The sequence below is a fragment of the Calypte anna genome, chromosome 13 (assembly GCF_003957555.1).
Source record: "Calypte anna isolate BGI_N300 chromosome 13, bCalAnn1_v1.p, whole genome shotgun sequence".
NCBI lineage: Eukaryota > Metazoa > Chordata > Aves > Apodiformes > Trochilidae > Calypte > Calypte anna.
In genome coordinates this window covers 911,260-1,051,069 of record NC_044259.1, presented here as the reverse complement: position 1 = coordinate 1,051,069, position 139,810 = coordinate 911,260, and the positions used below count along the sequence as shown (strand labels likewise).

The window sequence follows — 139,810 nt, the reverse complement described above, 5'->3', positions numbered from 1 at the left end:
TACCCATAAAAGTCTGAAATGTCCTCTTGCACTTCTGCTGCTATTGTACCCTGGATTTTAGTGGGAACATTTGAAAAATAAATACTGGCCAAGGAGCCCATTTGTTTTTATTATAGCTATTCTCTCTGCATATGCAATGGTGAATTAACTCTCTTCCTGCAAGTCGCTTGATTTTTTTATATATCAGTGGAGAGAAGCTGAGGCCATAAAGCTTGTTTGGTCCTTTTTACATTTGTGTTCTTAAATATGTAAAGATATCCCAGTGGAGCCTCTTTTCTTTCTTTTTTTTTTTTTTTTTTTTTTTTTTTTTTTTTTTTTTTTTTTGTGCAATTCTATTTTAGTGCAGATATTGCCAGCGATTTCCATTTTGTTTAATTCTCTTTAAAAGCTGGGAAAAAAAAAGAAAAAGAAATCTCTCCAAATCTGTTTCTCCTCCCATTTCTGAGCCTGCCTGCTATTGTTGCCAAGTTATAGCATGACAGCCCCTGAATATAGGCAATTTTCTACTGCAAACATGTTATCATTATTCCGTCAATGAATTTATTGCTTCAGAACCTCTGGGGCAGGAGGCTCTGTGCTCGAGTGAGCACCACAGATAACAAACACTTGCTAGTCCTGAAGCTCCCAAATAGGAGCCCTGGTCCACATTACACTGGGGCATTTGGGCTAAACCTGGAGCTAGCTGAAATATTTCCCTTTCCTGGGGCTTTTTGACCTGGGATGTATCCCCAGGTTTCCTGCTGTGGGATGTCTGGGACTCTACAGACTGGAGCCTTGCTTATTGAGTTATTTTTTCACACTAGCTTTGTCTTCTCTCTGAATCTCACTTTGTCTTCTGGGTTTTTTTGGGTGGTAACTCTCACATTTACATGCCCCCATACCTTATCTTACGGGCAACATTTTGTTCTCCTCCACTTAGTTAATGCTGGGCATGGCTTTCCAAGGGAACCCGGGCTCCGTGGTGCTCCTGTGGCACGGGTTGTTCTTCAGTGGTCACAATAGTAATAAATAGGTTTATTGCTCTTGTCAGAGACATATGTTTTAAGGCCAGCAGGGCCTTTATGATTATTTGGTTGGAGATTATGGATTGCCCAGAGCAGAATTCAAAGCACTGAATCAAACTTAATAACGTGGAGGGGGGAGCAGGCGTGAGCTGAATACATCACTGGGGAAGCCAGGGCCCTTCTGGAGGTGTCACTTGGGTGGGATGTGCACACAGGACTTTGGCTTCAGCTGCCTGGGCAGACATCCCCCTCCTCCAAGAGCACAGAGCTTTCTGAAATGGGGTCTCCCAGGCTGGAGGGTGATGTCCTTCCCCACGCCTGGAGTTCTCTTGGCAGTGTGAAGAAGTTCCAGGTTATTTCCAGTCTGCATTCTCAGAGCAGCAAGCCCTTGGCCTGCCTGTCAGCCAGCTGGCTGAAGGCTCTGATGAGTATTACATGAGTCACTGCACCCTGATGCTCCTGAAGGCTTCCTCTTCTTTTTCTGAAGGAGCTGCTGGCCTTAAAGATGCCATCTCCAAATGACACACGTCTCCCCCAGAAAAGCCCATTCCTCAAGGTGTCTTTAGAGCCACTCTGCTGCACTTAGGCCCCGCTGAGCTGCGTGGTTGATTATGATGCTCTGCAAAGACTCGTTTCACAACTATGATTTTCCAATTACTTAAATCACCTGGAACTGCAAACTCAACCAGAGCTCCCTGTTATTCCTTTTTTTTTTATTATTTTTTCCGTTTTTTTCTATTTGTTTTGAGTGCAGCTTTTAGTCCCATTTTGCTTCCCCTGGAGAGCACTGACCTAACATTTAGTCTCACCACCTGGAGGAGATGTGCAGTCCCACTCACCCTTCCATTGCAGGTGGGCTGCAATTTAAATTTAGGGGATCCAACTGCAGGTAACTCCAGGAGAGCTGGGTGTCTGCACCACTGTGAAAATTACCAGGGTGGGATTTGATTTGAAGGGCACACAGACACACCAGGAAGGTGGATTTAGTGCCCCAAACACACCCTTCCCATATGGGCTGCATTTCTCCTGTAGAAACCCAGTGAAAGAGGGAGCAGACCAACTCTTGTGGTAGGTCACAGCTGGAGGATTGGTAGGGTGACCCAAAGGTTGCTTTTCTCCAGGGCAAAGAGTCCTTCTTGGATCAGAGTCCTTGTGGGACAAGCTGTCTGGGGCCAGGACCTCTTGGCCACCTGGAGATGGCTCAGCTGTTTTCACACCAGGACTGATGTGCTGAGCCTTTCCATGGAAGTGGGGTCTTGCCAACAAGAACAAGGCATGTGCTGAGCAGGCACTAGCTTTTAACAGATCAAACCAAGCCAAGTGAGGGTAGGATTGCAGTCAGGCTTTGTGTTCACAGGATGCTCTTCACCTCAGCACTGCCCCTGCCGAGCAGCAGCTCCTCTCCTCCTTGGATCAAGGAGAGCATTAAAATCTGAAGAAGTCCCTTGCAAGGCTTTAACTAAGGTGTGTTGCTTTCAGAGGAGTATTTGGACACAAAGAGTTGTCTTGTCACTTGGGTAAGCAAGACACAACTATCAGGCTGGGTTTGGGCCTTATCACTTGGAACCAGCAGCAAAGTGAGTTCTCCAGCTCGCAGCTGCAGGACTGGTTTTTTAAGATAAACTCAAAGTGCACTCAAGTCCTTTCCTCTCAAAGTGATATGAAAGTCACATTGTTGTTCCTCCACATCTTAAGAGCTGCTTCCTTAAATAGGTTTTCAGAGAAACAAAGTGAATGGGATGCTGGTCTGGGGTGGGACTGGAGGAATTACCAGATGCATGGATGGTTGCTTCTCCATCACTGCACCCCCTACAAACACCCCCTCAGCTTTTCTGGGAATGCTCCAGGGAGAGGAGCATTGACCAAAGCACATGTGTGGTGCTGAGTCTCCTATGGGCAAGGGTCCTGTCCCTCCTCTTGGCAAAGGTGGCACCTGCTAAGCAGAAAGTGATCAGGTGAAATAAGGAGATGCCCACCCGAAGCACAACTTCTCTCAGCACTTCCCAGGAAAGGCATTAGGTGTATTTTGGGGTTTTGGCTGCTCTCTCTTTCTGGGAATATAAAAGGAGGTGTGTCCTACAAGTTTGGGCATGACAGCTCCAGCCATCTCTGACTTCTGGTTAATTGTACAGCTCCAAGTTCTCCATTAACTGAGGCTCTGACCAATAATGATTTGTGCAAGGAGCAGACACCATGACCTGCTCACTGGGAGGCCACCCTGAGCTGTCCCCAGGCATCATTCTCCAGCATGTTCAGACATCAGTTCTGGCCAGAGATCTCCACTTGAAAGCCATAACAAGGTCCCCTGGTGATTCTGTCCCTGCTCAGGTGGTTGTTGCTGGTGACAGAGAGCCAGGAGCCACCTCTGCCCTGTTGCCCTTTGGCTCTGTTTCACCTGCCTGTTCTACCCAAAATGTCATTAGGGGTAAAATGGGAACACCTCCTCTGCAGAGCTCTGGATTTACTGTCAGTCTAATTACAGTCTTAACGGTCTCTAATCAAAATATAACAAATGGGGTTTATTCCAGTTTCCATCATAATAATGTTCTGAATTAATATGGAAAAGCATCATTAATAGTACAGCCATGAAAACCCTGCTGGTGTCTGGCTGGGGCTGTGCTCACCCTTCTGCTGTTCCTAGGCCTGGGGGTACTGCTGGTCCTGGAGGAAAAAATGGGTCTGGGTGTCAAACAGATCAGTGGCATCTCATGCCAAGACCTCATCACCAAGATGAGCTGGGGGTGGCTGCAAGGACTCCTTCCCTTCACACCTTCTCTTCATGTGCTCCTGTCACTGCTGATGCCTGCAAGGAGCACAAAAGCCTCAGTTAATGTGGAAGGTTGGTGGTTATACAGCTACCAATAAGTTTGAGACTCACAGAATGGGTTGGAAGGGACCTTAAGGTCCACCCAATCCCACCCCCTGCCATAGGCAGGGACACCTCCCCCAGCCCAGGGGGCTCCAAGCCCCATCCAACCTTCAACACTGCCAGGGATGGGGCAGCCACAGCTTCTGGGGGCAACCTGGGCACCCAGGGGCTCAGCACCCTCACACCAAGGAATTTCTCCCTCCCATCTCCTCTCCATCTCCCCTCTCCCAGCTCCAAACCCTTCCCCCTCATCCCATCCCTCCAGTCCCTTGTCCCCCGTCCCTCCCCAGCTTTCCTGGAGCCCCTTCAGGCACTGGGAGATGCTCTGAGATCCACAGCACCCTCATGCAGCATCTTCAGAGCTAAGCTGGAGGAAACTGATAGGCACTGACCAGTAGTGATTGCACCAAAATGAGCTAAAACCAGCTCAGGGCCCAAAGCAAGCCCAGTAAAACCCATCAGGCTGCTCCTCAAGTGCTAAGCCAGGAGGTGTTCCCAGGCCTGAGCAGTGAAAATCACAATTTAAAAGAGTGCATTTGGGGTTTTCTGCAGCAACAGTATAAACAACAGTTAATGGCAAACTCGGTGCAGTAAACAAACCTTTTTAGTGCTTCATGAGCACCCAGTGCTGCTTTGGATATTGCTCCTTATGTTAATAATATTATAACATCCATTTGAGTTCACTTGAACATTCTATGGCTCTTATTAGGTTCTATATATTAAAGAAATTAATATAAGCATTATACCCTCCTGCACTTTTATGAGTTATCAAATATTAGAGCCAGGTAGCTTTTAAAATGTGTTGGTTTTTTTTTTTTTAATCAAAAGGGTGTTCTGTCAAAAAATAAGCTTTAAACTGCAGCAGGGCTCTTCAGATGCCATAAGAATTTAATCAGGGGAAGACAAGATGATGGCTTTTGGTTTCAAAATAACTTTTCTTTTTGGCCATAACTTTTTATTTATGGGCAGCTGTACCACCAAGATTTTTTTTTTTTTTTAATACTGAAATGATATCAAGGTGATTTGTTGCTGGTGGTTTCATCCAGTCCCTGTTCTGGCTTTTAAATGTGCTCAGCAGTGAGGGTTTAAAGGTGCAAGGATGCTGTGGGAAGGGGCTGGTTGTGCCTGCAGCCTCCAGATGCCAACATCAGGAGATGTTCCTTGGAGAACTGGGAAACCTGGAAGGGCTCCCTTCCACCTCAGCTCTTCCACTCCTCCAAACAGAAAAGAGCTGGTGGCATCACTCAGGAATTTTCCTGGTCTCCCTGATTTTAGTGCTAGGATGTGCCCAGCACAGCCACAGCCCTGGGGCTGCTGGTTGGGGTTACAAAACCTTCCCCAAAGCCCCAGAAGTGCTGCAGGAGGCAGCTCTGGCTGCTGCTTCAGAGCAAGGCTGGTGGGGACAGGGCTTGTTTTCATAAGGGGTGGCAAGAGTTCCCACCAGCCAAGCATGTGCTGAGTGCCCTCAGTTTTAGGGAGGAGATAATGGACTCCTTCCAGGAGAAGGGCATGTTCCTAACCCTGGGTAATAATTAGAGGCTGGTGATTCAAGGTACCACAAAAGGAGGAAAAAATCTGCAAGGAAAAAAGAGCTGAAAATTACTCAGATACTTGTTCTAGGATAAATTTCACCTTCCTGAAATGCATCCAGTCTGAGCTTTTCCACCTTTTGGAGAGACCCTTGCAGGGCTCTGAAAAAGTCCTATCTGTTCTCCAGGACCTGCCCTGCCCTGGTCCCCATCCAGGAGGCACCTGAGGGATGAGAAAAGCTGTTGGGCAGCAGCTCACCTTGGGATGAGCTTGTCCTGCTCTGCTCAGCAGCCCCTGGGTCAACTCAGATCCAGGGATCCCCATCCAACCCTTCCCTGCTCCTGCTGGGTCAGGTCCTCAGGGCTTTTGGCTTCATCTCCACCAAATTTAAAGAGACTCCTCTGATGGACACCCTGATACCTGGTTGGGTGAATCCCCATCCCCAAACCTTCTCAACCTGCTCCTCCGTGCCAGACACTTCAATCTGCTCCTGCAAAAACACCTCCTTAAGGTTTTTTATATAAAAAAAAGTTTTATTAGCTGATCCAAACAGGCTGCCTGGGAGCAAGGTTTCTGAACAGGCAGCAGGGCTTGACCAGCACGTATTAAATAGTGATTTTATCCATGTTCACACAGGTCTTGGATGAGGGAATGGAGAGGACGTGGCATAAAACTGATTTGGAGGGTGTTTTTTTCTAGTTTACAGGAGTTTTAGATTAAATAGGTTTGTGGCAGCTGGGAGGATAAGTCAGATAGGAGGTGGTGAGGGAGAGCAGGGAGGAATATCAGGCACTTTTCTGACCTCAGACCTGCTCTGCAGATGCTAAATGCTGGGAGCTGGAGGGCCCTGGGCTCAGGGCTGGGGTTGGGGTGGGCCACAGGTGCTTTTATTTTATTATCTTTTTCTGGTTATATTTCTGTGAAGAAAGCCAGGAGAGGACACAGATTCACAAGATTTCCAGAGTCTCTGCAGAACCTATCACTTTTCTTTTGCTGCCCTTTCTTGACCTGGCTGGTTGGACCAGACAAGTCGCTCTAATTAGAGCGTCTGTTAATTACTTCAACTCACTCATTTGGGACTGATTAAATGCAATTCTGAACTTCTGTCTCACCCCTGCATGGTTTCTCTCAAGGAAAGTTTTCCCAAACTCTGTTTCTGCTTTGCCTTTCACATCTGTGACAACAGAAAGCCATTTTCTAAGGAACACGAAGATATTCTACAGACCTCCTGATGCCTCCAGGCTTGCTTGTGGCCTTCCACACAAGGACTTATCTAGTCTTGGCTGGTCAGATCTTGGGTTTTTTTTTTCTTTCTTTAAAGCACTAAAACACACCAGACAGCTCCAGAGTGTGCTTGTATGGAGAGCTAATTTAAGGCTTGCAGTGTCTACTAATTGCCTCCTGAGTGCAGGCAGCACGATTCCCTCTGCTGAAGTGGGGTGACAGTGACTGACCCAGAAGGTCACCACCGTGTCTACCAGAGCATCACCCCTGCTCCTTGTTTGGATCAGAACTGCCACACATAAGGGTCAGACCTTACCTTTTGGTAAGGAGCTACTTGCTCCTTGACAGGTTGATTTATTGGAGACTTGGTGTGTCCAACCAGTTCTGCCTGGGCTTGGACCAGCACTGGAGCTGTGGAGAAGAGGGAACCCCATCATGCTGAGGATGAGCTGTGTCCATTAGTATAAATCAATTAAAGAGAAGCTGGCATTGCTTCCTAGCAGCCTTCATAAAGCCTTCTTCCAGTGGGGAACCTGGGTTGAACTGCCTCATGACCTCCAGGGACCTTCAGGCCATAATTCAAGGAGAAAAAATTGTCCCCAAGCTCTTGGTTTCAGAGTTTTCTGCACAACCCAGGAGCAGCACATGAAGAAAAGCAGCAGTGTGGTTTCAGTTGTGCCCATGAGCTCTACATTCACACTGGTGGATCCTCCAGGTCTCATCCCTCAGGTCCCTGTCCTGGATGTGATCACAGGGGTGACAGGACAACAGGATCCCCTGCCAGGGTCTAAACAGGGGACTCCTGGCTGGGTCAAGTTTTAGTCCAGCAGTTTTGCAGATAAAATCTGAGAAATTTGATTTGTGGTGGACGCTGAGGGGGCACGAGATTGTTTGGGTGCCCAAGACCAAGATGACCACAGATGGTGTGGCTCCTTACCCCTGCTGTCCCTGGGGCTGTCCTTTCTGCAGAGGAGGAGATGGAGGAGCAGGAGGGCAGAAAATCCAGGTGATGGGAGAGGTTTGTAGGTAGCATCACAGCTCCACGGCCATGCCTTGACATCAAACCATCAGTTTTCCACCTCTCTTATGGTGTTACTGCAGCTGGGGTACTGGCAAACCTTCTCATATCTGGGAATTCAGGTGGGATTCTGAAAGCTCAAGCAAGTCTCATCTCCTGGGGCACGAAACCGGCCTCTTTCTTTCCATAGCACTTTTCTCTGCAAGCTGCCCTGGCAAGCAAGAGGACAGGAGCTATTTTGGGTGGTGAAAGGCTGGCTTGACACCTTCCTGCAGAGAACCTCCATTGCTGAACTCCAAGCTGTTGGAGAGAAGCTCCTTAATTAGCAAAGATCCTCGTGCTGCAGCCGAGAGCAGAAAGGGTGCACACAGGCAGAGCAGTGACAGCTTCTCCTTTGCTAGTCTGTCCTGGCTTGGGGTTTGCTTTGGGGTTTTTTGTTGTTTGGGGTTTTTTTAATTTTTTTAATCAAAACTTCACATAGATGTGGCAAATGCACAATCAGAGGCTGTTATGTGATTGATTTCTTGGGCGCTGGGGCCTTTCGTCCCTGCCTGGAAGGTCTGGCAGGTATTATTTAAAGAGCTAATGAATGTTAATGGGCACATTATTTGCAAATCTTGAAGTGGAATATGAGATCAGGGCTCCTGTGTGTCATGGTAATCAGCTTTCCCTCGCTAGCTCTTGCTCAGGGAAGGAGGGGGGGGAACCACCCTGCAGTTGTTTTGTTGCACGCTTTTCAGATTAATATCCTTGCTCCAATCCAGCAGCTTGGCTCTGGGTGTTTTAGGCAAAGAAGCAGATGGCTCACACGCTGGTATTTGCTGCCTGACCAGAGGGATTGTCCTGCTCAAAACTACCCCCTCAGGATCTGGTTTGCTGCTTGGTCTTCACCTGAGCAGGAGAGAAAAAAACCACTGTTTGGAAGGAGGCAGAGCCCAGCCAGCTTGAACTGGAGAGAATGATGGAATGGGTTGGGTGGGGAAGGACCTTAATCCAACCCATGGGCAGGGACACCTCCCCCAGCCCAGGGGGCTCCAAGCCCCATCCAACCTTCAACACTGCCAGGGATGGGGCAGCCACAGCTTCTGGGGGCAACCTGGGCACCCAGGGGCTCAGCACCCTCACCCCAAGGAATTTCTCCCTCCCATCTCCTCTCCATCTCCCCTCTCCCAGCTGCAAACCCTTCCCCCTCATCCCATCCCTCCAAGCCCTTCTCCAAAGTCCCTTCCCAGCTTTCCTGGAGCCCCTTCAGGCACTGGAATGCTGCTCAAACCAGTGTGTTGTAATATTGGACAGTCTCTGGGTGACACAACCCCAAGATTATTGTCTTGTCCCACCCCTGTGACTTAGGGGTTAAACTTGTGTTGCTGCAGACATGGAGGACCCAAGGGAGATGAGCTCTGGGGAGCTGGGTGCTGCCTGGGTGCAAGGGAAGGATGGGGGAGACAGGCAGGGGGCTGCAACACTGCAGCACCAGCTGCACAAAGGAGATAGAAAAACTACTGAACCGTTTCCAGTTTCCTTCCCAGTGAATCAGGAGGGTTCCTGCCTAAGAAGGGTGGAGGGGAGAAAGAGGTTTCTACTTTACTGTATCTGTTGTGTTGCCTCCAGACTTCTCAGCCTCTACCCACCCATTCTGCTCAGCTGCCTGGTGCCAGCCTGCTCTGGATTATCAGCAATTCAGATGTTAACAGCTGCTGTCCATGTCAGGCAAAAAAGAAAAAGCAGCTTAATACAAGTCTCTGATTCCTGTATGAGCATTGTAGAAATGATGCTTGGTGATGTCTTCAGCAAAAAATAACAATACACACTTTTATCCAATCCTGATACGTTTATAAATATATTTAAATGGCCATAAATATTTATAAATAGTTTCTGTAATCTTCTGTAATTAGGCTTTAAGCTCTGTGACAGGCAGCATCTGTTTGATCTGCGAGTGCTCTCGGCGTGTGTGTGCGTCTCAGGCTCCTCTAATAAAAGTGTGGGAGTGGGGCAGATGCCTCTGAAAGGAGCCAGCACAGCTTCCTCCTGCCCTGGGGAGACAACCTGGACATCCTGGGGCAGGAGGAGGGGAGAAAAAGCCAAGAGCCTGCAGCCCCTGTGGAGGGGATCAGGGGGGTAGGGGGGGAATCGATGGACAAACCCCCCAGGGCCCAATGGGGTGATGCTGAAGATCTCTGGGTCACTGTCAGGTGGAACCAGAGCCCAGCTGGCCAGGATGTAGTGGGGGAGGAAGCTGTTCATAAACCCTTCTTACTTCTACTCATATCTCTCCTTTTTCTGCTCTGGGTGACTTGGTTGCTTCGAGATACAGAATCACAGAATCATCATGGTTGGAAAGGACTTTGAAGATCAATGAGTCCAACCATCAGTCCTACACCAGCTTAACCACCTTAACCACTACACTATCTTCATTTCAGAAGACAAGAAAAGGGAGCCTAATATATGGCTACATAAACAGCCATAAAACATATAAACACAACTGGCTCTTTGTGCTCTGAAAGCCTTTAGGGGATGCTGGCACCTGCTTGCTCCTCAGGACCAACTGCTGAGGGTGGTGGCAGCAGGGCAGGATGATCCTGGGCCACATATTCTACACAATCTACAGAATCTACAGCTTGGGACAAACTGATGGTGCTCAAGTGGCTCCTGGCCATCCAAACAGCACCATGCAGTGACACAAAGGAGAGATGGATACTTAGACCATCCCATAGAGGCTCCAGGAGGACAGAGGACATCTGCTTGATTCCTGGGTGGCTTGATGGGTGTGTTCAGTGACAGAAACAGGCACTGGAAAATCTGGAAAAACTTTTACTGGGCATACCCTTGCTGGAGAGCTGTGTTTAGGGATGACAATACCCTGGGGAGATGCTACAAAACATCCTGTGCTCACTGGCAACAAGTGAGATGAGGAGGAGATGAAAAGGCTGAGTTAGTTTGCCCAATCCAGCTCAGATGGGTGCCCTGGAGGGTGCTCACACACAGAACTGGAGAGAACTGAGGGATGTTAGGAAGTAAAGCAGATCAGAAGAGAGCCAGACCAAAGCAGGAGCCTCTTACTGTGAAGCTCTGGGGTACAGATGATTGTCTTGTCCAGCTCACCTGGTTAATAATGCAGAACTGACTGCAGCTCTGAGTGGGGGAAGAGAAAGGGAAAGGGAAAGGGAAAGGGAAAGGGAAAGGGAAAGGGAAAGGGAAAGGGAAAGGGAAAGGGAAAGGGAAAGGGAAAGGGAAAGGGAAAGGGAAGGGGAAAGGGAAAGGGAAAGGGAAAGGGAAAGGGAAAGGGAAGGGGAAAGGGAAAGGGAAAGGGAAAGGGAAAGGGAAAGGGAAAGGGAAAGGGAAAGGGAAAGGGAAAGGGAAAGGGAAAGGGAAAGGGAAAAGGAAAGAGAAAGAAGAAAGAGAAAGAGAAAGAGAAAGAGAAAGAGAAAGAGAAAGAGAAAGAGAAAGAGAAAGAGAAAGAGAAAGAGAAAGAAGAAAGAGAAAGAGAAAGAGAAAGAGAAGAGAAAGAGAAAGAGAAAGAGAAAGAGAAAGAGAAAGAGAAAGAGAAAGAGAAGAGAAAGAGAAAGAGAAAGAAAGAGAGAAAGGAAAAGGAAAGGAAAGGAAAAGGAAAGGAAAAGGAAAAGGAAAAGGAAAAGGAAAAGGAAAAGGAAAAGGAAAAGGAAAAGAAAAAGGAAAAGAAAAAGAAAAAGAAAAAGAAAAAGAAAAAGAAAAAGAAAAAGAAAATGAAAAAGAAAAAGAAAAAGAAAAAGAAAAGAAAAAGAAAATGAAAAAGAAAAAGAAAATGAAAAAGAAAAAGAAAAAGAAAAAGGAAATAATCAAACTGCAAACCCTGAAGTTGCAGCCGGAGCTTTGCAGCTTTGACTTGGGCCCTGGCTGTGCATCTTTAATCTTTCAGAAGTCTTTAATCAGAAGAAAATCTGGCTTATCCCTAAAGCCCTGGGGTCTGAGCCTGTGCAGGGCAAACTGAATCTTCCTGAGCCTGCAGGAGGAGATTGAACAGGGAGGAGGAACGTGTGGCTCTAGATGGAGCAGACAAAGCCATCACTACACAGCAAGGACCAGGAACCCCGGCTGAGGGGGAAAGTAAAGTGATGCTCAAGGCATGGACAAGGGGAGAAATGAAGCTGTGACAGCTGCCAACAAATAAGCAGGCTGCATTTTTTAAAAGGAAAACCTGAGGAAGGCCACGGATGATGCTGGGAGGGCTGGAGCAGCTCTGCTCTGAGCCAGACAGAGCTGGGGGTGTTCAGGCTGGAGAAGAGAAGGCTGCAATGGGGAGACCTCAGAGCACCTTCCAGTGCCTGAAGGGGCTCCAGGAAAGCTGGGGAGGGACTGGGGACAAGGGCCTGGAGGGATGGGATGAGGGGGAAGGGTTTGCAGCTGGGAGAGGGGAGATGGAGAGGAGATGGGAGGGAGAAATTCCTTGGTGTGAGGGTGCTGAGCCCCAGGTTGCCCCCAGAAGCTGTGGCTGCCCCATCCCTGGCAGTGTTGAAGGTTGGATGGGGCTTGGAGCCCCCTGGGCTGGGGGAGGTGGGAGGGGGTGGAACTAAGTTCATCTTTATAATCCCTTCCCACTCAAGCCAGCCTGGGTTTCTGTGAAAAACCCTGGGAAAAGCTGTCCACACTCAGATAGAGGGAAACTTCCCCAGTTCTGGTGAGACTGGATTTATTCAGGGGTGATGCTGGGGGTCTGAAAGGGTTTGTTTTGCATTTTTGTATTTAGGTTTGGGTTGGATTTTCTTTTTAGAAATGGGGCAGCATGGTTTGCTAAGAGACCTCAGAAAGGAGGCAGCAAAGATACAAAGCCACGGTGCCAGCTGCTCTGTTCCCTCCACACCAGCAAAGTCAGCTCCACCAGAGATGCTTTTTGGTTCAAAACTGAGCAAATCTCCTTCAGGCCCTGGTGGGACAAATACTTTTGGCACGCTCAAGGCTTTCCCCAGGAGAGCAGCTGTGCTTTACAAATGTTTTCAGGCAGAGCTGGCCAGGGCAGACGCGGATCCTGCCGGCTCTGCTCGGAGAAGTGCCCGCTGCTCCCCTGTTCCTGCTGCTGGGGTTCATCCCTTGTCAAATGTTCCTGGCAGTTTTTAACCATGATTTTAAAAGCTCAGAGGAAATCAAGAGGAAATAACAATCCTGTTTTCAGCCTAAAGCATGGGAGAGGGGAAGGTACCTGGATTTTCCCAGCCTCCTCTCTTGCTGTCGCAGGCAGCGGGTGGGATGTGAGAGACCCTCGCAGACTTTGCAGGCAGTATTTCTGGTCAGGGAGGATGACAGCAAGTTGCAATCCTAAAAGAAACCCCCCAAAAAAACCCCAACACATAACCTTTAAAACATTGCATTTGTGGTTTTTGGATTTTTATTTTTTTTTAATATTGCCTTAAAAACAGAGGCTGAAGTTTGATGAATGGTGGTGTGGGGAGGGAGGGCTTTGGTTTTAATTTAGAAAATGCCCAAACCATGTTCAGGCAATTTGAAATGATTTTTTGTACTCAGGCACAACCTGAGGCTTTTAATTGGTTTTTAATGTTGGCTCACTTAATTGGAATGACACTTAGTTCAGCAAAAAAGAGACAAGAAGAAGCCTGGTGAGAGGCTTGAGCTCTCCAGCTGCCCGGGGCTGAGGGAGGACAGAGCCAGGAGCCTGTCCCACCACCTGAGATCAGACAGAAGGGCCAAATAACTGGGCCATGGTCCAGGGCACGCTGGGGGAGAGGTCTTCAGCACCCCAGTTCTCAGGCCTGGAGCACATTTACAGGAGCTGAAGTGAAGCCCCACAAATGCTGAAGAAGTCTCCTTGATGAGGAAGAGCTGGGAGGTTTTTCAGGGCTTGGTAAAACTTGATTATCAGAGAGAGAAGTTTTCCTTCCATCGAGTGAACCTTTTCCTCTTTTCTATTGTTTGGGTTTTGGTTTTTCTTTCATACAGATTGATGTGGCATCTCATGTGAACCCAAGTAGAGCTGCAGGGTTATGGACACACCAGTCCCTAGGAGCAATAACTCCAACCAAAGCAGGCAACTCTCCCAGACCTTTATTTTGGGAAAGGGGGATCCTGGATGTTCCTTTTGCCCAGTAAAAAGGTCAGGGCAGGACACTACTGAGGTTTTATCCCAGCCCACTGGTTTTCTGTGAGAGCAACTCCAGGAGAAGCAATGACAGATTTCCTCCTGAGCAGACCTCAGGGCTGGTTTAAAATGTTATTATTGAAGAGCCCCTTTGTAAAAGCACCAGCAGCTCAGCAATATTGCAGGACTTTAAAAAAAAAAACCCAAACTGTTCACTGCATCGTCCTTTCAAACAGGCTCTCCACATAAAAGGGGAGAGGCTTGTTAAAAAAGAAATTAAAAGCAGCCACCAAAAGGGCAGAATTTTTCCAGGGGACACAGACGTTCTATTAGATGATGAGAGCAAATCTGTACAATTATCAAAAGAGACTTGAAAAGGGCAAAAAAATTAGCTCTTCTCGTTAAGGAACCAACTAAAGGAGACTGTCAGAGGTAAAATAGGAACCTTCAAAAAGCAGAGTCGTGTCCAAGTGAGGAGAATCTTTTAAAAAAAAAGAGCACAAGATGACAAATTAAGTGTAAAATTATGACAAAGGAAAAAAAAACCCTCCCCCTTTTTTTATTTTATTTTGGATGAGCAGCTTTCAGAGGTGTGGAAATCTAATAACAAGACCCTTATTCTCCAACCCTTTGGCAGCTGAGGAGCCTCCCAGCTCCTTCCCACCTGGGAAGACACAAGAGTTGGCATTGGAAGAGGGTGAGGAGCAAAGTGGGGCAGAGAAGAGAATCAAAAGGAGCAGAGGGGTTTCACCCCAGAGCCTGAAAGATCCCTGGTATCAACCAGCCATTTAGTGGGGGTGTGCAAGGGACTGTTTAAAAGAACCATGGAGCAAAGGAGCCAAAATGCCAGGATATTTAATAGGAGCCCTGGCAGCAATGTAGAGCAAGGGCAAACAGTGAGGAAAAAGTTAAGGGAAAAAAAAATATCAGTTGGTACAAGAATAAATCTGAAACATTGGGAAGAGTTGGTGCAGGTTTTGCAGAAGGAAACTGTGAGCCCCTGGGGGGCTTGAAGAGCTGGAGGAGCATCTGGGAAAACCTCTGGGAAAGTGTCTTCAGCAGAGGCTCTGAAGGAAATCAAACACGAGGTCCTCTTCTGCCTCCTAACTGCTTAAGAGCATGAAGCACAAATTAGGAATAAATCAGCAGATTGTGCAGTGAAATAAAGGTGCCAAGAGAGGCACCTTGGGATGTGTGGTGGAGCATCATCTCCAGGCCAGGAGACAGCCTGGAGAAGGGAAGGAAAACAACCAGGGGGAAGTTGCTGCCAATATTTCAATACTCAGGGTTGATGCTGAAAAGCTGAGGCAGGATCTTGCCTTAGTGCTGAGCAACTGGCCAGGAAAACAAGAGTGAAATTCAGAAGCAAGCTGTGCACAAGCACGTGCAGGAGTGAAACCAATCCATTTGTACATCAACCACTCACAAGCCTTAAAGGAGCAATTACTGCTGAGGAAAGATAACTTAGTCCTGGCATACCCATGTTTCAGGTAGTGCTAGGAAAATATCACCTGGCTGACAGCCCAAAAAGTAAATGGAGTGTGGGAAATTTTTTGGAGAGGAAAAGTGTTAAACAAAAGAGAAGAGATCAATTTGTCATTGGGCAGATCAATAATTCACCTGCTACTTAAATGCTCTTTGCAAATCTGTTCCCTCCACTGGAGGAAAAAAACCCAACAACCCACGACTGACAGAAAAGGCAGAGGTCTCACCAGAGAGGTCTCTCTCAGAGAATTTCTTCCTAATATCTGACCCAAATCTCCACTCCTTCAGCTTAAAGCTATTCCCCCCTCATCCCATTCCTCCATGTCCTGTCAGAAGTCCTTTCCCAGCTTTCCTGGAGCTCCAGGGCTGTGGAGGGGGCACCCAAAATGATAAGATTTCCTCCATCAGAAAGTCACTCTTCTCAAATCCATCCAAACAATTCAAAGGGCAGCAGAGAGCAGCCCTGGCCATAGAATCACAGAATGGTTTGGGTTGGAGGGGACCTTAAAGCTGATCCAGTTCCAACCCCCCTGCCATGGTCAGGGACACCTCCCCCAGCCCAGGGGGCTCCAAGCCCCATCCAACCTTCAACACTGCCAGGGATGGGGCAGCCACAGCTTCTGGGGGCAACCTGGGCACCCAGGGGCTCAGCACCCTCAAATTAAGGAACTTCCTCCTGATGTCCAACCTAAATCTCCCCTCCTGAAGTCTGAAGCCATTTCCCCTTGTCCTCTCGTTACACCCATGTCAAAAGCTCTCCCCCAGCATGGCAAAGCTGTGGTGCTGGGGTGGCAGAGCAGATGGGGCTGGTGGCAACCTCAGGTGACAACCTTCTGGGGGGTTGTTTGGCCCATGAAATGTTAAGAAATGCAGATTCTAATTTTATTCCCTTTTCTCCTGCACACCCCACAGCCTTTCAACCATGGGCTGCTGGGTGGGATGCTCTGGGCAGGGAGATGCCAGGTCAACTTCTTCTGCAGGGTAACATCTATTCAGATTTGTGAATTTATAACCACACCAGATCATAATCGAGGAACTTAAAATGACCAGGCAGAAGCCCTTAATAAAATCCACTGGCCAGTTCTCCCACCCACAGCACTTTTTTTCTAGCTGGCTCCACTGTTTCATTGGAAAACCCAATTTTTTTTTCAGATTCTCTGTGAAATAAATGCCTTTTGTTTTGGCTCTTTCTTGACAGGCGTATTTATGATGATCACAAAGAAAAGATCACAACAACTGGCAAAAAAAAAAAAAAAAAAAAAAGGAAAAAGGAAGCAAGAAGAGTGAGCTGAGCTACAGATAATAAGTAACAAATCAGAAAAGGGAGCAAGATAATGGCTGTGATTAAAAATCAGATGCTATGATATAAAGAACAATGGATATGAGAAGTAAATGTATCCATTAAATAGAAAAAAATCCATATCCAAATGTGTTATAGACAACAAGAAAGCATTTTAAATTATCTGGAACAAAAGAAATTGTAGCAAGATTGCAATGTGATGGATCCATCCTCTGATAGGTGCAGCAACACTGTCAATAATAATGCAGACAATGCAGAAGAGCCCCAAACCCTGCTCTGAGAACTGAGGGAGATGACACATTTCCAGCATTTGGTGCCCAGCCTCTTCTGGTCCAGCAGCAAGTGTGGAGCAGACACCAAACTGTTTACAGTTTTAAGGAAAAAAAAAAAAGTTAAGCTGCACTCTTAATTAACTGAAATAATTATGAATTTTTCAAAGCTTTCAATTAATTTTTCAACTACTTTTCCTCTGCCAGATCCATCAACTCGTGTATTAACTTGTGGGCAAAAAAACCCCACTAAATATTTTAAAAGAATGACAGCACCAAGCTGGTGTCAGGGTGGGAGGGAGAAGAATGGGAAGAATGGGGAGATGGGGGCATCATCCACCTCTGGACACCACTTCTTTGGGTGTCTCTCTGTCCCACTCTATTCTGGAGAAAAAAAAAAAAAAAAAAAGAGAGAAAAAAAAAAGCTTTAAGAAGTTTTAGTTTGTTGGGTGGCAGCAGGTAGAGGGGGATGTGGAAGGTCTGAGCTGTGCTTGTGAGATGAAGGGAGGCTCAGGTTATTGTGGAGGTTCAGGGCTTTGCTCTCAGTTACGTGGCCACAGGACAAGCAGAAGATCAGCCCAGCAGCTGCAGGGTCACCAATTTCAGCAGAAATCTGGGAGCAATCCAAGTGACCTGATGTGTAAGCAGGGGAATGATGCAGCCTGGCTCTGCTAAGCAACACAAGCTGTGGAAAGCCAACCCCAGGTGATCTGGGTTCCAAAGGAGCATCTTTAAGGAATAACTCCCTTCCTGGAGCTTCTCCTTCCTTCCAGCACACACTTTGGCCATGCTGAGGAGGCTTTGCCATAGGAAAGGGAAGCTGAATTGCTGCCAGGACTTTGCTAGAAGAGTTATTTGGGTGGGAAGGAGAATTTAGCTGCTGCTGCTGCTGCTGGGTCATTTCTGCCCAAGCCAGCCCAGTCCCACTAGTGACAACTTCCAAGGTGACTGTGGCAGTCAAGCCAAACAGAGCAGCACAAGTTATTTAAGATTTGTCTCATCTCAGCCCAAAGGGGCAGTGAAGTGGCCTGGAAGGGCTCCTGTGCTACTGCAGAAGGAATTAACCCCCTGTGGGTCTGCTGGCAGCCCTCCCCTGGAAGCTGTGGCTTTGGAAGGACTTTGCCCAGTGGTGCCTTGGCTCCAACCACCAACCCATGGTGGGAAGAGCTGGAGAAACATCAATCATCCCCCAGGGCAAAGCCACCACAGCCTCAGGGCACCACAGGGAGTGTTAAGCACAGAGTGTTCCACCCCTGCCGCTCCCAGGAACCACAGGAGATCCCATAATTTGGGTCATCTGGGGCCAGCAGGCTCTGGGCTACGTTTCCACTGAGATTACAGGGGACCTGAGCCCACGCCCAGCTGCAAGGTCATCCTGGGTGAGTGATGGAAAGCTGGGAGCAGGGATGCAGGTGCTGAAGCCAAAGCTCCTCCTGGGCCAGAACACCTGCCCGAGGTGCAGATGGGACTGTAACAGCCATGCATGGATTTGGAGTGGCCACCAGCACCATCATCAGGTCCCCAGAGTTAGAAAGGCACTGGAAAATCGAGCAGAGGATGCTCCTCGAAGCAAAATGCATCAATTGGAACAGTTTCTCTAGGTTTCAGCATCCTCAGTGTTAGTGAGAGGGACCAGAAGGAAGACATTCACCATCTCTTGGCAAGTCAGTGTTTCCCAAGGCAGTCTGGACATGTGATGTCACTCATTTTGACACAGTACAAACATTACAGGTTTTTTTTCCCTCTCCTCTGCCATAATGGGTGTCATTTTGCATAGAGTTTGCTGAGTTGAAATATCTTCCCTAGCAGGCAAATACCTTTTCCTGTGCTGAAGCCCAGACAGGGGATATTTTATCCCCTGCACCTTGGGCTGAAGCCCTGAACCCAAACTGCAGCTGCACCCTCTGCTTACCCCCAGATGCAGGCAGGGTCCCCAGGGCTGGGGGGGTCAAAGAATGATGGAAAGGGTTGGGTTGGAAGGGACCTTAAAGCCCATCCAGTGCCACCCTGCCATGGTCAGGGACACCTCCCCCAGCCCAGGGGGCTCCAAGCCCCATCCAACCTTCAACACTGCCAGGGATGGGGCAGCCACAGCTTCTGGGGGCAACCTGGGCACCCAGGGGCTCACTGGAATGATGGGTTGGTGAGGAGGGATTTGCTGCTCTTGGAGCAAGCTTGGCTGGGGACTGGTTTGAGGGCAGCAGATACAACCTGACCACACTGAACACATCAGGTTTTGGGTCCTGCCTGTGATTTCAGTCCCCTGGAATACACAAATCCCATGCAAGATCTTTCTGTGTCCTTAAGAGTGACAGCAGAGCTTAAAAAACAAAACAAAACAAAACAAAACAAATAAAAAGATTGCTCATAAGCTAAGGACTAGTTTAGCATTTTCTTCTAAGAATTAGGTTGCCAAGCTGTGGCATGCAGATTATTTAAATAATAAAATAATATATCTGATGGGGGTAACACAGGAGTATTGTCCAAAGCATGACAGCAAGCTTTATGTATGAAATTCCCAGCCCAGCCTGCTCAGGAGCATCCCTGCCTGACTGCAACCTAAGTGTGAATCTCAGCTCCCAGCCCAGGGATCTGCTTCTCCATCCCCACCTTGGCTCCTTCCCCAGCCCAGGTTATTGTCAGGCACAGTTTTGCATCTCCCCCTTTCTGACTGATGGTTGTTGCTGTCAGCTTGCTCTTATCCCATTTATTATATAGGTTATTTTTATTTGGTTTTATTGCTTCTTTCACTTTTCATCTAATCAAGGTGCCTTTTTTCCAGTGCTATTTTGAATCAGAGTGGCTTTTTTGGAACACACTTAGGGCATATTTTTAAAGGGTCTTCAACAACTCTAATCTGGAAAACTCAAAATTATTCTGATAATTTTGCTCCCAGTCCCTGAATGTTTTCAGCAGGGCCCTTCTCTGGCTACAATATGAGACTGTATTGGTGTCCAGGCACCTGAAGGAGCTCTAGGAAAGCTGGGAAGGGACTTTGGAGAAGGGCTTGGAGGGATGGGATGAGAGGGAAGGGTTTCCAGCTGCAAGAGGGGAGATGGAGAGGAGATGGGAGGGAGAAATTCCTTGGGGTGAGGGTGCTGAGCCCCTGGGTGCCCAGGTTGCCCCCAGAAGCTGTGGCTGCCCCATCCCTGGCAGTGTTGAAGGTTGGATGGGGCTTGGAGCCCCCTGGGCTGGGGGAGGTGTCCCTGACCATGGCAGGGAGCTTGGGACTCAATAATCTTCCCTTCCAACCCAAACCAGTCTGGGATTCTATGAAAATCAGGGTACAGTAGGTGACTGTTAATAAGGAGTTTAGTTTAGTGATCAGCTCACCCTGATCTACCAGAAAAGGGGCTAGGACTGCAAGATTCTGAAGGGGATGAGTGTTCTGAGTTAGAAAATAATCAGCTTGGAGGACGTGTGATTGGAAGCCACCCCAGCTCCCCCAGGAGCCACAGCAGCACAAAGTGTGTGACCACCCTCTGGGCCCAGTGACACCAGAGCCAGCCCATCTGCGTGGTTCCTTTTTGGGGCCAGGGGGGAGACAAGGAGGAAAATTTCCCCCCTCCTGAAAAGCTCTCCCCAAAATCCCCCATGCAGAGGCAGAGGCTGAGGAGCAGCCAGTTACCATGTGTTGGCTGTTTGACAGGAGATGCTGGGGGCTGGCTCCTGCCTCCTGGCACTTTCTTAGAGAGCAAATAAATCTTGAATTACCTTGTTTTCCTTGCCAATAAAGCTGCACGTTGGCAGTTGCCTTGGAGCTAATAATCTGACACGGTGCTGTGCATCCCTGGCTGTCTGCAGCCCGGGTCTGCTGGTCCTGGGGGCTGACAGTGCAGCACTCCACTCCTGTTTTGCCACCATGGGATCGTGTTCCCAGCACATCATCATAAAGAAAAGAAACGTGAAGGGAGGTGATTTATCATCATACCAAAAATAAAAGGCATAATAATGTAAATTATGCAGCTCATTAACCCCAACTGTGATTCTAAAGCGGACATAAATTCTGCCAGAAAATTATCTTTAGGTTGAGCCATGGGCTTCCCTGTAGGTGCTGGAAGATCCATGTTCCTTGTCCTGTGCCATGCTGCTGTGTTTTCAAGAAATACAAAGGGGGACATGTGGGGAAACTGATGTTCAATGCCTCCTCCTCTCCAATTTCTCCCTTTCTGCTCCCTTTTTACTGCCTTCAAGGAGGAAAGAACCAGTTTAAACTATTTCCTCAGGTCTCTGTCATCAAAGGCAAGTGGGCTGCAGCCTGAGTGGGATTTCCCAGCCCCCTCCCATCACCCAGAATCCTAAAGCTGGTTTAATGCAACTGAAAACCTTCCCTGGATAGAATGTTTTTCCCTTGCAAAAATTAGACTTCATGAAAATAAATAATTCCCAGAGGAAATTTCAATTTGATTACAAATATTGACTTGGTTGGGGAAAGCTTTTTTTTTGAAAAAAAAAAAAAAAAAAAAAAAAGAAGAAGAAAAATCCATTTGGAATCAACATTTCCAAATTAAACATGTATATTCACACTGCTACAGCACATAACTTGGAAAAATACAAATTCTGTTTCCAGCAGTTGGGGATTTTAAGAGTTTCTCCCACCCCTATCTTTCTGCAAGAGATGAACAAAAGAGTTGCCTTAAAATTGGGCAAAGTGTGGAAAAGATTTGTTTTCATTTCAAAGGATTTTTTAAAAAAAGAGTGATATGAAATGCTGTAGATGATTTTCATGCTTCTAAACACCCTGTAAGAATGCATAAATGTGGATTAAAGCTGGAGCCCCAGGAGATGCCTGAGCTGCAGAAGCACCAGGCAGGGCAGATGCTGTGGGTGCTGCTCTCCTGGGGTCACTCAGGTGGCCAGGAGGGATTTTTCCAAGCCAGGAGATGTGGGAGAAGAGCAGACAGGGGGGAAGAACTTGGGGATCCAGTAGCTCAGTGGTGGCACCAAGCCAGGCATGGACTCCCCAGGATTTCTGGGTTGAACCCATCAGCCCAGTGACCCTCAGCACCGAGAGGCATTCAGCCCAGGGATGTTTCTTTGGGTCACTGAGCTCCATTGGGAACCTGACACCAACTGCTCAGGACACCTATTTCTGGTTTTAGAAACAGATTCTCTGTTTCTCTGCTGAGAGTGATCCTTCTGCTCTGGGAAACACCGAAGCTGAGCTGAAACACTTGGGAAACCTCAGGAGTTCTGGGACATGAGGTGCTCAGGTAGGAACCCATGCTGGTTTTGCCACTCCACAGAGTCAAAAAAGGCAAGAAACTGATTCTGCTGCATCCAAGTGTAAGAACTTTGTCAGGGAAGAGGGGCAAATTGTTCTTTCCAGGAGAAGCCCCTGGTGAGCTCTGTGTCCTGCTTGGTTTTGGAAGGGAAGGGGTGGGTAGGAAGAAGGAGGAGCTGGAGGAACAGCAAACTACTTCTGATGTAGGCAAGGTCTCCATGCACTGACATCAGTCCTGCAAGAGGTACTGAGGGGGATCAACCTTCTGCCAAAAGAACACAAACCCATTTCTTTTAAAGATAGAAAAACCACCACCACAAGAGACCCTGCCTGGAACTGGGGGCTCTCTTAAAGACTGAATCAAGGGGTAGGGAAGATAAGATCTCTTAACCCTAAAGTGAGGGGGTGAGGGACCAGCTCAGGTCCCTGCTGAAGATGAGCTAGCAGAGATGCTGCTTGCTGGAGGCATCCAGGTATCAGCCAGAAATTACTCCAGATGCTGGAGGTGCTTTTGAGGAGCTTTTTATTCCTAGAGGCAGTTCAGAGCCCACTGGTAAAACACACAGAAGGCCCTGGGACTGAATTGCCTCCAATTCCTCAGGACTTTTCCTCTTATAATTCTGTTTCAGTTCTGCTGCAGACACAGTCAGGGGACCAGGTGTTGCCAGGGAGGACAACCTCTCCTCAGGTTCATTAATCACTTGGAAACCAACCTTTGGATCAGGTGCATTATTCATCAGCACTCCTGAACTAACAGGCCAGAGCAGTTTCAGCCACTGGGTTTTGGTTGGTTGTTGTTTTGTGATGTGTCCATGTGGGATGCTCATCCCACCTCACCCAGACCACAGCCCCACAGCAGCTTTTCTTCCCTACCTGTGTGGTTTCCTTCCTTGAAGCCTGACTGACCTTAAAACTATCTCAAAGAGTCCTCAAACAGGAGCTTGACATTTCCAAAGTGCAGTGCCAGAAAATAACTTCCTCTAAAAATATGTGGAACTTATTTACCAGCATGAGGCGAGGGTGAGAAGAATTCCAATGAAGACATTACACACAGCTCGTGCTGCTCCAGGGGGGCTTTTCCCTCAGGCCGTGGGGTAGCACCACTTCTTCCTCCAGCAAAGTTCCTCCAGTGTTATGGAGTCACAGAGGGGGCTTTTCCCCATGTCCAGACCTGGGACAAGGAGGAACAGGGAGAAGGGGAGAGGAAGCCCCTGTGCCCCCCATCCCTGGCTGCAGGGAGAGCACAGGACAAGGCTCCAAGGCTTGGAGGGGACCCAAGGAGGTGGTTGAACATCTCACAGCCACCAGATATGGAAGGCAGGAAAACACAAGGCTGATTTCCTGAGAAAACACCTCATGGATCATTCTTTGCCAGAACACATAAATGAAGAAGGAAGGAAAAAACGTAAAGGAGGGAAGACTGAACACTGCACAAATTGGTGAGCTCAGCACTAAGGATCTTTAGATCTCCACAGGGAAAAGCCTCCTGCACCCCATTTCTTCCCAAGTGAGAGCAGATCCTGCCCAAAAGGGCTCTTCACCCCCTTCCCCACCCAAAACTGCAGTGTAGTCATGGGGGAGCCTCCTGAACGTGAGAGGCCTTCATGTTTCTTTAATTATTGTTTCAGCCACACAAATCCACACGGAATTAAAATTCATGATGGTTCTAGGGTATGAGTGCAAACAATTTGTTCGGTAAACTTGGCTCTAATTGGCATTCTGAACATTTCCTGTTAATCAAGCCCCTTGGGCTCAGTTTACCAGTGTAGTTCTGCCTGTGAACGTCAGTGCTCACAGGGTGCACGTGTGTCTGCTGATTTCAAGGGTCTTTATACGACATTAACTCCTACACCTTGTCCTCACATTAATTTGCAAGTAATTCTGGAGCAACCTTCTGTGGCCCTGCCTTTTATCTCCCTGCTTCATTACTCCAGGCAAGCAAGTGAGGGGAAGAGCAGCTGTGAAACCCCAAACAAAAATCACACTGGGAAGTGTCTAGGAGCTGGAATGGAGGCAACCTGAAACCCCTTCTGCAGGAGCCACCTTTCCAGGAGCACTTGGCTCCATGTGGGCACGGGAGAAAGCAGAAGATGTTGAGGCCAACGTGGTAAATGTCAGGGGTGCAAACAGTGCTGCTGCTGCTGCTGCTCAGAGGCTTCAGCTAACTGGAGATGGGTGACCCTGGTGTCCTCTTGAGATGAGGATGTTGAGCATCACCCAAAGGGTCAAGGCATGAGCAGAGCTTGGTTTTCATCCCATCCTCATGTGAATGGAGAACAGCAGAAACGACTCCAGGATCTGGAGGAGGTGGGGGTGGGTCTTGCTGCAAATCCCTGCTTCCCAGCCAATGTGGACCAACTGGTCAATTGGTCTGGATGCTATTTGGATGCTAAGCAACAATCCTGGATGTTTAGCAACACTTTGCTCAATTGGTCCCACCTGGGACCACTGCCAGGAGGATTTCAGGAGCTTCCAGTGATCCTCCCCCCCTTCAGTTTTGCAGCCTTCTCAGGTTAGTCCTTAACTTGCATCCCAAGAGATCTGGGAACAGGAGAAGCAATGTCTAACCTGAGTGTCTCTTCCCACCAGCACAGCAAGAGGGAAGAATAGAAATAACAACATAAAGAGCATCTGCCAGAGATGAGGGAAGGGGGTGGAGAAGCTCTCTCGGATGGAAATATGCAGCAAAGGAAACGTATGAGAACTGGCAGCTCCCAGAAGAGACCAAAGATGGTGCACAACAGCAAACTGCTCCCCTGTGGAACCAGATAAGAAGCATAATTAGATGGCATTACGGTGGCAGCAAGCAGGGGCTGGAAGCTGGGAAGAAATGCCTCAGAAAGTCGAAACAAGAACGTGCCTGGGGGGAAAAGAGAGGAATAACACAGCTTCCCAGTGTGAGCCAGGAAAAGTCTGCATGCACGAGGCTTTGGGGGGAACCAGCAAGAGCCTGCAAAAAAACCAGATGTAAAACAGCAAAGGGTGTACGTGTCTGGGGAAGGAGAAGGGACTGAGCGTTCAGAGAAGGAGTTTGCCCCATCTCTGTTGTTGGTGTCTTCATAAAAAAGGTTAATTGTGAGTGGAACTTGACAGGACAGGCTTTGAAGGGGGCTGTGGAGAAGGTCAGAGCGAGGAAAAAAGTTTAAAGCCATTCAGATGTGTCAAAGAGATTCAAAAGGAGAGGATCTGATGAAATGTGTCCAAAAAGGGTGGTTATCTCTTGGTGGTTATCTTGGTTATCTCTTGGTGGTTATCTTCCAAACTGATGGAGACACAGAGGACCCTGGAGATGAGATCACCTCTCTTTAAAGTGGATCCTTCAGGAAATTTTTTAAATTTTTTAACAAAATCATCTTAATCTCAAAATCATCCTTCAGTTCCCTGAAAGAGGGTGGAAGAAAGTCTTGAATGAGCAACTTGTGAAGTGTAAAATATGGAACAGATCAAAGAACATGGGTTTGTCAAGATCATGTCAACCCAACCTGATTTCCTTCTTTGCTAAGGCAACAGCTGGACTGGATGCTGGGGAAGCAGAAAACATCAGTGAGGCCTTTTGCATTTCCCCACAGGACAGGCCCAACCAAGCTGAGAAAACACCCTCTAAAAAAGAAATCAGAGCTCCACTTCTCTGATTTGGCAGCCCACAGCTTTGCCCAAGGAAAACTGAGACTAAACCTTTGCTGTGCTGATTTTCCAGCACCTTGCCTTGGTCTGTCCTTCATACCCCCATGACATCTGCATCCCCTCCCACCTCTGGAAGCAGAAACATTTTGATGCAGCAGGTCCAAGCATCCCATACCAACCCTGGCATCGAGCCGAGAAGATGGTTCTGATGGAGCTTCAGTCATCCCACCCTGTTTGGAAACCTGTTCAAGCAACCTGGGAAGCTCCTAAGCCCTCTGAGCAGACAGAGGGACTGATGGATGGGGACCCCAACAAGCCCCAGCCGAGGGACTTTGTGAGCCTGTAGGAACGGCTGCTGGAGGAAGGCAGCACCAGAAGCTTTTGATACAGTTTCAAACAATGTGTAATTATCAGGTAGCTGAAAATTAGCCCATCTGTGCCTCAGGAAGAGACAATGAGAAGTTATGTGTTACTAATGGCTTGAAAAGCGCTGGCAACACAAAAGAGGAAACGTTCAGGAAACTTTCCTGTTCAGGTAATGTAATTACACGGCCTAATCCCCAAATCTCCTGACTTTTTGGTGGGTTTTGATAAAGCTTAAGGAGATCTTCATCCTCCCTTTTCTCCCATCTCCTGATTGCAGCAGCAGAGCCTTTGGCATTTTGAGCAGTGGCAGCTGTCTGGCTGGGCCAGCTCAAAGCAGCAGCTGTGGGGAACATCAGCCACAACACAACAGCCAAGCACACAGCTCAGGTTTTCCTAAAGCAGCTTGTAAATACCCACCCTGCTTCTGCCACAGCCTCAAGGGCTGACTGCAAACCACCCCAGCTTGTAATAATACTATTTTAGACCAAAAATTCTCCACTGGCAGAGTTGGCCAGCCAGAGTCTGGGTCTCTGATCCAGGTCAGCTCACACCCAGGCAGCACTGGGGTTGGATTTAGGACCCTTTTGCTTTCTCTGCCCCTGCTGATCCAGCATGTGAAAAAAACCCAAACATCCCTGTGCTTTCTTAAAGTGCCTTGAGGATCCACTGATAAGGTCTTTGGGGGCTGGTGAAGCAAAACTGGAATAGCATAAAACTCCTGCAAACAGTCCAGGCAGAGTAAATAGCTCATGATTTTTTCATTCATACTTTTGTCTGCGGAATAACTGGGAGCAAATTGCTTTCTCCTTTCCCTGCTGCAAATTATTCAGAATTTTTTTTTTTCATGCTGATTTTTGCTATTCTGCCTTTTGAGAGCATTTACCCTCCCAGCCAGGCCTGCCTGGCTCTGAATGGCAAGCAAATGTTGTCTTCACCTTCAGTGAACTTTGAAGCGATTGATTTTTCCCAGTAGAAAAGAGGAGCCGAGAAGTGACAGCTCCCGGGCTTGGCAGACAATGGATTTTGCCACCTTCCCACTGCCCATGCAGGAAGGTACAGGCACCCCAGAAGAAAGCTGACAGATGTTCCTTCAACTCATCCCAGTCCAGCCCCCAGCCCTGCTCTCTCTCACACCCGGGGTCCCCAGGCCACCAGCTTCTCCCCAGCCACCGGGCTGATGCTTCAAACGACGGCGCAGGGAGGAGGGCTCCAAGGGAAATGATTTTTGCTCGCTTTTGTCTGGTAATCTGAGGTCAAGAAAACAAAACTGCTTCCTCTCCCCTCTCGCCGAGGCTGCGGTGAGAAATGCAGCCAAGCTCCAGCACGGAGAAGAAAGGCAGAGCTGGCACAAACACAGGAGCTTCTTAAATGAGTTTGCCATTAGCCGGAAGGGCTGCAAATTGAAGCGAAGATAAGCCCCTTAGCATTTCCCTTCTTTAATCCAAGCCTCATAAAAGCAGAGACGTGTTCCTATTCAGTGGGCTTTATACAGAGGCAGGTATTTCATTTACCCAAAAAACCCCTGGATCGGATAAATTATTAATGTTATTTAGAAAGGCAATTCTGCCATTCAGCAACTTCTTTCGGATCCCTCTGCCTAATCTGGCTGCTTAGCATAAGATACACTCCAGTTAAAAGGCAAAATCACATTCCCTTACAAGGCCTGCAAAAGAACGGAGCACCGAGGTGCCTGGGAAAGGCTTGTAGTTGAAATTCTGCTTTAAAGACTAATACATTTATCAGTGGCAAACATAAACCCCAACTTCCACTTGCTTGTAACCTCCCTGCGTGCTGGATGGGGCTGACAAAGCCGCTGCGTGAGAGCAGTGGGGATGCAAAACCTCCTGCCAGGAGGGTTGGAAGCTACCTGGAGCTGCAAGGTCAGGCAGCAGCTGACCCTGTCCCCTCCTGTAACATGTCCTAGAACGTGTCCTCCTCTTGGACACCCACAGCCATGATTTCTGCAGGCTCAGCCCTCCGTGGATACATCACCCACAAGATACATCCAAACATCTCGTGGAGCAGAGGTGTGGGCATGGAATGGGGATGCTCAGGGTCCCGAACCAGGTCCCCAGAGACCCCAGGAGAGCTGCCAGCATGGTGGCACTGTGTACCTCGACCTCAGCAAAACCAGCATGGCACACAACCAAGAGGAGCAAGGGAACAACCAGGAGAACCTGGGAGCCCCTGTGCGTGGCCAGCATCACCACTCCATGCCTCAACTTCCTTGATGGCAGCAGCAAGTTCACAGCAGACCTCTGACACATTTCAATTGCTTCAAAGTTCACTGAAGGTGAAGACAACATTTGCTTGTCATTCAGAGCCAAGCGCACCAGTGGGACAGGAGGGAGCAGATGCCATGGGGGTGACAGGTAAAGCAGCACCCAGCCCCCCAGCAGGGTGGCAATGGGTATTTTGGGGGTGAAAGGAGGAAGAGGAGAGCCAGCACCTCCTAAAAACCAGATGTGTTCAAGCCTCTAGGAGGGGAGCACGGGCTCCTTGCTGCCACATGAGGGCTCCAGGTGGAAGGAATCATAGAATCATAGAATGGGCTGGGTTGGAAGGGAGCTCAGAGCTCATCAAGTCCAACCCTTGATCCACTCCCCCCGTGGTTCCCAGCCCATGGCACTCAGTGCCACATCCAGGCTCTTTGGAAAGATCTCCAGACACGGAGAATCCACTACTTCCCTGGGCAGCCCATTCCAATGCCTGATCACCCTCTCCAGAAAGAAATTCTTTCTAATCTCCAACCTAAACCTCCCCTGGCACAACTTGAGACCCTGCCCTCTTGTCTTGCTGAGAGTTGCCTGGGAAAAGAGCCCAACCCCCCCCTGGCTCCAACCTCCTTTCAGGGAGTTGTAGAGAGTGATGAGGTCTCCCCTGAGCCTCCTCTTCTCCAGCCTCAACACCCCCAGCTCCCTCAGCCCTTCCTCATAGGATCTGTGCTCAAGAGGAGCTGCAGTGTGTCCCCCCCTGCAGTGACCACAGCAGAGCATCACCCACCCGCAGCCTCCAAATCTGAGGGCAACACAGGTGGTGCACGCCAGAGCAGGGAATGCCAGGGGAGCTCTGGAAGATTCCTCATGAAAGGTTTTTCTCCACACAACACGCCTGTTCCCTGAAATCCCTTTTTTTCAGCATTTTCCTCTCCAAAGGCAGCACAACAAATTGGTTAATTGAGCAGCCAGCACTGGCTGAGGGTTTGTTCCAGCAGGATTTTGAACCAAGGCAAAGGATTTTTGCTTGCTAAACTCCCTCCACCTTTTCATAGCAGGGTGAACATCACCAACCTGCATTTTTCACAGCCCATTTTTCAAAGCCCCCAGGGAAGGAGCACTCAGGAGGCTCAGGATCCATCTTTTCCCCCGGGCTGGGTGCTGGGGACAAGTGGTGGCTGGTGGGTGGCAGCAGGGTTTGTCTTTGATCAGGTAGGAGCAGGGAGGGCTCCTGCAGCTGTGCTTGAAGCTGGAGATGTCTGAGCAACGGGCACCACAGAGCAGCACCCTTTCATGTCAAAATGACTAATAATAAGATTTTAAGTTTGTTCAGTGAGCTGGGATGAAATATTTAAGCGTAGCATCATAAAGCAGCATTTTATTCTCATGAAAATGCTGAAATGCCACTTGCAAATCGGAAATGTTTTAGATTGTGCTTTGAAATCACAGCATCTTTATGCAACTGTTTTGTGGTTTGGGTTGTTTTTCTTTTTTTCTTTCCAGGAAGAAACAAATGGGGAGGGAGGAGAAGAGGGGAGGAAAGGCTGAGATATTGGCCATTTCCTCACAAATGAGATGTCTGCTTTTCAGCCTGCCCTGGTGAGTCTGGTTGGAGCCAACGTTCCCATTTGGAAGAGGGAGAATCAGCCTTGAGAGCAGCCTACGTTCTGCAGCCAGCATTCAAATGACATTATCTTTGTTTCTCACACTGATGAGGAGACATTTAGGTTGGAGAACTCCACTGGGCATTAGAACTGCTCTGAAGGGTTTGCATGATTTGAAGCAAATGTCATAAAAGAAACAGCAACTTCTTGAATAAAAGCAGAGCTGTCCTACTTTTTTTTTTTTTTTTTAATTATTGGGGCAGTTTGCACTTTCTTTAGGTACTGTTTACTCATTTGTAGTTCTTAATTTCCCTATGTATATCTATCATTTCGTAAAAGACAAGAAGCAAGCTTGCTTCAGTCCCTCCTCAAGAGATGGAAAGTTGCTCATCTAACTGCTTGCTGATTCCAAGCAGTACAGGGATCTGGGCAGGGAGCCCAGAGCCACCCCAACCTTTTTGGTGCCTGGTTCTGGGTGATATTTGGGCAGTACTGAAATTCAGTCCCTTTAAATAAATTAATTTTGAGAAGTGAATGAAACTATTTTCAATGGGAAAAGCAGTACTGGCCAAATTTGGCATTCGAGGCTCAAACTGCTATGAAGAAAGTTATTCTGCAACAGTGACCAAAATATACTTGAATTCAGTATCTTAGCAGAAGAAGAAAAGCACCACATCCCCTAAGATGATGCCTGAATTTAAAAAAAGAAAAAAGACATTCCACTTTGTATACAGTTTGTTCATAGGGTTTTGTTGTTTTTTGTTTGTTTGGGGTTTTTTAGTATGAAAGTCAAAGAACTGCAAGGATAAAATGTTGGCAAGCAGCATTAAAAAAATGCTTAAAAATAACATATGAAAGTGTCAGAAGACATGTTTATCATTTATCCCAAACACTAAGGATCCAAAATAGCTGCTTATGGTTGAAAAGAGGAGTAAGCATCAGAAAAATCCATCAGAGCTAGAGGCAGGTCTGAACAGAGCATGGACAGCAGTGTGGCTCTGCCAGTTAAATGCACAATGATCATCTCAGGCTACTACAAGGTTTTAAGGCACAAAAAACAGCTTCCTCAGCAGCCAGCAGGAGTAGGACTGACCTGGGAATTTCCTGGTCCTCAAGCTGCTGGAGAAGCCACAATGATCCTAGGGGTTCCTCTTCAGCTCCAGCTGTCCTACACGTAACCAGTGTTTAGGAAGCCAGCAGATCTCAGCCTGCAAATGCTGCTCTTGTAAATCCTCCCTGAGAGGTGAGGAGGTCTCTCCCAGGTTGTAAATGCACTGTGGAAGAAGATAAAATCACTTCAGTGTAGCAGTGCTTGGAAACCTAGACACACCTGGTGGAGTGTTAGCCCATGGCTTTGGCCTGTGCCTTCCTCACTCACCTGCTTCTTGCTGTTAGGAAGAGGGAGGGAGAACTCCAGAACAACTCCAAAACAACTCCAGAACTCCAGAACAACTCCAGAACTCCTGCCATCCTCCTGCAGGTGATAAGAGGAAATTGCATCAGTGGCTCCAGCCCTGCTTCAGCTCCTGACTTGCCTGCTGGGAAGCTGCCAGAGAGAGAGGGAAGTGTAGGCATCAAATGAATAGCAGAAGAGATTGCAGGTAATTATGTTTCTTAAGCTGTTAACAGGATTGGCCATTTGATAAATGAGAGGATTTGGGAATGTTTTGTCATTGACAGCCATTGTGAGATCTGAGTGGAAACGGGAGAGGTTCTCTTCCCTCCTGTGAACAAGAAGGAAATTCTCCTGGGATGCTTACACACCCTGAAATTCATCTGAAACCTGGATGCCAGTGCAGGGAGGTGAAAAGGCAGACACAGGACTCTTGAAAAAAATATGAACCAGGTCTGTTAAACATTCTATTAATTTGGTTTTGGTGCTCACCTGGTGCTCCTGTTCTTTCATGATGCCCCCCCAGTCCCTGTGGATGTTTTCTGATACCAACAGGGGCCCTCAACTCCTCCTGTCTGCTTTTCAGAGCTCCAAATCCCTCTGGTTTGCCCAACCTCTTTGTTTTGCAGTTCCCTAGCTAGCTGGAGAGCCAAAAGGGAAACCAGCACTGCTCTGTTTGTCCTTCTGCTCCAACAATACCTCTCAGGGTGGTTTTGGGTATCCCTGGAACCTCTCTTGTTTTTTTCTCTAGTGCCCTCAGGGTGCCCCAGAGCTTTCCATTTGCTTTTTGGTACCCCCAGGAGCTCTCCATGTGCTCTGCAGGCCTCAGGACTGTCAGTCCCCTGAGGGAGCAGGGAGGCAGGACCCACAGTCTCACAGCCATCTGCATGGGGATGGGACACAGGGATGCATCTTTTGAAGCCACTGGACAGTGAGTTGGTCAGAAGCAGAAGGGTAAGGTTAGAGGAGAACCAGGACTCACCTCAGGGATGGAGCATGTGGCTGCTCTGGTGTGAAGGGTTTTGTTCTGCACCCAGGGGAAATGGTCTTGGCAAAGTGAGTGGCAGAGTTCAGAATCCCCTCAGGTGCCAGTGCTGGGGGGGCTCTGGGCACCTCCCGTGGACTCTCCCTCTCTGCTGTGGCCCCCCTGGAAGCCAACATCACAAATCTGTTCCACTGCAGAGCCCAGCCCTGGAGGTCAGAGAAAGTGGTAAGCAAAGAACAAATAAAACTTCCTGAACCTGACCCCTTAAGCTGCTTTTCAGGCTGCCTCCCCCAGTTGTCTGCAGGATCAGAGCCCAAGGCAGCCCCTGTTTGTGTACAGGAGCAAAGGAGGAGGGGAAGGGTCCCCCAGATCTCCATCTCAGCTCTCTACTTCTTTGCTTTGCCTGGTTTTTAGCAGCCAAATCCAGGTTATTTGTATTGTTTTGGTCTCCCTGTAATTATTAGCAGTTTCTGGGAAGAAGCTGATGCCCTTCAAACCCCATTTTCTCAGCAAAGCCTGGGCAATGGGCAGAGGAGACACACTCCTTGCTTCAGTGCTGAGAACAACCTGGAGCGAGGGCTGGGCATAGTGAAATGAGGCAACCAGGTGCCACTAATTGCCAGGCAGTGGGCATGAGCTTGTGTTAAGCCCACCTGTGCCTGGTTTAGGGCAGGCCCCCACTGCAGCTGCCAGAGCCTCCCCATGGCCTCATTAGAGCAGATCCCTGGAGGCCATGATTGCAGGAGGCAAAGGCCCTGTGCTTGTGGCTGTAATGTTGAGAAATCCCTTTGGTTTGTTGGATGCAGCAGAAAGGCCAAGCCCTGACCCGGGGAAGGCAGATCCTGAGAGCCTCAAGAGAAAGTTTCCTCTCCCCAGCCTTGGTGGCCCAGGACACTGCTATGGCCAAGGAGACAATGACCTCCCTTCTGAGGGGAACTGAGGGCTTTATATGTCAACCAGACCCATTCCACGGGGAGCTCTGCTGCCTTCCTGGTGCCCGGGTGAGGGATTTCAGTAGGAGACTCCCTCACCTAATCCAACCCTCAGATTATTATCCACTGCTGGTAGTCCAGGCTTGTTGCAAGACAAACCTCTTTTAGGGAATGGCGCTTCAAGGTCCAAGCAGGTGTTCCAGCAGAGACTCACAAGCAATGCTCTCAGCCTATGGCTCTCAGAGTTGACTACCCTGGATCAGTGCTGTTGCTCCAAGAGCAACTGACCTCTCCACTGGCTAGCCCAGGACTGAGCTGAGCCTGGGAGTTTCAGCCTCACCTTTTATTGGCCCACCCTAATTGGGCACAGGTGGGCTTGACACAAGCTCATGCCCACTACCTGGTAATTAGTGGCACCTGGTTGCCTCATTTCACTACAGCTGGGTGCCCAAGAGAGCCAGGACGAGGGCAATAAAGCTCTTTTCTTTCTAGCACATCCTACACAGGGCAAATGATAACAGAATTCCATCCAGACAGCCTGGCCATGCACACAGCCCCACTTTGTCCCCAGAGACAGGATGAGCAGCCCCCTCCCCAGTGCCCCTACCTGGGGAAGAAGCTTCTGTGGTCCTGCCTGGCCAGAATTCCCAGCAGGATGAGGAGGCAGGAAAAGCAGCAGCTGCCTCTTAGGGACATTTAGCTAGTAGGAGACACAAATAAGTTCCTGCAGTTTTATATCTGAGCTCTTCCCAAGAGCAAAGTGGTGACTCAGCCTGAACAGCCCCACTGGGGAGGCAGAAGAGCCATGGTTGGACCTCAGCTGCATTAGCTGGGAGCAGCATCCCACAGGGACACATCCCTGGGTGGTTCTGCCCTGGTGCTGGCTCCCCAAGCAGTGTCCTGCCCCTGAGTCATCCTGCAATTAGCCTGTTTCTCTACCAACTGCAAACATCCCCCAAAACTGCACTGGGATTTCCTCTGGGGAAAGAGAGTTGGTCTGTTAATACATCTGCTCCAGCAGCCAGGGCTTTTTAGAACAGTGATCACTGTAGAAATTGGGTTATGTGGAGGAAGAAACCCTGAGCAACATTTTTTTTTTTAAATCCTCACATGTTTTATCCTTTGGGCTGCAGACTGAGGTCTTGCAGCCACTGTCACCCTCTGCCTTGTCCCCTCTGGTGGGGCCTGACCCCCTCCTACCTCTGCACTTAAGCCTCATCTCATTACCCAGTAAAGTAAACATCTTTTTTTTTTTTCTTTTGAGACTCCTCTTAAAAGCTTCCTTATAAAGGAAATCTTTTTTAGAGACTTTTCTTAAAAGGTACCAAGATGAGGCTTAAATGCTGAGGTGGGCAGGGTCCAGCTGAAGAAGCTGATGCTGCCAGACTTTGCTCTCCAGCTTATGAGAACAGCCCAGGCACCAAAGAGCCAGCTGGGTTTTGTGCCCTCAGCCCCTGCAGTGATCACTGTTGAACTGCCAACTAAACTGGAGTGCCCTTGTCTTTTTTAAAACTTCATTTCTAAGAAGAAAACTAACCCAGCATGCTTGATTCCTGCTCAGCACAGCTCCCCAGTGAGGGATGCAGGGCTCTGGCAAATGCAGGCCCTTTCCTCCCATGCCACCCCCTCACAGAGTAAATGAAAGAAAAACCCAGTTCCTACCCCTTTGAAGGGGTCTGCTGAAAACAGGGTCACTTACTCTTCTTGAAGTCTAAAATGGTGGCTCCAAGCAGCTGGTGGAGGGCAGGCAAGAGGTGAAACAGCACTTATTCTTAGCAATATGCACCTAGGAAAAGAAAACAGAAATAGCAGGGAGAGCAACTCCAGCTGCTTTCCCTCTACAAAAAGAGGACTCAGACCCCAGGCAGGGACAGATGTGCTCACTGGGTTGGTGCCCCCCTTGCTCCAGCAGCCCCTACCACAGGGCTACACTTCTCCAGAGCAAGGGAAAGCAAAAGCTGTCCCAGAGCTCATCCCAGAGCTCATCCCAAAGCACAGGGCAGGCACAGGGACACAACTGCCACCCGCAGTGGGCTGTGGTTGAGGCACAGAGATGTTTGGTTTTGCCAGCACACTAGGAAAGGAAGAAGGTTTGCCAGCCAGCTCCTGGGGTAGATGGATGAGAAAGACTTTTCACAGGGTTGACCCACGGTGAGTTTTTGCCATTTAAGAAAAAAAACCAAAACCCAAAGAACAACAAACCCTTGTACAGCCACAGCCATCGGAGCTTGGAGGATTAGGAAAAGCTTTTATCTGCAATGAAGAGCATCTGACCAGGGAAGGCTGAGCCAGCTGCTACCTTTAGTCCCAGCCAGCTCTATGAGACACATAGACACACAGACAACCCCAGCACCACCAAGATGATCTTAGTCCAAAACCTAAGACCCTCTCCAAACAGCCCCAGCTCAGCAGCTGACCCCCTGGAGGGCAGCTCCCCTGCAGCCCCTCACCCCTGTGAGGGTGGCACCAGGTCCCCTGGGTGTTCCTCTCACTGGCAAACAAACTCTTTGTCTCAGATCTGACTGTGCTCCTGCTTATTTGACTCCCAGCAGCCTTTCCCCTGGGCAGAGCACAGTCCAGCTGCTGTCACTGCAGTGCAGCACTCAGAGCTTTCCCTGCTCAGCCCTGAGAACAGCCCCCCCACCACCACCACAGTCATGGGGAGTCTTGCAGAAGCACCTGGGACCACCGTGCCTGTGTCTAGCAGCAAGGAATCCCCTCCATGACCTTCTTTGGACTTTCAGGGAACAACCAACCCAGCAGGAATGGGGTACACAGGCCCCCAGGCCTCTCTGGGGTTTAGCTTTGGTCAGTCACCACTTCTGGGCACTGACATCTCCTCCCATGTCCACATCCACACTTGTTCCCCAGGTCATCAGGGCTCTGCTCCTCACCAAGGACTTCCAATGCTTCATTGAAGCAAACCAGCATCACCTCTGCTGAAAGAAAAACTCCCCGTGAGTAAATGGGGCACAATCAGACTAGCACAGGGACCTCCAACACCTCAGGTCCCAGGTCAGCCTCCTGTCCTGCAAACTCTAACCTAGCAAATGCTGTTTGGACTGTCTCACTGCTGGGGAAGAGCCCAACATCTCAGCAGCTCCCTAGAATGCCCTGCCTGGCACTGTGTCCCCATTTGATGGCACATCTTTTGTACCCTGCACAGAGCTGTCCCACAGACACATACATGTAGGGACCCCAAATCTTCCCTGCACCAGGTCAGGACCAGGACATGCTTCATCTTCTCTTCCAGAAGCCACACTTGGGTGGGATTTTTCATGCAGGAGCTGACAGCAGCACATCCCAGTTCTCACACAGGAATCCTCCACAGCTCTCAGAACCCTCTTGCCCAACTTCCAGCCACCCTCCATGGGGTCTCCAGTACTGGGGTTGGGCTCTGGGTCCTTCAGGCTCAGTCCCAGCAACCAGGAGCTCTCCCACCCCAGTGCAATGCTGCCCATGGTGACTCCATTCCCACAGTCCTTTTTGGGGCAGAGGGTGATGCTCCTGATGCAAGCACTCCCAGTGACCACCCAGCCTCCTCTCTGCCACACAGCCCTGCAACCCACACATGCTCACAGGCACTAAGAGAGGACCAAGCAATGCCACAGAGAGGAATGAAACTCATCATCTTTGGGGAGATGGACTCGATGACCTTTAAAGGTCCCTCCCAACCCAACATTCTCTGTGGTCTTCTCCTGGTTTGGCTCTGGTGGCTGCCCTCCATCCCCCATCCCAGGGAAGAGACAGAGGGAAGAGAGTCTGTCCCTGGGAACAGAGGAGCTGCTCCAGCTCCAAGGGGAGATACTTAATTGTTTCCAGAGAGAGAAAGAGAAGGACAAAGGTGACCACCTGATGCTGGACCTGCTCTGGAGGGGCAGTGGGAGCTCAGGGGAGGGCACTGATTGATGTGAGAGAAGAGGCCAGCCAGGCCTTGGAGGTGAGATGGTGCAACCTTACAGCTTCATTTTTTACAGAGAAGACAAAGGCAATAAAATGAAACTTCCTTCTAACAACATACAAAAAAAAATAAAGAAACAAGCAGGATTGGCAAAGGTGCAATACAGACTTACAGATACCTGTGCTGTACATTAGCCTGTGCTCTTTCCCTTCAGAGGATTGTTCCCCCCCAAAAAAAGAAGGGAAAACCACCCCTCACCTGCAGCTCTTCCTGCAGCTCCAGAGGTTTGGCAGCACTCAGCCAGCCTGGCTCTTCCCTACCAGCTTGGCCACAACCACTGCACCCATCTCAGCTCTAGGATGTGGCTCCAGCCTTCTGCTGCCATCCTTTGCCTCCCCTTAACCACAGCTCCATCCTGCTGGATAAATCATCTGCTCACTTTCTACCCTCTTAGGGTTAAATGGATGCAGCATTTTAAAAAGAGCCAGAATTTAAAAAAGAATAATCAAACCTCTTTTTCTCTGATCCACATCTACCAGCACCTCAGCCAATCAAACTGGTGGTGGCAACCTCCAGTCTCCTTTAATTATTCCTGTGGTTCTGATTGAATATGTGAGTTCCCTTGCTTGGGAAGTGGTTAGTTGAGGATTTGTGGTGTGTCTTTCCGTAGAAAGCCCTGTAAGTAACCTTAAAAATCTATTCATGAATTATTTTTTTTTAAGCTGCTGTCCAGGTCAAGCTCCTTGTAGCTATCAGAGCCAGGCATTAAGATTAAGGAAGGGCAGTTTCTGAATGCTCACAAAGAGCAAAGGGAGAAATTTAAAGTGTTTCTTAAATTTCAAGTGACTTTTGATGCCCCCTGAAGCCTTCCATGTGGGTTTTTTGTACTAACCAGAGCTCTCTGCTTGGCTTCAGTGCTCCCCACCCTTCTGAGTGAATCACAGTTTTGAAAAACAGAGTATTTCAAATTTTTCTGCCCCATGGAAAATGCCATATTCACACAGGGGGAGGTTCTGTAGGTACCCAGACCAACGTCTGGAGCATTTCAGCTCCCCTGACTATATCCCAACAGCCTCCCAGAGAGATGCTCACAGGCACAGCACAGACCAACCCAGTTAAAATGTACAACTCTCCCCTCCCTGCTCCCTAACTCTTGCATATTCCCACTCCTCCACCATAACAGGATGTGCTCCAGCTGCAAGAAGTGTCCTCAGGTTCCACTGCTTGCTCACCACCACAGCCCCTGCGTGACAGCTGAACCAGAAAGCAGCAAGCAGGTTTGACATGCACAGGAAGAAGGAGCTTCAGCAAAGAAGTGCTGGGAGAAGCAGCAAAGCCTCCCAGCTGGGGGGAAGCTCAGCAGGGGCAGCATCTCTCTTTCAAACTTCAGCCAGGACTGGAGAGGACAGGATGGACCATGTCTTAGGTATCCCAGGCCTTGACAGAATAACTGAGACTTTCTAGTTAATCTAGTGGAAAGCATTTTGAAACAACTTGAAAGGAGGACCATGAATATGCAGCAAATATAGTTGGGAACCTGCTGTCTATTGAAATGGCTCATTAATACTGCACAGACAAAGCAAATGACTGATGCTTGCTGCAGAGTTAGCAGTGAACATATCTGTGCTCGGATTATCGAAGCAGAGCAGAGTGTTTCACCCCATCTGGTTTGCCTGAAGAGGCTGTTTCAGATAATGGTTCTCATGTTGTTTCCATGGAATTTCAATATTCCCCAGAAGATACTCACTGGAGCACTCCACAGCAACCTCGTGGCACTCGGTGCCGCGTGAGCTAGCAGAATGCTGGGGACTTACAATTAACAGCAGATTACAGAAAAATAATAATGAAGTTCAAATTAAAAAAGAAAAAAAAAAATAGAAAAAAAGAAAAAAAAAGAAAAGGAGCATGACACGTTTTCCCTGGAATCAGGTTAGTAAAACTAACTTTTAACAGAATTCTTTTTTAATGGAAAGTGTCTCTCAGAAAATAATTTCACGTGCATGGATAAAATTAATCAAACTCACTGGGAGAAAAGTAGAGCAAGATTAAGCATCCACAGAATATGCCAAGGCACCAGAGATCTCTTGAAAGAACTGGGACTCATGCTCCATCTGCTAATAATGAAAATGGAGAGAGAGAGTGGGGTGAGGAGAAGAGAAAGGCTCACTCAGGAGAAGCCTTTCAGATTGGAAGTGCTGTAACTGTAGTTATGAGAAAAGAAAGCCACTGGGCTCTAAGGTACAAAGAACACAAAACCCATCCTAACCAGGCAAATCAAGGGGCCACAGACTTTCTCTGCTCACATCTTGTGACCTGTAGTGGGTGCTATGGAATAACCTTACAGCACAGGGTAAGTCCATGTTCTTTTCCTGGGTAATTTTCTGGGCTGGGAGTTAATTGACTGTGGTCACCAAAACTGAGTCCTAAGCAAACACACCTGAAAGGAGGGAGAGGACAGAGCAGGGCTTTGGCAGGCCATGCAGGAGCAGCTGGAGATGTGGATCTCTACATGCATGCATTCTGCACGTTCTCCTGCCCATCTGCTCCTCCCAGGCACAGCCCAGGGGTGTGAGGAACAAGAGAGAGCAGGATCTCTGACACACGGTGATGAAGCCTGGGGAGCACACAGAGCTTTTGAAAGAGAGGTCAGATTTGCCACCTGAACTCCAGTGACTTTGGCAGCACCTGTGAGCCCTCTTTCACTGCTGGCCTTACCTCCAGCCCTGCTGAAGGGGTCTCAGGATGCCTCTCCAGAAGGAGGGAGGGCAGGCAGGGCCCTTCCTTGACAGAGTTCTTCCCCAGATCCTGCTGCTGAAGAGACAGCATTCGGGTCTCCTCATCCCTTCTGGGGCTTGGTACCTAGAAATAAAGAGGTTACTGCTACAAAAGATGACAACATCATCCTGTTAAAGCCTTTAAGCAGGCTGAGTCTGAATGCACATGCTGTGCTGGTGGTTTCATGGATTTGCTGCCAAACCTGCACAGGAGGCACTGCGTGGTGCTGGGCTCTGTTCCACATCCTTAACAGGCAACACAACCAGCACAGATCTTTCCACCTCCATCCTGTGGACTTCTCCTGGCCCCACCTGTGCCTACCCAGCTATTTTTTGCTTCTTTTCCTACCTTCCATCTCTTTCCCTCCCAAGTCCTGCCACCTGCCTTGGTCCTGAGGTCTGCCAGCAGGTCCCAGCTGCTCTGCTGTGCACTGCAGGTGAAGCCCTGCTCACACCTGAAGCCAGGAGTGATGCTTGATGTTGGACAAGGTCTCTATGGAACACATCACTGAATGCTGGCAGCTCTCAGCTGAACATACACAGACCAACATGGTGAGAGACTCAGCACATGTCAGATTTCAAAGGAAAACTAAAAAAATGCCTGTCTTTCACCAGGTTTATTCATTCCCCAAATTTCCAGCCCTTAGTTCAAGTATTCAGACTCCAGCTTGTCAAAAGTGGACTACACGGAATTGCTATTGGGCTTTTATTTAAATATATGTTCAAGATTAAATATGCATCACAAAGATCTATACATGTATTTAAAAGGTATCTTCTTCCTCTCCTTTTGCCATTTTACCTGACACTTTAAAAAGCAGCGTGAAAAATATCAGACTGAGGCAGACACTCAGCATGAAATCTTAAAACAATTGACTCGGGTGGGGAAAGTTTGGGACTGGTATCAGCAAAGAAAAACAGAGAGAGAAATGTCAAACACCAGTGCTGCATATAACTAGCTGTAGATCAATAGCCAAGAAAACTCCTGACCTACATGAACAGAAGCACCAAACAAAGAAACCTCAGGATAAAAATCCATGGCTGACAGAGCTTAGCACAAGAAAGTTGTGTTTGCAAAAGAAATCCTAGCAACAGTACAGGGTCACTGCTCAGTGCAGACAGGAGAATCATGAAGGATTATGCAGAAAATGCAGAAGTGTTCAAACAGACTTCCAGTCAGTGTTTGGAAAGAAGGATGATTTGCTTTCATTGCTTGAAGATGATGAAATGCTTTCCAGTCTATTAGTAACTGAGAGAAATGTTAGAATCTATCAACAATGAAGGTTTTTAAATCAGCAGGTCCAGCATAGCTGGCAGGGAAGCTCTGGGGTCCACTAATGTTGAATGTTAATAGCAGCAGATCTGTAAATGCCCAACTTATAAAAATCTGTTAAATGAGATGGGAAGGAAAGGCAATCAATGAACCATCAGAGGAAAAGAGCAACTTTGGGTCAAAGCAAGGGAGGGTTTTTTCCTACCCTGTCTACTGCTGGAATGGCCAAAGGTAACCTGGGGTCCAGTCCTCCTCACAACTGCAGCCCCATCTCCCCCAGGGTCATTTAACCCCATGGCTCCCAGGTACAGCACTGTCACTCAGACCACAGCTTTTTCCTTGGTAAGAAACCCTGGGCTTCTGGGTTAGCTTGAAACCTTCTGCTGGAGTTAAGAGAGTCAAATGGAAGAGGATAAAGAGAGAAGGCTGGGGGCCAGCTCCCTCTCATTGCCCACGTGCAAGCTCAGAGAGTTTTCTCATCAGGGTGGAGGTTTGGGGGAAGCTTTTCCTTAGGTGTGTGCTTCTCCCAGTGAGTGTGCACAGGAGCTGGTTCGTGGCCATGAAATGTCCCAAACGGGCACACAGGACCTCAGGGAGCAGCAGCCAGGAGTGCAGGGCTGCCCTCAGAGCCCAGCCTCCCCCAAACCACTCAGCCAGCCCTGCCTCCTGCCCTTGCTGCCTCCAAGTGCCAGCACTTCAGGCAAGCCTGGCTCCCTCCTCCTTGTAATAAGCTGCAGTCAGAAGTGAAGTGAAATACATCAGTGTGCACTTTGCACCACTACACAAGCTAATTCAAACAACTGAGGGGGTAAGAAAGCATTTGCAGGTGCTAGAAGCCATTACAGCTTCAGGATAAAAGCAAAATACATTATACACGCCCAGCTGGGCACAAAACTTTTGTCTTTGGAGCTTACTGAGGTGTTCAAACCCTCCCAAAACCCATGTTGCACTAAACAAGCAAGTGGAAGTTGTAATACACTCTCTGTTTGACCTCGCATTTAACGTAATGAGGCTTCACTAAAAAAAAAAAAGGAGGGCAAAAAAATAAAGAAAAAAAAAAAAAGATTAATCAAAATCCTACATGAATTTATTTATGGGCCACAAAAAATGTTTCTAGAATATCCAAGACATGGCCGAGGGATAAAGTTAGATGAAGTTAGGATTTATCTCGATTACCTAACCTGGCATTAAAATCCTTTTCACTGATCAGCAAACAGAGGGATAAAAAGATTTTAGAGACATTATGTAGGTCTGGAATAATTCCCAGTACGAGTTCCTATAAGAAGAGGAATTGTGGGAGGAATACAAATATTAATCAGAAGAAAAGGTTCTAAATTGGGAAACTGTTCTGGCAATGAGACAAAAGTCTCAGTCGTTAGTGTAACAACCTCTAATCCCTGTCGGAGCAGCCAGTCTCGTGTCAGAGATGGACACGAAATGGCTTTCTCCCCAAATATTTCAGTTTTGATTAATTCTAAACAGTCTACGTCTGGATGTAACAAATACTTTGTGAAACATATCATGAAAAAACAGAGACATTTGGCTGAGCAATCCAAAACCGTGCAGAAAACTCATTTTCTAGGAAACGGAGAAACAAATTTCCAAGCTGTTTTCTCCTCAACTCAACGCAGAAAATTCCCCGGTGTCCAACTCTTTAAAATAACTTGTCCCAGAAAAAGCAGCCCATCTAATTAAGTCCAGAACCATGGTACTGTTTTGACCCTGATTTCCATTGGCAACTCCGTGACAAGCACCAAAATACCTTATTAAATTTTTCCAGGGATAGCAGTTCTGATTTATATATATAAAAAAATAATAAGTAAACATTTTCTAGGTCAGAAAAGACAAGAGATGCTGGGAACAGTCCTGCGGTCACAGAATTCAAATGGAGCATCAGGCAGTAAGCTCCAAGTCCTGCTCTGGTGACAAGTACTCATGTAAAGCAGATCATCCCTACCCAGAGACTGAAGAACATACATATGCATACCAAAGCTCCTGGATTACTCAGAGAACTCTCTCTTTTTCTTCTTTCTTTTTTTTTTTTTTTTTTTACGTGTAATTACAAATCTGCTTCTTTCAGAGGCTGTGCCAGTGTCAGAAGCTGCTGTGACAGCCCCGTGGTTGTGACTGTGAGAGTCCAGCTGTGCTGGGGCTACCTACAGAAGTGGATCAAGGTGGGATCCAAGGAAAAAGAAGCCCTGCTTTGGGAGAAGTAATTTTTTAGGCAGCCCTGTTCTGTAGCCCAGATTTCTGGCCTCATTGTGACCAAAAAGGGAGGGGGGGTCTCATACTGGCCTGGAAAGAAATGCACTTGTAATGCTGGGCTTTGGTTTCAAGCATGACTTTCACGTAGGAGGAACAGGCTGCAGTGTTCCTCTCCTAAGTACCAATGGATTTTACCATGTTGCAGCTTGGCATGCTCTACAATAAAGGATACACACATTGCCATCAGATTTACCCTCATTTAAAGGTTTCCACTTCTGGAGTTATTACCAGCTTCTTATGCAGTTCTGAAGTGTATTTTCAAGACAGCTGCATTAGGTTCCAATTTTGCTTTTAAGCAGTGTACCGAGCAGTACCAACCTAATTAAATCATCATTCTCTGAGTTTGCACCCTGCAGATGAGCAATACAGCTTTCCAGAGTCCTCCTGAGGTCTGCAGAGCCCAATTCAGGGCTGCCTACAGACACAGAAAATACCTGCAGCACTGAGAGCCAGGTGGGAACACCCAGGGGACAGCCAGCAGAGCAGCTCCAAACAGAAACAAGTGTTTTTCTAAAGCACAAACTGCATGATGAAGGTACATATACCCAAACAAAATGGAACACGAAGGCAGGAATCGAAAGAGGAAAGTTTGGGATCATTATACACAGCTCCATACTAAACTAAACTTATCTACAAAAGTCGTCATTCAGTTCCCCAACCTCCCATTTTGGAGAGCTGGAGATGTTCTCCAGCCTTGCCCTCCAAAGCCCTGCATATCCTGTTAGCTTTCCTCTGGGACAACCCATCCAAACTGGCATGGCTGGGTCATTCAGGATCTCATCTGCAGCTCCAGTAATGACTGAAATAGTGCTGGCCACTGAAACTCCAGGAGCTTGGAGAGAGCAAGATAAGCCGGGCTGAATGTGGTTTTTAGCAATTTAAGTCTTCGAAAACCACCAGAGCATTGCTCCTGTAAAGACCAGATGTAGCAAGTGAATTCTAGTACCTACATTTCAAGCCCCAGGCAGGAACATAAGCAGCCACAAGCCCTGGGAACAGCTGTACTGCTCCTGGCTTCTAGGATTTCCCTCACTCACTCAGCTCTGAGGTGCTGAAGATGATGAGCTGTGAACACTGCTGCTTGTTTTCCATGTGCTGGATCTTACCTCTGCTATTGCTTTACAGCCATCAGCAGTCTCTCTCATTTCCCCAAACTTCTGCACCAGATTTCTTTCCCTTTTCTTCCCCTAAAATCTTCACTGGGGTATTCCTGAGATCCCAGGTGAGGTTCTCTTTTCACGATGCCCCACTGACCACAGGAGCAGCTGTTGCTGAGGTGCACACCAGTTTCTCACACTCTCTGTTCTGGCCTAGAAATTGCCTTTAATTCTCCTACTCATCTGCCTTGGAGCCCTTCCCATGTGCCCTGAACCTGGATTTTGACAGCTGAACAAGCTTTAGGAATTCTGTTTGGTAGGACACTGGCTCCCCATCACCCTTCCAGAAATTCTGAATTCATTTATACTTTTGACCTCCACAACAGATTCTGGCAACAAATTCTACCATTTAAGAACAGGTTCTGTGCTAATGTCTGACTTACTGCTTTAGATCTGATGCCTAATAACATCAGGGGGTACCTTTAATTTCTATTCTTAAAAAGAAAAGCCATCTCCTCCTTCACTGTTTGACAGAATTGCTGAGGCTGGAAAGAACCTCTGAGACCATCAAGTGCAGCCAATGTTTCTTGGCCAGCCAGGAGATCTCAAAATCTCTGTCTTGATATAAAAACCGTTCTGTCCTCACCCTCTTTCTGTGGGTGGAATTCAGATTAAAAAGCTCTGATTCAGTGTTGGAGTTTAGATACCTGCCCTGCAGATTGACACCTGCAGGTAGAAACCTAAAATTAGGAATCTAAATCTCTTAGCTAAATAACTCCCACCCATCCTTTTCAGTTCTGTTTTACTCCTTCTGAGACAGGATGAACAGAACTGCACGTATTAATCAATACGTGGGTTTGCCAAACATTTACACAGTGACACAATCACATAATTGTGTTTTTCTTCTTTCTTTCCCTTTCTAAAAATCTCCTTCATTCAGTTTGAATTCTTTATTGCTGTGGTCACTGCATCCCTGGCTTTCACAGGAGTTATCCTACAGCAACTCTGTTTCCAAGTGATAATGACAAAAGGTTCAATCCCTAACTGAATAAGCATCAGAGATAACTGAATATGTATATTCCCAGACAAACTACTTTGCATTAATTAGCATAGCCTTGCACATGCCAGTTCTGACACAGTCACTCACTGCCACAAGAACCATCTGCCTCTCTTCTCAGGGTCAGAGGTGGCTAGCAGCTAATTCTGTGTCACACCACAAACCTTGTCACTGCAATACCCACCCCCCTCCTTCCCAAACCATTCCTGAATGATTTTAATGAAAAGCACAGGTCCTAAATCAAGCAGATAATGTGACTGAGCTGTGCAGCTCCTCTCACTGGGAAAACTCATCTTTCCTCCCCACTTCTTGTCCCATTTTGTCTCCATCTTACTTACTTACAAGAGGACATCTTATTATCTCAGCTTAACTACTTAAAGAGTCTTTGCAGAAAGACTTATTGGCGTTTGTTTGGAAGTGGGTACACACTTTATCAACTAGATCAGCCTTACCTACAAGCTTGTTGACACCTTCAAAGAGTTCAAATAGATTTATGAGACATCGTCTCCTTCTGCAAGAACTGTAATGACTTTTTCCAAATAAATCACATTTATGAATATGTCTACTGGTTCTCTTCTTTATTATTGTAGTTTTTACTCACTTACTCACTTTGGAAGTGAGATTTACTGATCTGTGGGTTTCCACATTTGTCCTGGAGTCCTTTTTCTCAAGGCTGAAGACACATTTTCCACTTTCCATCCTTCTTGTGGTGTGGTCAACTTAAATGACACTTTTCATGCTACATTTAGCTTTCTCTTAATCTACTGTTTGAGGTCTTTTAAAAACTCTTGACTGAGTATCATCTTATCTTGGTGCTTTCTTACCGTTCATTTTATTGATCCCTTCCAAAATGTCCTCTGCTGAAACTTCATTTAGGGACAATTCCTCATACTCTTCACTGCTGCACCACTAATGCACCCCTTTCCAGCCTGCCTCTATAATTTGTTCCCTATTATTACAGTTTCCTACCCCTCTGCCAAGTTTCTGAGGCATTTATTATGTCAATAACTTCCTTTAAGATCAGACATTCTAGTTCACCTCTTTTAGGCTTCAGAGCTGCAGCATTTGTATAGATATATTTCTACATTTTTTTTATTGATCTAGTTGCCCATTTTTCATGGGGCCTGCTTAGCTGGGGCTTTAATTGCTGAGCCCATTCTTTGCTATTTCCTTCCTCGATCTTATTGATTTCAGTCCCTTCCATTTTTCTAAATTACAAGGATTTTGTTATTTCTCTTGAAGAGGACTTCAAATCTTGAACCACGTGCTGCTGCTGATGTGGCGAGTCCCCACAAGTGCCAGCTATAAAAATACCTCATTGCTTTTGGATGTTTAAACCTTGCCACCTAGTTTCACATGGATCTATACAGCTTATCTTTCTTGTCAAAACGACCCAGGAGCTGCCTGCCTGCTGTCTGCGATTCCACTTCCCAAACTTCTTCTTCCCTTGCTGGTCTCACTGCTCACACCCTCCCCAACACCAGCTCCCTCCAAGCACCAAGTGCAGACACCAAAGTCCAGCAAAGGCCTCAACAGACCTGCAGAAAACGAGGATTCCTCCTGTGTTTTAATAATGCATTTCATTAACACCCCCTAGTAGGAGGCCTGCTCACTCATGTTTAATTTTCTTTTTTTCTCTGATTCCCAAATCTCTTCCTGGCATGCTTCAGGCAGTCAGTTAGACTTTTGTTTTTTGTATTTTGTTTCCTTTTTCATTTATGGGGCACACAGGACTTGTTTCTTTCTCTTTCCTACCGTTGATCATTTCCTCCAGTTTCTCAAGATCATCAGAAGTCTATTCCTGACCTTCAAAACCCACCTTGCTTTATCCACAAACCTTATCACTGAGCTCCTTGTTAAATCATATTGGTCAGAATTAAAAAAAAACAAAACAACTGACTAGAACTTGGCCCAGCAGTCCAAATAACCCCCCAGTCTGACAGTGCCCCATTGCCACCCACAGTACAGAAATACCTTCTCAGTGATGAACCTCAAGCCACGAGCTGCACAGGGCCTGCCAGGAGAATGATTTTGGCTGCAGATTCCCTCTCCCCTGTCTGGATCCAGACTGGAGTCCCCAGGGAGGAGGGCTGCCTGCTGGATGGACTATTTTGAGGACCCTGCAGCCCATCTTTGCTGGAAGCCCACCCACTGCCTCAGATCATGGCAGGATGTGAATGCCTCTGCACATATGCAATAAATCTCAGTGCCCCAGGAAGCACTGGCTTCCCCTATGCTTGCAAAATACAGTTCTGCATTAGGGAAAGGGCTACAACATATGGTCTCACCCTTATACAGAAACAAGGTAAGTGTCTCACCCAGCCAGAAATACTGGGCACACTGATATGGACCATATTTCTTTAGTCTGCTTCTGAGAGAATCATGTGGAACAGTTTCAAAAGCTTTCCTAAAGCAAAATATGTCCCATCTGCTGCCTCCTTTTCATCTACTAGACATTATTTTTTCAAAGAAGGAAATTAAGAGTAAGATTGCACAATTTATTCTTGGTAAATCTATGCCTTTTTTTTTTTCTTTTCCTGCTTTTTTATCCATTTGCTTTAAATTGATCATGTAATATTTTGTTCAGACCTCTTTCTGGGAGGAGAGCTAATTCCCTGATTTCTCTTTTTGAAAAAAGTGAAGTGTTTGCCTTTCTGAAGTGCTCAGTGATCTCACCTGCCTTCCAAGGGCTTCCAAAGGCAGCCACTAATGCTTCAGTAATTGCTTCAGCTACTGTCTTCATTGCCCACATGGCTTTCACAGCACATACCCCGAGCAGTCTGAGGTCAAAGCCCCTAATCTGGAGGAACAAAGAGAGAGAACAAATATAAAGCACAAAACCAGTGTAAAAGGGCACGAGGGACCAGGCTCTCATCTCACCTTTGAGGAAGCTCAGCCTCCTCTCACCCTGGCTGGTTTAGCAGAGCAAGGAACAGCACAGCAGAGTTTTAGCATGGCAGGAAGCTTGCCTTCCAGCTGAGGAAAAACAAGCTGGGGACTCCAGGGAGGCTCCATCTGAAAATACATTTTCAGCTGAGCACTTTTGGTCTGCTGTGCTGATGGGAATTCAAACACCAGGAGCACAGCAGCAGCCTGACACCCCATGACAGAGGGTTGCTGACTTGGAGGTCAGAAATATGAAGGGGTCTTTTATGAGACACCCAGGAAGGGCTGGGGAGGTGCAGGAGGTCCTACTGCATGTCACGGATTTTAAAGGGAAACGCAAGCAAAGGATCCTGGAAGGCAAAGTCAGACTGCTTGGGTAGAAGATTTAGCCCCAGGGTAATGTTGACAGTTTCTCTGAAATCCTTCCAGTAATATACACAACTCCAATTAGGCAGAGGGGAAGAAGATGATATCTGGAGGTGATAGTCTCCATCAAAAGTCAAAAGTGAAAGCAGACTTTGCACAAGGAAAACATATATGATGCATTTAATTAAGTGGGAGCTGGGGGGAATCTGTCATGAGCTCAGGCAAACAGATTGCTAAAGGCTGGCAAAACAAAAATACTCTGTACCCAGCTAGCTCAGAGACAAAAAGCTTACTGCAGGGATGGGAAGAGTTCATAGGTGAAACTGGATTACAGCAAGATGACATTGGACTAAGAAGCTAAAAAAAGGTGGCCCCCCAATTAAGGGCTATAAATGCACTCATAAAAAGTAAAAACTTTGAACAAAAGTAAGAATCAAAATTTGAATAAGAATAAAAAGATTAAAAATAAGAATAAAAATAAGACAGATTAAATAAAGCCCAGGTAACACAAGCAGACTTTGACACAGGAGAAAACAGTAAATCCCAGTAACAAAGTCAATGGCACGCCATAGGATGTGGCCATAAACTCCAGAAAAAGAGAGCATAAGTCATAAAAGTGAAAGAATTCTTTTTTTTTCTTTTTCTTTTCTTTTTTTTTTTTTTTTTTAATGTCAAATAAAATGTTTAAAGGAATCTAGCCAGACTGAAATTCTTACTGGAAAGGACCAGACACTCAAACTGCCTGGCAGTGAGAATGTAAATCTATGAGTCGAGTTCTCCCATCAGTCACCAGAGAAAGAAGACTGAGTGCTTAATGTTGAGAGGTGAAATACTAAACACGGGGACCTCTATTATTCATAAATAAATCAATAGAATGGCAGAAAGGAAAAAAAAAGGTGAGGGAACCAATTTGTAGAGACACGGCATGACAGCTTTTCAGAATGACTGGATCCTGAACACCCCAGCAGAGATGCTGCTCTCTGCTTAACATTGAGCAAGGCACAAGAGGAGTAAGTTCAAGAAGAGGCAGTCACTGAACCAAGGAGAATCGGGGCTGCTCTTCCAGAACAGAAAAGTGCCCCTTGGAGTGCAATGGTTCTGCCTCCCCAGGTCTGCACGGGCAAGGAGCTCAGCACAAAGGCTGAAGGAGAAGTGATTAGAAATAAGGGATCCGCTCAACCTCTGGGTACAGCCTCACTGCAGCCACCAGAACATCTCATTCTGCTGCTCACATTTAGAGCTGCTGAAAGATTGGGCTGGGGGCAGAAAAGAGCCATAAAGAGTATATGAGGAGAGGAGAACATGTAAGTGGCAAACTTAAACAGCTCAATTGTGAGGCGATTCGATAAATACTTTCACAAGGGGGAAATATCAACCAACACTTTTTAATCTAGCAGAGACAGAAGAAAGACTACGGGCTGAAAAATGAAAGTGATTCAAACCAGAAATGAAACACACATTTTTTAACAGCAGTGATGATTAAATTTGGGAACAAACTACCACCTGAAGTGATGGATTTTGTGGCTCTTGACATCTGGAACATATGCTCCTGTGAAAAGTTCAAGTTTTGATAAATAAGAATTCTCTTTCCCTGAAAAACAATTTTGTCAGAAAATTCTGAGCTGCTATTTGGATTACTTGTCTATTTTTAAGCACCAGAGAAACAGCCTTGTACATTGGAAGTTGGTCAAAATGATAATTAAAAGCAGAATAATGGAATTCCAAGATAAGGAGCACGATACAGTAGGAGCTAATTATCACAGTGTCTGAAATGAAAAGTTTGCAACACTAATATTTTAGAATTATTTGAACAGATTTTTATAGAAATTATCAAATAGGGACTGCTTGACATAATCTCCTTGAAGATTCACAAGGCTTCTGAGAGTCCTTTGGAAGAAAAGCCTATTCCAGCAGATTCCTGCATGGCCAGAGATCACGGATGCTTTCTGCAGCCACCCACCCACCCAAGGTGTGCAGAGAGCACTAACAGCCAGAAAACTGCCTGGAATATCAGACACAAGCATTGCACTACGAGCTCTGGCATTTCTGCAGAGGTGCTAAGTGGCATTATTCCCAACCTAATTTTTGTAATTGCAATCAAGGCACTGAGAACTCTCTCATAAGTGCTTTTAATACACTACAGGAATGAAATATGACACATAAGGCCCTGACAACCTGACATCATTAAATACACCACCATCATTAACAAATGTGCCAAGGAAGAAGGCTCAGGCATCTGTATGGGACTCAAGCAGAGGAGTTGGGCTCCCCTTTTTGAGTAAAATACTTGCAAAGGCTCCAGCTCATCCTGACTCAATAGAGCATCATTGGGGAAAAAAACAAACATCCCCCTGGGATTTTTCATTGGAATGAGAATTGTGGCACTTCTCAGTAAATGTCAGGCTTATCAGTGCTGTGAGTAAGCATCAGGAGGCTCTCAAACAAGCTGACTCTGTTCATTTTTTCTCAGAACTGTATGTAATATTCTTCTGGCAAGGAACAACTCTTTTAGTAGACTGCAGCACAAATCTGTAAAAGAAGCTTGCCTCAGCTCTGGTCCAAAAACCAAAAGAGATCAAGAATAGATGAGAAGGCAGTAGAAAGATCTGCTTTCTGACTACACAGCTTGGATCACTTGGAGTTAAAGGGATACAAGAAATAGAAATTTCTCCTTTTCAGATGACAACAGCTGCAGTAATTGTTTGATAATGTCCTTCTTAGTACCTGTTTACCTACTTCAAATTACATCAGTAGCTTCAAGGGTATTTTTGACCTGCGAGTGTTTAAAGACATCAATACTTGCAACACATCTCCATCCCTTTATAAAGAGCCTCTCTTTATTTCCACCGTGTAGCTTTTCTCTTCATATTGCTAGATGAGACCTAGCAGCCTGGTGGTGAGATCTTCATTAGCATTCAAATAAAAATTCATTGTTTGCTTGGAGAGCAGGGAGAGGAGTTCAGCGTTCACTGCTCAGTGTTCACCGGTGCCATCACAAGTGTTTACATTCAGATCTGTGTTTCATTTTCTTTTGACAGAACATAAAGCAGAAGGGAGGCTGCACTGGGTCAGAACAAAGGGGCCTTTGCTGCAGTGTCAGGTTTTCAGCACAGGTGCTTGGGAAAGGAGTTTAAGAACACACCAGGCCTGCAGCGGCGCCTTCCTGGAATATTCTTCTGGTTTCCAACAATATGTGCCTTGGGACTTTTCCAGCCACAATCCTTGGGTTTACTATTTAACAGGTTATGCTTTAACTCCTCCCCATTAACTTTTCCTGGTGCTCCCAGAGCACAAGTAAACTCTGAGCATCCACAATATCCCACGGCAAGGGATTTTACAGCGACATTACACGTTTTGTGGGGAGCCATCAACCAGATTAAATTGATTCCCAGTCATTTCCTTGGAAGAGGCTCTAAGGGAGCTTCTTGGTTCACAGAGAAGGTGGCAAGGGGCATGTGAGTGAGAGGTAAAAATCATGGTGACAGCCACGACACGTGGATTGTGCAGGCAGATGGACCACGGGTCTGACCCACCAGAGCCTTCCTTCTGCTGTCATGCCTAGGTCAGCCCAGTTGCATCTTCCAAGAGCACTAAGTGACCCATGAAATGTGGTTGCTCACTAAAAAAGCCTTCTGTAGTATTCTGGGGTTTATCCATTTCATCATTTTATTCTTATAAATTCTCCTCAGCACAGGCTCCACTGTGACTTTCTGCAGCCCTCGCTCAGCCCTGTCCTGGGGAGCTCCTCAGGGGCTGTCACATCCACCACCTCCCATCCCTCCTGCAGGGAGACTGGTTTAACTGAGGGGTCACACACCACAGTAGCTCCATAATTGTGTTATTTGTTTTCCTCCAGAGCTCTTGAGTGATTACCACGTGGTCCTGGCAATTTCTGACTCTTCATCTCACCAATTAGTCCTAAAGGGCATTTTTAATGTCACTTAATGTGAGGCAGTTCCTTATATTTGTCCCCATAAGTTTGGCTCTCATGGGAGAAGAGCCTACCTGAAGGCTTTCCCCCCTTACAAAAATCCTTTTAGAGACTGGTCATCTCTTGACCAAACCTCTGGAAAAGTACCTAGTGCTGACAATTTTGAAAATATTTTTACTAACATTTTTATTATTCCTTTAGAGAGTTAAATTTTTCCCTTGCCTACCCTACAGACTTGGCTTCACAGCTAATGCTCTTTTTTTTTTTTCCTCCTTTGCCTTTATTAGCTCAGAAATCCCAGATTTTGAATACTCTCTTCTACTCTGCTGGTAGAATATTGCCTTTTTGGTCCCTTGTAGAATTATTTCACTTAGTGATATATTGCTCTGAGCTTCAGATAGGGTGGGTTTTATCTAGTTTCTTATCTCCTGCATCCTTATAGCAGCTGCTTTTAATTTCCTTTTAAGAAGCTCCTGCACTTTTGAGTGGGTCCCATTTTTAAGTTAGGTATTACTGTGAGGTAGGTGTGGGGGAAAATCAAATAGTCCTAAGATCCTCTGTCATGAATCCCTCTGAAAAAAAGCCAGGTATCCACCAAGGGGTTTTCAAAGAAGGTTGAAAGAGGAGATCTAACACCTCCAGCTGGAAGGGGAAGGGTGGGGAGGGCTCTGCCACAGGACTGCAGGGAGCAGGGACCTGGATGTACTCTGTCACCCGTGGCCTTTCTGCAGCAGGCAGCACCACTCCTGTGCTAGGAGGGCTCTGGGGAGGCTGCAGGGAGCCCACATGCCTGTCCTTACACCATGGATCCCACCTCTTGCTGAGGTGCTCAGCATTCTTGGTGCTTACAGGGATTCATGACTCCTGGATGACAAGAAATGATGTGCTGCTTTTGCTTTTCTGGGAGGCTGGCATGCAGCTCACCTGGAAGAGCTGAGCACACACCAAAAAAAAAATAAAAAAGTGTCCAGTCCTCAGGGATGCAGCATGGGCCATGCAAGGGCAAGCAGGCAGGCAGGACAGGTCTGCAGCAGGCGGGCAGGACAGGTCTGCAGCTGGTGTCCCTCCACACGTGGATGTGACAGCAGTTGGTCAGGGTACGTGGGTCTGTCCAGGCAGCTTTCTGCTCACAGATGCAGCACAGCAGCACTCTGGCCGTGGGGACAAGCTCTTTCCTCAGGCAGGTCAGTTTACAAAATGGAATATAAATGGAACCAGAAAGCAGGCAGCTGGCAGAAGCCAGGCAGGCCCAGAGATCCACCAGGGCTCCCAGACACAGACTGACCAGATGTCCCAGCATCGCCAGGGAGCTGCGCGCCCAGCCCAGCGCAGGAACTGTGCTTGGCCTCCTGTTGGGTTGGCTTCCTGCAAGATCGCTGGAAAATGCTGCTGGGTTGAGAATTCCTTCTCCCTTCCTGGAATCAGTGCTACCCTAGGTTTGTGGAGCTGGTGAGCACCAACGGGGAATAAATCAGAGCCTGGAGGAACTCCGCTCTTCCCCCCGCGCGCTCCTTAGTGCCGCAATCCGAGAAATGGCAACTCCAGTGAGCACTGAGGAGTGAGGGGGAGCCTCTTCCTCACCATCCTGTTACCAAACCTGACTGCTGTGCAGCACAATGTGCTGGGAGAGAGCTGGGGCTCGGCTGCCTTTCTCCCTTTCATGCAGTCATAGAAACTGCCAAGCTCAGGTGGCTCTGTGATCTCCAAGCAGCCAGCCTGCCTGCCTGCCTCCCCCCTTGCCTAGCTACACATTTATTTTTAAAGCATTCCATTGTTGCTGCAGCTCAGCTCTTTCAGACAATTTTCACGTCATTATTATTTCTGTCTCCTTAGAATGTACCTGCTTAGGCAATTTTCATCTCGTTGTTTTTTGTTTGGGGTTTTTTTTCCCCAAACCAGTTCATAGTAATATGTTAACAGCTACTTTGTCGTGAAACCACCCCAAGTTAATACTCAAAAGTCTATTAAGAAGTGACTCAGCTCTGTGTTAGAAACCCCATGTCCTCAGCCTACTCACACCCAGCCCGTTTCCAGCCTCATGGTGAGTACCTGCCTGTGGAGGGTACCCACAAAACCAAAGGCCACCAGAAAGCAAGAACACTTTTCCACACACAAACGACTTCCAGGGTACTTCAACAGCTCCTGAAGCTTAAAGGACCAGGCAGTAGAAGGGGATCTACACAGCAAAAGATGGGGGAGAAAAACCTAAACAAAAATAGATGGGAAAGATTCCTAACAGTGCCCCCCCACACATTTCAAACTTCCTGCAGCCAGCGTGGAATACATCTGCCTCCATCTGGGGAGTCTGATGACACTTGTGATTTCCCTCCTCTGCCAGCAGCTCCATCTTCCAAACAGTTCAAGCCACAACCATGCTGGTAACTCTACATTTTTGCCCTTTGCAATACTGAATTCAGGCAGAAATCAAAGTTTCTGAAAACCAGCAAATCCTCCACCCCAATGCGAGGCAGAATCCTTTCTTCCTTGACTCATATGTTGGAATGTTCACCTAAATACACACACCTTTCCTACCCACACAGTCTCCAGCCCCCAGCAGAAGCTACAAGAGGAGGTGCAGCACCTTCCTTTGGGAAGAGCAAACTCAGAGTCACGTAGGCACCCTGAAGAGGAGACACCAAAACTCATCACACACACACTTCTTGTTGAGCTGTGCAAAGGTTACTCTGCTCTCTGAATAAGCCCGTGTCAACAGTCAGCATATATTAGAGCTCAGAAAACTCTGCAGAGGAGATCCAAGCCTTCTGGGTTAAAAGGTTATGAAATTTAGCCTAATCTCTATTTCTGTTTTCTTAATGCTCACTACCAATCTATTATAGGCAAAGAAGCCAGAGCAGCTCAAAATTAAGGTTTCCCAACTTCTTTTCCATGACCCTGCCCATGTTTCTGCAAGACTGTTCAGACCTGTAGCTCAAACTATTCAGAATTCTCCCAAGCCAGCCTGAAATCTCTTTCTTAAATTAAGCTGATTTGCACTGTAATTTCTCAGACTGAAATAAAATAATGTATTTTTGTGAAAATGTTCCTTCCACCAGTCTCCTGAGAGTCTTTGTGTCTCTCTGCTTTATCACAGGAATTCCACATGGAGCACAGGATTTCTCCTGGTGAGAGGTTTGCATCTGTTGCCTTTACAACTGTCCCCAAAGTTTTACATTCTCAAACAAGTGGAGCCACCAGCAGTCATCTTCCACAAGCCAAGCAGAATAATTAAGGTACCAAAAGATTTAACATCCAGGAAAAGAAAACCACCAGAATAATCTGAACGATTTCTAAGATCACAGAAACTAATCAGGAGATTCACACTGTCAACACGAATTCCTCATCAGCAAAACAAGCTGACTCCATCTCATTTACCCCTCTGATGGATAAGGCTTCGTGGGGAGGGAAGCAGCAGAAAGCACCTACCTCAATGTCACTGCCAGAAAGCCCAAATGACACAAATCCGGTTGGAATCTGCACCCTGAGAGGAGTTTCCAAAGGTTCACTGTGAAATTTAAAGGACAAATTGAACGGTTACTCAGCTGTTCATAAGTTCCATTCAATATTTTATTGATAGCCTGGATGGGGGAATAGACTGTGTGTTTATTAAATCTGCCAAGATTAAATCTGCCAGGAGTGGCTCCAAATACGTGGGGAACAGCAGTATTAAAAACTTGGGACAAGCTGTCTATAAAGAGAGGAGTCATCTCAACTGCTAAAAGCACAGAGCTTTAACTCAGGCAGGAGTAAAGTGCACAGATACAAGACAGACATCAGCTGGGCAGAAAGCAGTCTGGACAAATAAATAAATAAAGCTCTGAAGGTTCTGATAGATTACAAGCTGACCAGGGGTTATTGTCCTGAGCAAAGAGAAAACACCACACAGATCTATTAACAGAAGAATTACCTGCAAGACATCTTGCAGTCCTTTCTCTGTCCTCAGTGACAGCAACACTTCAGTGCAGAGGCACATCCAGTCTTGGGCACTGCTCCTCAGGAAAGGCTGACAGGCTAAGCAGCAAGAATAACAGCAGTGGTTAGAGGTCTGGAAAACATGACCTGAATCAAAATACTGAGAACACGAGGTGCTCAAGAGAGAGGAGACCACAAAGAGATGCACTAACAGTCCTGGCAGAGGCAGGATGGGGGCAGTAACAGTTCTGTAGCAGTAACAAGGCTGCTACAAAATGGGAGAGAAGGCCAAGAATGTCACAAGCAGATCTGATTCTGCTGTGGATGAAGGAGATGGATTAAGTGATCCACTGAGATTCCTTACAGCTTCACTTTTCAATGCTGGTGATTAGAGTTTGTCTGTACTCAATTTGTCCTGATGTACCCCAGTGACTTCATCCAGCAATTGCTCATGCACATTTACATCATTTCTGCATTAACATCATCATTAAGGTAACAATGTTTTACGTTCATCTTACCATCTCAAGGCTATCTGTCTTACAATACCTTATCAAAATGCTATTTGCCAAACCGGCTTGACTCACAAACTCATTAATCAAAAGGCATTTTAATAATAGTCCTCAAATGGTAATTCAATAAAGTCTTTGTATCTTGATTTTCCTTTCTAGCCAGCGCAGTGGGCACAGGGGTTTGCAATCACCTGGCACCACTGCTCTCAGACTCAAAGCATCCAGATTAGCTCTGCGGGTGGCAGTCTCCCATTCCACTGCCATAATTCATCTCCAGCCACCTCCCCAGAGGCCATCAAAACCAGTTTAAGAGGCAGTGGCCAGCTTGCCTGACATGATAATTATTTACTCTGGGGGCCAGGGGAAAGCAGCACTGCCTTATCAAATAATTATCATCAATTCCCAATATTGATCAGAACCAGCCATAGCTCAGCTTCCCACAGGATTCATCAAATCAAATGGCTGCTGGAAGGAGAACAAAGACCCTTGTGAAGTCGGGCAGGTTCTGTGGTTTATGAAATTACACCTCAGCTTCACAGTGTACAATCACTTAAATCAACATCATCCAAACCCAGAAATGATACAAGGCAGCTTGTTAGCTCTGGGACCCCTACACCACTGTTAAATGGGGCTGATTATGCCAAGAGAGTGGAAACCCAAGTGATTCCAGATTCATCACCTTAATTCTTTACGTTTCCTTCTCAAGAATTCACTCTGCTGTCACTTTCTCTTCCATTTTGATTACCTTCTTTGCAACATGTTGGCTTTTCTTACTTTTTACTGAAGAATTCTTAATTATTTTTACTAATAATTAAGCATGCCTTTTCATCAAGCTAGCAGCTAATTACTCCTGTTCCTACCCAGCTTGCTGGGAAACAGTCAATTCATCTGTATCCTTATCACTCTCCCTGTTGCTAAGCAGTCCAGTGCTAGTCAGCAGCTGCACTCTAACTGCTTGTAGCATGGCTCACCCTGGCTCTGAGAGCACTTTTGCAGTAGCTGCTGGTGCTTCCAGCCTCCAGTAAATGTTTTTGCACTGCTAAGCAAAGCTCTAGGCACAGGTTGAAGTGCAGCCCCTCTTTATCCCCATCAGTTTCAGAGCAGCTTTGGAGCTGCTAAGCAGCTGACTACTGACTGCAGCCCCCTGCTGTCCACAGGCTCTAGTCCTTTTGGGGTCCTTAAACAAGTCCTTAAACAAGACTTTGTTCCATGCACACTGAAGTCATGACCTGGGCTAAGCTCTGCTTCTCTGGCACTCACACACTGTCCTTCCAGACTTCCTGGTGCTCCAGATCATTCCATGACTCTTCCCCACTTTGGTTCCCACCAGCACAGCACAAAACCACTCAAGCCAAGTCAGTAACTGACTTCAGTGCTGTGGGGACAAACCAGCCCAGATTGCTTTTTTTTTTTTTTTTTTCCCCTCCCCAATTACCTGTCATTTTATCTGCTGTAGGATGACAGAGAAGCTGATATTCCAGGGCAGGAATTCCCACTACCTCCAGCCCTGGCAAGCCACAACCTTCCTTATTTCTCAGTTAAAGAAATTTGTGAAATTAACCTAAGTGACATGTCAGTGCTGGGTATTTCTAGCCTCCTCAGGACTAGGCTAGGCCAAAAACCTTAATTCTCTTATCCAACTCAAGGCTACATGTTCTGAAACAAAGATATGTTGGCACATGCAGTGGCTGTGCTTAATTCCAGAGAAAGGGAATTTAAAAATTAGGAAATTTGTTTAAAAAAAAAACGCCCAGAGTGGCAGCCAGAAAGGTAAGATGTTTTCAGGTGGCAGGTAGACTATTTTAGGATTCTATATTGGAGGCTCAAAGCAAATGCATGTAACTTGTCAAGAGAAGACTTGAGGAAAAACAAAAAGCCAGCATCATAAACCAGGAGGATCAGGAAGGCTGCTGGAAGTTAAAAGGTATCCTGCAAAAAGCTGAAGTTGTGTCTGAAAAGGGAGAACTAAAAAGAACATAAATTTTGGCAGATTTAATGTAAAAGCACAGACCGAGGAGAGAGTTTAGAAGCAGTTTGCTAAAGAAATAAATTTTAAAAAGTAGTAAATCCTACTTGAACACATCAAGAGTAAGAAGCTTGCAAGAGGCAGCGAGATAAACAGGTATGAAAGAAGCAGTCAGAAAAGATAATTCCGTCGCCAAAAGAAATCCCAAACCTCTCTTTCTTAAATCTCTGTTCACCAGGAGAATCTCAGAGAAGCTGTGTAACCAGTGTCATGTTTATGAGGCACTCACAGGAGGCTTGTCTGAATTTGAGGTTGTTAAGAGCAGGTGACAAAGCAGAGGAAACGAGGAACAACATCACTGGGCGCAGATGATACTCGTAGCAGATTTCTACAGACTGTTAAATATGAATCATCTGAACTAATACCCTGAGAACCTAACCTTTTGCTGAAAATTGCTGTAATTATCAAAGGGCTGAGAAGTAACTAATAAGAAATCAGTTTTTAAAAATAAATCCAGTGGTGGAGTGAGGAAACCGCAGATCACTAAGTCTAATGTCCATAGTGGTGATATTGGCAGAAGCTCGAGTAAAGAACAGAATTAGTGAATACATGAATAAAAGTAACACATTAGGGAAAAGTAAACATGACTTTTGTAAAAGGGATCTGAGCCTCCTAAATCTGCTGGAATTCTTTGAAGTCAAAAGCATGTAAATAGCAGAGATCCAGCTGAGAAATTTTCCCTATATTTCCAACTCACCCCAAGCTTCCAGAAACATCAGACATTGAAGGTCTCATCAAAGGCTCTTAAATAAACTAAACAGCCAGGGACTGCAGGTAAGTACCTCACAGAGTTAAATAATAGTTTAATACTAGAAAAAAGAAGATAAGACCAAAGGATGAGTTTTCACAGTGGAAGATGATTATCAGTAAAGTCCCACGGGGATCAAGGACCATGGTGTTCAGTGTGTGAAGAAGTGAAAGCAGACAGGAGAGTGAGGAAGAATTTTGATAAAAACAAAATTAATCAGGATAATATTTAGTACAAAAAACTTAAAAGATCTCACGGCACTGAGCAGTCTCATGATGAAGTGGAAGATAAATTTCAGTCCTGACAACTATCATCTGGCTATCCATGAAGAGCAATACTACAGGCAAAGTGATGGGCCCTGAACCAGTTGGCACAATTTAGGAAATGCATCCTGATGTTCTCATAACTAGTCCTACAAATACATCCCATCATTGCCCAATAGCAGTCAAAAAAATAAAAAATAAAAAATTTCAGAACTGTTTGGAGAGAAGTTTGACTTTGCCACTAAATGAGCTGCTGGTACCTCGAACACCAAGTGTAGTTTTGGTAACCTCACTTAAATAAAAAGCAACAACAAACCAAAAAAACCCAGAAAAGATACATGGCAGAATGACAAACATGGTGAGTACAACACTGCTTCCCTGTGAAAAACAAGATTACAGACAAAAGTTGAAGAGGCTGAAGTGATCACTTGCCATTTGTCTTTCCCAATTGTTCTGGTGCCAGGGAGGGGAGAGGGCCCCCCCCAGAAGAGCTCTGTCATGGGCATGTTCTGTTCAGCTCCTGCAGCCTCCAGACCCTGACAGACCTGGGATCCCGCTGACATTCCCTGGGATGCAGCTTGGTTCTGTACAGCCCCAGTGTGTGTGCAGGGAGAAAAGGTAAGGGGGGAGGAAAGGCCAAACTCAAGACTGCTGTAACTTGCAGTACCTTGTTTCCATTACTTCTAAATCATAACTCATTAGAGGTCTCCCTTTCCCATCTGCCTGCCCCAAGCTAGAGTTTCAGAATTAAAACAAATACAGAACCACTCAGGCAGCACCTGACTGCAGCGACCCAGCCCTGCTGCTCACCAGCCCCTGTACTGATGCATTTTAACACAGCTCCTCTCACCTTTTTACATTTCTCTCATTTTTCAAAGTCCTTTGAGCACTGTGGTTCAGGCTGTTAACCCAGCTCCTTCAAGGACAGCACTGCTTCTTATGCAGTGGCTAGAACCAGTTGGTCCCACACCTAATAACACCTTCAACTACCAGCAAGCTATTAATAACATGCAAGCAATCATTTCCATTGCAAGCGGGTGCCTAGAAATCAGGAGCTGCACAAAGAGTTCCTTCCATCCCAAATGTTACTGTCCCATTGTGCACCTCAGAGTTTAGCTGAGTAATAGAGGGAAGGTAATAGAGGGAAATAGTCTGTAGCAAACAGAATGTGTTTGCTTTCACAGCTCACCTCCTGCTCCTCTACACTCAAACAGGCTCTCACTCAGTGACAAGACCACAGCTGTTGCCATCTTTTCCTTACCTGCTGAGTGCAACATTTAGCTTGAGGGACACTGAAGTTTTCTGTTTGTTAGTTATCAGGTCAATAACTCTCACCTTATCCCTTCAGTTTCCATTCTGCTGATCAAACCTGTCAGCCTTCCTTGAGTGGTTCCTGGCCCTCAGAAGAAATCACATTAAATTGGCACAACCAAGTAAATCCGTAAGGGATGTGCTCCTGACTTACCAAAGGGAAGGGGGGAGGGCAGTCATTTCTCTTCCTTCTTGCAGGGCTCCCATGTCCGAGAGCTTTGAGCTGTCTTGAAACCCTCCCTGGGGATTCTGCAGTTCAAGTCAGCTCAGGTCTTCAAATAAGGCCCAGAGGAGATGTCTGTGGAACTGAAATTGATACGTTTAAGTGCAAGAGACAATCGTCATTTCTTGGAGTATAAGCTAAAAATACCCAGAAGAAAAGTGGAATACATAATGGAGATTTTAAAGATCTGTGACATACCAGAGCCTGCACGAGGGTTTTAATGAGAGAGGGAAGGCAATTTAATTGGTCAGTGGGAACAGATGCTTTGCAGGGTGAGTGGGCTACAGCAGCTCCCATGCCCGTGGAATGCCCGGAGCTCCAGGGCTGTGCTCAACATGGCTGTGACAAGGCCCTGTCAGAGGAGAGCATCATCAGATGGGCAAGAGCCTTAATAACCAACATCTCTGTGCTGTCAGATCACAGAGCCCAGCCACGAGGAGAAAGCCCTAAAAAGAGGAGTCCAAAGCTGACAGAGGAACGTTTTGGAAGGTAATTGCACCGCTGACCATCTCTGGTTGTCATTTATTTAATTATTATGCCAGGCATGAAGCTAAAGCAGCCCAGTTAAGTTTGAAAGTCTTGTTAAGGCAGCGTTAACAGGGAGCTGCTGAGCAGCAGGGTTAAAATCAGCAGGCCTCCCTGGTGAAAACTCTCCTGGAGTGTTTGTCAGTGCTGGTAGGAAACCCAGAAATAACCTCCCCAGCCCATTCAATTAGAGGCAATCACCACCCAGGCTCCCTCCACTCCTGGCATGGCTCATCAATCAGCTCCTCTGTCACCGTGTCTCCTCTCATAGCAGTCAGCAGAAGGCTGGGAGCTCCCTCCCCATCCATGTGACATTTACTGTCAGGGGCTGTCAACACCAAGAGATTCTCCCAGGGCTTCCCAGTTCATCACAAAGCAACGAGATCTATCCCCAAAACGTGCTCCCAGTTCCAGCTCTGGATTACAGGGTCTGACTGAGGGGCTCTGCAGGGAAGACTGAACAGGCAGGGCCAGCTACAGCTTCTGCCCAAACACCTTTCCTTTCTTATTTTCTTGTTAGAAAAGTGCAATCCTATTAAGAGAGGTTTGAGGCCCACGACTAATTAGGACTCCCTCAAAAATGCCCCTTACAAACTCGTTGAGAGCAAGATGAGGCTGCTCACTGGGAAACTCAGCCCTCTCACCTCCAGCACTGATCCTGCATTCAGGATCCTGCTTAACACCACAGTGACCTAGTGGAAAAAATGTATAAAACTTAATAAATTGCAGCTGGCAGTATTGACAGAGTGTGCATAGACACATTTGCTTTTGCATGAAAGTATTCTCAGAAACCTAATAAAGTAAAATAAACAGATTTTCTTTGTCTGTGAGCTGTGAAACCATATCATCTGTAATTACGTTTCAAGTAGACTTGGTCAAAGTGAAGGATGAGGTGGTTTGGGGTTCTTTTTTCTGGCTAGAGGAAAAAAGAAACCAACACTGCTGTGTATCAAAGCTTACAATTTCAGCCAAGATACTTTGTTCAAGACACAGAAAAAGAAACAGGTATGTGAAAAACTAACTTACCACCAGGAGACAAAAAGAAGCAGCTCCAGCACCCAGGGAATAAAGATCCAGCAGCAGAAATGTCTCAAAAATATAACCAACAACTTGGGGACAGGTTGATTTTTGCTGGGCTGTAAGAGGAGGACAGGCATTAGTGAGTGCTGAAGCCAGGTAATAAATGAGTGTTTTCAATTACAGGGTTTTTACAAGACCTCAGAAGGTGTAAAACCTCCTGGAACTTTGATGTTTGTTTTTAACTTGCTTTCTTGCAACATCTGGTTTCCTCTTGCCACCAAAACAAATCTTTTCCTTGAGGGACCCGGTGCTTGTTTCCCTAAGGAGCAAAGTGTTTATTACTCCTAGAATTCTGTGTGAAAACCACCCCAGCTCCCTGTGTCAGCCTGTGGATCCTGGATGCAGCAGTGCAGGCAGCATCCCATTTCATCCCCTGTGCCCCAGGCCCTGCTGCAGGCAGGGAAGGAGCAGGCACTGCCCTGAGCTCTGAGCTGCTCCCATCAGAGCAGGCAGGCTGGGGAAGTCTGGCTGTTCCCAGACACCTCCTCATCCTCCTCCTGCTGCAAACAAAGCTGCCAGGAGCAGCTGGGCCATCCCCTCCTGGAGACACAGGCTAAGGAGAGTGGTTTAGAGTTGCCACCCCTTCTCCTGACCCTTTTCAGAGGATGATCTCCCTGAGAAGTCCTGATCACTGTCACCTTTCATGACAAGGGACACTTCTCCCAGCACATAGGAACAAAACACACTCAGCAGCCCTGTGCCTGCACAGCTCCCTTCATTGCTCTCCATCCCAGACAACACCTCTGAACTTTCCCACCTCAGCTTTGTCTTGCTCTGGGCACTCCCTTTTCCTCCTCCTCCTTTTCCTCCTCCTCATTTCCCTCCTTTTCCTCCTCCTCCTCCTCTCCCTCTCCTCCAGCATCTCCAGGGCTGACACTGCTCAGCTGCTCTGGCATCCTCAGTCAGGAATCACAGCTCTGCTGCTGACTTGCTGGTTGCAGAAAAGACACAAAGATGGGGACACCAAAAAGAAAAAGGCACCAAACGGCTGGGGATTTGTATAAAAAACCACAAACCAAACCCCCAAACAAGCAAAGCAAACAACTGGGTCTAACAGCATTAAAAACAGTGATTAGCTGAGAAGATCTTGAATGAACCAATCCCAATTTAAGTTTTGGGAGCATTAATTACTGACATGCACTTGATGAGTGAGAAAATTAGGGTGAGATTACAGAGTACAGATGCTGATATTTTGCATGTAATTTTCATCCCCAAACAAACTGTAGTAGCTTAGGAAATACCAGCCTACTAGCAAGAGACAATTACAAACAGTTACCAAAACAGACAACTAAATGACTTTGTAATTAAGGTATTAAGCCAAATCTGGGGTGAAAAGGATAAAGGATTTGTATCCCACATGACACTAGACACACACACACACAAAAAGCTATGGAAAACCCAACAGAAATTCAGTAGTTTAAAGCAAGTGCTTAGGCTGATGAAAGAGAGTGATTACCTATATCCTGGAAAGCCACACTTGGAGCTCAACTTGGAGCCAGCCAAGCATAAAACAGAGATAATACTGAACAAGAACTGTGAGACCATAAAAGGAATTACCAGCAAGGAGAGAACCACTGTGCAGAGAGGCTGCCAAAATGACCCAGGCTTTCTGTGCCCACGGAACACAGAAATAAACACGAAATAAACATGAAATAAACACGAAATAAACATGAAATAAACACGAAATAAACATGGAAGAGCTGGAATGAGCACAAGGGCAGCAATATTCCCACTTCTGAAGGAAGCCACCAGGGTGAGGAGAACTGAAAGCCTTTCCTCATCTCTCTCAGGTTGGGAACTCTGCCATCTCCTGGGACAACACCTCTGGGACAGCCAGAGCAGCACAGAGCAGACCCCAGCCAAGGGAAGTCTCTGGTTCCATCACCAAACCCGGGGGCAGCACAACCCAAACCCTTTGGCCACACTTTCCCTTCACAAATGCTCTGCCTTCCCGCCCACTTCCCCAGACACAACTAATCCCAGCAGTGATTACAGAACACTAACTGCCCGAGCTCCTCCTCACACCTGGAATTACTTTTGTGTTGTTTATTTCTTGCTATTTTTGCTGCAGGAAACAAACTTTGCAGGCTGCAGCTTTACGTCCAACCCAACCCCAGCACCCCCCCTGCCACCATTCCGGGGCAGGAGAAGTCCCGGGACTGTCACAGCTCTGGGGTGACCGCTGCGTGGGGTCCCACACTCCCACTCCTCACCCTCGGGGCTCGCAGACCTCCAGAGAAGGGGGCACCGCACCCCTGCCAAGGGGAAAACGCACGGGGGGTCCCCAGGACACCCCCCGGGGGGGCACTGAGAGAGCCCCCCAGCACCCGCTCCAAGGGACCCCGACCCACACGGGGACCCCCGGGGTCTCCACGTGTCTATGTGTCCCCAGCAGGGACCCCCGGGGTCTCCACGTGTTTGAGTGTCCCCCAGCAGGGACCCGCGGGGTCTCCACGTGTGTCTGTGTGTCCCCAAGGGGGGACCCGCGGGGTCTCCACGTGTCTGTGTCGTGTCCCCCCCCTCCCAGGGGGGAACCCCCGGGGTCTCCACGTGTCTGTGTGACCCCAGCAGGGACCCCCGTGGTCCCCACGTGTGTCTGTGTCCCCCAGGGGGGACCCGTGGGGTCTCCACGCGTGTCTGTGTGACCCCAGCAGGGACCCCCGTGGTCCCCACGTGTCTGTGCCCCCCCCCCCGGGACCTCTCGGGGCCAACCCCGCACACCGCCGGGTCGGCTGGGGGCGGGCAGGTCGGGCGCCACTCTCCCTCCTCTCTATGGTATGGCGCCGCTCTGCCCTTACCCGCCCGCGGTGCTCAGGCCGCCCCAAGCCTGCCCTGTGCCCGCCGGCCCCGCTCTGCCCGTTTCCCGGTGTGGGGGGAACACCGACACCGGTACCGACACCGATACTGCCTGCCCGCGGGAGCCCCGCTGGGCTTAGCCTTGCCCGCTCCTTCCTCTCTATGGCCCGGGCCGGCGTCGCTCGGCAACGCGCCCTCTCTATGGTGCGCCGGGCGGGATGTGGCGGCTGCTGCTGGGCCGCGGGCTGGCCCGGTGCTGCCCGCCCCCGGCCCGAACCGCCTGGGCCGCCGGACCCGCTGCCCCCGACCGACCCAGCACCGAGCGGTGAGTGCGGCCCATCCCATCCCGCGGCCTCGGCGGGGGAGTTTCCCCTGGTGCCGGAGGGGCCGGGTCTGGGTCTGGGTCAGCGGGGGGATCCCGGGCTTCACGCTGTTCTCCTGGGGCTGTTCTAGGGCCGCCGGCTGCCGGGATGGACCCGGGGAGAAGCCCCTGCCCCGCCTGGGGTCCCGCGGCTCCGTGCTGGAAGCAGTCACCTGGGTGAGGAGCAGCGGGCTGGGCCGGGGGGATTCCCCCGGAGACACTGGGGGAGCCTCCAGGGAAGGGCGGAGGGGTTGGGGGGCTCCGCATGGAGGGGTTGGGGGGCTCCGCATGGAGGGCCCGGGCTGGAAAAGGGGACAAGAGGAGGGAGGGGCGGGGGATTTTCCGTGACTGTGTCCGCTTCTCCTCAGGGAGCGCTGGGAGCGCTGCTCCTGCAGCTGGTCAGACACATCTCCTGGCTGAGGTCGGTGCCGGACAGCGGGAGGGAGCACAGGGCTCGCTGGAGGGGGTCCCGTCCCGCTGAGCACACAGGTCAGGGGCTGGGGCTGGGGGAGGAGCGGGCAGACACCCTTCTCGGGGCTGGGGTCTCTCGGGGAGATCTCTTCTCCATTAATGCAGTCCCACTCTGCATCCTGCAGGCCCCTTGCCTTTTGTTTTCTGTTCTGCACTCTGCTCCCCGAACTTTCCTCCTGCCTGTGGCTGTGATTGATCCACAAAACTCGGCTGCTGACAGAACCACGGAAATCTGTGTTTAATTCAGGACGCTGGGTGGATTCCCAGCTCAGTGCAGGGAACTGCACAGCTAACAGGAGCTGTTCTGCATTTCAGTGGTGGCTGAAGCCTCGACGAGCTGTCCCAGCAGGCAGCTGCCATCCTGCTTCTTGCAGAAAGGAAATCCAGAGGTTGTACCGGAGAACTCATCCTCAGGCGTCCCCTCAGGGCCAGGAGAGAGCCAGCCCTGGGCAGAAGGAGGTACTGCAATGTCCTGCGGGCAGGGTTCTTGTGGCAGAAGGGACCGGGGAGCCTCTGGAGTCTCCCCGAGGCAGAGCTGGGAGCCGAGCAGTCTGCAGCCAATTATTGACTCTGGAGGTGATAGGATAAGGGTGGGAAGGCAGAACTTCAGAGAGAGGCGTCAGGAGTCCAGGGACAGGAGGAAAAAAGAGCTCCTGAAGGCAAGGGGGAGCCTGTGCTGCAACTGTGCAGGTGGCATCAGGTTTCCTGGTCTGCCTGTTCTTTCTTGTGGACAGATGTTTGCAGTCAGAAGCTGCTGATGGAGGAGACTCGTGTGTGTGGTGTGAAACTGAAGGAATTCTTTTCTCCCAGAAAGATGAGGACGTGCTCCCAAGTGTTTATGCTGCAGATAAGGAGGGAACAAAGATGTTTTGATTCCAATCAAGTGTATAAAAACAGGAAGATGGACTTTGAAAAAAACCTTTTAAAAACAGAAGTGTCCCCCAGGAAAGCATGTATTAACGTCTTTAAATTTAGAGTCTTCCCAAGGAAGATCAGATGAGGCCTACAACAGGGCTGCTCACTAGATGTATAAACACTAATAGTGGCTTTAGGAAAACTGATAAGAGGCAGGAAGCCCAGAGGAAGTGGGAAAGGGGGGGGCAACATATGATCACGGTGTCAAAAAGGCCCCAAGAAAAAGCCACCTCTGGATGCTGACTGGGTGATGAGAGGTGGTGCAGAAAAGGTCAGCAGGATTTCCCAGTCTTTGCTTTCTCCCAGATTTTTGGCTTTCTTCTGTGTGCCCATCACTGCTTATCAACCCCATCCCCAGGCAGAGGTTACCATTCCCCTCCGTTGGCAAATGGAGCATTTTGTTTCCATGTCTCCTAATTAGCTCCAGGAAAACAGCCAGGTTAATTTACCTAAACTGCCAATTAGAGTGTTTAACCCATCTGCTTTTGCCTGGAGCGTATTAAGAAGCGCTCAGACACGCTGCCTGGTGGCAGATTATTGGAGATGGACCTCTGGGAGAAGTGGTGGGGAGTAAGTGGAGACAGTGATGCCTTCAGCTGGCACAGCAGAAGGTTCAGGAAGAACAAGTGTCTGTCCCTGACAAACAGTTTCCTGCTGGGAGTCAACAGGGAAGAGCTTTCAGGCAAACTGATCACCTGAACGCTGGCCAGTCAGCCACTAAGGCCACGTGCTCTTTGTTCAGTGTTCTTCACAAGCTCTTGAGCTCCTAATGATGATCTATAAAGCAGTGCTTAAATCTGCTGCATGGCCACAAGAATGAACACTGACAAACTGGATGCTGGGTTTTAACAAGGGGAGTTGCTTGAGCCACAGAACTGCAGAAAGGGCAATTTGGAGTTGATAGAAACTGTGTTAGAGAGAGGCTGGATACCTGGAGGAGTGTGCTACATCAAAGGGTCTGGAAGGATTTAGGAAGCCATCTCTCAGGCCAGCTCTCTCCACTGCAGAGAGCAGAGAGAGCTATAAACCTCTTAAGAGTTCTTTGGAGAAGTCAACAGGCACGAGGGGCAAGACTGTCCAGCTTTTAACTTCCTGAGAACCAGCCACGATGGAAAAGAGAGCACTCTGGAGAAAAAAAACTGATGTGAGGGAAGGCAGAGGGGCTGTTCTTGGGCTAGTGACACCTTTAAATACAAGAAACAGTTTTCAAAATGGAGAGCCCTTACCAGTGGATTCCCCCAAGTCCTGTTTGGAAACCTGTTCTGTTGAAGCACAGTCAGCAGTGGTTTGGGAAAAAAAGAGGTGAGGAGCGAGGTGGCAGCAGAAGCAAATGGTGCAGAATTATTCAGGACAGCCAGCTGTGAAAGTCACAGCAAAGGCTGCACAAGAACTAAACCCAGAGTAATCCCAAGGTGGGTTAAATGAGTGCACGCAGGGGAAGGCAGCTGTAAATACACATATGGAATGAGGAGTGTGGAGTGAGTAACTCTGCTGCAGAGGGAACATTTAAAGTCACCACGGATATGCTTTTGATAAGGTGAAGCCAGTGCTCAGCAGCAGCGAGGCCAATTAAATGTTAATTATTGTGCAGGAAGGAGCTGAGGACAAGGCAGTAGGGGAGGTTTGCGTGAGGCTGTGATGCAGCCACATCTCCAACACTTCAGGGAAAGGCTCTGTCTCCAAAGCAGTAACAGAAATGGCACAGAAAGGGAGGACAAGGAGACAATTGGACAGGAACAGAGACTGACTCCTCTGCTTACAAAAGAGGTGGCAGCAGGTGTGCTCTGTGAAACTGACAGTGCTGGGGGAGCTGAGCAGGGACAATATTTTTCATTATACACATATTATTAAGCAGCTGAGGAATGCTCAGGTAGTGAGTTTGATTTAAAAAAGAAAGCCAGAGACAGGACAGATCTGGCCAGGGCACAGGTCAACCGTGGAACTCGTTGCTACCAGCCAGAAGTATAAATGGGTTCCAAGAAGTGATTAGGTAAAATTACACATTCAAATCAAACTTAATTGGTCCAGCTCAAGATCACAGAGCAGTTGATTGCTGGAAAGTTCTGCCAAGAGGAAGCATGACTTGATAATCCTGATTCCTTACCCTTTCTGCCCAAGCATCTCCAGCTGTCAGTTGTCAGAGATAATATATGTCAGAGTAATTTGATTTTGCTCAATAAATGAGTCTTCAGATTACATTCTCACATTATGCCCTGCATCCACTTTGTGGAAATTTCTTGAGACAAATCAGGGTGAAAAGATTAAGTCATTTTCACTGGGGAGTCTGAAAAAAATCCAGAGGTTTGTAGTGTGAGAAGTCTTGGGAATCTTTGCATAGAAAGTTTTACTGGGAAGCCTGGTGATACCTTTCACTCAGAGTATGTTTTGCTTTCTGCAGAAAGAGCTGCCTAAGATTTAGGATTAATTTTTTTCCCTGGTGTTTATAGCTACCAAGAGGCTGGCTAAATCAGAATGCAGCAAGAAACTGGGGAGAGCAGAGGGAAGGGAAGGACAGACGTCTGGCAGATGATGCAGGGGAATCTGCTGGCAAAGTCTTCCCATTAGAGAACAGATCTCCAGAACACAGAGTGGAGCAGAATGTACCTTCACTGCTCCAGTTTGCTGTTGGCAGCGATGGCAAAGGACCTTCTAGAGAGAAGAGAGTGTCCTCACCCTTTCTTCCAGTGTTTCAGTGAATTTCCAGGCTGGGGCTGTGTGTTCAGTGAGAAGCTGCCATGGCTCTCAGCTGCTTCCTTACCTCAGATAGCAAAGATCTCTGTGCTGGATCCAAACATCCCAGCTTTGCAGATGAGCCATTCCAGCTTCAACAGAACACAAGATGATAGAATCTATGACTTTTAGTGTGTTTAGAAATGAAAACTTAGGGAAATTAATTTAAAAGCTGCTATAAATAGCATTCTGCATATTTACTGCCAGCAAGTCCTCGGCTGCACGATCACATCTTCCTTTTTTCCGTGCAATTTGTGCCTCACTTGAAGCTTTTTTTGCTGCAAGTGAAAGGCACACAGTGAAGGAGCAGGTGATTACAGCCAGTCTCAGTGTTACAGCAGCTGAATGCTGCCCTGGGGAGTTGTATTTTACCCCTGGCAGGACTGTAAAATTTGTTACTTCAGTTTGGAGATTACAGGCATTGCAAAAGTGTGTTTTCATTTCAAAGCACAATGAAACCAATTGGAAACACTAAAAAAAAATTTTTTTTCCATGAGGCAGAAATGCTGGATTCTGTCCAGCTCTTGTTGTGAATTCCTTCTGATGAAGCGTTTGGATGTTGTGGGATGAGCAATCCAGACCATGTATGAGAAGATTATTAATTCCTCATTTGGAGCTAGCTCTGAGCAACATTCAGTTAGTACAGGATGAGCAGGGGGGAAATACAAAATATTTATGAACTGCTGCATATGTGAGTGTTGGGCATCCAGTCCACTGAAAGCTGCAAGACTGCACGGGGAATAAAAGGAAGGATGTGTAGTCAGGTTACATCATGGAACACATCTGAAGAACTAGAAATGGAGCTGCACAGAACATTCCAGCAGTGGCATTCCCAGCTTTTCTGTGCTCTGAACACCCAATCCTAAGAATATTTGGCTGTGGTTCTGTGTCTGTCTGTTCAGCACCTATGTTCTGTTCAGTTCTGTGAAGTTCTGCTGAGGCTTGACCCTTCTTTGGGAAATAAGAAAAGAAAGAGTTGGGGTTGAACTTGTATTAACTCCTGTCAGGCTGAAGGCTCTCCTGAAGAGGGGTGGGATTCTTTGCTGCTTTTGTTTCTCAGTTTCCTGCTGAAGGAACCCAAGCACTGTGCTTGGATTGAGTGCCTGGTGTTGAAGCTGCTGCTCTGACACGGGGGAGATTTAAAGCTGGTGAAATCCCTGAAGAATCTGGATTTGAGGCTTGCTCAGCCCTCAAGGTGAATTCCAAGAGAATTCATCAATTCAGGCTTTTAGGAGATGAGACTGGAGTCTGGAGGGGTTAGTCCTTGTGTTTTCTTCCAAATGACCTTATGCTCTCTGGGAGTGGTAGCTATAATCTGGGGAGATTACTGGGATTTGGGGTGAGGAGGGATTTAAAGCTGATAAAAGTCACAGTGAGTTCCTGGCTTGTTTTCATGGGGTTAACTGTCCAAATGACAGCATGTTGTCTCAGTACATGGCAAATCTCTGATTTAGGAGTAAAATGTCTATGCCACATGTAAAGTTTCATGAGAGCATGAAGTGTTGTTTAAACACACAGCTGGGAGAATTTTTAATACAGACATTCTTTTTTCCTAAGGTTTGCTGTTGTTCATAGGGCAAAAAACCTAAATTATATCATGAGGGAGATACCTGAGCATGAGATTGTCTTATGGTGAGAAAGATCAGATAACTTTATGCCTGATCTGAAAATAAATGTAAAGCACACCTAATAAATTCACAGATTGTATTCTTTTTGATGGAACGATGAACAGAAACTGTGTTTGCCATCTTGCTTGTTGGGTGAGCTTGTTCAGATAAAATACATTTTAATATAGCCAGGGGGGAATTGTTTATGTGGGAAATAATGAGGCTCCAGCTGGAACCCAGACCAGGGCTTCATGTGCACTGTAAGAGTGTGCAGGCACTTCAGGAAACAACCTGCTGGTTTCTGATGGCACAAGTGCAGCCAGACAGTGCCAGGAATCCAGGAGCTGGACCCCAAAAGGAGGGGATTTTCCCTTTTATCATCCCCCTGCTCTGCAGCCACGCAGCTTAAGAAGGGGATGGGGAGACACAGGGAGAGCACAGCTCCTTCTTGCTTTAGCAGCACTGCCTTGGAGTCATCCAGGCTTCCAGCACCTGGGATGCAGCTGCTGCTGCTGGTGCTGCAGGTTAAAAATAATTGGCCTCAGTCAGCCCTGTTCGTCCTCCTGGCTGGAGGTCACTGTCCTCAGAGAGGAGCTGGCGTAAATGCCAGTGTAATCACTTCCAGCACAGCTCTGTTAAGAGCTTATCTTTTGCTGTTGAGATTTTTTGTTGTTGTTAGATAATTCTGATTGAAACTGGTCAGCTGGAAGCTGAGCACATGGTGGTGGCAGCACGTTGAGGAGCGCAGTGATGAGCGAGAGGGTGGGTTCCTCTGGGGTGATGAGCTAAGCCAGAGGAGCACATCTGATCACCCTGGTGCAGAAACAAAACTATACCCTGGGAAGAAATTATCTGGAAAAGGAGGCAGGGAAGGAAGCACCTGGGCGTGAGATCTTGGTGTGATGCCCTGGGCAATGGGAACTGGAGCACAGCTCTGATAGGATGCAAACGAGGCAGTTACAAATGGGAGAAGGAGGGAATTTTACCTTCCCTGTGACACCAGAGAGAGGGTCTGCACCTCAGTAACAATGTCGAAAATTCAGGAGTAGAGGTAAAAAAAAAGTCACAAAATTATTCAACCCGGGCAGCAAAGTACTTCAGCTGCAAGACATGAAGAGCCCAGTCTGTTTAGAATCACAGGCAAGAATCAAGAGGGGTTGATTAGTCATATCAGGACTCTGAGAAGGAGAATGGGCTTTTTAGTACAGAGCAAGAAAAAAAAGCCTGGAAGAGCCAGCACCTGGGAGCTGAAACCAGTTGTACTTCCATTTGAAATGAAGCACAGAGGTGTAAAGCATCGATTACAACTTGCTGAAATGTACTCTGAGAAAGAAGCAGGAGATTCTCTTACCTTTCAGTGTCTTCAGATCAAGCCTGGAGACCTTTCTGGAGGAGGTGCATTAGGCAGGTGCAGACTGGCAGGGCTCCTGTGGCACTTGGTGGCTTCTGAGGCAGCAGGTCAGCTTCATCAGTGCTCCTTCTGTTCTTAATGTGCCTGGGTGGCAACTGGTCCTCTAGGAAGGAGCTGTGGAGGAGAGAAGATGGTTAGAGGAAGAAAAGGTGAAGATACAGCATTGCTTAACCCTGCTTTTTTTGTTCTCATTTATTTTATTTCTGTAGGGAAGTTTCAGATCCCTGAGAGCTCCAGCTTGGGGCCAGTCCTCCACAGTGCAAAGGTGAGCTTTCATTTTCCACACTCTCCACCTGCACCCCAGGCTTCCTCTCTACAGGAGGACATCTCAGTGCCACTCCAAGCACAGCCTGAGCAATCCACTCACACATGACTTTTTTTTGCTCTGCACAGCTGGAGGCCAGGAGAAAGAGATGTGATAAGCTGCCCTCTGCTTTAGGCAGAGCAGCCAAGAAAAAAACAAAACAAGACCCCAAAACAACCAGCCAGCCCCTCCATCCAGTTCTGTTCTGGTGTATTTGCATTTTGATGCAGTCTTTCACTAGCTGATTATATGCTGTTGCTATTTTGGTTTTGACCAGACAACCCATGACTGGAGAAGCTGGTGTCACTCCTCCTGAAGCTGCAAATCAGGACTGGCTCTTGTCAGTTATAGAGAGGAAGACACTTTGGGCTTGAAGTACAGCAGCTTGAGAGTCACAAGGCTATAAATTATTGTTCTTGTTGTGATTAAACCTGCTAATTCCTTGCAATTCACAGCCTTAGGTGCAGACAGTTCCCCATTTTAAAAACCAGTCAGCTGAGCAATTCCTCAAGGACACTGTGAACAGAGAGGAAATAAATTCAGTATTTAACAGGGTGGGATCCTCTCTCTGACATGGAAGCTATCTCTGCTCCCCCACCAGGAGGGCATTGGCTTGATCTGCTGAGGGCTGAGCACTGAGCTCCCCATTTTGTGAGCTGCCCCTTTCTCCAGGACCCATAGGAAGGGTCTCCAGCTCACTCATCAGCCGTGGGGCAGGTCCTGGGGGGCTCTGCCATGTTTCCAGCCAGCAGCTCTGGGTGCAGGCTGAGCAGGGAAGCTGGTGGGTGGAAGGGGCATTTTTGCTGCCTGACTTCCCCCAGTGCAGAGGCATCTCCAGCTGGTGTGCAGCCTGCACTGCTGCCACTCGATGGCACTAAATGTGGAGGCAAGCTGGGAAGCTGCAGGCCAGGCTAATCTGCCTCCCAGAGCTGTGGTAAAAGTAAAAAATACTGTTCATTACTGAGGAGGAGAAGAGATTGTCTCTGCTGGGCAGGGTTTTATTAGGAGCATGCAGTGCTGGGGAAGCTGACAGTGAGGGCTCAGCTTGGGTTGTGTAAAGCATCCACCAATCTGTCAGGGCACGTTTGGCAGAGGCTGTTTGTGCTGTCCACACGAGGTGGGAGGGTGAACCAGGGCTCATGTTATTTTTGAAGGGGGGAGTTAGGAGTGATACTGGGTATTGGCTGAATTCTGAAAAGTCTGATGGTAGCTGAGAGGCTGCACCAAGCTCCCTGGCCAGAGGGAAGGTGAGCAGTGTCCGTGCAGCTTCCCCAACTGGGGAGGAAAGGGAGATTTTTATTTTTTTTGTGGACACATGACAGAAGATTACATCACCCTCTTGATAACTATAGCACAGTACAAATGTGTCTCACTGCTCAGTTTCCAAGAAAGGATCTCCTGTAAGGTTTGAAATGTTTTTGCTGTCTTAATAGCTTTCTTTTAACTCCTCAGGGTGACCCAGCTCAGCCAGGGTGTTTAGAAGAAGCTGCTTTCCAGCTGCAGCAGATTTTCCGGATTGACATTTCCATTGCATTGAATATCCTGGGTAAATGTGGACTTGGATTTGCTTTGTCCTTAAACCAGACATTTCTCTTTTTGAAGGACCTCCAAATTGTTGCAGGTTTTGTGCAAAGGCAGAGATGGCATATAACCAAACTGAAACCTCCTTTCAGCAATTTCAACTGTGCTTTGAAAGATTTATTGTCCTTTGTCCCATCCTGCCACCTGATTTATATCAGCATATTTAAATCCAGGCTTGGTTGAAGCCTGCACTGTTGTCCTGACATCTGTGGTTACAAATTGAGCCATCTCTTGTCTTTTTTGCAACACAAGCTGACATATCCTTGTATCCTTTTCATTGCCTGAGATCACAGTCTTCTTGGCAAGCTGAAAAAGCAATTGCAGAATTGCAGCTCTAAGGCGAGCTGAAGGAAGATGCAATGATCTAAGAAAATAAAAAAGATCTCTGCCCTATATACACCACTGGTTGCAGCCCTGAAAAAGCAAGACACTTCTCTGCGAACACATGCTGTCGTGTCAGCCCACGATCCTGCTTTGCAATGAGACTAGAAAAAAATTCCTAAAAGGCAGAGTTGCTGTTTTTTTCCTATGGCCACTTTGGTCCTGAGGGTTGATGAGCCAGCCAGAAGTGGAGCAGAGCACTTGGCATGGGGCAAGGAAGGCCCAGAAGCTGGCAGAAGGGAGGGGAGGTTGCTGCATTTGAGGCTGCATTGTTTTCTTTTCCCCTGTTTTGACATCATTTTCTTCTCAGGCATTGAAAGCATGAGGGCTGGCCACTATGAGACTGCCTATTCCTGCTTCAAACTGGCAGCAGATCGAGGCTACAGCAAAGCCCAGTTCAACGTGGCTCTGTGTTATGAGCACGGCCGAGGCACAGAAAAGGACCTGGAAAAGGTGTCTGTGGCTTGTAGGGTTGTATGGCATGGAATGGGTTGGGTGGGAAGGGACCTTAAAGCTCATCCAGTGCCAGTCCCCTGCGTGGGCAAGGACACCTCTTGCTAGACCAGGTTGCTCCAAGCCCCATCCAACCTGGCCTTCAACAGTGCCAGGGAGGGGAGATCCACAGTTTCTCTATGTGCAGCCCAGCAGAGGAGAGTGGTCTTTGTTGCACTTTCCTCCTTCTGCATGGGAGGGACAGTCTCTAAAATCTCATTAGAAAATGCTGGAAATAATACAAGCTGTGGGTTTGCAGCACTGTGTCCTAGATCCCCCTCAGAGATGTCCTCCTGAAACCCCCTTTCTTTCTCAGCTTCTGAAGTCTTCTCCTAGGTACACAGGCTGTGCAGCTAGCACCCAGGGGGAGTGCTGAGGAGAAACCTGTCATGTTGCTGTATTTAAAACACAGCTGCACATTCCAGGGCTTCTTCCCATCTCCAGCCATCCTCCTCGGGTACCTTAACTCCAGCTGCCACCTAGTGCGTGGTGCTGCGGTCAGCACCTCCTGCTGCTAGGAAGGTCTGCACAGGCAGCTTGTTTGGAGTAACTCTGCAGATCCCCCCAGGGCAAGGCAGCAAGCTTGGGGGGTGTTGGCGCAGTGCCACCCCCTCTGACACGGGGAGTTTTGACTGGAGAAGGCAGCTTGGTTGGAGGGCTCTGGTGTAGCCACAGCTGACTGAAACAATCTCAGGTTCTGCAGTGGGGGAGCTTCTGATAGATGGAGACAGAGAGGTTAACTTGTCCTGGCCAGAGGGGAGTCGTGTCATGTTTGAGGGCAGGTATTACCTGACTCACACAAGTGTTTCTCCCTTTTCCAGGCAGGTTTCTATTACCAGCAGGCAGCCAGCAGCTCTCACCCCATGGCACAGTACCGCTACGCACGGCACCTCCTGCGCCACAGACCTGGAGGGGAACGGGGCAGACGTCAGGAGGCAGTGGGTCTCCTGGAGCAAGCAGCAAAGGCTGGGATCACAGAGGTGAGTCTGGGAGCTGATAGGAGAGAGAGCCAGCAGAGAGCACTGCCTGAAGGATTTGAACCAGAAGGCACCCTGGAAAGCAGCATTTCTGGGACTGAAGCAAAATTCTTACATGTTTATAGTTTTGACAGCGTATGGGAGGCAGCCCTGCCTGCACATGGTACCTGCTGTGTCAGCAGTGCTGGCTGGCTGTTCTGCTCTTGGGCTTTTGAACATGGCTCCCAGATTAGACATAGGCTTGGGAAACCTGACCTGTGGTTGAAATTGTAGCTCTGTGTTTCACCTCCTCACAGTTCCTTGAGTACAGGTTGCCTTGGTGGAGGAACTTCCATGAGATGCTTGAAGAACAGATCCTCATGTTGTATCTGTGGCTTTTCAAGATGATTCATCTGCATGGATCTGTGTACCCTGCCCTCCATTCCCACTCTTCAGGAGATGCATTTAGGCATGTGCCATCTTGTGTTGGGAACACCAGTCCTTCTGGCAGTGACTGTGTCTCATGGAGCACACTGTTCCAGGAAGTGCATCTGCTGTATCTTACGGACACCTCACGAGTAGGAGCTGTTCTTTGGCTCTGACTTCCATGGTGCAAGTTGGAAACAATATCCTGGGGCTTTGTGCTGTTAGTATGGTGATGGTAACTGCACATATAGTGGAGTTCTGTACATAAAATGTGAGTTTTGTGTGTGTGTTCATCATGTCAGACTGATTTTTTCTTAGGACAGGCCCCCATTCTCTCAATAGGCTCTGCAGCAAGCAGGGTACTTACAACACTTGTCTTGCTGTAGTCATTCCAGCACTGGAGTAACTTGCAAAATCTAAGGGGGGAAATCCTGGGTGACCTGTACCGTGTGGTTTTGTTTCAGGCACAGGCTTATCTTGGAGTGCTCTACATGAGGGGGCTGCAGCCAGAGGAAAAGAGAGGCCTGAAGTACCTGCTGCTGGCAGCACAGAACGGCGTGAGTAATCTCTGTGCAAGTCATGACTGTTCTCAGTTTAGGATCACTGCAGGTGGCAGATTCCATTCTTTCCATTTCTTGGAAATGGAAGCGAAGGTTGGGATTTTACTGCACAGTCACTGAGGGGACTTGGTGCCTCTTGGAAAAGAAACAGGGCTGGGGGCACAGACCCTACAGAACATAAACACAGGAACAGCCCTGTTGGGTTGGAGTAGTCCATACAGCACTAGTGCTGGTACTCACCTAGAATCATTTTACAGGTTTCCCATTATGGAGCATCTACACCCTCTTCAGTCAAACTCTTTCACTACCATATCATTTTGAGAACTTGGTTGGGTCTGTCTTAAATCTGTTCATTATTTCTTGCCTCCTACAGAGAGGATGAAGAGACTCTTTCTTTTCAGGGCCTTTAATACTTGAATCTTCATTCAGCCTCCCCCCATTGTTTGAGTTTGCCCTCACACGTCCTGTTGTCTGGATCCCAAACAATTTCCTTGCTTGCTGTTGAATTTTCTCCAAGTGACCCAGGCTTATCTTGTTTTGAAGGACAGTGCCACAACTTCAGCATAGTACTGCTCCTGAATGCTTACCAGCACCTGGAGCAGCAGCAGCTTTACATCCCATGTCTTGCAGCCAGGTTTCTGCATCCCACTACTCTGTTCCTTTACAGCACCATAATATTGTTCACTCATTTTCATCTTGCACTGCACTGGAAAACCAGGTTGTTTTTTGGGGTTTTTTTTCTGAAGAACTTGTTCATTTTAACATCATTTCCCCCAGCTTTTGTGTGATGGAAAATAATGAATAGCTATTCCCTCTTCTGCTGGATAATACTTGTGATTCTGTCACCCTTTGGAATGTCCTCTCTGAGTCATTTCTCTTGCAGGCTGCAGAGTGCTCGTTTAGTTGGTCTCTCCCTGTAGTTAAGCTGTTCCATTTTGCTTGCCAGCCTTTTCTCTATTTTCTAATTCTCCTTTGACCATTTTCAGATGCTTGGACTAAAACTGGACTCAAGATGGAGGCACGCCAGGCATCTGACATAATGACATCCTCTGCTTTGTTCTGGATTTCTTTCCAATAATTCCTAATATTGTGTGTCTTTTTGCCTGCCACTGAGCAGGGACTTGATGATTTCAGGGACCTATCCCAAGTGACTCACAAGTTTCTTTCTATAAGCACTGCATTTATCAACACCAGATTTCCTCTGTGATGGTGTTGCTCGCTTTTAGTCCTGTGAGATCCTCTCTCATTAATTCTTTACAGTAAGTTTGATCAGTCTGAATGACATTACATCACATGCAAGCTTTGCCACAACAGTTTTCAGCCTGGCTGCTGGCTGCAGAAGTACCCCAGCCTCATCCTGGGTGGCAGGCTTGTGCACAGGCTCTCTGGCATGTTCTGCTGGCAGACAGGCTCCATGAGCCACACTCCTACTACCTGGGAGTACAAATTTATGTTTCGTTACCCAAAAGAATATATTGGGTATGGGGCAAGCCAGGACAGCTCCTAAAACAGGCACAAAATGTCACGGGTTCAGTGTTTCTCTCTCATATTGTTGCTCTGACAAATGTTCTTCCAAATACGACGCTTCACAGAACTACATTTTACTTTGGTTACCACTTTTTATCCTCCCTTATTTTCTGTGTGCAACCACAGAACATAAAAATCGTATTAAAGAAGGTTAGAGAACTGAGTTTGACCTTCAGATTTCAAAGCCTATCACAGTCACTTATGCCATGCTAATTTGGGGATCTCTTCTCCTTGTGGTCTTGTCTTTGAGGTGTTCAGCACGTAAGAGAGAGCTAGTGGAGCACTTCACACTTACTTAACCCTGTCTCTTGTCACACTGAAGTGCCAATCCTTCAAGGTGTTTATCTCATCTCTATAGAAGTTTATTGCTGTCATAAACTAGAAACTTGCAACATTTTGCAGAGCACCCACTCACTGAGTTCCTCGCTTTCTCCTACCAGCTACATCCCAGACAGCCACACTTGCAATATGTTCTTTTTTTATGGCTTTATTAAAACTTACCACCTACTTACTTTTTTTTTTTTTTTTCTTGGCAACGCTGTGTTTAGATCTCATTGCTGGCAGTCATACTCTTCAGGTTAGGCTGCTGGCTTTTTTTTTGCTGAGAAGGTCCCTGTGACCACTAGCCCATACAGTCTTTTCAGTGTCTCAGGATCATCATCCTGCTTTCTTGCTCTCTGTGAAACCCTTTTCCTCCTATTGGATCTGAAAAACAAGGTGCACAACAGACACGTCAACATACAATGGGTTTGTACCTTCCCTGACCCACCAGCAGTGACATCTCTAACTTCCTAGTTCATTCCCAGCAATTCTATGTCTGAGCAGCTTATGTCTTTTTTTCTCTACTATGTATTTGTTTAAAATAATTTCTGCTGTTTCAGTGTTCTTCTGAACCAGAATTAGGTGGGGCTGAGCAAGACAGTGGGGCACTGTGGTGGTGAAGTCCTGATGCTGCCAAAAGGGAATCTTCCAGCCTTTGGCAGCAAGAATCTCTGTGGCATTTGGGATGTTTTTACAAGGCTTTGGTGGTAACTGTGGTTGGGTGTGCTCAGGGTTTGGTCGTCATCAGGATGTGGGTGCAATCAAAACTGCCCAGGTCCTTTTGGCTTTGACCCCTGAGACAATTGGGATGCTGTGCAGAGGCAGCAGTTCCTCTGTTCCTGTGACGCAGACCTGGATGTCAAAGGGAAATCAGCAGCTTTAATTGGGGAGAGAGACAGAGGAGCAGAGTCAGACTTTGCTTGGAATAAATTCTGCTTCAATGTGTGCTCAAAGAAGAGACTACATGACTGAAGATATAGACTGAGGGACCAAAGATAGAGGAGTAAACTTTAAAGAAGGTCTTAAAGACTCTGTGTTCTCCTCTCATGTGCTGTTGTCACTTCTCCCTGGTGTGGAGCTGATGGCTGTGCTTTCTCCTGTGGCTAGGATGCCCAAAGCAGGTACCACGTGGGTGTGTGCTATGAGAAGGGCCTTGGTGTGCAGCAGAACCTGGCAGAAGCAATGAGACACTACAGAGAGTCAGCTGCTGCGGGGAACAGGAGTGCCTGGGAGAGGCTGCGAGTGGTGGAAGAGGAAGCAGAAGGTACCCTGGGCAGCAGGGGAAGAGGGGGTCTGGGGCTGCATGGGCAGTGGCCCCATGGCAGGAAGAAGTCCTTTTTATTGAAGGGAGCACTTTTCTTCCTCAGTTCTTTCCACTTCTTACCAGATATTTCATTATAGAATGATAGAATGTCAGGGCTGGAAGGACTCTCCAGAGCTGACCCAGTCCAACCCCCCTGTCCCAGCAGGATCCCCCAGGGCAGGACACACAGAACACATCCAGGGGGGTTGGAAAGGCTCCAGAGAAGGAGACTCCACAACCTCTCTGGGCAGCCTGGGATCCCTCAGCCTCACAGCCAAGGAGTTTCTCCTCATCTTGAGCTGGAACTTGTTATGTTCTACCTTCAACCCATTCTTGCTGTTCCTGGGCACCCCAGAACAGAGATTGTCCCCTTCCTCTTGCCCCCCACCCCTCAGCTATTGATGGACATTCAGAGATCCCCTCTCAGCCTTCTCTTCTCCAGCCTCAACAGCCCCAGAGCTCTCAGTCTCTCTCCACACCAGAGATGCTCAAGTCCCTTCAGCATCGTCCCAGCTCTCCCTTGGCCTCTCTCCAGTAGATCTCTGGCTCTCTGGAACTGGGGAGCCCCAAAATGCATCCAGGATTCCAGCTGTGGTCTCACCAGGGGAGAATAGAGGGAGGAGAACCTCCCTAGATCTCCACACAGCCCTAGCTGAGGAGCATCAGGATTTCCTTTTCTACAGAGCACTCCAAGATGTGGGTGGCAGAGACTTGTCTTGCCTTAGTCTAGAGACTTAAGCTAACAAAGCCTCAGGAGACAAAGCAAGGTGCAACAACTCACTATTTCCCCATAGTATGACGTGTCATTAATACCTTGGTTTATGAATGTACTTTCAGATGTGCCAACAAAGCATCCCTTCCTTTCTGGAGTAAGAACCTCTTCCTCGAGCCCCTGTTTCTGGGCTGTGCATCGTGTGCCTGCAGACCTCCAGGCCACCTACATGAGACAGCCCACCCTGCCCCACTCCTGGAGTGCAGATGGGCTCCACACCCTGGCACTGGGATGGAGCAGTGCCCTGGGGAGCAGGGCAACACCACTGGACCTGCAGTGCCTGCAGCCCCACCACTGCTACCATTAGAGCAGCTGGTAAGTGACACAAGCAGCCCTTCTGGAAGCAGGGTAACAGTGAGTGGAGACACAAAGCTTTCTGTTCCTGGAACAGGAGCCATTTTTAAACACCAGGGCTTTGAGAACAAACCTAAAGATACCTAAAGGCCCCCCCCCACAAGGAACTTATGCTCCTACATTTTCACAGAAACTCCCCCCCTGCCACAGTGCTGTGATTTGGGGCTGCAGTCCCAGTAGCCCCACACCTTGGCACCTGGCCCCCCAGCAGGGGTCACAAGCCACCGTAGGGTGATGTTGGCAGCAAGCTCTGTGAGGGGCCTGGCCCAAACCTTTGGAAGCTTTTTATCTCCTTGCAAGGCTGTTCCCACAGTGGTTCTGCAACCAGCACCAGCTGGGCTTGCCTCTACATTGCCCTGGTAGCAGTTTGATCTGCTCTCAACCAAGCAAGCAAGAGAATGAATTCTGATTGTTTAGGGCACAGGGTTTTGTGGGGTGATTATGGATCCATCTGTACTGGTGAGAGCAGCACCACTGTCATTGTCCTTCCATCCAGGTTGTTATTCCTTCAGCTCTGGCAGCAAGGGGTACATACACCCCTTTGAGTTAGGATGAGGAAGGTTAGCTTCAAAGTCTGTATTGTGGGTGTTTGCTAAGCACACTGGCTGCTCTTCCCTGGAGTGGGTAAGGGATGCTCCCAGCAGGCAGTGACCTGACAGTGGCAAGCAGCTGGGTTGATGATTTCTCCCACTGGGGCAGATGAATCCGGAAAAAAGACATTTGTCCACACCAGTTGAAACTGGTTCAAGGGCATCTGTACAAACTGCCCAGTTTCCTGTAGCCACAGTGCTCTGGGGCTTTGTGTAGATCAGGCTCTGAAAAACAAAGGCACTGCCCCCATCCTGAACTTGCTGTGGGCTCCATTCAGCAAGGGAGGGGCACAGCCCAAGCTCAGCACATCTGATTGATTGTTCTTCTAGTCTGGTCTCTCTTTCTCCTCAGACCAAACTTTCTTAGACCATTTCCTTTATCAAGCAGGATACAATTAGCAGGAAATTCCTCGGGTGGATTTCCTATACTGTGATAATCCACACCATGCTTACGCATGGGTCAGGACAGGAGGGGGGTGTAAGGATTGAGTGGGGGGTGGCTGAAAGCAGTTTGCAGAATCAGGAAGTTGAACCAAGCAAGAGGAATTTGTCTCCTTTTTGAATCTGCTTATTATAGTGTATTTTTGTGCAAAGACTGTCCTTCCACAGACACATCAAAGTAACTTTTCCAGAGGAGGACGTGAGGTTGTGCCACGTGTTTGTCCTCTGTGTGCATTCCCAAGGTGCAGAGGAATCCCAGAGGGCTGCATCTCCTCACGGCCACTGACACCTCCCTGGTAGCTTGCACAGCTGCATCTCAGTTAGGGTTTGCCTCCCTGTCAGTGTTTTGGTTCAAAAGCCCCTTTAATTTGTTAAACAAAACAGCAAGATGTTTCTATTAGATGCCTGGCAGTGTAAGCAGGCTGGGGAAAACCCATCCATATAGTTTACTGCTCATCAGTAAAGGACTTTGGGGACTCCAAATACAAGAGTGGATATTTTGGATATTACAGAGCCTTCCTGGGGAAATGTTACTCTATTGCTTTTGCCAGTTGGTCCCAAAAGGAACAGAAAGAGAGAAACCTGCTCATTTAGCCTGTGTGCACACACTAAAAAGCAGTGTGCTGTCACTTCCAGCTGCATGGAAAAGCAGCACAAACAGGACACTCCTGAGATGCCCCAAGATCATGGCTGCTGGGTTGTGCTGCCTGGTCTTTTACAACTTGACAGTAAAATGAAAGCAAAAAAACACTGCCCAAGGAGAACTGATGTGACAGCCCCACCGTGAGCAGATAAGCACTGCTAGCAGTGAGGGTGATGGCTTACCCTCAGTCTCTGTCACCTGTGCAGCCACTCTGCCAGCATGCCCCAGGCTTCTTCTGGTGTTTTGTAGCACAGTTGGAAGGCACAGGCAGGTTCAGAAGATCCCTACACGTGCACGAGCCAGCAGTGCTTACCTGTCATCCATGCACTGCTCTGAGAGCCTACAAACACATTCCAGATGCTCATGTCACTGTTGTCCTTTCCACTCCATGGAAATCCCCATGGTTAACCCCACCTGTGAGCTGTAAGCTTGGTTTTCCTCCACACACTGTTATCCTGAAGCTGTCTTCTAGCTGACAGACATACAGATCAAAGTGAAACCCCACAACACGGCTGAGGCTGGTGACTGAGTGTTTCAGAACGGTGTGTTCAGGCTTCCCTTTTCCCAGGTTACTGCTGGCAGACTCCAGCCATCTGTTGTCTGCTTTTGGGTAAGGACTACGTGCCAAAATCCAGTGGCCTCAAAAGAGAGCATGGAGAAGGAATGGGCACCTAATGCAGCCAGAACAGAGATGTCAGAGCAGAAGTGCTGGTTTTGGGGCATTTCAGAGAACGCCAAGCTCACAGTAGTAGAACCACAAAAGGACCAGAGGCAGACAACAGGCAAACCTCCCTTTCAGAGCTGCCATTTCAGGCTTTCTGCAGCTAAATCATTATGTCACCTACAGTGCACCTTGTTCCAGAGATGGTAGTGTTAGAAAAAAACACAATTTTATTTAAATAAGAACCGAGATCCCGGAGCCTGGCTCTGCAGCATGTTGCAAAGTCCATGACTGTGATATTTTATCATCCATGGTGCAGAGCCTGTGATCACGTGGATGCAGCTGACTGCCTTGTGCTGTGCTTAGTCTAACACCTCCCCTGGATCAGCCTGTCCTGGGAGGAGAGCACATTCCTGCTGGTGGGGGACTCGAGTGGGATGGTAAGGTGAAAGATGAGGGTGGAAGAGGAGGAAAACCTAGGGAAAGGAAGGAACGGGCAGGTAGAAGGGAACTAAACAAGGTGAAATCACTCGTGGAGAAATGTAATGAGGTGAGGCAAAGGAAGAAATATGCCTGTCCTGATCAGTCTAGACATGGATGTCCCATGGATGACAATAACCCTGTCACATGTGCCCCCAAAATACCCAAAAGCTCTATCTGATTCTTCTCTCCTTACCACAGCCACCAAGCTGCCTACAGACCAGGAGCAGTGTCTTCCAGTCCCAGGCTCTTCCCACGTGCTGACAGCTGCCGCAGGAGCCCCGAGCCCGTTTCATTGTGGACTTGGACCTTCTGGGACAAAATCATTTCAAAGAGGGTGCTCATTTCTGAAAGGAAGGTGCTGGCCAGTCTTGTCCCAGCAGCATGTGAGTCAGCCCCAGCACCTTTGCCAAAGGTCTCAAAGGTCCTTGGTTTCTCCTGCCTGGCAGCTTCCTCGTCCTGAGGGGACTGCAGAGCGTCGGGGGAGAAGACGTTGTCCTTGTAGCTGGGGGTGAGGGGCAGGGAGAGCCGAGCCACCCACGCTGGGTCAGCAGCTGTCAGCCTCTTGAGGGCCAGCTCTGCAGGGAATGAAAACAGGAACTGTGAGTGAGACATGGAGCAGAGGAGACCCCAGGAGAGAAGATGGGGGGGGGGGGGGGGAGAAAGAAAAAAAATAATTGAGAAATGCAGAGACTTCCTGAAATCAGCTGTGAGAGGACTGACTGACTGCTAATGGGTCTAGGGATAAGCTACCAGGAGCATCGTTCAAACCAGCAGCTTTAAAAAAAATAAAAAACAACAAACTAGAATTGTTTTAAAACTATTGGGTGTTTTGTTTTGTTTTTCTGTCCTAACTGTTAAGCTCACTTTGCTTTCTCATTTGTTGCAGCCTCAAGTGGTACTTCACTAAATTCTTCTCAAAGGCAGAGAAAGGGAGGGTTTAAGACTGGCTGGAGGGGAGAGGACAATTGAAAGCTTTCAGGGGGAATGTATTAAACAGAAAAAAGGTCACTAGTGGCCTTTCCTTAAGGGACATCTCTAGGGTGGGAATTTGCTGCTAGGCAGCCGTTCTGAGGCTGCAAAGAAACGGGTTATTGTGAGAACAATAATAACAGGAGCAGAATGAAATTCTGGCTGATAAAATGCACAGCTGGGTGGTTGAAGACTGAGCTACGAAAAATTGAGCTATAAAGTAGCTGTTCATTAATTGGAAGCAGATGAGGAGCAGTGGGAGCAGAGTGTGGGTGTCGGCTGCAGGCTCCTTAATGTGCCAGTAATGTGATTCTGCCCCAAAATGGGCAAAGGAAATCAGACAATGTGCTGGTCAAGGTATTCCCTGCTGGCACGAAAATATTTCTGTGGTATTGTTACTAGGTCTGGCGAGCCCTGATTAGGAGTATTACATCCAAATCTGATTATCCATCCCTAGGAAAGAAGATCTGAAATGAGAGAAGTGCAAAGAAAACTGTTGAGGTTGAAAACAAGGGTGAGTCCAGACTTACATGACCCAAAAGATGTAGGGATTGCTTAGCCTGAGGAAGCAAATGCTCACTGGGGATCTGACTGCAACCTGTCATTATTCTGAGGAGATAAGCACCAACAAAGGAAATCTTTAGGCTTAAAATAGTGCTGGCTAAAGAAGAAGTGATTATAACTGGCCATGAATAAACATATACTTGCAATAAAAGGAAGGACCCCATAGCAGGGTGAGCCTGGAATAGCTTCCTCATCAGACGGCAGGGAAGGAAACGGGGGTTCTTGTTTTTCAGGTTGAGCTTTGCAGTTGGTAAACAAGGCTGGGGGATGTGGATGTGCATTGCCTCAGTCCCAAAGCATCACCAAAGAGCCACAGGGGGGCTGGAAGTGACCACCAGGTTTGTGAAACAAACAGCAAAGCAAATAAGTGAAGGCTGTTAAGAAAACAGCCGGCAGCACAGCAGTCCCGAGGGCAAGAGGTGGTGTCACCATCACATGGCTGTGTCTGAGGAAGCAGTGCCTGTACTCATCCACTTGTGCTGCTCCCAGAGATGATCAGTACCCTGACACAGCCTGGGACACGTGGTCCTCAGCTCAGGGCTATCAACTGCAGAGACACATCTCCTTCCTCAGCCTCCATAGTTATCTCTTTTTCTCTGAAAAACAGCAGTGTCCTGGGGTGGGATAGGGATGAGGGTTGGGATTCAAACCTGCTAAGAAGAGGAAGGCAGACACATCACTTAGAGGTTTCACTGCATCCAAAGCCTCCAAATTAATTTCTGTTTCTACAGTCTCTGTATTTTCTTTCAGTCACAGTGACTCTTCTTTAGGAGATCTCCCAAGTGTGCTGAAATCCCGTATTTTTGCTCTAAAACAACCACAGCCAGCAAGAAACCACTGCATTCCCTCAGTATTCTCATGCTGCAGCTATGGAGCAGGGCACAGTCTGCTCTCTGCAGAGAGAGCTGAGACTCAGTGAGCTGATGGTCCTGTGACCATGAAACCCTTATAATTAGGTACGTTTAATTTGACCAATAACTTTTTATTGCCTTTCTTTAATGGTGTTTTGGCAAGGGGGTTGTGTTTATAATCAATAAAAGTCTGCTCTGTGGCTCTGGGGGGGATAGGTGTTAATAGAGGTGCTGAAAGTTCACCCACAGCTCGATTTTTAGAGCATACACAACCTGAGAGTTGGTCGGGACAGATTATTTGCACAGCTCCCCCCTCCCTGCTGTGAAAAGCACAAAGCTCCAGACAGCCTGGGCCAGCTGCTCTGATACCCTGGAGCCCAAGCAAGGCTTCCTTCCTCCCTCCCTCAGGATGCGAGTCCACTTCTCTGTTTGTGTTTGGGAGAGGAGGAAGGAGTCCAGCAGCTCCGTCGTCTGCTCTCTGTTGCCTTTTTGGGAAGGTCTGGGGCTCATGGGGAAGGCTGTTTTTCAGCACTGAAGCAGGGCAGCTTCTTTTGTCATGTCCAGCACCACTGATGGGCAGGAAGCCACCAGCATGGCCTCAGCCTGCACCACTCCTGGGCACTGCCACATTCCAGCAGTTTGGTAAAAGAGGGTTTGGTTTTCTCCCATCAAATCTAAGAAGGATGGAAGGTGGCACTTCATGGATGCCTGGCCATAACACAGATTTCCTAGGATGCTCCTGTCTGGGCAGGACTGAATCCAGACAGAGCTGCTCAGCAGGCCTACCAGTGACTTTACTGGGATGGGGCTGGGCAGCCTGTTAGCTCCCTGCTCCTGACTGCAGCACCTTTAATCCCTAGGAAGCTCACTGCTCATTTCACTCAGCCTTTCCTTGGTTTGCTCCTCACTAGGATCAAAGGACAGGAAGGCAAACAGAGAGAAGCAGCCTGGTTCTTCAAGAAAGAGCAGGGAAAATGCCCAACTCCAGAATTAAAAGGACCTCAGCAGTAAACCTCAATGAGTTCTTGGTACTGCGGAGGCTCCACAAAGAAATTTGTGCTGCAGGACGTGAGTCAGCCCAACTCTTTCAAATTGAAATGCCAGTGGAAGAGATTTTTTTTTCAGAACAAATCAATAAAAGGAACATGTAGAAAATGTCAGGCCCAGATGGTATTCACCCTGGAGTGCTAGAGGAACTCAGATATGAAATTGCTTGGTTTATTAACTGCTGTTCATTAACTACTGCTTCAAATGAATACGGTATCAGAGGAAGGGAAGGTAAAGTTGTGACAGGAGTTTTTAAATGTGTGAGTCTGGTGTGGGCAGATCCATAGGAATCCTCAGACACAGGGCTCAGCAGCTACCCAACTCCCTGCTCTTCATCTGCAAGGCAGGGAATTGGGTTTTGCTGATTTGTTGGAGTCTTAGGAAGAGGTAGAGGAAGAATCCCGGTTGCCAAGAGGACAGCTGAGCTTGCAGAAGAGCACAAGCCAGGATCAAAGGGGACCTGAGCTGTACCTGAATGCCCAGCCAAGTTCTGTCAGGGACTAATGTCTGCTAAAAGCTGGGAAGAGAGGGTAGGAATAAATAATCCTCCCTGCAAAGGGAGGTAACTTGTGGTGCCCCAGAGTATCTGTTCAACTTGGTGATGAAGTGACGTAGAGAACTGGCTGGTACTGGATTTGACTCCACTGAAACACCCAGGGACATAAAAGCAGAGGGTGACTGAAGGACCTAATAATACCAAAGGCTGTGACATAAAAGTGGCTGCTAGATTTCTGTGTCACCAACCACGGGATAATTGTCATGGGCAACAACACAGCATGTACTGATGACTCTCCCAGCACGCAGAGGAGGGGTTTGAAGTCTCCATGAACAGTTTGGTAACAGAGATCAGAGGGAGCTTAGGCAGGAGAGGGATGATGCAAGCTAAAGGACCTCCTTATACCAGCAGTGCAGATGTAGCCCAACCACTGGGCACAACTCTGGTCACCACATCTCAATAAAGATAAGGTAAAATTAGTAACAGGCTGGTCACAGGAGATGAGACTGGATGAGTTCAGCCTGGTAGGAAAGAGGTACCTGATGAGGCTCAAAGGGTCTGTAACATTCTGAGGAGCTTGACAAGGACAGTTCCTTACTGTTCTTACTCTGCATGGACTAGGAGACCATGAAACAAAGGGGTCTCAGGTCAGCATGGGGAGTGGTTCCTATGGTGCACAGTTAAACTGGACTTCACCTCTATGCAACAAGAGGGCTCAGCCTCTCAAACCAGTTCAACAGCAGCACATACATCTATGGGACGGAAGATCTATCAAGATTAAACACATGAAAAAATTCCAGCACAAAGCTCAGCAAGTCCCTTTGCTATAAACTGCCTGGTCCCTACCTGCTGCCCTGAGCATCTGCCACTGTCAGAGCCACCCTAGGAGATGAGACGTCCCCTGGCTTGCTTGCTGCAGGCCAGCCAGTTCTATCATCTGAAGGGGTTTAGTGTGTTATCTGAGGAGCTTTCTCTGCTGGAGCCCTGCCACCAGCCCCATCGTGCTCCCAGCAGCAAGGCCACCTCACCTGCTTGTGGCTCCAGCAGGGTCTCCAGCTCCTCTCCCACCAGCTGCTGCACAGAGAGCTCAAAGCCACTCTCAGAGTCCCTGTCCTCAGCCTCGCTCTCGCCGTGCCCGCTGTCCTTCGTGCTCAGGCAGTCGGTGTCCAGCCCTGCAGCCCTGGGGAGGGGTCAGAACACTGCTGTCAGGCTTCAAACCCCCAGCATCACTCTGCCCCACCCACTGTTTTGAAGGGTGTTGTCCTCATTCCCCAAAAAATGACCCAATGGAGGGGTGTGGGCATCCTCCTGGTGCATCATCCACAGCACCGGAGGAATAATGCTTTTAGGCCCCAGCCATTAGGGAGTTTCCTGGGCTTTTAGGAAAAAAAATAACCCAAAACAACAAACATGAACAAAAGCAGTGGGGTCAGGAGGCTCTGAAAACTGGTCTCCAGCTGGGTGCTGCACCACATTTCTTGCCCAAAAAGGTTTTTATTTTTATCCTTCTGCAGGGAGCAAACAGGGAGCTGCCAGCTCTGCCCATGAGCAGGACCAGACAAGAGGCATCAGAGCCCAGCCAGCTCCCAGAGCAGCTCTCCCTCCCTTCTTCAACAGATGGAGATGATGGTGAGAAAGCTGTGTCTGCCCATGGCCTGGGCAGGGGGAGACAGGAGTGACACGATGGAGCAGAGATGAAGCCCTGGCACCCCCAGGAGCATTCACCCAGAGATGTCAGCAGCCTAATTTAATGGGAACACCATCAAGTTTGTCACTGGGAACATCTTCAGCACACAACTGGGATGTCCCTGCCCACTCCACCCCTTCCCAGCCTCCTGGCCTGGGAACAAATGCCCTAAACTCATGTCACCAGGCAACAGCACCTGTGAGGAAGTGCTCAAAGCCATAAAAAATATTAATCCTTGTGCTGCTGCCTCCAGAGCGAGGACCCTCTGTGCTCAGAAGTGCTCACCAAAGGTGACCCAGGAAGAAGGCAAAAAGCAGCCCTACCACAGAATCATTCTGGCTGGAAAAAAACCTGTAAGATCATTGAGTCTAACCATAACCTAATTCTAGCAACCATTAAATGAATTCTACCAAGTTCAGTGCTTAAACCATGTCTCTCAGCACCACATCTACACCTCCAGACATCTTTAAAATGTCTCCAGGGACAGTGACTGAACCACCTCCCTGGGCAGCCTGTGCCAGTGTTTAATTACACTTTCAGTGAGGTTGTCTTCTAAACCTCCCCTGGCATAACCTGAGACCATTTCCTCTTCTCATGGAGAAGGCAGCTGGATACCAGTGAGGAGACAGGACCTGAGCACAGCCATCCCCCGAAGGGAGGACCCATGTCCCCAAATTCAGGCCACAAAACAAGGGGTGAGGTTTTGCCTTGTGTGTCTGCTGCCCTGGTGTCTCCTGCCTCTGGAGGCTCTTAGGGCCAGTGAGGCTGAAGCAGAGGGACACAGGGTGAGGGTTGAGAGGTGGTCTTACCTGCTGCCGTTCTTGGCTGTGTATTTGTTTCCCCTGTGGTTTGTTTTGGGCTGGAACTGGCCCTGGTGCAGCAGGGAGAGCAGCTGGGAGATTTGCTGGAAGGCAGGAAAAGCCTGTTGAGCCCCAGTGATGGCCACTCAAGCTGCTTCCTGCCAGGACGTCCCCTCCAGCCCCCCTCCAGCCTTTTTATAGCGTTTCCTCCTCCTGCAGATGGTTCAGCATCCCCACGAGGGGGGAAAAACAAGGGGCCGGGTGGCCCACCTGGCCCCTGCACTTCCCCTGCCCACGTGTTCCCCCTGGGAAGTGATCACGGGTTGTCCCTTTCCCCATGTGACAACCATCATCCACCCCAGCTCGCTGGGCATCCTGGTGGGCATGGAGAGACCCTGCCCATGGTGGTCTGACTGTTCCACCCTTCCCACCCCTGACTGTTGGGGCACCTCCACCCAGGGCTGGGAAAAGAGGCCAACTAAAAACCACCAGGTTGCATGTTCCCACCACCCCAAAACCTGGGTGAGGAAGGATATGGGGATGGCACACCTCTGGCACCATGAGGGGCAGCTCCTACCTGCACTGGGGGTGACTCCATGGAGAACTCCCCTGTGGGGCTCTGCTCTGCCAGTGCCACCAGTGACAGCCGGACCAGGCTCCTGATGATGTGCTGGTGGGGCTGGGCCTGCTCAGGTTCCCCTTGCCCCAAGGGCTGTCCAGGTGGCAGCAGGGGCTCTCCCACAGCCCCCTGAGGTGGCCTCACCAAGCTCCTGCAGTGCTGTGGTGCATCCAGGGGGCTTGCAGCCTCTTTGGCCACATTTTTCGGTCTGTGGGGCTGGCAGGGCCGGCGCTGCAGGACAGGTGGGTTGAAGGTCCCCGACTGCTCATCTGAGTCTTTTTGGGTCCTCTGATTTCTCAGGGTCCTGTAGAGAGTGGGGGTGAAGTGGAGGGGAGCCTGCGGAGAGCCCCCCGGCACAGGGGGTAGATCCTCCTGGTAGGGACGGGGGTGTTCAGCCTCCCGGGGCCGGCCCCGGAGCAGTGGGACAAGGTGGATGTCGGTCTTCTGGATCTGCCTGTGGGGCTTCTTGAGCTGCTGCTGCCTGCGGGCGTCCTCTGCCTCCCTGCAGTTGTAGGCCATGCCATCCTTCTTCTCCTTCTTACGCATCGACAGGGTTAAAGCCAAGAGGAGGAGGCACCCACCCAGGAGAGCAGCCAGGCAGATAAGGGTCACCACCGAGGGGCTCGGCCAGCCCGGCTCCCAGGCTGAGATTTTGGAGAAGGCCCCGTGATGCCGGAAAACCAAACGGACCCGGGCCAGGGTGTGCAGGGGGACATCCCCCCCATCGCTCACCCGGACCACCAGCTCCCGCTCGCTGCCCGCCAGGCTGCTGGCGTTGGTGGTGTTGAGGAAGACCTGCCCCAAGAGAGGGTGTAGGATGAAGAGCCCGGAGTCATCCCCACCTACCAGATCATACCGGAGAGCCCCATTGGTGCCAGAGTCCACGTCCCTGGCTGAGATGATGAAGAGGAAGGGAGGACTGGCGCATGATGCGAGCGTTGCATTGGTCACTGCTGCCATCCCTTGGGAGCTCCCATTCCCAGGGGCCACCCAGAAGCACCCTGTCTCCTCGTTGACCAGGATGGAGAGGGTGGCTGCACCTCCCACCAGTGCCGGTGCAGTGATGACGGGCGCGTTGTCATTCTGGTCGAGCACAGCCACCCTGATGGTGATGTTGGATGCCAGCTTGGGGTAACCACCATCCTCTGCAGTCACCAGGAACTCCAGGCTGCTCATCTGCTCGTAATCAAAAGCTTGGAGGGCAAAAATGTCCCCAGTGATGGGGTCAATCGAAACCAGACCCAAAGTGGAGGAGTCTGGGATGCTGTAGGTGATTTTCCCATTGAAACCCAGATCAGGGTCAGTGGCCTGGATGGTGAGCAGGAAGGCAGGTGCTTCACTGTTCTCAGCAACAGCAACCTCGTAGGTGGCCTTCTCGAAGGATGGAGCATTGTCATTGACATCACTGATGCAGATAGTGAGGTGCTTCAGCACAGCCAGGGAGAGGTCTCCGTGGTCCCGCACCACCAGTGTCAGGTTGTACTCATCCTGCAGCTCCCTGTCCAGCGTGGCATTGGTCATCAGCACGTAGCTGTGGCTGTTGGTCTTCTTCAGCCTGAAGTGCTCATACCCTTGGCTGAGGGAGCAATGCACCTGCCCGTTGCTGCCCGAATCGGGGTCGCTGGCTGTCACCAGAGCCACAAAACTGTCTTTGGGGAGGGCTTCAGAGAGCACAGGTGCCCGAGCAGCCCAGGTGACGTGGACCTCGGGAGCGTTGTCATTGACATCCAGGACTTTGATCAGGATCTTGCAGTGTGCTGGGATGGGGTTGGCCCCCAGGTCCCGGGCTTGCACGTCCAGCTCGTAGGTGTGGGTCTCCTCGTAGTCCAGTGGGTGCCTCAGGCTGAGGCTGCCCGTGCGGGCATCGATGGCGAAGGCGCTCAGCACCTCCGGAGGAGCGTGCCTGCTCAGGCTGTACTCGATCTCCCCGTTGGGGCCCTGGTCGGGGTCAGTGGCTGTGACTGTCACAAGGAGGGTCCCGGGCAGAGCATCCTCCCAAACTTCTACTGTCAAAGAGCTCTCTGCAAAGATGGGGCTGTTATCATTGGAGTCAAGGACAATGACTTTAATTAAAGCAGTACCTGATTTGGGCGGCTCCCCCTGGTCAGTGGCTGTCAGGACGAGGTCAAAGGAGGAGTGCAGCTCCCGGTCCACTTCTTTAACCACCACCAGCTCCGCGTGCCTGGTCCCATCAGAGCTGGAGATCACCTCCAGAGCAAAGTGCTCACTGCTGGAGAGGGCGTAGGAGCAGCGGGCGTTGGGGCCGGCGTCGGCATCCAGAGCTCGGTCCAGAGGGATCCGGGTCTGCAGGGACGCGCTCTCCGACATCTCCAGCTCCAGCTGGGGCATGGGGAACCGGGGTGCGTGGTCGTTGATGTCCAGCACTTGGACCTCCACGTGAATGAGAGCCAGATTTCGGGCAGCCAGCACGTTGAACGAGACCCAGCAGGGATCACTGTGCCGGCACAGCTGCTCCCTGTCCACCCGCCCGGCCGTGCTGAGCACCCCGTCTCCACTCCCCACGTGCAGTGGGAACCTCCCTGGGGTCTCCATCAGCTGGAAGGTGTCGGCCGTTTCTCCGCTCTCATCCCCTTCCAAGTGCTGGGCCAGCGTCCCTATCACCGTTCCAGGTGGCACTTCCTCCAGCACCCGGTACTGCACCGTGAAGGTGGCCACCTCCTGGGCATCGGTGCAGAGGCAGAGGTACCACCACAGGGCTGGCAGGTGGAGAGCAGAGCAGCCCAGCAGCAGCAGACTGCTGGCCGAGCCCACCACCCCACCACCCCGGCACGGCTGCCCCCCCATCCCTGAGCGGTCCTCACAGCAATCCCAAGCCCCCGGCACCCTCTCCCATAGCCAAGTCTCATAGGCACCGGCCTCGGGCTGGAAAGGAGGAGAAATCACCAGCAAGTCCAGTGGTTGTCCCCTGCCCTGCCATGGCAAGGGGTGGCCAGGAGAGCCAGTGGCTCCCCGGGCTGAAGTGCTCAGCCCGGAGCAGAGGGGAACAGCCACCACCACCACGGCTTCAGCCCGGAGCTGTGTCCAGCCGGGCCAGGAGGTGGACCAGCTGTGTTTCCTATGGAAACCCCACCTACAGGAAAAGGGAGGACCGGGCTGGTACAATGCCTGGGTGGGATGGGGGGGCACAGGGGGAGGCACGTTTCCCAAGTGGAAGAGGGGTGTGGAGGTACCCTGGCTTTCCATCCTGCAGGGACCGTGGCTGCTGGCACCTGCAAAATGTGTTTTATAAAAGGTGCAAATCCTGCCCGCAGCCTCCAACCCCTCTGCAAAGCTTTGTGTGTCCTTCAGGGAGGTGTCTGCAAGGACCAGCAATGATGATGATGATGGACTCAGGGTCTTGCATTGCCCCCAAAGGCTTGTTCCCCACGCTGTCAGGCTTCCCTCTTGGAAGTCCTGTTCTCATTCTGCCTAAACCCAGAGTGTAATCCCTGTTCCTTGCTCTCCCTTTTGCTGCCAGTTTGGAGGGCAACGCCTCCAAGTCACCTCTGCCAGCACATGGCTTTGGATTCTGTCACTGCTCCCTTGGCATCTGGACACCCCACCACCAGCTAATGAATCACTGGGAGAGCTGCCACCTCAAACACAGGCGGGTGGCTGCAGGGGAAGAAAGAAAGGAGGCTCTGGCAGATGCCAGCTGTGTCCTGCCAGGCCTCTCCCCATCCCCTACATCCGTCCATCCTGGCCAACTCCCTCCACCTTGGCACACATGCTATCCCCAGCTCAGCTCTGCTTTCATTTCCTCAGTGTCACTGCTCACCCAGCATGGATTCTGCACCACCAAATCCCTTTTTTTCCTTATGCTGTATTTTGCATCTTGAGACAACTGAAGGCATTAGGGATAGGGAAGATCACAGCAGGAATTTCCTTGGCTGTTACACAAAGCAGAGCATCCTCATGGTGGGGTTTGAGTCCCACCATCCACAGCACCTTTGCCTTGGTCCCCACATCTCCCAGGTGGCCTCCACCAGCCCAGTGGAGCCCACCAGTGCCTCTGGTGTCCTGTGCCCTCCTTGCCCCCCTCCTCCTGCTTTTCCAGCCTCACTGGGCAACCTCATGTCCTCCATATCTTGTCCCCTCTCTCAGCTCAGATTTTCCCATCACCTGCTCTCAGCACTTTACTTTGATAAATTTTAATGCCAAAATGACCACCAAAACCAAACAAAACCAAACCCCAGTGCTGACCTGCTGACCTGCCATTTCACTCTGGGTGGGTAACTGCCACCATGTGTCACACCGGGAGGAAGGGACAGGGCAGCTCAGCTGTGGCAGGAGCTGCTGGTGCTACTCCTGGGCTCAGCCCCAGCTCTAGGTGACCTCTGCCAAGTTATTTCCCTGCTTTGTGCTCACTTTCTCCTCAGCAGAGCAAAGCCAGCCCTTGGGGTGCTCCTGGAGGGATGCTCCTCTCATGGAGGGATCCTGTCCTGCTCCCCAGCTGCTTGAGGAGTTGCAAGTGGAGAAGCTGATGACTGTACCCTGGTTTCAGGTGGGAAGGCTGCTTCCCCACTCTGGGGGGAATCTCACCCTTCCACCTCACCTTTTTTTATACCTTTCCTTATGAGGGATGGAAAAGACTAGAAGAACTGCACTGAAAGATCACCAGGGAAAGGGAATAAATATGCTTGAGAACAGTGGGGATCTCCTCAAAGAGCCCTGCAAGGCACATCCTTCACCCATCAGCTTCCAAGTCCATCAGAACAAGCCAGCCTCACCAACTGCCCCACATTTAACCCACCACTGATGTGCCAGGAGATCTATTCCCCAAAACATCAGCACCCATTGGTGCCCCTGTCCCACTAGCTTGCGGGATGATGCTCCTGGAAGCTTCTGCAGCCCCAAACTGCTCCTTTTTCCCCCCATTTTAAGCCCCATTTTGCTCAACCACCACAGGGAAAAGCTGATGTGACAGTCTCGGGGCTGGGATAAGTCACAGTCCCTGAGTCAAGGGCTGTGACCCCTCCCAAGCACTGTCCCCACACATACACGGTACAGGTACCAGCCCCGGTGACAGATCTGGACCACCCAGGAAAAAAGGAGCTGGAGGAGCTAATGCCTTCATTATCAGGCTGCTCCTTCAGGAAAAAATCCCTGGTGAGCAGACCTGTGACCCACGCTGTCAGGACACCAGCAGGTGGCAGTCAGGACAGTACCAGGGCACTGCAGAGCATCAGGGAGCTGCTGCCAACCACACCTCGGGAAGATGGGCCAAGGGATGCTGAGAAAGAAAACAGGACAGAAAAATGTGGTGGAGCTGAGGCTTGCCAAGAGCATAGACAGTAAATTAAGATCAATGTTTGCCCCCTAGGGGGTTGTCTGCATCTAAAACCTTTCATTTAAAGCTCAGAAAGAGCACGAGCTCTGTTCAATTATTGCAGTAGCATTCTTCAGCTCCTGTGTGGTGGTGTCAGCACCACAAGCAGATGTAAAAGCTATTTACTGGAGGGAAAACCTGGCTCCTCCGAAGCTCAGCTGCTCTCCAGAGCAAAGACAGAGCCACACGAGACACCCCAGCCTCCCAGGGGTGCAGAGCTGCAGCCAAGGCACCACATGCTCACCATCCCTGCAGAGCAGCCCCACTGCACGAGTAAGACTTGATCTAATGGGGGGTGACCACCCAGAGAGGAGAAATTTGTCCTCCAGCTACAAGTTCCTGCAGCACTTTTTGTGTTGACACATGCTCTGAGCTGGCTAAAAACCAAATCCACAACGAAAAACAAAAAAAACGAGAAAAAAATAAATTAGAAAAACCCCACACACAGTGACGACTTCTCCGTGTCTCCTCACACACCCCCAGCGTTGCCTTCCTTGCCCCCCAGCCCCAAGCTCACCCCGGCTGCGCTCCCACCGATGCTGGAGGGAGGCAGAACTGCCCCTGCCCTGCTGCCTGCAGTTGGCCACCTCCACCAGCAGAGCCCACTGCTGCTCCGTGCTGAGCCCCCAGCACCCCCACCTCCCCACACAGAGAGCTCCCCGAGCCTGCGGGGGGCCAGGGCCGATGGGGCAGCTCCCTCCGGCCCCGCCTGATGCTCAGGACCCCCCCCTCCCTCTGCTCCATCCAGTCCCCCCCCTGCCATGGTCAGGGACACCTCCCCCAGCCCAGGGGGCTCCAAGCCCCATCCAACCTTCAACACTGCCAGGGATGGGGCAGCCACAGCTTCTGGGGGCAACCTGGGCACCCAGGGGCTCAGCACCCTCACCCCAAGGAATTTCTCCCTCCCATCTCCTCTCCATCTCCCCTCTCCCAGCTGCAAACCCTTCCCCCTCATCCCATCCCTCCAGGCCCTTGTCCCAAGTCCCTCCCCAGCTTTCCTGGGGACCCTTCAGCCACTGGAAGGTGCTCTGAGGTCTCCCTGGAGCCTTCTCTTCTCCAGTCCCAAATCTCTCAGCCTATCCAGCAGTTGGGTGAACACCCTAATGAGAAGAGCAATTAAAGAAGCTGCAAGTGATCTCTCAGAGTGTTAACAGAGGACACAGCAGATTTTAAGAGCTCCCTAAGGCAGCAATGGGGCTTTGAGGAAAAGCCATGAACCATCAAGTCCCTGCTTGCTGTGCCTGAGGAGCTCCCCTGCACAGAGGGGATGATCAGGGCAGTCAGTGTTGCTCTGTGGTCATAAAAAGATTGTTGTGAAGAGGAAGACTGAAGTGAAATAAGAACAAGCTCCATCTTTGAATGAAGAACAACAACATTGGGATAACTTGCACACAGAGCCTCTGCCACCCGAGAACCCCAACATATTTTGTGAAGTCTTGCATGGCAAAGAGCAATCCTAGGAGCAGGCAGCAGCAGAGCTGGGCAAACAGAAGAGAAGGGAACCTACAAAAAGTGACATTTTACTGTGGAGAAAAAAAAAGAAAAAAAAAAAGCAACAAGAACCTGAGTTGAGTTAGAAGCCTTGGTGTCATCCTGAAGGAGAAAGCTGCAACAAGACAAGTTCTAAAGGATCCTATGCAGGATCTAGTTTGCTATTATGAGTCTTGCAGCAATTTTAAGACTTTCTTTTCCCTCTCTTTCAAAGGTTCTATCTAAATATTTCTTTGCAAATAAAATACACAGAAAAAAAAATCCTGCAGGACAGAACTTCAACACTACATCTTTCCAGAGAAGGTCATTGAGAAGGAACAGCTCCCAGCTCCTGGCCTGGGCCAGAGGGATCAGGGACGAGGACAAACAGAAGGAACTGGAGCCCCCATCAGCACCACCTTTCCTTGCCACTTGCATTTGCTTTTTGTGTGACAGCCTGAAATACCTGAACAATGGCAAAACATTTTGCAACGCTGGGGTTCCCCCAGCTCCTCCAGTGTGGAAGTGATGGATCTAGGCCACAGCTTGCTGCAACATAAATCAGACCTTTACGAGTCCCCAGCGGCTGCAAATCAATGAGTTCTAGTAATAATTACCCATTTTATCTCTCTCTTTATTAATATTTAGACGTTTTTAATCTTTTCTTTGCAAACATGACGTTTCCCTGCTGTGGTTGTCCTTCAGCAAGAGCTGCCAGAAAAGCTCCTGCTTCCCCGATTCAAGACTTTGCCTTGAACCAAGCTGCTCCCTGGTTTGAAATGACACAACCACAAAACCCTGCTGAGGGGTGACACCATCTCAGGGCAGAGCTGGTGTCCCCACAGGTTTGGGGTGACCAGGCTGGGTGCCACAATGCACCTCTGGGGATGTTGGAAGGGATGAGCTCTCAACTGTGAGTGCCCATCCAGATCATCACCCCTGAGACACCAACAGGAGTTCAGGTGCCACCTCCTCTCCTCCAGCTGTTTGCCAGGATGGGCCAAGGGCAGTGCCAGCACTGGCAGGAGGGTGACAGAGAGGAAAAGAGGGGCTGGAGGCTTTTCTGTGCACGAGGACACCGGGCATGTAGAAACATTTTTAATCTGGAAAGCAACTCCAGATGATGTAAACACCAGCTCCTGCCAAGGGACTGAGCATACGCCCAGAGCTTCCCAGCTGAGGTAAGGACCAAGACAGCTCTCCTGGACACTTCCAGACAGCGTGGGACAGGCAAAACCAGAGCAAGAAAAACCAGAAGTGATGCTAATGCTGTCCCATGTAGGCTGACCCAGCCCCACAGCCTGGGCTGGGGACACAGGTCTTGCCTGGTGACAGTGGCACCTCCCAGGCTGGAGTTTTGGGGGCTGATGATGGGTCACCCCAGTGAAACAACCTCCTGGCAAGAGCCTACCCAGGGAGAGACACAGTCCCGGGGAATCAGTGAGTCTCAGGCTAAGCTCATGTCCCAGTCACTATTTTTCCAGTGGGAGTCAGTCCCTTGAGTCCTGCCCAGGTGTCCCATAGCCTTGTCACAGATAAGTGACCTCGATGACATTGGGCTCAGAGTTTCCACAGGGAAGGTGATGCTTGCAGGAGCACTGGCAGCTCACACCAGCCACATCCATGCCAGCCAGCTCCTGCTGGTAGGACTGGCCAGGCAGCTTCTTCTGGGAGCCCAGCTTCTTCCAGTCCATGAGGTGCACCCCATCATCCAGGTCCTGTGGCATGGGCTCATGGTAGAGGGTGATCTGGATGGTGCGGAGCTGAGGGCCATAGTGCACCACGAGGATGATGAAGACAGCCAAGAGGACAAAGATGACAACAATGACTGAGATCATGGGCAAAGCATCAGATTTCCTTGTAATGCTCCTGACAATGGAGGTGGGATTGAAGGGGGCCGTGTCCTGGGGCTCAGGCTGTCTCAGTTGGCCTCCAGGCATGGAGGTGTTCATGGCTGAGCAGGCTGACCTGGGACAGAGAAACATGGTGTGGAAAGGGGTGACCACCGAGCAGAGACTGCCTGATGCCTTTATCCTCCTGTCCTCCAGCCAGCAGCTCCTGCCTGCACTTGCAGCTATCAAGGAATGGATCAGTACCACTGAGTGCTCCCTCCCTGGGGCTCACGGGACAGGATGAATTTTGGCGGTTCAGTCTGGGGTTGGGAAACAGTGCTCTGGAGATGTGATGCCCAACACCTTCTCCTTGCTCTTTCCTCCCCACCACACCTTGCTCCCTGGTGGGAGCCCTCCACACACACCCCTTCTTTGCCCCCAGCCCCACAGTGCTAACCCAAGGCCAGACTACCTGGGGGGACCTCCTTGGGAGACTCAACCCCACCAAAGCACACCACGAGGTACCCCTCACCGCAGCTGCACGATCCCGTGGGAGCCAGCACGGGTGGGAGCAGGGGGAAAGGCAGGAGGAAGAACCCTCCCTGGCCTTGCAGGGGTACCTGGCTGTCCCTGCTGCATGGGAATCATCATCTCCAGTGGCGAGGCTGGAAAGCCGGTGGCAGGAGCCGCAGAAACACCTCCGGGATGGCTCTCTGGAGGTGCAGCCAGGCTCACCTCGGAGGCTGCCACGTCATGCCTCAGCCCCACACCCCTGGGACTCCCTGGGGCAGAGGAGGAAGCGCCTGCTCATCCATCCCGGGGGCAGGAGAGCTGCTCCCTCACCCAGCCGGCTGCCACATCAGCGTCGCCGACCCCTCCCTTGCTGGGGAAAAAAAAAAAACAAACAAACCAACCCTCCTGTGGCCGGCTGCAAGACAAGTGCCCTTTTGTTCGGGGAGAAGGCACCTACCGCCCTGTGGGCTGCAGCCCCCGGCTGCCCAACTGCAGGAAACTTCCCTCCTGCCACCGACTTGCAGTTAAAACCTAATGCGGTTACGAAATCAGTGTTGGAAATTAATAAATTAATCACCCCTCTGCACAGGAGCTCCGTGCATCCACCCAAGGCAGGTAGGCACTGTCCTGCTGGTCCTGAGATGCCAGACCTGCTGCCGCCTGGAGCAGCCCCCAGCCGGGGGGGGGGGCAGAGGGGATGGATCCTCAGCCATCAGATAACAGGTCTCTGTCTTCAACCCTTCGGTCCCCAAACAACACTGCTCGTACCTGGAGGCTCTCAGCAGACAGGCTGGGGTGAATATCTGGGCTCTGTCTTTCCAGCAAGAGGAGAGGACAGGGTGGGCAATGCCCCTTCCCCCATCCAGCTGCACGTCCAGAAGAGATTTGGCTGCTTCTGAGAATTTGCACTCGTTTCAGGATTCAGTAAAACCTTAATCTACAGCATAATCTCTGAGCATCACAGATGTGCAAGGCAGAGAAAATGCCATGGGGGAGGCTGCAGTCAGAGGTTTTATAAAAGAGGAGGCTGCTGAGGGGTGGTGGCTGCTTTGGGCTCCACAATTTGCTTGGGGTTTTGGAGGTTTGAAGAAATCTCTCCCTCCATTGCTGCTGCTGTCTCCTGGTGGTGGAAAGCAAGGACCTTGCTGGCAGCATGAGGCACTTCACTTGATGCAGCTCCATTGCCCTCAGTTGAGCCTCCCCAGCTTTCCATGGAGCTGTGAGCCATAATCCTGTGGATCTGCATCCTGAACATCCAGACCCACAAAGAGGAGCAGACAACGAGGGAGCAAACTGGACTGTTAGAATCCCAGAGTGGTCTGGGTGTGAAGAGAGCTGAAAGATCCGCCAGCTCCAATGTCCCTGCCATGGGGAGGGACACCTTCCACTAGAGCAGGTGGCTTCAGACCTCACCCAACCTGGCCTTCAACACTTCTAGGGATGAGGCATCCACAACCACCCTGGGCAACCTCTTCCAGTGACTCGCCACCCTCATGCTAAAGAATTTCTTGCTAATATCTAATCTAAATCTAACCAAACACCCTAAGTCCCTTACCCTAAATCCCCTAAGACCCTTCTCTCCCCAAACACCCATTCACATCCAACATAGGGCAACTTGTTACCTCTGAAGTTCAAACTAGGCCAGCAAGTGACAGACAAGACATGTCTGGGCCAAGAAACCAAATGCCCATAACTGTCTGGGCTGAGTTGGGGGGCAGAACTGACCCAATTTTCCAGTTCCTCCCCTTGACAAGGAACTGGGTGAGGGCAGACCAAAGCTTGCCAGGTGCTGTGTGTCCTGTGGGGAAGGATGCTGCTGCTACCTGAAAAACAGCACCCCAAGGGATGCTTCTGAAAAGGTCTCCCAAAGCAGCACATGGCAGTGCCTGGACTCTCCAAATCCCACATGGAGACATTCAGAAATTGGGAAGGGAGGACCAGCACCTCCAGCAGGTCCCCAGCCCAGGAGAACCAACACAGCCTTCAGGGGCCTGGGGTGCACCTGCTCACTACAAAGAGCTCCCACAAAACCCAAGCACCACAAAGAAGCTACCAAGATCCAAAGCAGGGCAGGCCCAAGAGTGCTCTGCCCCACTACAAGCACAGAATCCTCACCAGACTGATGGTGAGGTTTCCTTTGCCGTCGGTAAGCGATGCCTCACATCCTCTCCAACCAGAAAGGACTAAAAAACACAGTTCCCCTGTGGATTCAGCCCGTTTCCTTCTATTCTTTAACAGGAAGCTGTGTGAGAGTCAGCCCAGGCAGGCAGGCAACTCGCTCCTCACCCTCTGGTCCCTCCCGGGATGGACAGAGCCCTCACAGGGCTGCAGATCCACAAGCAGCTGGGAAGATGCTGGCTCCCTCCCTCCATCCGCTCCTCTGCCTCCTGGGCTGCGTGCTCGTCCCAGGTGAGACACTCCTCACACCCCGGGGAAGGGGGAAGAGGTGATTTGGGGAGCCTGGCTTCATGGGGGAAGGGAGGAGGCTCCAAAGGGAACCAGCTAAGTGTTGGAAGATGTAAGAGCTCAGGTTGTAAATCCAGGGGTGGCAGGAGGCAGTTTGCTGGGAGTGAAAATGCAGCTGTAGCAGATTTAAATTTGACAGTTCTGGAATAAAAGAACCTGCCTGGTGGTTAACAAAATGAGTGCTGATCCAGGGCATGATGCTGAGGTGGTTTGTAGTAAATGACTTCTGTCAAATAAGAACAAAGGTAGAGCATTTAAATGTCCAGGACACTGCTCACCTCAAAGGTATTTCTCCTTGGCCCATTTTAATGTTTCCTTTTGTTGATAGAAATATAAATACAAACACCATGAGCAAGACTCGTGTAGACTGCTCGCAGGGACACGGTTTAGTGGTGGACCTGGCAGGGTTAGATTTACAGTTGGATTTGATGATTTAAATCCAACCAAAAGGATTCTTTCTGCAATAATTCTGTCATAATTCTGCTTTACCTTCTCTTTCCCACGTGAGTGGGATGAAGGAGCCAGTTTCCTGCTCTGAAGGGTGACAGGCTGGTTTTTTTCTCTTGTGCTGCTGACAGCTGGAGGAGCCAGGAGCTAAAACACATTCAGAGAATACAGACTGCAGCACCACTCCTGCTCCTAAACAACCACCCAAAAACTATGGGCTTTAAATCCAAAGGTTTTTATCACTAGAGCACACAAGTTGCCCTTGGGTTACAGCCACCGAGCTGGTGGCCTTTCCCACTGTCATTTATCCTGTCCCTCTTTTCAGCAGTTCTGAAAATGCCTTTAATTTTAAATGGTCCAGTGAAGTTCCTAAGGTGGTGTGGTACCTGGGGGAAAGAGGCTGGGCAAGGAAAAGCAGCAGGCTTGGCAGGGACAGGGTGACATGCTGCTGGCTCCCAGACACACAGGCAGCTGGAGAAGGGAATTAGAGGCTCTTGGAGAAGACACAAGAGCTGAGAAGTCTCCCTGCACCTGAGGAGGTAGAAGTAACCTTGCAGGAGAGACTGAATTTATTTTGGCTGGAAAACAATACGTGTCTGTTTCCACATATGCTGGTTTTTTTGGGGGGGTTGGGGTTTTTTTTTTTACCTTGAACAAGTTAATTTATTAATTTCTTAAATGTAACCTCTAAGCTGTCACAGTTATTTCTAAAGGAAGGTTCAAACACTTAATTTCAAATTGCTGAAGTGGGAAGGTTTGGAACCTTTCCAACCTGTTTTTCATCCCCTAGAAACACTTTAACAGTAAATCTGTTCAAACAAACCTCTTCCTATGAACAGTTTCCATTACAATGAACAGGCATTTCCCAGACAAAAGATTTCCCCTGAAAAATTCCTCCTGGAAAGCTGGTGAGAACCCAGCAGGACTTTCCCACTGCCACTCCACCCACTGCTCCCTTCATCAGTGCCACAGCCAGTGGATGAACAATGCCACAGGGAGGATGGTGTATGGAAAACAAAGAGGTAAAAATATTTTTTAATGGAACTGAAAACAAGGGGTGCAGCTAGAGGACAGAGACTGAGCTACCAGAAGACCTGCCAGACACAGAGCTTGCATCCTGGAGCTGATTCCTTGGCCAAAAAGGAGTGGCAAGCACAACCCTGACCTTGTGAAGAAGGAAGGTGCTTGTGAGAAATGTTTGCTCACAAAACAAACTGCTCCCTTTGAGTAACATGAAACCCCACAGATGACTCTAGACAACTGACTGATGCAGCCAGAGATGGTTTCCAGGAATTATGTCCCATTTACAATAGGTGAGTCAACAACAGGTGTCCTTGGAGGCAAGGATGCTGGTAACCTAACACCAGGAATGTTCCTGCTGGGAAAGCAAAATGGGGGCTAAAGCCCAAGGCTGGAAAAAGGAACATCTTCTAACAGCATCAAAGGCACCACCGCCAAGCCTCAGAGAGGTTTTGTTATTCCACAGCCCAGAGGATGGGCACAGCCCTACCACCATAACAAGGAAGAACCTTTCATTTGGTCTTTTTTGTACAATGATGGCCTGGGGAGGCTGTTTTTACCTTCCAGATGAATCATCCCAGCAGAGCAGAAAGGAGCAAAGTTCCCCCTGTGATCCACCACATGCCCATGGTGCTACCCATCAAGCCCAGACAGGTGGTGCCCCAATCTGTCATTTGAAACGGGCAGGGAGTGATTTCTTCCTCCAAAACCCCAGCCCCAGGGTCAGGCCCTAAGAGCAGTGTAGCAGGTGAAGGGCAGGATCCACATCACCAGCACTAGGAAGACCAGGAGCAAAGAACTCTAAAACAAGCAGGTCATGGAGAAAACTGGAATCAGCAAGCACCCGGGAGGGTAAGAGCACAGCAGCCTGATGGAGCAGGAATCTACTCCCCAAACACCACAGAGCAGTGGTGGTGCAGCCAGGAGAAAAGCCACCCCACTTTCCTCTTCCAGGAAGTGCCTGGTGGTACCTTTTGTATCAAACCCAGACCCGCAGCATGCCCAGCAATGTGGCACACAGGTTCCCCATGTTGTCTCCCAGCTTGTTTTCTAAATGTAAGTGGTTTTTAATTGGCTTCTGCAAAGCTCACCAGTGAGGAGCTCAGAGGGTGATGCTCAGAAAGGATGCCCAGGCCTTGGGTGCAACCCCTGAGGAGGAGCAGAGGAAGGCTAAGGTTAATTTTAATTGCTGCTAAGATCCAGATTTAATTCCTGGCTCTCTAAACTTTCCATAGCACTTTGGCCAAGTCATTACAATTCAGAACACTTGGCAGGGAGCTGCCAAACTCCCCATGTCATTTGGGAATTAGACACTTGAACACCTCTGTGGCTCTGGGACCTGATTTAGGCTGTCAGTTATCCAGCCTCCACAACCACACTTCTCTCTCACCCCTCCACAATTCCCACCTTCCCTGTTCTGCTCTGTGACCCTCAAGGCAGAGGCACTTTTTTTTTTAAGGCACTTAAAAAAATGAGACCTGGGCTTTTGCAGAGCTCTCTGCTGTCCAGGTTTCCCAAGACAGGATTATTTTTTTTCCATGTGAAAGTCCTAAGAACTGGGTGTTGCTGCTCTCTGCTGCTTCAGCAGCTGCTGTGCCTCACCCAGGAAACAGCTGCACTTCAGTTAAATTTTTAGTGTATTTTTGTCCTCTGTGGTTTCACAGAAATGCCAACATATGAACTGAAAAGTCTAATTTTAGGTAGCAGGGTCTCTTTTCTGAAAGCATTTGTTCACACAGCCTGCAAGCAGAGGATGGTGTGAGGTTGGTAGGCAGCTGCCTGCCCTGCAATGCTACCTGGGGACCATTTCTCCCCCAACAACTGCCAGAGAAGGAGGAGAGTCCAGGGTTACACATCACTGGGAACAGATGATCCCTCTCCATCACCAGTTCCACGTGGATGGGACCATTCCCAGTGTCTTCATACTGGTGCCAGAGACCATCCCCTGTGACTCTCTCTCCATGAATACAAACTGGGCAGCACAAGCCCTTCTTGAGCCTCCCACAAACCTCAAAGTGCCTCTGGCAGCTGGCCCAGGTCTGCCACAGCAGTGCTGCTGTACTCTGGTGCAAAGCTGGGGGAATGTACATGTCTTTGGTCAGCAGCTGGAGGAGCCACTACTCAAATATCCAAAATTGCTAAAAATAATGCCAAAGATGAAATACTAAAAATTCACTTCGTTTTACATCATCTTTTTGTGCTGAGGAGTGAGCAGGGCAAGCTGCTGGCTCTGGGAACACCTTGGCTCTCCTGAAAAAAGGTTCCACAGAAACACCTCTCTACCCTCAGACTGACACTCATACCTAACCTCACAGAAAAGCTACTGCAAGTGACAGGAATTCCAAACTGCCCTGGAAAAATGAACCAAAAAGCATCTAGTGGCGAGTCAGAGCTGAGATGTACCTGCATCAAGCCACTCCTCTGCAGCCCTACAGCTCTGGTGGGTTAATCAGGAATTTCCACTACAGCAAGAGCAGAATTTCCCATCATAAATCCCTCACAAGCTCCCCGTCTCCACCTAGAGCTGCACAATCCAGCTGTAAATCACCTGCACCCAGACAAGCAACAAACATCTTGGCAGGGCTTGGTGGCAAGACAGTGGAAAGGCTTTGATGTTTATTGCATTACAGCTGCACTGGCTGCAGCCTCATTATTCTTGCTCCCTGTTTACATAGCCAGGGCCCTCCGTGCAGGGGAGGCAGCAGCTTCCAGCACTGTTTGCATCAGAGTCCCCAGGGATGTGGACGAGATGTGGACAGGGAGCCACGCCACGTGGCACCTTTTTGTTTGCACCCCTCCTGCTGCCCAGCCCCACAGCATGACTTGGGGCCCTTCCTGCTCCACACACGTCTGACCCCCTCCAATGTCATTCAACTGGGATGCTAAGGACCTTCACCAAAAGAAAACACCTAATAGAACAGGAGGTTTGATTATTTGAGTTGGCAGGGAAGGCATAACAAACAGCAGTGGCCAGAAGTCAAGAGCCAGACTTGCTCTGCTTTGAAATAATGCATGGTTGTGTTTCCAGGGCCATTCAATTCCTGAGCAAAGTGCCAAAAGGGGATCTCCAGCCCTTGGTCTCAGCAAGACCAGTCCCCTCACAGCAAAGATCCAGCACAGCAGACCATCTACTTGGCCAGGTGAACTCTGGGGTCTGAGCATTATGGAAAAAAACCCCTAACCTGCTTATTCATCTGAGTTACAATAACCCCAAGGTTTAGATGTTTGGAAATGGAGATCTCCTGCTCTGGTGTGACCTTCAGCAAAGGGCTAAGCTGTGCTGGAACAAAGTGTGGAGTACACTGCCCTAAGAACCAGGTATGCTGAGCACAGGGCAATGTCACCTCCCTACCCCTCACCTTCCTCCCATCCCCAGAGGCTCACTCTGAGCTCTGATTTCTCAGCTGCACCAGAACCAGTGGAATAAACTCCCAGCTCAGCACCTTTATCCCCTTTTCCTTTGACAAAGACTAAGTGTGGCAATAGCTCTTTCTACAGCCATTCCTGGTGCTTTCATGTGCCACGCACACTAAAAAGCACCTGTGATCATTAAAAAAAAAAAATGTGTTACAAGCAGCTCCTTCTCCCCATGGAGGAACAAAACAATGGCCTCTGCAAGGGATATTTTGCAGAAAGAAGAGCTGCTCAAGTTTGGCAGCTGCTGGAGGGTATTGGCCCCATGATGATCTCAGCACATTATTTTTGTGCTGAATGTATACAGAATACTTCTAGGCATTTGCAAGACAATGTCCAGAAATTGCATTGTAAAGCTGTTTAAGAAGCAGAAGCCCAGTGACAAAGACAAAACCCAGCAGGCTCTTGGGATGGTTGGAAACAGCCCCAAGTGGCTGCACCACGAGTCATCACCATGCCCCGGGGAGCAGAAGAGTGCCCCACAGCACCCCAGGGGACAGGGGCTGCCAAAGGATCATCCTCCTTCTTCAAAAGCAGCATCTCTACCTCTCTAAGGGCAACCGTGCACCCCAGAGATCCTTTTTTCCCCACTGCATTAGTTGATTTAGTAAGTGATGCTACATCTGCCTGTAATCCTGTCTACATTTCTAGACTGATGTTCATTTAACCTGCTCTTCAGAGCCTGCAGAGAAGGATCTCATTTTTCCCCAACACAATCACTCCTAGTAACTCATTGTCCCGATGCCAGGACAGTTTCCTATTGCCCAGCCTCTCTTTCCTTGCTGCAGTTAAAGTCCCTGGTTTCTGGTCTTCTTCCCAATGGATTTAGAAAACTAATGAGTCCCTTCCTCTCTGAGCAATTAGAGAACTGATCATGTTTCCTCTCTAATGGAGAAAAAAAAAAAAAAGGTTTTGCTAGCCTGCTGTCCAGTAAACTAGAAAAGCATAGAAAGACTCAAAAGCCAGGTTTGATTTTCACAGCCAAATCCTATCTGTAAAGAGACCATGTTTTATTATGTATTCACTATAATTTACACAGTTTTGGTTCCTGTTTGACTGCAATTATCATCATAAAGCCTCAGACAAAGAAAACAACAAGGGCTCCAACACCATTACAGGAGAAAAGTGCGATCAATCAGGAGCTGACTGCAGCCAGACAGTCCCGAGGGGTGGGCTCTCAGCCCAGCCTGATATCCCACCTACACTGGATGCTAAAGATCTCCTTCCAGACACACAGCACGACCAGGGCACTCACCTGACCTCTTTCAAACACCCACCACATAGTTCACCACCTACATCACCTCTACAGCCCCTGGTAAGGAAGGGGATCCTCAGACTGTGGCTCTTCCAGCCACACCTGGAGTAAGGCAGACATCCTAAAAGGGTCAGAGCAGCAGGGTTTTACAAGTGCCTGGTCCTCCATTTGGTGAGCAGGAGCCTGGAGATGAGCTCTCTTGCAGGATGGTTCATGAGATATTTAAAGCAGAAGATCTTGCCTAGAGGCTGCAGATTCTGGCTGCAAAATGGGTGCCACGAGGAGCAGCAAAGGCACTGAGACTCCCCACTCTTGCCACACAGCTGCATGACACTACAAAAGGCCAGCAAGCTGGAAGGGTTCAGCCTTTACTGCTGAACCTTTTTGTCCAAAACCCTAAGCTGTCATGGGAGTCTGCTGAGACTGATCACCACTGGGATCACAATCAGCTGGTTTCTGCAACTATAATGTCATTTCTTTCATTAGTCTTAACTCCAGGCAGCACCAGAATCACCAGCAACAACCATTTAGAAATACCAGTTAGTATGTGTGTTTCCAAGTTAAATTCAGTTGTGTTTGAGTTGAGCACTTAAAAGTACATTTACATTTTCTATTTCTTGTCCTCAACTACACAGGAACTGGACATTTTTTTTTCTCCATTTGGAGATTGGCAGCATTTTTAGTTGGCACCTCATGTAACGACTGGTACAGTGTCATAAATCCAAAACAAAACCCAAACAAAAGTACCACTCAGCTGGGAAACCAGGATCAGCTGAGAAACCAATGCAACACTACTTGGGGGAGCATGGACCTACAGGACTACCCAGAACAACCAGGGAGGGCATCTCTAAGTCAGTCCCCAAACCACAGCCAGGCTTCCATGGCCACAAGGCTACAGCCAGTTCCCCAACACATGGGACAGAAGAATCAGAGGGAGGAGACAGGAAGGGAAAAAAGTTCCATCAGCTCCTGGAAGCCTTTACAAACCTCATCCATCCACACATTAAGGTCTCAAGGGACAAAGCCTTCAAATGTGTCTTAACTCCTTAAACAGCTCCAGAATACAGGTTGAGCTGGAGGCAAACATCTCTCAGGGAGGAAACAACCCCACTAATTTATAAGGCCTTGAATTTTCCATGTCCCACAGGCAGCTCCCTGAAAGATCCTCCCTGGAGAGAAGGGCATTTATCCTGGCTGAATAAACTCTACTACTAATTTGCTCAGAACTTGGTAGTCTTGCACTCAGTGTTTGCTACTCCTCCTTTGCTAATGCTTTTGGGGAAATGGTGCATTTCAGTTTTCCCTACAGCAGATGAGGAAAACCAAAGCCACACAACCAGCAAGAATAGGAATTCCCTAGTGCCAGCCCAGATAAGCACAACTAATAGTCCTTTTTCTTTCTTTTCAGGTACCACAGCCTCCACAAACTCCTCTGTCCATGCTGTAACAGGTACCTGCAGGGCTGGGGTCTGCTTTGTGTGTTTGGATGGGGATGCACGTGTCCACATGGGAATGCAAATGGAGGAAGGTCCACAAATGGGAATCAGACCTAAAACTCCCATTTGCTGAAGCACCTTCACCTGTCACCATTCACCCCCAAATCTCCAGGGGTGATGGAGGGCACTGTGCCCTAGGGGAGGACCTTGTCTGGAAGAGAGCATGTCCTTAGCATCTCTTGTCCCCATCACCCTTGCCAGCCCATCTTTCAAGCCTCCCTGTGGGGATGCTGCCATCAAGGAGCACATGCAGAAGATGTCACCCTCCATGTCTCTCTGCTTGTGTTCCAGGTCAATCCCAATCAACCACATACAGCCCTGAAGTAAAGAACCACAGCTCAGGTAACACTCCTCTGGAGAGACCCTCAGAGCCACCCTGGCTTGTAACTGGTCTGACCTCCAGCATGACCCAGCAACATACAGGGCAGTGCAGCAGCAAGTTAGAGGAGTAACTGAAGTAACACTGTGCTTCCTCCACAGAGCCTTCACTAATGGCAACACCAACAGGCAACTTGAACCTCACCTCTGTGGATCACATTACCACAGCCAAATTCTCTTTGGTTGCTACAACACTGCCAGCATCCATTGTGCAAAGTAAGTACATTAAAAAAAAAAACACATCTTTTTTGCTCAGGCAGGACCTCTTCATGCAGCTCTCCCCATCTAAACAGAATTAGGGGCATCAGGAAGACGAGGCCAAGTCCACACCATGCTGCTTCTTCAGTAGGAGCAACTTTTGAAACTGAGCCTTTGCTACAAGAGCAGCTCATTCCAGCTCCCCAGTAGCACAGACACAACCATGCCCGTATCAGACAATCCACATCAAGCTTTGCCAGGTCATGTGTTGCAGAGGAGCTCCAGGCACCCCAGCAGATATAAGCTCCCCTCCTCTCAAACCAGAGTACACAGCTTGCTAGCTGAACATCCTGACCTTTGTTTAGAGGGGAAATCTCATGCAAAGCTTTTTACCCTATGGAGACACCACACCTCTCCATAGCACACTTCAGAGAAGCTTCAAGAGTTAATTCTCCTTTCCCACGTTTCCTTTGTCCAGATGAAAAGCCTACTGAAAGCAGAAGCACAGCAGTTTCATCATCTCAAGGTACTTCATCCTTTTATAGAGTAAAAATCAGGTTATATATCTTCATGACAATGAGTTTACTTGGGTCACGTTGTGCAGGTTGCCTAAGCACTAGTCTTTATCTTGGGGTTGAGCCATCAGTAACCCACAATCACATCTGTTACCCTTACAAGCAGTGAGAAAACAAAAAGCACTTAACATGCTCTGCCTTGGCATGAACTTGAAAGCCTGATTTATGTTTGGGGAACAAGGAGTAATTTTTTTTTTTTAATTGCTTTGACAGTTTGCTTAACCCAGGCTGTAAGCAAACATTGAAACCCAGTAAGAGCTTCCTGAGAATAAGGGAAGACTGAAATCTGACAACTGAGCTGGTTCCTTACTAAACAGCCTCAAAAATCTGCAGTGGTCAAGACAGAGCCTGCTCTGCCTCTGCAAGTACCTTTTCAGATTTTCTCTAACTCAAGCAAGGTTAAAAACCCGTGGTCAGCTCTGCCTGCACAGATGTCCAACCAGCATGCCTGTGCCCAGCTAAGCCAAGGCCCTTTGCATTCAAGCAGATTGCTATTAATTACAGCCCTGCATTCAAGCTGAAAAGCTCCACACTTCTTTGACGATAAGAAATGTTGCTGATGCTTCCAAAAGCCAAGTCTCCTGCTGGGAGACCCAACATTTCCAAGGGACTGGGTAGCCATGCCAGGCTCAGCAAACCACAGCTCCTGCCCGCTGCCTGTGGCCACAACCACTTCAGAATGAAACAAAGGTTTTGATGATTGGTGAGAAAACGGCACAGTGGTAGCCCCTGCTTCTCAGGACTGTTCTGCTCCACGTGGTTTCTGAATCAGTTAGATGTGTTATTCTGTACCTTTTCATCCCTTTTCTTCTGACTTTTGGCAAAATTCCATTCAAATTAGTGATGTTCTCTGCAAGGCAGGAACCCCAGTTGCAGCTACAGAGAGCCAGGAGCTGTTCCACACTTCAGGCAGCCCATACTTTTGGCCAATGCTGCTTTCTGGGAAATGGGGATGGAGAAGGAGGGGAAAGAAGATCCTATTTGACCTACAGATGATCTTCTGAAGCTCTAAAGTACCAATTTTGAGTCTCCTGACAGGGCTTCTTCCTTACCACTAAGGTCAATGCAGATAATGCAGCCATCCAGCACCCATCCAGGAGGCAACAAAGGTTTGGTTTCTTTTTCCCTCTGAACAAGCTTTAGATTTGCTTGCACAGGCACTGGAAGCAGCTGTCACAAAACAAACACCTTCACACAATCCAGTTCATCCCAATGGGAACAGAATCTCATTTGTTTGAACACATCTCCAGACCTATACACTGCCACAGGCAGACTACATGAGGTGTACAAGTTAGCCCAACCCAAACTAGCTTCAGTACCTCTAGGTGACCCAAGACAGCATTCCCACTAATTGCAGCCTCAAAGGCAAGGTTTACAATCAAGCCACACACATATTCCGCAGAATTTCTTCCCCTAAGCAGAATTTTTCTTTTAAGTCTCAACATTTACAAGCAATAGCAAACCCAGTTCACTTTTAATTGCTCTATCTGCCAAAAAAACTGCACCTGGGACTGAACCAGCATCACTGTGAATCTGTTCTCTCCAGCATGCCCAGTTCTTTTTGTTGGTAGATGACACTCAGGGATGAGACTCACATTCTGCATTTCCCTGTGCAGGTCAGGAGCCCAGGAGAAGTGAGAGTACCACCACATCAACAACTCCAAGTGCTTCCTCCCTTCTCCCATGGAGAGGTGATTACTACTCAGTATTTTCTAGCCCTTTTCACAGCCAACAGCAAAGCCACCACATTGCTATCTGCAAGGCCAGCAAGTATCTAAAGGCTGCTGGCCATCCCATCTAGCCCTTGAAAAGCCACAGAAGCAGCACTCTGGGAAAACGTGAGGCTGGGAACAGTGGCTGGGAGGCACAGCAGGGAAGGTGCCACTGTACCAAAAGGCTGTAAAAGGAGAGGGACAAGACAATAACCCCCCTCAAACACACTGCCAGATCAGCCCTTACCTGCCACATTCAGCTTCCTCACCAGGGCCCCAACAGAAAACCCTGGAGGTGCTCAGGTTGCTGATACAAGGAGCCACACAAGGAATTCCCATTTCCACATAGATCCTGGTCACTTTGCAGTGAACACTGATGGGGCTGGCCAGGATCCAACACTGTTCTTGCCAACAAAGTGGGAGTCAGGTCCTCTAGCATTGCTAGGAATCCTCTTCCCAATCTTTGAGCTGCTTTTCCTCCCCCCCTCTTGTAGGCACCTCAAAGCCAGTCACCTCAACAGCAAAGACCTCTGGCTACCTGCCTGTGCCCACTCCCACAGATGATGGATCACCACTGACAGTGGCAGCTTTTGGTAAGGACTCGAGCAAGTTGAGGATAGGAGGAGCCAGGGGGCTGGGGGTATCTGTTTTGGAGTTCTGGACAAAGATGCTTCCCTGGAGATGTCCATAATTGTTTCCTTCAGCATTCCTGATCTTGGAGTTTTCAGAGTGCAAAGGAAAAACCTTGAGAAAAGGACTTCTCACCAGCAGGCACTAAAGGGCCCAATAAATACTCCCAGCACACAAGGCACAGACAATCTGAAAGTCCACCATGGCAACACCTGAGCTCAGGATCTTGCTCCCAGCACCAGCATTTGCCTCAGCCCCATGTCAGGACAAGGTCTTGCCTTGGTCTCCCTGACAGAGTTTAGAATACATAGTTAGGGATTATTTTTCTTCTTCCCTACAAACCTGCTGGGTCTCCATCCCCCCCTGCCTTACTGCCTTCACTTCTGCAGTTCCACCCCACTTGGCAGGAAGCAGCCAAGTCCTCCACATCCTTTCTGGAAGGCTGGAGCACGAGGTGCCATTCCTTAAATCTATCTTGAAATCTATTGCCAGGCTAAGAGACCCACTCTGCCTCAGGCTATACTGTTCCCCTCCTCCACAAAAACAAGGAAAAAACCCAATTTGCTCATTTCTATCCTACTTACCAGAAAAAAATGTTCCTTCAGAAGCAATTTTAAAAGTCAAGTGCTAACTTGGTAAGTAGCATCTGTTGATATCCCCAAGGGAAGACACAAGAAGTCCTGAAACAATCTGAACAGGACAAGACTCCCATGCAAATAATAGTTTGATTTATGGAGGCCAGATGTCACAGCCAGAACTGCACTTGACCACTGGTTTATGAGACAGGTAACATAATCCACAGCCTTTAGCTTGTCTCTCCTCATTATATTATGTGTTTCTCTGACTTCCTACACCTTAAGGGTAAGATTTAGCAGCTGTTGGAGGGACATCCTGACTTCAATCAATCCCCAGTGGGTCAGCTCACTTCTGCTGGCACCCAATGATGTAATTCAGAGGCCCTTTGAGGCTCAAACACAAGAGCATAAAGCCATTCACCCTAGTGACTGCTCACTCCTCATTTTAATGAAAAGAATGATTTCCTACCCAGGCTTTTATGACAAAGCCTCTCCACTACCCCTGAGGCTGAGAACAGGCCCTGTTGCTGTTTCATTCACAGTTCTTTCCTCCATCCCTAGGTGTCATCAGCTTCATAGTCATCCTGATTATCGTCGTCATCATTCTGGTCGGTGTGGTCAGCCTGAGGTTCAAGTGTAACCACTCCAAGGACTCAGAAGGTATCTGTCTGGGAACCTCTGCCTTTCCCTAATCAAAAAAGTCATCAGTTCTGAAGTAGATCTGGCAATCCCTAAAAGTTGCTTTTAAACAACCTGGAGTCCAACTTGAAACTCAGATTCAGCAGTCAGGAATGTCGTGTGGCCACTTCTTTAGAGCCCCAGCCCAGCCCCGTTTGCACAAGAAAACGGTGGCAAGTTAAATGTGCAGATTTCCTCTCCCAGCAAAAACCCATGAGCTGGACACTCCTTTTCTCTGGAAATCCCACTAGAGGGCACGGCTGCTCTGCAGCAAGACGGTAAAGACTGACAAAAGACCAAAGGATGCCAGTGACAAAACAGGCGTTAGTTGCAGAATCGTCTCTAATTAAATCTCAAGCATCCCCCGTGGCATCTCTGATCTCATTTGGGTTTCAGTCATAGCCCTGTACAATGCAATGCTGAATACAGCTGACTGACTGCTTGGCTGTCATCTCACCTGTACATCACCACCTGCCTTTCTCTCCCCAGACAAACAGAAGCCAGGGACCTCCATGGTGTCAGAGAGGTAAGAAGCTCACACTACTCACACCCTGGAGAAAATGGCAATCTGACTCCAGAGTTTTAGCAAGAAAAATAAGATACCTTGGTTGCTTCAGATGGAAGGAAGCATTCCAAGAAAGCTTTGAGGAAGATTAAAAAAAAACAAAACACTGATAATTGATAGCACCTCATCTTCTGCCTGATGAAGTCAAAGGCAGAAGTTCAATATCTAGGGCCTCATTTCAACGCCACACTGGTATCTGAAGGCTCATCACCTTCCAAAAGCAGTCTGCTTGTCTGTCGTGGCTAAGATACAGACTTGAGCCTGAGTCTAAAGTTAGGCTCCTTTGGGACCCCACTAAGATGAGATCAGGTCCCCAAAAATATCTTCCAAGACACCTATTACTGTTATCTAGCAAAAGCAGAATAAGGGATCCCAAATCCAGAGACCTTTGGAAGAGAAACACCAAGCAGAGGATGATCCAGCTGATGGACACCAAGGTCCATCACTGCTCCCCAGGAAGACAAGCTGCATGTGGGAAAGCAACAGGAAATGAGAGCTGGAAGGACCAAAACTATGCTGCTCCTATTTTCCCATCTGATAGTCTTCTACCAAAGCAATAAACCCTGCTCTGAAGAGAGGAGAGGGACACCAATAGCAAAGTTGCTGAATATTTAGGTGTTAAATTGTGTTTCCCAAATACCCTTAATGGTCATAATCCAAGTGATCTACAGCCACCGAGGCAGGACACATCAGAGCAGAGGACACTGCCCACCAGAGCACACTGTTACCCAAAGTCACCCCATCTCCAGTGGCACTAAATGCATATCCCAGCCCTCTGGGTAAGGAGAAAGGGGAGCTCCACCTTCCTAGCACTTGTAACTCCCACTCTTGAGGGAGCAATACCGGAGAAGAACCTTTATACATACACACAAAATACCCAGGGCTCCTTTTGCAAGACAAGTAAGGGCTAAGGACAAAGGGACAATGGTTTCTTTGGTTCTAAGTTCTGGTAATGGCTGCAGGATAGAAGATAATCTGGTCACTGAGAACCAGGTCCAAACTGCTCCCCAGTTCTGCCTACAAGTTCTGATACAAGTGACAATGGTGTTTGCCTCCAGCCCCAGCAAAGAAACTCCCTTCTCCCATTTGTCAGGAGTTAATCCTACCTTCTCTTCTCAACAGCTGCTCAGCAAGCACAAGCCAGAAGGACAACTGCATCACTCTGATCTCCATGAAGAACATCAACATGAACAACAGCATGGGCTACCCTCCATCAGAAAAGGTTTGCCCTTTAAACCTCACTCTTTATGGAGTTACCTGGGGATTACTCCTCTTGCTGGATAAGAACATGCCTTTGAGACATTTCTTTGCTCTCTTAATCCTTCAGATTATGTTAAAAACATCTGCCAAACTCCTGAAGGTTCAAACTGATTCTAGTAAGCCTGGTGAAAGTTTGAGTGCTCAGAGGTTTATCCAAGTTGCCTGAACTCAAGGTGTCAAGTACACCTAATGCATAGAGGTGCCACCACTTAGGGCCAGCCACCAGAGCTGGAGTTTTTGTCATTAAATGAAGAACTAAATAAACCAGCCTTAGGCAGAAGTTCAGGTCTCACCCTCCAGCCCAGGTTTACCACACTCCTGCTCCACAGGTGATGTTGGAACACATTCCCATCACTACTTTCAGATCCACTCTACACAAGTAATTCATATCCTGTTGTTTCCAAGCTACACCAGCACTGGGGCTGGGTTTGAGGGAACACTTTGCTTAACCTCTTTTGCCAGCCCCAACAGGCTGCTGATGCACCATGTTTTGTTCCTCTTGCAGGTGCTATGAAGCCAGGGACCCTGAGCTTGAAGCTGAATGTGACAACCAGCAGGTTCTGAGGTTCTTTATATCCTTTTCCCTTGGGGAAGAGCAAGGGTGGACTTTATAGATAAATTATTATGTCCTTTCTGATCAATACTTTTACAGTAGCATCCCACATAGCTTCCTCACCTGGGGTCTAGGGGCATTCTCCAGCCATGCTCAATGGTTATCTGTTTTTTTTTAATATGCCTTCAAATCCTCAGATTATGCCAGCAGCAAGAAGCACCAAGGAGCCATGGACTTTGCTAATAAACTGCTGCCTTAGATTAAGGACCCTTATAGTCCCTGCCAGCCAGTCACAGGCTCATTAACCAGCACAGCCCCACACAGGGTCAAAACCCTGCATTAGGAAAGCACCACCACCACCTGAAGCTGAGAGCCTAATGGGACAGAAATGGCCAAGGACTGGGACACATCCCAGCACCACTGCTCCAAGCCCCTTATCCTTGAGGGCCTCCTTGTCCCTGCAGCAGTGGGGGTGATGATATCCACCTACCTCACAGGGTTGTTGTGAGGATATGTTAACATCTGTAAAGCGTGGGGAGAGCCATGAATTAAAGGTGCTGCTGAATGCAAATTGCCACCCTCAATATTTTATGAAGAGCTGAGCTGCAGGCAGGCAGATTGGTACCTTCTCACAGGTCCAACAAGCTCAAACACCAATGTAAAGAACAAGGACTCTGAACAGATGCTTTTATCTGAGTGTAAAAAGGAGTTGTCACAAGCAAAACCTGAGCTACTGCAGCTCCTGAGCTTTGGGACCCAGAGCTCCCACCTCATGGTTCCACTGCTTTCCCAGGGCTTCCTGATAAGCCCAGAAAGTCAGATTCCCCTTCCAGTTCAGCCAGAGCATCCACCTTATCCCAGCACCAAGAGCCACCAGGGCAGCTCCGAGCTGCCACAACCACAGCTCTGTTAAGCTCCACAGTGCAACAGCTCACACTTGGATAGCTCCAGCTGGCTCACACCCCACTGCCACCAGCTTCTACCACCCACAGCAAAGTCCATTCTTCTAAGTGGAGCAACCAAGGACAATGGAGACAGCAACAGCCACATGACAGTAAGAGGAACACCACCCTGCTGGGTACATCTCTGGAGGCCTCAGCTGCCTTATTCAGTAGCATAATACACTAAAGCTCTAACTCTGCCACTACTTCAGCCTTTGCCCATCCTCACACCTCCTGCTCTCAGGTTTCCCCAGCTCCACAGTCAACACAAAGCACCTCCTCTCCTCAACAGCAGTACCCCAGATACTCTGTTGGGGGTTTTAACATGTGTATAAACACCCATCAACCTGGAAGGTGAACTGTGAAGGAAAGACCCAGCCAAGCATTCCAAGCAGGAACCACTGCACACACTTCCAACCATGGTTTTACGAAAAGCAGCAATTTAGCTCAATTTCATTCTCTAGGATGGATAACAGATGTGCCAAGTGGCAGAAGGAGCTGTGCTCTGCAGCTGGCAGTTAAGCATTCACCAAAACGAATGCGATGGTCACACAGTTTCACACACACACCAGGTAGCTTAACTAGCTATTTGTTTAAGAAATAAAGCCATTCTGGTAAAATTCTTGAAATATAAAATGACACCATTCTACTCACCCGGCATCCACCAGAACGGCGAGTTTGCTGAAGCCCAGGGTCCCAGATGACTCCCAGGTAGGTGAATCCAGATACTCCCGATGTCAGCCGTGTGCCTCCGTGCATGGACTGCACCTCACAGACAGGGTTTTAGTGCCAGGAAGACCCCACAAAGGTAACACAGGTGGTATCAGGCACTTCAGTGATTGTCAAGCTTTAACTAACTCCACACTGACCACTGAAAGATGGTTTCATGCTTACTTTATTCCCTTCCTTCATGCTCCTTCTTCCCAAAGACTCCTGAATGATTACTTGAACCTTCTCCATGCTAAAGCTGATCTGCATCCAATAGCAAAATTCCAGCCTTGATTTTGTCCAAAAGAAGGAACGCACACACAGTATAAAGGTGTCACAACCCCTAACTTCCAGCCGCTGCTGCTCACATGAGGGGAGCAATCTTCTCCAAGGTGCTGTGCTCCCACGAAGCACCCAGGGGGTAAATACCCACACCTGTGACAGAGACTCCCCTCCCACAGCTCGTTAACTGGTGATGAGGTGAAAGGAGGAACAGCTAAAGGGCGCTGCAGCAGGGGGGTGCCCTTGAGGGGCTTCCAGCCACCGCTGGGCAGCAAGGTGTGGAGCAGAACACGACTTTCTCCACGCTCCTTCTACTCTCGGCCGCACCTCCCGCAGCCCTGCACACGCAGCAGGACACAGCGACATCGCCCCTCGGATCCATCCTCGCAGGAGGGATCCCAGATGGGTGCGGGACACAGCGGCAGAGGGGGAGACAGCGCTGAAAGGGGGAAGAAAGAGAGAGCTCTGAGGGGGCTCCTCCCCCCGTCCTCGCGCAGCCCGCCCGAAGCAGCACGCGGTCGACGCATTGCGCACGGCCCTATTTAAGCTCCTGGTGAGCCCCGCCCCCTGCGCGGTGCAGGCTGGGAGCTGTAGTCCGCTGTCCGCCGGCAGGGCTGGGGACTCGCCTACCCAGCGGGCACCGCGCGGCCACCGCCTCCGCGCACAAGATGGCGGCGCGGGCGGTCCGGAGCGTCCGGCACTGAGGGGCGCGAAGGGGCGCGGAGGGGGCCGGGCGGGAGGGAGGCTCCCCCAGGGCCCCCCCAGGGCCCGCCGCTATGACCTACACGGCGGAGCAGCTGGATGGCGTGCGGCGGTGAGCGGGGAGGGGTCCGGATCCGCCGGCGGGTCTGTGGTGAGGGGGGAACAGGCCGGTGTAGGTAAATCTGGTGTGTGTTTTGCAGAATAAAGCGGTGTCGGAATTACTATGAAATCCTGGGGGTGGAGAGGGATGCCAGCGAGGAGGATCTGAAGAAAGCTTACCGCAAACTGGCCCTGAAATTCCACCCTGACAAGAACCGCGCCCCCGGGGCCACGGAGGCTTTCAAAGGTGAGGCGGGAGCTGTCCCGGGGGGGAAGGGCCCGGGGGAGCGGCTGTCCCGGTACCACACCGCCTGTCCCGGCACCACACCGCCTGTCCCGGTACCACACCGCCTGTCCCGGCACCACACCGCCTGTCCGGTACCACACCGCCTGCCCCGGCACCACACCGCCTGTCCCGGTACCACACCGCCTGTCCCGGCACCACACCGCCTGTCCCGGCACCACACCGCCTGTCCCGGCACCTGACAGCGGGCACAGCGCCTCACGGGGCAGCCGCTGCTCTGCGGGATTTGCCTCTTCATCTTCCAGGATACAGGTTTCCCTGAGAAGCGAAGGGCAGCGTGTGCCATGTCTGACTCCTAGGCAGTGCTGAAGGGTCAGGGTGATGTTTGGAAGTGATCCTGGCCATGCAGGAGAGGGTGTGTGCAGTCAGGAACTGCTCTGTGTCACAAGTTATATACATACATATTTATATATATGTAGGCATAGAAATTCTAGTCTGATATTCTGCACCTGGACTCTTCAGTGATGCTGCCATCTGAACCTGTATCAAGTAGCATCTAAACACATCTTTTGCCTCCTCTGTGCTGTGTTGCAGCTGCCCACAGCAGCATTGTAAAGCAGCACAAGGAAAGTAAGGTTTGAATTCAGGGCCTATTAGAATAAGGAGGTTTTGAAGGGCTTTCCTTTTTTTTTTTTGTGTGTGTGTGTTAGGGTTGTATTTCTCTATGAGCTTGTTTACAGGCATCTTCTATCAAAGATCAAGGAGGAAGATGAACCAAAAAAATACTACTTGGTGGTTTGACAAGAAGTGTGAAACAGATAAGCTGTACAGTTTCACAAGCATCTCTGCCCACAGAAAAGCTGGGAATATGGCTCTGCATTTTAATTAGGCTCTGCAGTCACTAACTTCGTATTAACTGCGTGTAGGTTCACCTCTGTACCAGTGCTTAGTTTGACCTAATAAAACGTTAGATTTTCCCTCAAAGTGAACTCTCACCTCAGTCTTACAATTATTTCAACTCCTTCCATATTCTTTAACACTTTTGTCTTCCCCCTGGCCTTGGTGGCAGCAGGAAATAAGTTCCATCACAGGTCATGCCAGTGTCCTGACACTAACAAAGGCAGTTCTCAGAAAAGTAACTCAAGCACAGATTTTCTGTGTCTTTTGGGGCTTTCTTGCTACTCTGCTTATGAAAGATCTGGAAGTAGTGCATGATGTGCCTGTGTAACACTTCTTCTCATCCCCTCTCCAGCAATAGGCAATGCTTTTGCAGTTCTGAGTAACCCAGAAAAACGATTACGATACGATGAGTTCGGCAGTGACCAGGAGCACGTCAGCACCAGCCAGCACAGGCACTACAATTATTACACAGAGTTTGAAGCAGACATTACACCTGAAGAAATCTTTAACGTGTTTTTTGGTGGGCACTTCCCTACAGGTCAGTATCTGTCTGCAGTGGTTTGGAAATGCAGTGAGCTGGCACTAGACTCTAGAGGAAGTTCAGCATCTCTTGGTACTGCTCAGAGTTCATGAGACATCTGAAAAGAGCAAAAACTTTGGGATTTACTGGTTTGGTTTGGTTTTTTTTTTCCCCCTTCCTAGCTTTCTTTGTGTGGAAAAGCTCCCTTAATGCATGGTTTTCACTGCAGATTTTAGCAGCTCTGTTGCCCCAAATTGCTCAAAGCCTTGCTGTCCAGGAGTGCTCCCAGAACAGTGGGGAGATGGCTGGTGCTGCTGCCACAGCACGTTCCTTACCTCCCAGCATCTCTTCTGACTAGTTAGGGGTGAGAACATTTTAGTCTGTCAGGGGTTTTCCTGGCAGTATCTAACAAATTGCTTTAGCACCCTTGGAAACCTTCTTGCCTCCAAGGCCTGGTAGACACTTTGTTCCATCAAGCCAGCCTCTCTGGCTCTCTGTTGGAACTCTGACTGCAAGCTTGATAGAAACCCTTGGAAAAACCTCTGAACAAGCAATGAAACTTGTTTTAACACAGCAACAAAGGTCACTTCTGCCCAGGCTTTCTGCAGAATTCTTTGGGAAATTCAGAGAAAGGAGAGAATAAGACTGGGAAATAATGTGACATCTTTCCCAGGGCTTTAAAATAGACTGGCATTTCTGCTGTGTGATAAGGCCATGCATTTCAATTCTCTGAATACAAAGCCATTCTGAATTTCAACAGAGGAGAGCACAGCTATTATTAAGATATTCATATGATGATAAAATCAGAGTTGGAAGCTTCAATTCAAAACAGCATATGCAATTCTTTTCTCGTTTTAGTTTTTAAAAATAAATCAACTACATTCAGGGTGCAAGAAAGGAAATCTTGAATTGTACTCTTTTTTTAAACTCCTTTTTTAAATCTCTGTCACTGTTACAAAGTCATTAAGTTAAGCTATTAATAGCTTGAAGGAAGAGGAAGTAGAAACGTGTGGAAAAGAGCATATTCAGTAATTATGGGAAGCCATAATTCATGGCCTGAGTCTGGTGAAGCAAATTAATTTTCCTGCTCAGAGCCTAGGGATACAAGACAAGCAATGGCCTTGCAGGTGAATGTGACAAAAACAGTATTAAAACATGAGATGCCATGATAAACATCACAGCATGTTTCTACAGTTTGATTTAAATTAAGGTGGACTTGGGGCAAACTTTCCAACTTCTCTGGTAGACTTTTTGAATGATGTGGGCATTAAATCTGAGGTCTGTTTGCTCTCCTTAATCTGAGGTCTCACAGCTCAGGCCACGTAGGCTAAGCCTGGATAATCAACCAGAAGATCTCAGAAATAGAGGTGAGTGAGTCCCTGCAACTGGATGAAAATCCTGACTCTTGGATGCTTTTAACAGGGAATATCCACATGTTCTCAAATGTAGCCAGAGATTCACACTATTACCCACGGAGGCACCGGAATGAGAGAGCGTGGACACAGGAGCAAGAGGAGGAAGAAAACAGACCACAGGTAGCCAGGAGGGGAAGGGTCTCTTGGGCTTAAATGTTTCACCAGGGTGAGGGGGCTGCTTACACAGCTGAAGCCAAGACAGGCTTCCTATCCTTACCTGCCCAGAGTTTATCTTCAAGTGCTGCAGCTGGATGTTTCCAAGAGTAACTAGATGGGCTTTTATAAAGCACTACTTTACATTTTCCAGCCTGGGGCAGGGTGGCCTGGGACACTTTTCTACCTCTGAAACCACCTGGAAAGACACCAAGTGTCATTTGTTGCCAGCACACATACACACATGCCACCCACCTTGGAAAAATCTTCCTCCTGCAGCAGGCTGTTAACTAAGGAGGTCATTCTGCAGGGAAGATTCCCTGCAAGTCTCATAGTTGGGCTCTGAAAAAAAACTGGTGCAGCCTGCAGACAGCTAAGCTTGGGCAAATGAAACCCACCTGCTTCTGCCTCAGCTTCTTGCAGCTTTCCCAAGGGCAGACAGCAAGATCTAAATAGCTGGACGTTATATTGTGTTCCTGATGAGAAAAGACACCTTAGAAGGACAGTTTGCAAATCACAGGAGGAGCAGAAGTGTAGAACTGTGTTTTGTCTATAGCTACCAGAACCTTTTGGTCCTTTGATAATTTCCCCTCCCCTCCCCACTCTTTTGTTCTGCTACATTCATTCAAACAAAACAGAATTCAAGTTCTTGCATCCTGTCCCAAGTTACACCACAGTCTCTTAACCCTTTACTTTCCAGTCATTTTACCCAGTGTTTGAGCAAACTTCAGAAGATGGAGGGAAAGCTGGAGGCACAAATGGGAAGTGCAGTGTGTTCCTGCAGGCTGGGTTGTCAGGCAGCAGCACTGTGGGGATCTGACACCTTGTGAAGGAAACTGCAGATGAAAGAAATGTTGTGAAAAGAGAATGGAAAGAAAATGGCTTTAAAGAGCTCTCTGAGATTGTTAATAAGGGTTATCTTGCAGTTAAAATGTCATCCCTCAAAATCTGAATGCAATTCCTCTTTTACTCTTTCCAGTTTACATCTAATCCACTGTTAATCTGTGACAGGTAGTCTGGTTTCTGGGAACAGATGCATTTTGTTTCCTCTCTTTTCTGCACTACTAATTACTGTTTTTTCTTTTCAGAACTCCTACTCTGCATTTATTCAATTGATGCCAGTTTTCATCATCATAATAGTGTCAGTGATAACCCAGCTGATGGCCACAAACCCACCCTACAGCCTGTTCTACAAATCGTAAGTCATTAGAGACACATTTCCCTGGTGGTGATGAGGAGACAGAACTGGGCTGGCAGAGCACACACACATTCAGTGTTATCAGTTGGTAAATAAGGAAATACCAGCAGTCTCTGCTGACCATTTCCCCTGAGTTATCACTGTGGAGTTAACTCTGGGGTGCCTTGTTGTGCTGAACAAACAGAGGCACCCAGCCAGAAAGCTTTCTCAGCCAGACAGTAGCAGGAATGTGGGTGTGCTCAGGGCTGCTCAGCCCCTGACCACCCCTCAGGTTCCTGTGGGAAGTGATACAAAGATGGATCCTGCTCTTGTCAGGAGGAATCCAGATCTGCTCTGGAGCATAAGTTCCACTGGAAGAGGTGTCAAGCTGCACACATCATTAAAGCCTTGACATGCTGTGGCTTAACATCTGTCCAAAAGCAGAATCCCAGGGCTGGAGAGGGCAGAGTGAACTGGTGAGCTCTGGGAGCAGGGGGAACACCACCAGCCCTGCTGTCATCAGAGCTTATGGGGCAGGGGAGAAAACCCTCTTGCTGCTCTGAGCAGCCACAGTGGGAAAGAGCTGAGCAGTTCATTCACCTCCCCAGGCTCTTAAGGAGGGGGCAGGGGGGCTTTGGGGAACAGGGACTGCTCCAGACATTCCCCATGCTCTTTTTTTTTTTTTTTTTCAGAAGCAAAATCACCTAAATTGAGGTGTGTGTGCTCTCCACTGCCACAGTTGCCCAACAACACCCTTTATTTTTTCTTACCACGAGATGTCAGTATGTAAACCTAGCATAAGAACAAGAGAGTGGTTGTTTTTTGGGTGGGTTTTTTTTTTTCTAGAGTGTTTTTGCTATCTGCCAGCCCCATGTAAAGCCTCCCACGCTGCCCCCAGAGCAGCTAATCTCTCCTGCTTTTCTTCACTACCTCCCCTTCTCCTGTGGACTTGAGATAGTCAGGCCTGAGCCTGGTAAACAGTTATGGTGTTTCTCTAAATCATATCCTAAAAAAAAGCCCTAAAAGCTAAAATAAATTGTTTATATAAAAAGAGGGCACACCTCTTTGACATGGCAAGAGAGGAGGAAAAAAAGGAGCCCAGGAATTAAAAGGGACAAACAGGATTCCACTGAGTAGAGTGTAACCTTTGTGATTTGGCTGCCTGCCTCTTGCTCTGGGCAGTGATTTGAAAAAATGCCTGGGTATCTTTGCTCAAATAAGGAAATTTAGCATAAAAGTGTGATTTAATCCAGTGGCTGTGTTGGAGTAGCTAATTCTACCTGCAGGATGTTCTGCAGGATATTCTATGCCCCACTTCACTTACTGATGATTCCAAAAACCTAAAGGAAATAACTAGAAACTCCCCAGCAAATTCTTATTAAAAAAGATCCAGAAACCAGGAAAATCCAGATCCAACTGCATTATGCCCTAAGCAATACCAGGGCTGTATGCTTTTCCTATGATCTCTATATTTGTCCTCAATTCCCACCTATTTCTGGACCTTTCTTGCAAAAAAAAAAGAACCAGCAGAATAAAGTTCACAGAGTTCCTGTGCACAGATGAAATTTGCTCTTATGTTTTGGGAGTGTCTTGACTGAGCTGTTAAGAACAAACACGGTATTTGGAAGGAACAGTGTCAGCTCTGACTCACTTCTCTGTAGATGTCTCCAAAAATTAGGTATTTTCCTGTGGTTTTTAAGGAAGAGTGTGATTTTTGTTGGTAGCTTGCTGTGCCCGAGCCTTGTAGTTTCCTCCTTGGCTGGCTGAGGGAGCTATAGTCCTGCAGACAGTAACTGTGAGGTTGTAAACAGCGGCCTCTGAAAATGCTAATGTGGAGAAACAGCTCTCGATTCCTTTCTATTTGAACTGCTAAAAAACCTGTTTCCTGCATTTGTTCCCACAGGTCTACAGGCCACGTTGTTAGCAGAGAGACAGAGAACTTGCAGGTGCCTTACTATGTTGATAAAAACTTTGAAAAGAATTATCAAGGAGCAGAACTTCAAGAACTAGAGAAAACTGTTGAAAAAGATTACATAGACTATATTCAGACCAGCTGCTGGAAGGAGAAACAGCAAAGTAAGTTATTTTTGTTACACATGTGCCTACCAGCCAGCAGTACCTGCAGGATGGCTGTGCTTCACAAACCACTGCCAGTTTTAGCCTCATTTTGTGGTGCTTGTAACATCTCAAACCTTGCCTGGTATTTCTCACATCTGCTCCTAACACTGACTTTGCTATTCTTGAGGAGCTGTCAAAATGCACTGTAGGTGATTCTGAGAGCCAAGAGAAAGCAGATATCACCATTTGAGACATTCTTTCCACTTGGTTTTTATGCTTGGATGACCCTTAGTGATGATGTTTTAAATGTGTAACCCACCACATTTATCTAGCTCTGACAGATTGTTAGGGCTAAAAAAGGTCTCAGGACATCACCTATTCCACATTTCCTCTGCTGCAGCAGAATCATTTCTGCTTTGACTGGCCCTGTGAGAAGGTGATTTAACTTTTTCTTCAAAACTTGAACCAGAAGAGAGCCCAAAGCCCATCCAGGTGCCTCTGGTAACTGTGCAGCAGACTGTATCAGTTTTCAAGAAGTGTACTTCTGCACTTGTTTTGTGCCCTTATTTGCATTTGTTATCTTTAGATGAGTCTTGTTTTTCACCATAGTCAAGACTGTCTTTTAAAAACAAGAATTGAATGCAAAAGGGGAGTCCAACACAAAGCTGTGATCATTCAGAACCATTCTTTTCCCCAAGTCACTCAGCAGCACAGATAAATGCATCAATCTTAACCCCATCTTGTATCACTGCCTAATTACTACTCCTGGAGTCTATTTGAAATGGAGCAATTCCCTGCTTCTCTTGGAACTGCACAAAACACCAGGAATCAAATTAGAAAGACTAGCTGAAAGCTGGGATGTTGGGACTGATTTCTTTTCAGCTAAAGAACTTAACCACCTTAAAATGAGTCAACACAAACTACTGCCTGTGCAGGAGGGAGACTGGAAGGAGCTGTTCCTGTGTAATGTTCCACAGTCCAGGCAAGCTGCTCTTACACACTGGGAGGGCTTTCTAAATTGCTCCCTGTAAAACAGCCCTCAGCACACTACTAAAAACTGAGGCTGTATTTGTTTACAGGATCTTTACAAAACATCCATTTGGTGTGAACAAGACTTGTTTGATCCTGTGCTAGAGGTAACAATCCAGTTGCTGACTCAAAACTATTGGCAGGAGTTTTTTGTATGGGAAGGCTTGTTTTGTTTTCATCCAGAGACTGTTTTGGTTGCTTTAAATAAAAGTTACCAATCTTGTTTTTAAAGCGAAACATACCAGTGTAGGCTCTGAAAGTAGACAGTAAAAGAATCCATAATGTAAAACCATAAAAATCCCTTTGTTTTTGAGATCTCTGGCTGACAGTAGTAGCCTCTAGGTATAACGTGGCTGGTAACAACCATAAATGCAGGCTTTATGCTATAGGGATAGAATTTACTGCTTACAGAAAAGTCTTTTTAATTGCCCTTATGCAGCTGAAAGTGGTCCTGTTGTCTCATTCACCTAGAGCTGGAGCTATGGGGGGCCCTGCCCCACAATGGCAGCAGGGGCTGGCAGTCAGGAGGGGGAGATGATCCAGCACAGAATTCCCGGTCATGCCTGCAAACCAGTGCTCACTGCAGCTTTTTATGCTTTGAGACTGCATTAGTCACACATCTGCAAATATATTTACAGGGTCCACAATTAGCCATAGCCTGATGAGACCACTGTAATTAAAAAAAAAAAAACAAAACCACACATTTTCAGAATGCTTACGGTCTAGGCCAGCAAGCAGGTAATGAGCACAGCAGAGCCTGAGCTAACTTTAGTGCAGCCCAGTTTGTAAAAATAAACTGAGTGTAAGATGGAGTGCTGGGGAAAAGTGCTCTGGAAATGTTGAGACAGTTCTTACTCAGCTGGTGTATCATCACCTTGGTCCATTCATTCTTGATTAAATGTTTATCTTCATGTGGTCAACCTTTAATTTTTTTTTGTCAGTTGATGACTATTAATGGTAGGTTTGTTGTGTTTACCAAGGGTGCATTTCTCTTGTAGCACCAGCAAAATGGACACATATTAGTTACAGAGGATCAGACTGGTAGGTTTTTTTTTAAGTCCTGGATTTTATGACTTGAGAAGTGGCACCTGGTGTCCCACTGCCTTAATGAAGCCTTTAATAGTAACTGATGCATTGGGATTTTGTTCAATCTGTCACTTTTATAGGGCTGTAGGAGACAGCAGTCCTCCCTTCACAGCACAGGAGCCTGTAAAAGTTTCATCTGCTGTGAGTTGTGTTCTTCTGGAATCTGTGATACAGTTAAGGACAAAACAACATGTCCCAGGTTGTTACAAGACTTTGTTCAGGTGTGGTAGCACAGATTTCAAATAAGACTACAAAGAACTCAGAGTTGTAGAAAATTACAAAGAGGCAACAGAGAGAAGGATGCATAGTCACAACTGAGTGTTTTAGGAGCTCCTTAAAAAGTACAGAGGAACAACTCTAAATGAAAAAGGTTGGAAAACATAAGAAACCAACGTGACAGAATGAGTGCTGTCAAATGTGCAAGCATTTGGAGATCAGCTGAAGTGTAAAGTAAGGTTCTTCACATCAGAACTCCTGGGACTCTGGACTCCAGAGTTTTGCTGAAGGCTTGTCAAGGCCACGTGCCCAGCCAGACTGAGTGGCATTTTAGTTATAAAAGATGAAAATTCATTTCTGATCTCAAACATTTACGCCTGTCAGTTTGTGAAGTAAGCAGGTGGAGAGTTTAATGGCTTTAAATTTCAGTGGGACAGGGACAGAGACTTACTGAAGTTCTTTCTACTCTGCATGGTTTTGTAAAACAAGGGACTTGAAAGATATATAAAAGCTCTTTGAAAAATGAAGTGTCATCAGGTAGTCTGTGCTTAGGGAAATTCTGACCTTTTCAGAAACAAATTACTGCTATTCTCTTAGGTGCATCTAATCCTGGATCTAAATTATTCTTCAGGGAGAAAGCTGTGTTAAGGCTTCCTTAGCTAATCAGCAACAGAAACTTCCCTGAATGGCTGGAGGGAAGTAATTTAAACAATGGGATTATTTCAGTTTTGAGGAGAAGGGTAAAAAATGTGCAAAGTGCATTGGAGATTGTATTGTTAATGAAAGGGCACAGGGGTCTTTCAGACAAATCCCTCAGCTAGCTGTTCACCTCCCTGTAATCAATTAAAAAAAAAATTAAAATAATTTATTATGCCTTCTGGGCAAACCTCTTGCCTAAGGGAGCTGGAATTCTGAGAAGTGAAACATCAGAAAAAAGCAATTATCTATACCTTAAAGTATGTATTTGGGTGGGAGCCCTGAGGCCTTGCGGGTTGGCTCTGACACAGGAGCTGTGTTTCTCAGTGGGCAGGGATGTGTCTGGTAATTCCTGCTTGGCTCAGGAGCCTGCAGACAGCTGACACAGCCCCACGGCAGCAACAGGAAAAGCAGTCATGAGGCTCTGCCCTTCTGGCTTGTAACTTACACACTGCTGGTAAGTGTGGAGTAACCCACCTCAACCAGTCCCCAGCCAGTGGGGCAGGATGCTGTCCTTAGATGTGAGCAGCAGCTGAGCCTGAGACAAGGGCTGTGTGCCAGACCAAATGGCATCCAACTAGCCCCTCTTTATGCACTCAGTTTAAATATTTTAAGTATTTGAGTATTTTAAAGTACCCGTGTGTCCTGCAGACCATTGACAGAATTTAAAATCTTACCTGACTTCTAAGCTGTATTTTAGAGCCGGTGTTTTCTTTGTAGGCAGGAATAACCAGTCTTATTTTTGCTTTGGTTGTTGTCCTGGTAGTGCACTGGTAGAGAGGGTTATTAGAGATGTCTGAGTTTCCAAGCAGTTATGAAAACACTGTTTTCTTAAGTAGCCAGCCTGGTTAAACCAGATGGCCTCTCTTTCAAGCAAGTTGTTAGCATGCCCAGTTTCACTGAAAAAAAAGGTTTTTAAAAAGAGTTATTATTGTGGCCAACATGCCACAAGGATCACAAAGCTCTGAGTTACAGTTACTTAAAGCAGGATCACAGCTTCATCCTAATATATTTTTTTTTTTTCATCTTTCAGAGTCTGATTTGTCAAATTTGGCCAAGCTCTACAGAGATGAGCGATTAAAACAGAAAGCAGAATCACTGAAACTTGAGCACTGTGAGAAGCTCTCCAGTCTGATTGGGATGCACAAAGGGGGCTGACCAGTACACACACATCCTAGAGTTTTATTTATTGCTGTTTTAACTTATGTTTTTATTTTCCTTTGTCTAAAAAGGGAAGGAGGCTACTGTAAAGAGTCTGAACATTCAATTTCTTTTCTGCATATTGTGCAGAGCTGGGCCGACACGGGCTGCAGAGCTAGTGTTTGCTGTAATATACTGTATTCTGTATTGGTTCCAAGGACCAGTGGCACTTTGTAAATTAATTCCCTGGGGAATGCTGTTAGTTTGGAGCCCATCTTCATCGGTAGTTTGCCTGCCATCAAACAGTGTAACAGTGTGCACGTCCCAGGAGAGCAGACAGATGTCTTGGTTTCCTGTCTCCAGCCTGGACCTGCAGTTCACTGTCTCACCGGGGCAGTGTGAAGCACGCTGAGCCCCTGTGCTGGTGCCCAGAGGGTGTCCTTGCTTCTGCAGCCCTCTGGGAGGAGGATTTTGGTGGAAGGCAGCGGTTTGTTTCCTCCTGGAGTGTAACACACCACGCTTCCTTCACCTGCTGGAGGGGAGCACTGGAGCAGCTCCCAGCTGGTGAGACAACCCGCTGCGATGCTGACAGCAGCACTGCACAGGAGGAGGAGAGCCTGTGAACTGCACCAATTCTGATGTCTGCCAACCTCTAGAGACAGGACAACCCTCTCTTTATTTTCTCATACATTTCCAGTGGCATATTTTTTAAGCTGGCTGCTCAATTCTGATTTTTATCTGCAAACCCTTCTCCAGCTTTACAGGGGTCCTGCTTTTTCTGGTACCATTTTGATGTAGCATATTTTTACTCTGCTGAGCAGTAATGGATGTTTCACTGTATAGATTAGTATTGTAAAGAAAAAGATCCATGTGGTAGTGTCCTTTTTTTTTTATTTTCCTGATCCTTATTTATGAAAGCAGGCAGGCTGAGGAGGGGTTGTACTCAGCAGCAGCAGAGATAGAGTGTTAGTTACTCCAGCTGAGCATCCTTAACCTCCTGAGCCCCTTTCTCTGGTGGGGTGCCACAAGTGTGTACCACATGTGGAACATGTTTGTACAAAGGACATCTCCACACAGTGCAGGCACTGAAGGTGCAGGTGCTGGAGGTGCACTGCTCACCTCTCTGACCTGGAGGAAAGTATCTGTTCAAACCCAAAAGCTCTCTGTTGTCTCCTCATTACAACTCGCTGCAGCTAGCACAGGATGCCACAGATGGCCTTGGCTTAGACCTAGGAACCAAAGAGCTCAAAAGTTTGAGAAATGCCAGAATTAAAACTGCTTTTAAAGCTTAGGCTTCCCAGGTGCCTGGGAGTTACAGTGCTGTCACACACTGGTGCTCTGTCCCGTGGACATTTTGTATCAGACAACTGGTACTGAGCAGTGACTGGAGGTACCAGAAAGTGTCCCCTTGGTGTCCCTGTCCTGTCCATTACAGCAGTGAGGTTGGCAGCAAACAAAGGCAGAGCTGCAGGAAGAGAAGCTTTTCTGGTGGTGTTTGTCTTGGTTTGGAGACTAAGGTTTGGTCCTTCTGCAGATGAGACACGGACATCTGCATCATTAGACCACTGCAGTGATACTGATGCTATGAAATGGTGGCATGCTAAAAAAACTAACAAAACCCCCACTCCATTTCTGTGTTAACATTTGCTCCCCATTGGGCAATTTCATAGGAGCACTTGGGGAAGCTGAGCAGAGTTCATCAGCCACTCAGGGTGGGAAGAGTACCAGTAAAAAAAAACGGCTGTTCTGAAACTTACAAGGGCAAAAATGTTTGGTTTGGGTATTCAGGCTTGGCAATCAGGCTGGCAGTAGGACAGGCAGCCTTAATTCTGGTATTTCCCAATTTTGAGCTCATAATAAGTGCATGTATAAAAAGCAAAATGCTTTAAATGTTGCTTTTTATACACTAAACAGTTTGTAGAATATATGTGAAAATATATTAAAGTGGTTGGACTTTGTTCCAGGTTTGGTGTCTTCCCTGTCATTCCTGTTTGACTCCCATGGCTGTGACACAGGTGGGGGAGACCAAAACCAACATTACTGTACCTGCAGTGTCCTGCGTGGAGCTTGAACTCCTACGTTGTGTTTGGCACTGGAAGCAGATTGCACCTTTCATCCAAAGATCTCCAGATGTGTTCAGGAGGTGGGAAACCACCTGGGAGAAGCACAATTTTAAGAGTCTTCTCTGCAACTGGGAAAGACACAAAGACATTGCAGGAGATGACTGCAAAGTAATATTTCAAAAAGCAATAAGATGTTCTTTGTTGCTACAGGGAAGGATCCAGGTGAGGATCTGGGTGCTGGTGTCCTGCATTGTAAGGGCATTTGGTGCTAACACCTCAGCAGTGATGAACACTAGCACTGTCTTTCTGTAAAGCAATGGCATCCTACTTGATATGGAGGGGGAAGAATTGTGTCTCGTGGCTGTCAGAGTGCACTGCTGTCATTACCCAGGCTATCTGCCACCAAAATGCAATGGGTTTTGGACTTTCTTGGATCTCAGAAGGGGGGTGGTGGAGGTGGCCTAGGAGCGGGGTGCAGCTGGATGCTCTCCTCTCCTGCAGGGGTACTAAGGACTTCCAAATGAGTTTATATAGCTATTTGATCTTTTTTAATTGTTTTTTTCTTTTAACTAAAGACTTACGTGTCTGTGCCTGTCTGTATCGTGGTAAAAGCTGACTTCGAAACAAGAGCGACTCTGTGTCCTCTGCCACTTTGTTCCACGCGAAACTGTAGCGCGGCAGCTTCAGCCGGCGTGGGCGAGGAGCTGACCGCCATCCCCGCCGCCATCCCCATCCCCAGCGGCGACTGGACCGGCAGAACCGAGCCACGGAGCACTGCCCGGGACCTCCCCTGGACCTGCCCGGGACCCGCTGGCCCGGGGGCAGTGAAGCGGCGGCTGCTCCAAGATGGCGGCGGAGGGGGGGGCGTTGCTAGGAGACGGCGAGGGCCCCGCGGCGCTGCCGCCATTTGCCGGCGGGCTGCAGGAGATGGCGGCGGGGCCGGGGAGGATGAGGAGGGGAGGTCCTGACAGGGGCTGCTGAGGAGCGGGGCTTTTCCTGCCCGGGCAGCGGCCTGAGGGAGGCGGGCAGGTGCTCTGGGTACCTGGTTCGTTCCCTTCCGAAGCCTAGAGGCGGCTCTGGAAGCCTCTGCCAAGCAGGGACGGTCCTTCCTGCTCCTCTAGAGTTGCAAAAAGCGTGGGAGAGGCGATGCACGTCCCGTCCCGTCCCGTCCCGCTTCGAGCAGCCCCTGCTGTCCCGCTCCTCACTGCAGTGAGCACCACGAGGCCACGAGCAGCGGCGGTGCTGGGGCTGTTGTGCCGGCTCAACAAAAGATGTGGTCAGCACGGAACCAGCAGGGCTGGGCCAGCCTGGGCCGAACACACTGCTCCCCCACCGTCCCGGCACCGCTTTGGGTGCAGCCTCTCCACCTCAGGCAGCTGTATTTGGCGTTGGTTCTCTGCCACGCCCGGGAGATGATGAGGGACCCGGAGGAGGGGGTGCTGCACCCCAGGACCTGGGGGAGGAGGTGTAGCCCGGCAGGCTGCAGCAGGGGTGCTCAGCAGAGATGGGGTGCTCGGCCGGGCCCCCCCTGCTCCAGCAGCACACCCGGGCAGGTTGATCATGGCAGCCTTGGAGGTGCTGGCAGGAGTTCTCCTCCCCACAAGCCAGCAGCCCGGCCCTCGGGCCGTGGAGCAGAGCTTGTTCGGGGCTGTCCCATGTCCCGCAGCACCGGAGCGGGTGTTGGGGAAGCGGATGGATGGCTGGGAGGGGGTGGTGCTTTACAGCCCCCATACCCCTGCCCACAGCTGTCGACATTCAGACTGTTGCAGTTCTGGCAGGACCTGGGTGTCAGAATGAAAGAACTGTGCTGGGAAAGAGGCAGGGCAAGGGTTTAAAGTGGTTACCCAAGTCATTGCCCTAAATCCCTCTCACACTCTCTGCCAGGACAGCAGCACCGCAGGCAGCAGACAGGAAGCTTTCCCTGAGAGCTGCAGTGATCCTCCCTCCCACCAGATTGATTATTTTCTCTTACCCAGACCTTCAGCAGCTCCCACTGCCCATGGTGCCCCTTTGTACCCTCTCTGCTCTTCCTCCTTGCCCTCAATAATGGTGCCCTGGATGCACTGAAGGCATCAGCAAGGCAGCTCAGGAGGTTCAGCAGGACATCAGGACCCCGGGATGGACCCACATCCCCTTCCCAACAACCACCAGTATGCCTGGTGGGAACAGAACAGCATCTCCCTGGGATCTGGACCGGCTGGGGAGACAGCTCAGGGGCTGAACCCCCTCCCTACTGCGGGTCTGTCCATCCCCCCAGCAGTGCAAATCGGGCTGCAGGCTGGGGGTGTGTACATATCCCCCATCCCAAACCCCATGTCCCCACGCTGCTCCCAGCTGCATCGTGCCAGGGCCAGAGCCAGCAGTGACTCAGCAGGCACCAGCCAGGCTGCTGTGCCACCAGGCCTGGGGACATTTCCAGACAGATCTCCTCTCCTCACCACGGGGACTTTAGGGTGTTTGCAGCACCCAAGCAGCAGCTCAAGGTTTTGGGATGTACCATGTCATCCAGGCAGCACAGGGAGCTCCTCCACTGGCAGCCACATCCCACTGGCTCCCTGCAAATCCTGCAGGAATTTGAAGCCCTGTGTACACACTGTTGAACAGGGCCACAGTGCCAGCAAGTGCTGCCCATGTCTGATCTCCTCAGATCTTCCCCACTCCAGCTCCCACTCCTCATGGCCACAAATGCCACCTGCAAGCACAGCCCCACTCAGCAGCAAAGGGTTAAGGGCCAGGCCAGCTATCAGGGACGCTTTCCTCTCCTCTTCCTTGCCAAGGTTTAAATTTAGTCCCTGCATGAACCCGAGGACTTGGGCATCAGGTTGCTCCAGGGCTGGCAGCACTGGGGAGCACCTGCTACTGCTGCTGCACTGCAAAAATCCCCCCATAAGGCAGCACAGGGCAGGGCTGGCAGGCTGCAGAGACCCTCCTGCCATGCTGCTTGCTTTGGGTCCCCCCCCAGAAAAGGCAGATGGTAGCCATCCATCACTGGGCTCTTGTGAGTCCCAGAAGTGCTCGGTGCCTGGTTTGATTTCAAGCCCTGAGTTTGCTCCCAGCTCCTTGCAGTTCCTGTTGCTAGGGCTGCTGTGGGGGGCCGGGTGGCTTTTAGGCAAGTCCCAGGTTTGGAACAGACCATCCCCACGGTGAGGTGGGCAGAGGAGCCAGGAAAGGAGCCATGGCTAGACTGGGGTCCAGACATGCCCTCAGTGCCCAGGACGGGACATCCCCACAGGCGTCTGCTTGTTCCCCAGCCCCTGAGGAGCACAGCCCCGGTACCCCATGGGGTGCAGGGATGCCCTGGCCCCTGGGCTGCAGGGATGGGGAGCAGCGGTGAAGGGCCAGGGGATGGTTCTGGCAGCCCCCCGGCATCCCCCTCAGGGGGGCTGGTGGTGGCATCCCTGCAATGCGCCTGGCGTCGCCTCCCCCGGGCTGGCGCTCGCTGGTGTCCATGTGATCGCCCCTCCGTCCCGCCCGGCCCAGCCACCGGCAGACAGAAGGTCGAGACAGCGTCCCCAGCAGAGCGTCCCCGGCACCGAGGAGGGTCCCCCAGCATCGGCTGGCACCCCCCGGGGTCATCCCTGCCATGATGCCCCGTGGGAAGAGGGGCCCCGTCCTGCTGTCCCACCCCGAGCTCTCCGGTACCGATGGTGAGGGTCCCCGCAGCGGTGGCGAGGGACAGCGGTCCACGCCGGAGGAGGAGGAAGAGGAGGAGGAGGGCCACCTCTCCGGCCTCCCTCGCGATGACCTCGCCAAGAGCATGTCGGGCTCCTCCGTCTCCTCCTACCACTCCGCCCTGTGCTCGGAGGAGACGGAGACCTTCAAGGACTGCCTGGAGTTTCTGGACGAGGAGGGGACAGCCCCCCAGGACGTGAGGCAGCGGGGCGGCCGTGCCGAAGGGGCTGCCCCGGGGCGCTGGGCTGCGGTGGGGGCCCCCGGTGTCCCCCCGCCGCCCGGCCCCCTCGCCCGCCCGCGGCAGGCTCAGCTGTCCCTCGCAGCTAAGAATAGCCCGGGGCCGGGCCAGGGGGGCAGGATGGGTCCCCTCGGTGGGGACTGTCAGCCTGCCACCGCTGCCACCGCCGCCAGCGGGGAGCCGGCTCTGCCCCGGCAGCCCGGGGGGATGCTCGGCGGGCTGCCCAGCGATTCGGACGAGGCGGACGGCGAGGTGCGGGCACTGACAGCCAGGGCTTTCCGCAGCCTCTCGGGTCTCCCCGGTGCCCACCTCGACATGTGCAGCTCCCAGACCTCCTCCAGCCTCTCCAACTCGCTGTCGGAGGACGGTGGGCGGCCGCGGCAGTGGTCGGCAGCCAGCGGCGAGTCCCGGGGCACAGTGGCAACCCTCCACGGCAGGGTGGGCTGGCCCTTCCCCACCGGCGTGGATGGGGAGCTGCTGGGCTTGCTGGGGAAGGAGCAGTTCGAGTGCGTAGATGTGGAGCTGGAGAGTGGAGAGGCCAGGAAGGGCCACAGCAAGAAAAGGACCGTTCCGAAGCGCCAGATCCTGCTGAAGAGGAAGGAGAGGAAAGAGACAGGATTTGGACCCTGGGGTGATGGCCCGGCCCCCCAGCCCTTGCCCCCTGCCAGGAAAGAGCCCCCCAGCAAGGGCAGGGCCATCGGAGAGGACTTCAGGTTCAACTACAAGCAGTTCATGAAGGTGGCCTCCCTGGACACCATCGACAAGACCAGGGCGGCTTCTTGCCTGGTAAAAAATGTTCTTGCCAAGAAAATGCAGTACGAGCAGAGGATCAAGATGGAGCAGAAGGGGCTGCATGGCAGCTCAACCTCTTCTGGACCATCCTCTGCTGGCACCGACCTGCTTGGGGATGGCCTGGAGGGCAAATCCAGCTCGCTCTCCCGCTCAGACTGCAGCTTCTCAGCCGAGGACCTGCGGGGCGGAGGGATGCCAGCGGCTGCAGGGGCCGTGGGGGATGCCACCACCGCCACCACCACCACCCGTCCTGCCAAGGGTGTGGTGCTGAGCGAGTCGACAAGGGAGAACGTCTGCAAGCTGAAGAAAACCTTCAATGAACTCAACCAGAGGATGAAGTACCAGGAGGTGCTGGAGGGCCACCGGCTCCCCAGTGCCACCGAGGACCCGGCGTCCGAGAGGATCTGCTACCAGCAAGCACGCGCCTTGTTTGAAGCCCACCCCCAGGGGGGGAAGGCGCTGGACGTTGCCCCCAAATTCCAGAGAGGGCCGAGGCCGTGGCCCAGCTTGAAGCAGCGAGCCATCCGCCCCAGCCGCCCCCAAACCCTCCCCTTCAAGTCCGCCCCCGCCGTGCCACCCCGACCCCTCCTCACCTCCCGGGCCCAGGAGGTGAAGCTGGTTCCGCAGAGCCAGCGGGAGGAGAAGCCATCGGCGGTGCCCCACCAGCCACCCAGCCCCGTCACCCCCCCCCCGGGGGTCCCTGCCGGCCTCCACCCCCGACACGGATGATAAGGGGAAGGGGCGCATCCCCCAGCCCCGGGACGTGCGCAAGCTGCTGAAGAGCAGCTACAGCCTCAGTTTCGGGACCGCCGCCGCCTCCCAGGGCACCGCGGCACCGGCGAGCGGCGGGGACCGGCCACCAGCCACCCCCCTCGTCATCCACTGCACCTCCGTCTGCCGACGGGACACGGGGACGGGGACAGGGAACCGGGAAGCTCCGGCA

General features: G+C 49.0%; 5 protein-coding genes and 1 long non-coding RNA gene across 9 annotated transcripts; 3 read left to right on the top strand and 3 right to left on the bottom strand.

The window, feature by feature from the left end:
• Positions 1-66,231: 66,231 nt before the first annotated feature.
• Positions 66,232-85,986, top strand: DELE1 (DAP3 binding cell death enhancer 1). The gene is made up of 12 exons (XM_030459228.1): positions 66,232-66,372; positions 66,501-66,585; positions 66,777-66,897; positions 67,195-67,338; positions 73,752-73,807; positions 75,299-75,392; positions 76,119-76,261; positions 77,122-77,280; positions 78,147-78,239; positions 81,198-81,354; positions 82,231-82,480; positions 85,536-85,986. The coding sequence occupies exons 1-11, from the start codon at positions 66,266-66,268 to the stop codon at positions 82,470-82,472; spliced, it is 1,401 nt and encodes a 466-aa protein (XP_030315088.1). The 5' UTR covers positions 66,232-66,265; the 3' UTR covers positions 82,473-82,480; positions 85,536-85,986.
• Positions 85,070-95,374, bottom strand: PCDH12 (protocadherin 12). The gene is made up of 4 exons (XM_008503428.2): positions 92,329-95,374; positions 91,761-91,855; positions 90,293-90,444; positions 85,070-85,912 (listed from the first exon to the last, which is right to left on the bottom strand). The coding sequence occupies exons 1-4, from the start codon at positions 95,173-95,175 to the stop codon at positions 85,548-85,550; spliced, it is 3,459 nt and encodes a 1,152-aa protein (XP_008501650.2). The 5' UTR covers positions 95,176-95,374; the 3' UTR covers positions 85,070-85,547.
• Positions 95,375-99,820: 4,446 nt separating this feature from the next.
• SMIM33 (small integral membrane protein 33) lies at positions 99,821-102,060 on the bottom strand. Of its 2 annotated transcripts, none has more exons than XM_030459230.1 (2): positions 101,916-102,060; positions 99,821-101,137 (listed from the first exon to the last, which is right to left on the bottom strand). In XM_030459230.1, the coding sequence occupies exon 2, from the start codon at positions 101,119-101,121 to the stop codon at positions 100,699-100,701; it is 423 nt and encodes a 140-aa protein (XP_030315090.1). In that variant the 5' UTR covers positions 101,122-101,137; positions 101,916-102,060; the 3' UTR covers positions 99,821-100,698. The 2 variants fall into 2 exon arrangements, with proteins under 2 accessions (XP_030315090.1, XP_030315089.1); XM_030459229.1 differs by lacking the exon at positions 101,916-102,060 and adding an exon at positions 101,622-101,856.
• A 1,551-nt stretch (positions 102,061-103,611) lies between these two features.
• Positions 103,612-119,300, top strand: ECSCR (endothelial cell surface expressed chemotaxis and apoptosis regulator). The gene is made up of 12 exons (XM_030459117.1): positions 103,612-103,660; positions 103,753-103,923; positions 111,525-111,566; positions 111,904-111,954; positions 112,093-112,206; positions 112,667-112,714; positions 114,380-114,454; positions 114,970-115,068; positions 116,242-116,340; positions 116,848-116,884; positions 118,046-118,145; positions 118,689-119,300. The coding sequence occupies exons 2-12, from the start codon at positions 103,866-103,868 to the stop codon at positions 118,695-118,697; spliced, it is 732 nt and encodes a 243-aa protein (XP_030314977.1). The 5' UTR covers positions 103,612-103,660; positions 103,753-103,865; the 3' UTR covers positions 118,698-119,300.
• Positions 119,301-121,327: 2,027 nt separating this feature from the next.
• Positions 121,328-134,244, top strand: DNAJC18 (DnaJ heat shock protein family (Hsp40) member C18). Of its 2 annotated transcripts, none has more exons than XM_008503417.2 (7): positions 121,328-121,481; positions 121,570-121,715; positions 122,965-123,150; positions 124,555-124,667; positions 125,789-125,898; positions 127,781-127,953; positions 131,996-133,722. In XM_008503417.2, exons 1-7 carry the CDS (start codon positions 121,444-121,446, stop codon positions 132,118-132,120), a joined length of 891 nt encoding a protein of 296 aa, XP_008501639.1. In that variant the 5' UTR covers positions 121,328-121,443; the 3' UTR covers positions 132,121-133,722. The 2 variants fall into 2 exon arrangements, with proteins under 2 accessions (XP_008501639.1, XP_030315025.1); XM_030459165.1 differs by lacking the exon at positions 131,996-133,722 and adding an exon at positions 134,067-134,244 and having other exon boundaries at positions 121,368-121,481.
• On the bottom strand, positions 132,176-135,152 carry LOC115599063. Of its 2 annotated transcripts, none has more exons than XR_003988121.1 (2): positions 134,747-135,152; positions 132,176-134,293 (listed from the first exon to the last, which is right to left on the bottom strand). It is a non-coding gene; the product is annotated as an uncharacterized LOC115599063 (long non-coding RNA). The 2 variants fall into 2 exon arrangements; XR_003988122.1 differs by having other exon boundaries at positions 132,176-134,257.
• Between the last annotated feature and the right edge of the window lie 4,658 nt (positions 135,153-139,810).

Excerpts from the sequence above, each read along its gene's own strand:
- DNAJC18 (XM_008503417.2), top strand. The coding sequence starts at position 121,444 with ATGACCTACACGGCGGAGCAGCTGGATGGCGTGCGGCG. Across the intron at positions 121,716-122,964 it reads GGCCACGGAGGCTTTCAAAG|CAATAGGCAATGCTTTTGCA; the intron begins GTGAGGCGGGAG and ends TCCCCTCTCCAG. Across the intron at positions 124,668-125,788 it reads AGGAAGAAAACAGACCACAG|AACTCCTACTCTGCATTTAT; the intron begins GTAGCCAGGAGG and ends TTTTCTTTTCAG.
- SMIM33 (XM_030459230.1), bottom strand. The coding sequence starts at position 101,121 with ATGAACACCTCCATGCCTGGAGGCCAACTGAGACAGCCTGAGCCCCAG.
- ECSCR (XM_030459117.1), top strand. The coding sequence starts at position 103,866 with ATGCTGGCTCCCTCCCTCCATCCGCTCCTCTGCCTCCTGGGCTGCGTG. Across the intron at positions 103,924-111,524 it reads GGGCTGCGTGCTCGTCCCAG|GTACCACAGCCTCCACAAAC; the intron begins GTGAGACACTCC and ends CTTTCTTTTCAG. Across the intron at positions 116,885-118,045 it reads ACCTCCATGGTGTCAGAGAG|CTGCTCAGCAAGCACAAGCC; the intron begins GTAAGAAGCTCA and ends TCTTCTCAACAG.
- DELE1 (XM_030459228.1), top strand. The coding sequence starts at position 66,266 with ATGTGGCGGCTGCTGCTGGGCCGCGGGCTGGCCCGGTGCTGCCCGCCC. Across the intron at positions 66,373-66,500 it reads GACCGACCCAGCACCGAGCG|GGCCGCCGGCTGCCGGGATG; the intron begins GTGAGTGCGGCC and ends GGGCTGTTCTAG. Across the intron at positions 77,281-78,146 it reads CAAAGGCTGGGATCACAGAG|GCACAGGCTTATCTTGGAGT; the intron begins GTGAGTCTGGGA and ends GTTTTGTTTCAG.
- PCDH12 (XM_008503428.2), bottom strand. The coding sequence starts at position 95,175 with ATGGGGGGGCAGCCGTGCCGGGGTGGTGGGGTGGTGGGCTCGGCCAGC. Across the intron at positions 91,856-92,328 it reads TGGAGTCACCCCCAGTGCAG|CAAATCTCCCAGCTGCTCTC; the intron begins GTAGGAGCTGCC and ends CCTGCCTTCCAG. Across the intron at positions 85,913-90,292 it reads CCTGCTGGAGCCACAAGCAG|AGCTGGCCCTCAAGAGGCTG; the intron begins GTGAGGTGGCCT and ends CATTCCCTGCAG.